The sequence below is a fragment of the Brienomyrus brachyistius genome, unplaced genomic scaffold (genome assembly GCF_023856365.1).
Source record: "Brienomyrus brachyistius isolate T26 unplaced genomic scaffold, BBRACH_0.4 scaffold46, whole genome shotgun sequence".
Lineage (NCBI taxonomy): Eukaryota > Metazoa > Chordata > Actinopteri > Osteoglossiformes > Mormyridae > Brienomyrus > Brienomyrus brachyistius.
Genome location: NW_026042321.1, coordinates 1,181,338 through 1,303,233, shown reverse-complemented (window position 1 = coordinate 1,303,233; position 121,896 = coordinate 1,181,338). Strand labels below are relative to the sequence as shown.

Sequence of the window (121,896 nt, the reverse complement as noted above, 5' to 3'; positions counted from 1 at the left end):
CAGCATTTTAAGTAAAAATAAGTAGAACAAACATTAATACAAATATATATGCTAGCTTTAGGACCCGGTGCTGCTTGGCGTGTTTCATTTACTACTTCTGCTTGTCGTGCTGCCTAATATAGATTACTGAGCTGAACGTGAGGAGAAAGTAACTGGAATGAGAATATACTGAATGAAAGACAATTGAAATATCCTGTAAGGTTCACGGTAAGCGTGATCACATATAAAGGATTTCGCGCTTTTGTCGTTCATGCGCGCTCGTCCACGGTAACCTCGCGCGCTCCCTGCACCCTCGCTTAGCCCTCACTGAACACTAGTTGACATCTACTCGCTGTTTCTTCGGCTCAACTTTCCTGTATTTTTTCATCCTCGAGAGCAGTGCACGGTGGCAAGTCCCCCATTTCAGGTAAGCTTCGTATGAAACATCATCATTTCGCTTACCTTGATAAATACATTAGGGCCGCAGTCTATTAACACATTACGGATTTTCCCCCCCATGCAACAGATGCGAGGTTACAACAGCCACTTGGAATCAGTATTAATAAATTTTTTCTGAAAGACATCGCTTGTGGAAAACAAGATCCGCTAAAGTTATTGTAAATCCGCCACGTCATCGTTAACGGAACAAATACTGGCTGCTGTGTATAGACAAGAAGACATAAATATAATGAAAGTTATATTTCTGAACAACTTAATCGATTTGAATTTTTTCCCCTCTTTTTTTTGGTGTGACTCTCAGCCATGAGGGAGCTGGTGAACAATGCTCATGGATTACTCATCTGGTTTAGTTTGACGGTGCTTTGCCTTTGGCAGATGGGGTAAGTGTCATTACCTTCTTATTTTAATGAATGTATTATAAGTAGCCCAGGCAGTGAGCGGTAGTGGCGACACCGATGAAAGACATCAGATCCAGTGCATGTTCATCAGCCTCCACGATTCACCATAATGAGTCTGTGCCACCTTAATGCCTGCACATTAAAGAAAAACGTGAACGCAAAGTGTGGACAACGGCTATTCTCAGCCCAGTGCACAACTGCGTAGATATGGAGCAAAGAGCTCCATTACATGGTCATATTTCAATCAATTCACTTTTAATGCAATTAAAACATTTATATGTGGTCACATACAGTAAACAACTGACTCTAGTTAGATTGTCAGCACTTTTCATTTTAAAACATTTTGAATTACTAATTGAAACTAGTAATAATGTGTCAACAGCTTACTTTAATAGAAATATTTATGATTTATGAATGGGAAGTTAACTATTCTATTTTGAATATTTTATGTTAAATGATAATTATTTGTGTTGTTGATAACTGTATAGGATTGAGCAAGAGTCACCCCATACAATATTAATTAACATTTAATATTTTCAGTGTTTTACCTTCCAAGTCCCGGGGGTTGGGTCCACAAAGCAAGATTTTTCAGCTGAATGATGCTGAAATTATTTTAAGATAATGTATGACGGGGGGTTTCACAAAGCAAGATTTCTCAGTTAGAGAAACTGTAATAGCTGCCATTACAGTAGGTGTTCTCTATCGCTGAAAATGGAAGATTGTGGCTGACGTTATCAGAAAGTCTCAAAAGAAAGCGAATCTCCTACAAGAAGAATGTAAATTCACCAGACTACATGCTTAGTGGCCTCTTAACTAGGTGCATCTATAAGACCCACTTCTGCGCCCAGAATTGCATAATGAGTTGTGTGTTTAAGGATGCTATTATGTTCACCACTGTTGTTCTTAGTTTCTTATTTTTACACTAGTGGCCTTCCTGTTGGCTTTAACAAGACTGGCCACTCTCCTCTGACCTCTCTGCTTAAAAAGGTTTTTATGAACACAGAATTGCAATTTAATAGATGCTCTGTGTTTCTCTCACTGTTCTCTATATACTAGGTAGTACATGATAATTTCAGGAAGGAGGCTGTTTCTGAGATTTGGGAATGTTTGGCACCAATAATCATAAAAATTTTAATTCTGAATATAGGAATATTTTATGTCTGGCGATATGCAAAAGAATAATTGCACTACCTAGACAAAAGGCTGCATTTTATATCAAGCCGGACGATGTGCCATGTGCCCGTGGCGGGAACCGCGTCAAGTGGTTCATACCAAGACGGACAATCTACCACGTGTCTGTGGCGGGAACCGGGTCGCATGGTTCATACCAAGACGGACAATGTACCACGTGCCCGTGGCGGGAACCGCGTCAAGTGGTTCATACCAAGACGGACAATGTACCACGTGTCTGTGGCGGGAACCAGGTTGTGTGGTTCATACCAAGACGGACAATGTACCACGTGCCCGTGGCGGGAACCGCGTTGAGTGGTTCATACCAAGACAGACAATGTACCACGTGTCTGTGGCGGGAACCGCGTCGAGTGGTTCATACCAAGATGGGTGATGCACCACGTGCCCGTGGCGGGAACCGCGTCGAGTGGTTCATACCAAGATGGACGATGTACCATGTGCCTGTGGTGGGAACCGGGTCGAGTGGTTTATACCAAGCCGTGTGATGCACCACGTGCCCATGGTGGGAACTGCATCGAGTGGTTCATACCAAGACAGACAATATACCACGTGTCTGTGGCGGGAACCGCGTCGAGTGGTTCATACCAATATGGGTGATGCACCACGTGCCCGTGGCGGGAACCGCGTCGAGTGGTTCATACCAAGGCGATTGATGCACCACGTGCCCGTGGCGGGAACCGCGTCGAGTGGTTCATACCAAGATGGATGATGCACCACGTGCCCGTGGCGGGAACCGCGTCGAGTGGTTCATACCAAGACGGACGATGTACCACGTGCCCGTGGCGGGAACCGCGTCGAGTGGTTCATACCAAGACGGACGATGTACCACGTGCCCGTGGCGGGAACCGCGTCGAGTGGTTCATACCAAGACGGACGATGTACCACGTGCCCGTGGCGGGAACCGCGTCGAGTGGTTCATACCAAGACGGACGATGTACCACGTGCCCGTGGCGGGAACCGCGTCGAGTGGTTCATACCAAGACGGACGATGTACCACGTGCCCGTGGCGGGAACTGCGTGGAGTGGTTCATACCAAGCCGGGCGATGCACCACGTGCCCGTGGCTGGAACCGCGTCGAGTGGTTCATACCAAGATGGACGATGTACCACGTGCCCGTGGCGGGAACCACGTCGAGTGGTTCATACCAAGATGGACGATGTACCACGTGCCCGTGGCGGGAACCACGTCGAGTGGTTCATATGAAGCCGGGTGATGCACCACGTGCCCGTTGCGGGAACCTCGTCGAGTGGTTCATACCAAGATGGACGATGTACCACGTGCCCGTGGCGGGAACCGCGTCGAGTGGTTCATACCAAGCCGGGTGATGCACCACGTGCCTGTGGCGGGAACCGCGTCGAGTGGTTCATACCAAGACGGACAATGTACCACGTGCCCGTGGCGGGAACCGCGTCGAGTGGTTCATAACAAGCCGGGTGATGCACCACGTGTCTGTGGTGGGAACCCGGTCACATGTACCATTGGGAAACCGGGTCATGTACCACGTGTCTATGGTGGGAACTGGGTTGCGTGGTTCATACCAAGCCGGGTGATGCATCATGTGTCTGTGGCGGGAACCAGGTCACGTGGTTCATACCAAGCCGGACAATGTGCCCGTGGCGGGAACCGCGTCGCATGGTTCATGCCAAGCCGATTGATGTACCACGTGTCATGGTATCTAGTGGAGGGTAAGATTCTTTTCCCCAGAGATACGCACATTTACATTTTTTCAATTCTGTTATGTGCGCGTGCAGCTCCAAAGCAGATGACAGCACAACTGACGCATTTAAAAACAACATCACCCTCTTCACGAAAATCCTCGACAGCCTCCTGGATGGTTACGATAATCGGCTTAGGCCTGGACTGGGAGGTGAGACCGTTATATTGCCGATTATTGCATAATAGGTAATATGACAATGTTTTGGTGAAATTTATAGTGTCAGCATTTAGAATACTGAGTGAAAGCCTGATGAATGCTAGTCTTTGAAAAAAGCTGTAGCAAAGTAAAATCCACTAGAAATGACAACCAATGAAAATCTCTCTGACATGACACATGATCACGATGTTAGTGGTTTGCTCTGCTATAGACATTTCTGTGGGCTTAGATCCAAGCATAGGCGTATTAGGCAGCTGCCTAGGGTCCAGCCAGCTCTAGGGGGAACAGAGAGTGTCGGGGGGGGGGTCTACTCTGTGTGTATGTGTGTATGTATATACACACATTAATGGACAAAATACTTCAGAAATGACTGCATTAATATTGGCACTAATTGTTATAATCAATAATAGAATGTTATAAATATCCTACACTGGGTGATTAAATAAGTAACTAGAGTAATAGTTGAACAAAGTTCTGCAGTCTCGAACAGTTGAAAGTGTTTTGTGTGTGTGTGTGTGTGTATCCTGTATGATATTTTTACCGTGTGTGTGTGATATTTTATTGATATATATTTTTAAAAAGCAGTATTATGTCTGTTGTTTTCCAAAAAAACTTGCACAGTGGGGTTGGGGGTTGGCACAATATAGGCTGAACCTACCCAGCATCCTCTCCCCCCAGTACCCCCACCCATCCTGGGTATGTTTTGCTGAAGGATAGTTGCTAACAATGTTAGTGATGTTCATAGTTGGAACCATGCAGCTAAACGGTCTGACTGATGAGAGCTTTTTGGATCTGCACCCTCGGTTTTCTCTCATCCGCCTCTCAGAAATCAGTATGACGTAAGGTGTGTGTCTCTCTCTCTCTAATGTCTGTCCTATCTGCACTAGATGTACACATATTGGCTTAATTGTTTTTAAAATGACTTCCCATTCAATCTCAATATAGTCGCTGTGTAAACGAAAGTTAGCCCACCCCTTAGCTGCATCGTTTTACATACAGTGCTACCTCGGTATACGTCCGCTTTGGAATAAGTGCAACTTGGTATACGTCCTGTTTGGACGTGAAAAATTTTGCTTGGTATACAAACTTTGTTTGGAATACGACTCACGTGCTAGAAGTTGTATGGGTCAAAATGAATCAAGACACCGCGTGCTACCCTTGTTTACCTCTCTCGAGACAAAGTCACGACTGCCCACAAGCATCAGTTCTTATGGGAAAAATTTATTTGGTATACATCCTGATTGATATAACTCCAAGGATCTGGAACGGATTAAGGATATATACCGAGGTGCCTCTGTAATACGTTACACATAACCAAATACAGTTATGTTTTGTGAGCGTGTTGTGTGTTAGAGCATTGTGTGTTCACAATGCAATACATCAAGTTTTCACAATATTTATGTGTTAAAAATATACAATATAGCCAAATATTACTTATATTGGACAGTGGAAGTTGGTAATATGTTGGTGATGCCATGAGTTGGGCCAGCAGACACAAAGCAGTGCCGACAAAACTTACTTCTGCTCAATGTTGTCTGTATTACAAAATATTTCCATACATCGGAAGACGAATGTGTTTTCGTCACCAGTTTTCGTTAACTTTTCTCCTTTTCACTTATTTTTATAAAATTTTTTACAAACACGTCAAAAGATCTGTGGGTGAGACCTACAGCATGGATACTTTCCTGACAGTGGAGATACCATGATCAAGTAGGTGGTTCACCCAGGGTGAGGCCCAGCCATTGCACTGCGGCTGTGCTGAGCCCTGCCAATTCCCCAACTGTGGGAATCTCCACTGCATAATTTCTGATAGTGGGGGACTGCGTTCACGCTCTCCCCTGATTTTTTTTTTTTGTTTTTGTGGGCAGTGGTGTCTTAATGGTTAGGAAAGCGCACTTGTAATTGAAAGGTTGCAGAGTCGAATCCCTGACCAGCAAGGTACCCTGAGGTACCCTGAAAGAGATACCGCCCACCAGCACTGCTCCCCAGGTGCTGAATTAGCTGCCCCCTGCTATGTCATGGTGTTACATATGGGTTAAATGGTATGTGCTGTTGTGTGTCAACAATGACCACTGATCACCTAATTCTAATTCTCTAATTCTGGATGAGAATCATTATGTCTCGGAGAGGGCATGCAGTGGTCATGCGAAAACTTGTTAAGCTTTGTTTCCTATGACATTTTAGCACAACCTATTGCTGGTTTGAACGCAGCAGACTCTTGCAGTCCTTGCGATGTGATGATCGCATGGGCGTGGAATGCCTTGTCAATATTAATAGTGCACATCGTGCAAGCCTGGTGGCACAGTGGTGCAGTAGGTATTGCTGTCAACATACAGTGCCACTTTTTGCATGTGAAGTTTGCATGTTCACCCTGCGTGTGAGTGGCTTTTTGGCGGATTCTTCAGTTTCCTTCCACTGTCCAAAAACATGCATCTTAAAAGTAAATTGGAGTGCCTAAATTTCCAGCATGTGTAACTGAGTGTAAACCAATTGCAATGCATATAATCCATCCATCCATTTTCCAAACTGCTTATTCTACTGGGTTGCGGGGGGTCCAGATCCTATCCCAGAAGCAATGGGCATGAGGCAGGGAACAACCCAGGATGGGGGGCCAGCCCATCGCAGGGCACACTCACAGTAAATTCACAGTAAAATCGATTCGTTTGGTGGATGAGATTTTAGGTGTCTTACATGGCTAATTAAAGCAAACATTAAACATTAACATCTTCCTTGCAGTGAAGCACAAAACAAAGAACTGACTAACTGCACATTGCACAAATATTTGAGGGATATTAGAGATTTTGGGGCGGAAGCAATGGCGCCAGAGAGTTTGAGATTGGGACATGGGGATGCGACTTAAATATACAATTGTATTTAATTTATTATGGAGTGGATGAATGAAACAAAGTTAAATACCCCCGCCCTCCGGAGGTCCCTACACTCCAGAGCAGGACATCAGTGGTTTCATGCTTCTGTTTGTGCATAAGGCTCAGGCGTGTCTGAGTGAGACAAGGTTGAAAATGGGTAATGGCAGAGTCTCTGTGTTTCCATAGTTTCCCAGCGAGGCTTTGGTGCCATGGCAACACACTCTTTCTTTCGCATACTATATACTTCATTTTAGGTGGAGTATTTAGGTGGAATTTCCCTTATTGTGTTAATGTGTGTACCATTTGTTGCATTCTTATTTGTCATCCACCTTATCCAGAGTGTACAGGCTTTGCTTTCGAAGACTCTGTGAAACGGTGTACAGTAAATTCATGAAATATATATTAGAAAAATACTTTCCCTATCTGTATATCCAGGGTACATTATTTAACCTTTATAACAGAACGACATACTCAAAAATAACACAGGCCCTGAGATAATGCACTGCTTTCAAGAGATAACACAACATTCTCCAACCTGCAGAAATATTTCCATCAAAGGAAATTTGTTGGTGTCCAGACCAGGGATTATTTACTGAAAGTATATTTTTAGTGTGTAGATAAAGGGCTCTTTTCATTTTCATTTAATCTGTGGGCGTTTTTGTTGAGGCAGTACCTCCTGGTGCTTGTCTCTGTAACAACAACAATAATAATAATGAATGACAACAAACAGTGGCACGGAAAAATCGTATACAGATCTGTACATTCATTTTGATTTGTCAATATACTGTTCACAACAAATTAAATAAGTAGATAAATAAATGATGCAAATAATTAGGTGCAACGAAAACTGTATAAAGTTTGGGCACAGCTAGTAGTTCCCATTTTCCTCTCTGAGTTTCAAGACGGTATATAAGAATAACTTTTATAGGATCATTCATTAACCAGCTATGGTGAATGAGTGGAGAAGCCCGCAAATTCAAGGTTGCAGCTGTACGTATAAACAGTCCCTGGTGACATATTATGCTGACTGGAAATGTACAGCTCTGCTCCGAATCCAATAAAGGAATAAATGTGATGTATGGATAGAAAGTTCATTGGCTTCTGAAGATTAACAGTAATAATTTCACGAGCAGCGCTTGCTTAAAGTTAGCTTTTGCTGACTCCTGCAGATCACAGGTAATTCTTCTAACAGGGCTGATGTTGTTTATTGGCATTAGAAGCTATTGTCAGAGTCGATGGAGGTTGGCCAGCACATTTATTACCGTTTATTGGAAGTGTTATTTTAAAGAAAATGATTTCATCACAGTTAGCTTGAGGTAAAGGAGTCATCGGTGCCGTAATTAACGTCTGGCTGTTCAGTTAATACATTTTGGTATAATTTCATAACGGCTCGCAATCTGCTGATTCCATGTGCTTTTCTGACCTCTCCTGTTTTTTTAATGGTTGTGTAGCGCAGTGATCATCATCCAAAACAAGGGTCCAGCACACCAGCTTGCCTGTGACAAATGACCTATTCTACAAACTCATTGTAGGAGATTGCATGGGCCATGTTGATTGATTGTTGTAGTGCTGCATCCAAAATGTTTGTGATATGTGATTGAGTTTGCTCTTCTTTTTATAAATGTTCGAGAGCCTAGTTGGTCTTGCACTTTGGGGCTGATAGAATCATCATGCGATGGCCTCCTTCACGTTGTCATCGACATTTTCCTGTGTGTGAGACCTATGATTTATTTCAATTATCCATCCATGAACCTACCGTCCATGACACTTATATAGCACATGATGCCACCAACACACTAGGAGAGCAAGTTTCCTTATTCATATATTTTACATGGGGCAATTTCAAACTCCAATCCTGGTGGGTGTTTCACAAAGTAGGATTTCTCAGTTAGCTGGGTTATTTTAAGGTAGAAGTATTGATCATCCAATGAGTTTAGGTCAGGAGCATTCCTATTGGACAATCATGAATTATAGCTTAAGTTAACCCAGCTAACTGAGAGATCCTGCTGTGTGGAACACCCCCTGGAAGACTACAGTGTGTAGCCTTTATTTTCTAATCTTGAAATTAACTTTGATTTAATATGCATGATCACATGGATATTCAGCAAGTAAAAGTAAGTTAAAGGATGGGATTTGTATGCGACCACTTCCAAATAAATAGGCAATGAGTTTCACTTAGGCACTGAGTTCATGCTGTGTACTGATTGGTTGGTGTCCTGTTATCATGTATGTGTCATTAATGTTAATGTGAAACAGCTGGATGAGTCTTTCAATGAAGGAAACAGACCAATAAAAGCGCAAGAGGAACTGAATTATTTAGCCAAGCACAGGAGCCTGTCAGTTTTAAAGTAGTTTGTAAATCCTGAAGTAGCTCAAAGTGTCCACCCTGACATGGATTATCTGCTCACCCTACTTGCAATGCATTCATTCTGAGAAGGAGATGAAAGAACCTGACTGCTGAATCATTTTGTAGCTCTGCACTGAAAACAGTTATTTTAATCAGAGCCTGTATTATACAGGATTATGTTTAATAAGGGCTACAGGTGACCATTTCATCCAGCGTGTCCAATCCTCCCATTTATGCATAATGCATGTTTAAAAACACAAAATAGGTTCTTATACATGGTAAAGTATAAATATATGCAAGATTCCTTTTGTATCCCTGGATCGATGATTTAGAAATGAAGCAGCACATCCTAATGTATTCATGATATATTTAAATGTTACATTTATACTTTATCAGAATAATGTTCCATGAATTATGCTAAAGGGCAGTTCCTTGTTTTCTGGGAACATTGGCCTTTTGAGAGTTTTGTTTATTCTAGCTTAAAATGTAGGTCAGCTTTCTGGGAACGTGTTGGGAGCTGTGTGTATTAGTTAGGCTTGCCACTGTGCGTGTTCTCATTAGGATGCTCTTATAAGCAGAGAGGGAAAATAATAGTGAAGAGCGTGCACTTTGAATGCATGGTGCTAAGCCAAAATGAATGCATTGTATGACTCACTTGTAGAACTGTTACTATGGAAGCACGGTTATGGGCTCTGATTTCGCTGTGAAACCCAAGAAGCTCCATGTTCTAAGCAGCTGTAAAAGTTGAACATCATATCATAGTTATTGTTAGTGCTATGAATCTCATGTTTTTTGTTGTTTGTGTCTTTTGTAGATCGTGTGACGGAAGTCAAGACTGACATTTATGTTACTAGTTTTGGTCCCGTTTCAGACGCAGATATGGTGAGTTTCAAAATTACGCCATGCTGTGTGTGTTAGGAGTAGTGTATCCACGGAAACCATCACCTTAATCCCTCTGATGTTTTTTTTTTCTGACAAAATGTTGTGTCTGGTAACTAAAGATATTCTCATCTAATGAACAGATAGGCTTTCAAGTTCTTGTGTTTTATTTTCTGTTCTCATTTATTTGTAGCTTTTATTCATTTAAAAGGGCAGAAAAATAAATCAATTCTTTATTGTTTGGTAGAAAAAGGACAGATATACTGTGCATTGTACACATGAGTGGTTTAAAGCACTTTTGATTTCTTTTATTGTTGTGATTTAGCAGGTGTTAAGTGTTTCTAATTGGTATTTAATTTCTCCTACCAAAATGTTTCCGACTGATTTTCTGCACATCTTATACTGAATGTTTTATCTTCAGCCAAAACTGAGTATTAGATTAAAAACCTGAACCTGGGTGAAGACAGAACCGAAAGATTTGATTAATGCTATTTCCTTAGTTGCACGATGTTCCTGTCTGAGAGGAGCCCTTTACACTCACAAATTACTCCATAATTAGTAGTGATGAATGCAGCCACATACATTCTGTAGTTATTGATTAATCTGGGTTTACAAGCATTAGGAATGTGAAGGCGAGTAGTTGGTCGTACTGTCACGAAATGTATGAATAACAAATGCATCCGAAACAAGGTATTCATTTCCTGGGAAATTGCATAGATATACATCTGTTTCTGTCTCCATTTTGTTTTTTTCTGCTGCCTTTTACAGGAGTCCGGGCAAACAATTGTTACCAGCCAGCCAAAATGAACACATTCATTAACAGAATTAATGGTTCATGCCCACGCCATAAGCAGAATCCCAAACAGGGTGGAAGTACATCCTGGGATCAAAATAACTGATCCCGTAGCATGATGAATCAACAAGTCAAAAGACACATGGAAAACCAAAAACCCAGCCAATACTTCTATCCACCCTGAGAAAGAACCCATATCTTTATCCTGACTGAATAGAGGTTTCTTTATGCCAGAAACCCATTTGAGGGATATTAGGGATATTGAAGGAGGTTTACTCTGATGCATTGAATTTGTTTCTGTCCAGGAAAAAAAAACACTTAAAACACCATGTTCTACCTTCTCGGATGACTGATACCACCTTTTCCTTGGCAGAATCACAGTCAAAATAACTAAAATTGCATCTGAGCTCCGATGGTCTACATCCTTTTTTTTGTAGAACCACCATGGGAGTAGCATACACATTCGAGGACTAAGCCTTCCAACTGTGTGAAAGGCTGTTTACAAACCAATATCAGTATTATAATTTGCTAATAGATAGTTGATGAGTTAATGTAGCGCCAAGTCAGTGGTATCGGTAAATTTATAGCCATATGATATTGCTTTGTCTTAATAAACAGCTGTTGTAAAGCTATAATGTAAAGTACATAAGCCATATGAGTTTGGAGCTGGTTTTTGTTGGCTTGTCAACCATTAACACACTATATGGACAAAAGTATTGGGACACGTGGCCATTACACCTACAGGAACTTTAATGACATCCCATTCTAATCCATAGGCTTCTATATGGAGTTGGTCCCTCCATTGCAGCTATAACAGCTGTCACCCTTCTGGGAAAGCTGTCCACAAGATTTAGGAGTGTGTCAATTGTATATTTTCCCCATTCAAGCTAATGAGCATTTGTGAGGCCGCACACTGATGCTGGATATGCAGGCCTGGCTCTCGGTCTCTATTCTGGTTCATCTGTTACCCTGCTACCATTTGACCATTTTGAACATACAGACAGCTTGCTTAGCAAGCTAACTACAACACTAGCCAAAAGGCTTCTGTGCCCTTGCATGCGACAGAATGAACGAAATACTATGAGCCAACACCTCTGTCCACGGTGAAACTTGTCAGTCGTTTTCATTAATGTTATTGGTAGCAATAATGTTTTTATCCCATCTATTTGAGATGCTTACCAAACACCATGCAGACAAGCCTGGCTTCCAGGCGAGTGTGAAATGTCTGACTGCATGTCTGTCTGTCCAGTCAACGCTGCCTAAGCAAAAACTATGTATAAAGCTCTCATAGACTCCTAGTGAAGCATTCGTCGTCGAGCGAATAAGCTTTCAGCTATTCTCCATTTAGACAAAGCGTACAAGAATCGTCCATAGACTTCCTGAATCACTGTGTCAATGGCCATCTATGGGATGTATTTATCCTGGATTGAAAGTTAAAGTTAACGTATGTGTTGTCGAAAGCAAATCTTGTGAAATGATCAGCGCTGTGGTTCAGTTAGTAAGATAAATTAATTGCCGTTAAAGATGAATTAAGTTTAAAATAAATTAATTGCAGTTAAAATTTATTTACATTGGTACATTGATGAATTCAATTGTTTTGGCAATTTTATAGGGGAAGCTGAGCTTCCCATGTAGCCTTACAGCAATTGCTTGTCTTCTAAGCACCTACCATACACACAATCTGTCCATCTTCTGTATTGCTTTTTCCATTTGGGTTTGTGGGCAATGGAGCCTATTCCTGACTGATGGGAGCAAGGCAGGGACCAACCCAGGATGGGGCTCCAACCCATAGCAGGATGCGCATTCTAACGCATTCACGCAATACAGCCACCTTGGGAACCCCAGTCCAAAGTTGTATGTTATTGGACAATGGGCAGAAACTGGAAGATGTGGTGTAATGCCAGGCACACATGGGGGAGAATGTGCAAACTCCACACACAAAGCAGTTATCCACTCTGCCTCCCTCAATAGGCAATAGGTTCACAAAATAAAATTATACACAGCTATCAGAAATGTATTGTGAAAGATGCGCCTAAGCGATGGGGGTAGTCTTTGTTTTAGTGGCAGAATATCATTGGATACAGAAATTATGGAAAGTATATACAGCTAATTTAAGTAATGACACAAATAGGCTAGGCTACCCCAAGAGGCTAAAGGGCACATAGCTTATTGTGAAGTATGGCTAACCTCTCATCAAACCTGGTCTTCTTTTAACATGTAGTTGCATTGCGGTCATGCTGTTGCATCATTTAAGTGTGCTTTGCAGTACTGACATACTGCTTGAAAAATGGAGAAGGCAAATTTTAATTAATGCTTTTTTGAAAAGTCATTACAGTTCTAAGTTTGTCATGTTTTTCTTTTGTGGAACGGTTTCTACTTTGTTATACTGCTGTGTATCTCTGTTTTGTATAGTGTCCTTCTTATGGGGGAGCCATGAACGAGAGGAACCCCTAGATATTTAAACCTTGTTTGGTGACTCCGTGTTACTTCCTATACAATAATCTACCGTAATGTTATACAAGAAAAGCAATTCCAGAGATTCATTACTCTGAAGTGCAGTTGTCTCTACTTTAGATAATATGCAGATGTTATTGAGCCCCAGAGCCTTAAAATAACTTACAAACAGCAGGAGGCATAACCCCACCAGGTTTCGGTAATCATGCCATGGTAAGTGATCACAATCCCCGCTAATCTATTTGGTGACACCCATCCAGCATTTCTAGCCTTAATACTCATTAGGATAGTTTAGAGCAGTGTTTCTCAGCCTGGTCCTCAGGGACTTCCAGACGGTCCGCATATTTGCTCCCTCCCAGCTCGAACGTGGACTGTCTTCAGGTCCCCAAGGACTGAGTTGGAGAACACTGGTTTCGAAGGCCAGCTGGGTGGATTGAAGGAGGCAAGACAATTTAGGGGAAGGAGAAGCACCCTTATGAGAAGGATGTGCTGCATATTTGTTATTCTTTGCATTCAGCAGGTTATTAGCTTTGCTTTTTTATTTAGCGTACCTGAAAAGAATCTTTTTCCATTTTGTATTGATTTTAATAGAGCTTTTTGTCTACTTACAGCCTGTACTATAAATGTGTTTTGTCCATTTGGTGTCCTTTGCGATTTTTATAGACCCTTTAGACATTTAGTTTCTTGAGGGTATTTTCCTGAAATTCTCCTCAATTTCACAAGAAATTTCATGTTGTTGATAAACTAGCCAGCGTGTTTTGTGCAAGGTTGACACGGATGGGGCTGGATTGTTTGCCACAGTATTCAAACAGCTAACCCGATTCCCTCCGTTTGGGCTGAATTAATTGGGAGGGAGGCATTGGGCTCAGCAGTCTGAAGACTTCCATGTTTCATTTCCTTGTGTATCACAAAATTCAAAGAAACACTGAATGTCAGCGCCTTCTTCATTCCTTTTATTCCCTGTATGTGTGACTATGTGAGCTAAAAGATGTGTCCAATTGTAAGATGAAATGAGCATAAATGTGGAAAATTGGGCATTTGGCATGTACTTTCATGTAAATTTTTCGCAGTTTGTAATAATTGTAAGTTTCCAAGATATGAAGGGATCTCTCTTCTCCAGGATATGTTCCACAGCTAAAAGGCTTATTCTGTCAATCCAAGAAACAGGCATTATCTACTATAATGTGACTTCACAGAGCCCAAGGGTATCGTTTTCCTGAATATGTTACAGGAGCGTTTGGCAGTGGAAGTGGCCTCTTTATCCGCCTGTTTCTCGTTCCCTGTTCTTCACTTTTTTCAAATAAATGTTCTTTCTCTCTCACCCCACTGAAAGATCCCAAACCATAATTCTCATAGTAGTAGGTCTTTCTGTGAGCTTGCAGCCTCTTTGTTTTTGGGTTTAGGCCCCGGCTCTGCCTTCCACTATGTTTGCATTTTTTGTGTTTGTTGTTCCCCACTTCGTTCTTAAATCTGTATCCACCCCTCTCCCCAAAAATTGCATTTTTTATATTCCAACTCCAAAAATCGTAAATCTTCGAAATTGTGTGAATTGCTTTTCCACCACACCAGGTACCGTACTTTCGGTACTTCCATAAAATACCAAAAGTATGGTACTTCTTGGGGGTGGCATGGTGGTGCAGTGGTTAGCACTGTCGCCTCACACCTCTGGGACCCGGGTTCGAGTCTCCGCCTGGGTCACATGTGTGTGGAGTTTGCATGTTCTCCCCATGTCGTCGTGGGGTTTACTCCGGTTTCCCCCCACAGTCCAAAAACATGCTGAGTTGGAGTTACGAAATTGCCCGTAGGTGTGCATGTGTGAGTGACTGGTGTGTGAGTGTGCCCTGCCCCCCCCATCCTGGGTTGGTCCCTGCTATATCATGACATCACATAAAGTATGGGTTAAATGCAGAAGACATATTTTGTTGTTGCACACTGTGTGCTGTGGTGTGTCAACAATGACCACTGATCTCTAAATTCTAAATCTGTTTTATAATTGTTGTGTTAACAACGCAAACGGAATGACAAGCCGCTTCAGTCTGAAACCGTGCATTTTACTTTTCATTTCAAATAAAACACTGGGGGGTTTCCTCCAGGTACTCCGGTTTCCCCCCACAGTCCAAAAACATGCTGAGGCTAATTGGACTTGCTAAATTGCCCGTAGGAATGCATGTGTGAATGAATGGTGTATGAATGTGCCCTGCGATGGGCTGGCCCCCCATCCTGGGTTGGTCCCTGCCTCTTGCCCATTGCTTCCGGGATAGGCTCCAGACTCCCCGTGACCCAGTAGGATAAGCAGTTTGGAAAATAATAATAATAATAAAATAATAATATAATTTTTGTGTGCTTATTTTAATTTCTTTTTCTTGTTTTAAGCACTTGTTACAGTGCTATGTAAATTAAGGTTTATTGGTTGAGATTTTTATATTAGCAAGAAATATTGAACAGTAAACTTTGGCACTATGATCTTTTTGCTATAATGCAACGTAAAAGTTGACACTTTTGTGATATACAAGTGAGGATCTGAGATCAGAGTCAACCAGTCCCTGGAGCACCCAAGGGTAGCGGTCTTAGTCAGGGGCCTAGCGGTGAATCAAGCCAACCTGGGGAAGTTGAACCAGCAACCTTCTGATCAAGTACTAATGTGCAGAGCCTCCAAAATACTGATAACGGTGAACATTCACATGCAATCAGCCATGTTAGGGTACGTTAAAACCACGTAGCTATTCTCCTTTCTGCAACTTTGAACCATTTTACTTGTAGATGATTACATATTCAGTTGAAGCTGCTTGAGTCTCATCTGCCACGTTGGGGCCTCCTTGTTCATCCACAAGCGATGTTGTCTGCTGTTTGTTTTTCTTACAGCTGAGGAGTACTCATCACTAGTTGTTATATTGGTGTTAAAACTGTGATCCAGCTACTGTGTTACCGGTGTGGATTTGCAGTGTTCATGCTGCAGTTCATATGTAGCATTTGTAATAGCTTTTGGATATTTTTATTTATTTATTTTTAATATTTATAAAAAAAAAAAATGTACGGTGGCCCAGACAGGTCAACGGAAATACAAAATCCAGAACAGAAATACAAAAGCTGCAACACGAATGAAAAAGCCTCAACGGAAATGGACCACAATGAAAATGAAGCAAAAACGTTACATCATTTATTACAGTAAAATCCCGTTATAGTGGACTCTCTTATAACGGAATATCGTTTATTACGGACAAGGTTCGCTGGTCCTGTCCGTGCGCCTTTAAGAACATGCAGAAAAAGTATCGGATATAGCGGACTTGCATATAACGGAATTTCGCTTTTAACGGACAAGCAATTTGGTCCCCAGGGCCGCTTTTAGCTGTGGTTTTGTTCGCTATAACGGACATGCAGGCTCCGCCGACAAGGCGCGTGGCGTGCCGGTGATATCCAGTGCATATACATAGTCGGGATTATTAATAGTCACGCATCTGGTAAAGTTGGATTACTACATGTACAATATAATAATCAATACCACAAGTGCGTCTGCTGGGGTGTGGCATGAGTAAATGGTCTGCTGTAGTTGTGTTCTGGGCAAACAGCAACTCTGGATATAACAGACTTTGGATTTAACAGACTGTTTTGCCAGGTCCCTTGTAGTCCGTTAAAACGGGATTTTACTGTATTCTGTTTTAAACGAAAGATCGGTCTGCTGGCCAGATGTGATAAGAATCATAAACGTGTCGTGAGTAAAGTAAAATATAGATAAAAGGCTGTGTCCCGTTTTGATCAATCGATCCCCCCAATAACTAACAAATCATTAACTAACGAAGCGACTTATTTATCCTCTGTGGTTTTGACTTATAAACTGGGACCAGGTTCCTTAACTTAGGTGTGAAAGTGCCTTAAATAGCGTAATGTTTTGATTTCACTTAGGCCACTAGATCCGGATCTGCTGGTAAGAACGGAGTTAGTTTAGCCGAGTTTAATTTTAAGGTTGAAACCGAGCTGCCACCCATCCTGTATTTTATCGGATAATTCAGTATTTAAAAACCAATGTGGGACACTATTTGTCCTGTATTCGTGGTTTGACCCCTTCCCCTCAAAAATTTTATACTTTATCGTGAATAAAGTCCAGTATTTATTCAGACTGAAAGTGGCAACAACCATAGGATGGAATGACCTACAAACACTAAAAGTTTTGCATTGCAAGTAAATATTAGCTAGCAACACTTCTGTTGAATAGTATTGTGAGCCAGGATACTTTACCAAACTAGACTCAAAATTGAAGAAGATTTATTTGTCACATGCATAGCTATTCACCGTAAACTATGCACTGAAATGTAACCCCGAATTACTCCTGAGACATGGTAATATGGTACATAAATTTTATTATTGTTCCTTCTCAGTTATGTTAAGTCAATAGAGGTGCTACTGTATACTTGGTATACACAAACAGATACATAAATGACAAGCAGTATGTACACAAGTATGTAATATGTACACAAATAATTCAAAATTTAAAGTGACATTGTGCTTTGCAAAACAGATGTGCAAATGGCAAATTAATTTCTTCCCTCATTCTAATTATGTCGTGGCCACGTTTTTCAAATACTTACTAGAAATGATTCGCTAATGTTTATAGTCTGTCATTACTGTGTTTATACTGTTGACGTTATTCATATCATACCTATGAGTATACCATACTGCTGCCATTTTTATTCATATCTGTTTAATCAATCCTTCTCGTATGCGCGGTATGACACCGTACTGTTACTATACTTTACTGTGTCTACGCGTGTACCATATTTTAATCAATTTTATTGACCGTGTATTGGCATACCACGGAAAGCTTGACTGCATTGAAATCTCGGCACAAATTTTCCCACTCTTAAAAAGACATACCTTGGTCCAATGCTATTCATTTTTATGGTTTTTACCATTTTTCTCAAGTAACCTGTCACTTCGGAGAGTCACACCACTTGTATCAGATGAACAAACTGAAACAGAAAATGAGTGCTCGTTATCCATTTTTCCATTTTTGTTTGAGCACAAAATTGATTATGACATTTATCCATTTCCAGTTTTGTGCTCAAATCAAACATGGAAAAAAGTAATTATATATAGACATTTCTACTGTGGCTCTTTTCCATTATGGATTTTGTATTTGTGTTGCGGCTTGTTTACGGTGGCCGTAGAATACATATATATATATCCATCCATCCATCCATTTTCCAAAGCGCTTATCCTACTGGGTCGCGGGGGGTCCGGAGCCTATTCCGGAAGCAGCCCATTACAGGGCACACTCACACACCATTCACTCTCACACGCACGCCTATGGGCAATTTTAGCAACTCCAATTAGCCTCAGCATGTTTTTGGACTGTGGGGGGAAACCGAAGTATCCAGAGGAAACCCCACGACGACATGGGGAGAACATGCAAACTCCACACACATGTAACCCAGGCGGAGACTCTCTCTATATATATTTAATTAGAGGGTAGGATCACTCAAGGCAAATAGGTCCTGGGTGAGGAACCAGACGAATTGCAGCTCAGAATACCCCTTATGAAGAGTAAAACCATGGATTTACTTTTTTCCTCCCCCGGACGCGGGTCACAGGAGCCCCCCCTGGAGCCAGGCCTGGGGGTGGGGCTCGATGGTGAGTGCCTGGTGGCCAGGTCTGCACTCATGGGGCCTGGTGAAGAAGAAGGCACGTGGGTTCCGCCTCAAGAAGGGGGACCAGAGGGTGTATTCCAACCATAGGTGGATCACACTCCTCAGCCTTCCTGGTAAGGTCTATTTGGGGGTTCTGGAGAGGAGGGTCTGTCAGATAGTCGAACCTCGGATTTAGGAGGAGCAGTGTGGTTTTCGCCCTGGCCGAAGAACAGTGGACCAGCTCTATACTCTCAGCAGGGTCCTGGAGGGTTTATGGGAATTTGCCCAACCAGTCTACATGTGCTTTGTGGACTTGGAGAATGCATTTGAACGCGTCCCTCGAAGAGTCCTGTGGGGAATGCTCCGGGAGTATGTGGTGCCGGGCTACCTTATAAAGGCTGTTCGGTCCCCATACAACCATGTCAGAGCTTGGTCCGCATTGTTAGCAGTAAGTCGTACTCGTTTCCGGTGAGGGTTGGACACCGATTCTGTTCATAACTTTTATGGACAGAATTTCTAGGCGCAGCCAGGGCATTGAGGGTATCCGGTTTGGTGACATCCGGATTAGGTCTCTGCTTTTTGCAGATGATGTGGTTCTGTTTGCCTCATCAGACCGTGACCTTTAGCTCTCACTGGAGCAGCTTGCAGCCGAGTGTGAAGCGGCTGGGATGAAAATTAGCACCTCCAAATCTGAGACCATGGTCCTCAGCTGGAAAAGGGTGGAGTGCTCTCTCCGGGTCGGGGAGGAGGTCCTTCCCCAAGTGGAGGAGTTTAAGTATCTCGGGGTCTTTCACGAGTGAGGGAAGGATGGAGCAGGAGATCGACAGGCGGATCGGTGCGGCGTCAGCAGTGATGCAGGCGCTGCATCGGTCTGTCATGGTGAAGAAGGAGCTGAGCCAAAAGGCAAAGCTCTCGATTTACCAGTCAATATACGTTCCTATCCTCACCTATGGTCATGAGCTATGGGTAGTAACCAAAAGAACTAGAAGGCTGAAATGAGTTTCCTCTGCAGGGTGGCTGTGCTCTCCTTTAGAGATCAGTCATTTAGGAGAGACTCAGAGTAGAGCTGCTGCTCCTCCGCATTGAGAGGAGCCAGAAGAGGTGGCTCGGGCATCTGCTTAGGATTCCTCCTGGACACCTCCCTGGTGAGGTGTTCCGGGTATGTCCGACTGGGAAGAGGCCCTGGGGAAGACCGAGGACAATCTGGACGATCTATGTCTCTCGGCTGGCCTGGGAACGCCTCGGGATTCCCCCGGAGGAGCTGGATGAAGTGGCCGGGGAGAGGAAAGTCTGGGTTTCCCTACTGATACTGCTGCCCCTGCGACCTGACCTTGGATAAGCGGAAAATAATGGATGGATGGATGGATGGATGTGTAGAAGGCACCCCCCACAGTCCAATCACATGCTGAGGTTACCAAATTGCCCATAGGTGTGCATGTGTGAGTGTGCCCTGTGATGGATTAGCACCCCATCCTGGGTTGTTCCCTGCCATAGGCTCCAGACCTCCCACCACCCTTACATAAGTGGTTTCAGGAAAAAAAATATCCAATCAATGTCAAATGAGGTGAGTAGCACATTACAAATATATGGCTGTCATGGAATTGACTAGGCATAAGTGCAGCTAGGCTGAATTTCTAACCATCTCTTGCTTTAAATATATGACAAACCACTTATTCCGGTCTTGAAATGAAAATAATACTTACTTCCAGAAAAGTGGGAAAAAAATCTAAAAGAAACTAACTTTGGAGGTATTAGAATGACTGGGTTTCATTGCAGTCGTCTATAACATCTTTTTGCCATTCATTCGACCCTACTTACTTAATTCTAATAAATTAACAGTCTCAGTTGTAAATAAACCAGGTGTAAAAATTTAATTAAAATGAACGTAGAGTGCAATACCAGCTACATGCTGATCAAAGAAAGTGGGTCATGGAATATGACCGTTTATTCTCAAATAATAACAAGTTCAGTCCATGTACAAATCGATCGTGATTAGGCTACTGAATGAGGGCAGCAGAGCCAAGGTGGATTTCCTCTAGGGTTTGTCATTTGCCACAAAGACAGTTCTGGGAAAGAAGCTGTATGAGAGAGTCAAAGGTTCAAATGTGTTCATTAAAACAAAAATAGGTGCAATAGGTCTCTCAGGCAGGCATTGAGGCAGGTTTGTTTATCTTGTTTTTGAACTAGAACAGTGGTAAAAGATTTGAAGCAGACAGAAATGCTTCAGAGATTAGTTGTCCTTTAGGACATCTGGGAAAGTATACCAGGAGACCACCTCAGGAGGCCACCTCAGGAGGCCACCTCAGGAGACCACCTCAGGAGGCCACCTCAGGAGACCACCTCAGGAGACCACCTCAGGAGGCCACCTCAGGAAAGTGGTGTAGAGGAGACAGTAGGGTCAGCCGGTCCCTGGAATAGCTGGGATTAAGGACCTTGCTCAAGGGCCCAGTGGTGGGATCACTGACCTAGAGATTTGCTGACAGCTTTCTGAGTCCCAACCCATGGCGCTACCCCCAACAATTTGTTTTTATTATATTATTATTTAATACTTTTTTGGCAGTGCATAATTCCATATACAGTGCTGTGCAAAAGTCTTAGGCAGTTAAAAGAAATGTTTAAATCTTTTCTCTGGCTTGTATGCGCACATTTTATCAGAACAAAAAATACAATTTAACATACACAAATCAAAAGTAACAACAAAAACTAGTAAAAAATTTCTTCTGTTCTCCAAAAAGTTACTGATATCTTATTGAATAGCTAGATGAACACCACTTCAGTTCCCAAACCTCTGGGGCATCCCAGCCATTTCATGTGCTTATTAAATTTCACCCCCAGCTCACTTAATTAGTTAAAGTCAATTAAATATTAGCTATACAAGATGTGCTAGTGGTCAAGTCAAAAAGTGCATGGGTGTGTTGTATAGTTGCCTGAAAAATTGGGATGATTTTAGCAGAGGTTCTGAAATGGCTAAGCTAACACTTTGACAGATATAATAGCAGTTTTACACCAACATAAAGATCATTTAAACATCATTTTCTTTGCCTGCCTAAGATACTTGCACAGTACCATATGTTATTGTTATTTTTTAGTTGTGATGTCTTTATAATTGTTCTAAAATGTAGAGAATAATACAAATTAACCTTTCTATGGGTAGGTGTTTCCAGACTTTTGGCTGGTACTGTATCTTTGGAACCTTACAGATAGCAAGTCAACAGGGTCTTTTTTATTGTTGCAATTGAGACCCAGATTGGGGTTACATTCTTTTTCGCAGGTCTGTTTTTTCAAAGGCTTCCAGATCTTCAGTTATGTAATCTGGATGGAGAGAAATTGCTGTTAATTTTCACAATTGGTTGAAGAGGGCATACTGAAGCTGATGATAACCTTTTTGAGGTGTTAGTTTGGAGGGTGAGAGCAGTTACTTTCTCATTTTTAGTGACAAATTTCAGTTGTACAGTAATTTTATAACAAGTATGGTAATTTCAGTAAGTGCTTGATAGGCAGTGACTGATTTTCATTGGAATTTCTTTGGAATTATTGATGACTTCCAGACAGTGGATTGGTTGTCGATGGTCGACTAGATTATGCTTGAATTCTTTCACTTGTTCCTGTTAAACTATTTCTGCTTTGTTTTGGTGGTTTTGTCTTTCAGTACTTCTCTAGGCTTGCTGCCTTAAAGTTTTTGGGCCATTAAGCTTATTGTGTAAATGTTAGAGATGCGCTGATTGTAATTTTCTTGGCTGATTCTGATTTTCGATTATTTTCCAAGTGTCACCTGCCGATACCCATTTTTGCTGATTCCGATTTTCTTTCTAAGAACTATAATTCATAACATATTAAAACAAAAATCAACTTATCTTTCAATGCAAAATTATTTTCATAATAAAAGAAATCAAGCTTTACAATTTCCCCCAAACTGCACTAAGTTACAGGATCTTCTCTCACTTAAGAGAGAGGAGAGGTAAAGAGCATGCACTGATTACAGCACATTGCCACACCCATCACATGACAAACCACCTCAGGTTTGAGAACCTGGGTGCAGCCATATGGTGGGTGATACCGCAGCACCACACCAGTCTGAATGGACCACTGTGAGTTTTTTTCTGATGGCTGGAGTGCCAATCCTGCCACCAATTCCCAAGTTATTCCCTGTATGTTGGAGGACCTGCTTGTAGGGCTGGATGTAGATTAAAGTAGAAGCAAATACAGATTTAGGCTCTTGCTCAAAGTAGAATTACTCCAGGCCTTCATGGGATTTGAACCAGCAATCTTCCAGTTTGCTGGCACAGATCCTTAGCCTCAGAGCCACCACTCCTCTCACTTCAACAAGCCTCAAAATAAGTTGCTGTACATCCAGCTATATCGGACATATTTTACTTTACCAAACAAGAGCAGGTGCAACACATTTAAATACCAACACAAACGTCAGTTACTTTTATCATTTACCAGTATGTTTAAATACGCCGGATAACATGACGATTAATTTTTAATTTTTTTTACTTAATATCCATAGTCCATAGGTTACAAAGCTCCAAATAAAACTGAAGTGTACTATTCCCTTCCAAATAACAATAGGTGCAAGGTAATATTTTTCATACCAACATGGCATGTGTCATGACCTGCGCATCCAGTCCTCGTGTGTGCCACACCCCCTGATCATCCATGTGTGCTCCCCCGATTGTGCCCAGCTGCTTTCTATCAGTCTGTGTGTCTTAGTCCGCATCTGAGTCCGTATTCCCCAGATCTGTCATTGATGTTGTTTGGCATGTTCTCTGATCTGCCCTTAAATAAACCCTCATATGCTGAGTCCTCGCCTGCCTGCCTCATCCTTCCCCGCTTCCTGCCTTTCCGTCTGCCACCGGTCATAACAAAATGACAGATCTTGAAGGGAAAAAGCTCCTCGACGCTGAAGAAGAGTACCTTGCGATCTCCAACGAGGTATTCCATTGGCTGCGACAGCCCGGCATTCGGGAAGACCCTGAAGCCAGCTACGCGCTCGATCGATGCTGGGACACCCTCGAGGGGATGTCCCTACCCAGCAAAGCGAAAGCGTGGGAGGAAGTATTGGAGAACCTCCTGCGGCTGCGGGAAAGAACATGGGTTTGGCTGGTGAAGCAGGCGGCCGTCGAGGATGGACTGCACGACCAGCTGTCAGCCGATGCGTCCCGGAGCCCGGCTAAAGTGGAGAGAGAAGAGATGGAGCCTTCGCCAGTGGGAGGAAACATCGGAAATCTTTGTGGACGCTACCCAGGTCTCTGCTATCTCCGCTATCTGCGGCAGCCATGCCAGCATTTCTCCCCTTGGTTAGGATGCGCCTGACTTTTAAAGGGCCAAGGGCGACCGAGGATGCCATTCCCCGGATCCCCAGGACCCTTAATGGGGCAGTGCCTGCCCTTAAGGCATCAACCCTAGCCGCTGCACCTGGCAGTCCTGTTTTGCCTGTCCTACCCGTGCTTGATCGGCCTATCCTGCCCGTGCCTGATCGGCCTGTCCCGCCTGTGCCTGATCGGCCTGTCCCGCCTGTGCCTGATCGGCCTGTCCCGCCAGCGCCTGACGTGGCTGTCCCACCTGATCTCGAGCTGCCCAGCAAGGCTCCGGCTCCTGTGGCGCCTCCTGCCGGTCCTGAGTCGGCAGTTCCTGCGGTGTCCCCTGCTGGTCCTGAGTCGGCGGTTCCTGCGGTGTCCCCTGCCGGTCCTGAGTCGGCGGTTCCTGCGGTGTCCCCTGCCGGTCCTGAGTCGGCGGTTCTTGCGGTGTCCCCTGCCGGTCCTGAGTCGGCGGTTCCTGCGGTGTCCCCTGCTGGTCCTGAGTCGGTGCACCTCCTGCTGCTCTGCCCATCCCTGAGGCTCCTGCTACGGCGCCTGCACCTCCTGCTGCTCCGCCTGTCCCTGAGGCTCCCGCTCACTACGCCCGAGGCTCCGCCAGATGTCCCGGCGACGCCCATGCCTGCTGTGGCACTCAAGGTTCCACCGGTATCAGAAATCCATGAGGGTCTCCTTTCCAGGTTGAGCACACTGAAAATCGACCGATTCCGGTCCCTGGCCGGTCACTCGGTGCGTCTATAGTAAATCTGCTTTGTAATTGATTAAGGTCTCAATAGTATAGGTAGGGATATGGTTCCCTTCATAAAACTCTCTAAAGTAAGTCATGATATTTTATTGATCTCTGTAGGGGAATTCTCTTTTGGCCTATTCCGTCTTGGCAGTCACAGCGCAAGGTCATCCAGCGTCCAGAACCCCTAGAACAATTGGCGTTAAGAGCCTTGCTCAAGGGCCTAGTTGCGGTATCACTATACTGGCAACCTTCCAATCACAGGCACAGAGTTCTAACTCACAAAGCTACACACCATGGCTATGGTCTCATGAGGATTTTATGAAGCTTACTATGGGCTCTATCACTGTGCTGTGTAACACATGGCCCAGAGACCTGTGTTTCTGAAGGCATCCTGTGAGAACATAAAGTTTCATCTTCCATAAACATCCTGTCTTGTGTAACACCAGACAAAGCAATATGCCCTTGGTAATATAACATATCTGCTTAAATCTAAGCTAAACAGCAACACGCTGATTTCGTTTGATGTAGACTCAGTTTAACCTACTGAATAGACCCCACATTGACATGACTATAAATGTAAAAACTGGTCTAGAACGTTATGTAGATGTATGGGGCCGTTTTTAAAGTTTCTAGTGAGAGTCATCTAACTTTTAAAATGTTGCTTTTTTTTTTTTTTTTTTGAGTTTTAGCAATTTGATAGAGAAAATTCCTGACCACCACCAGATCTCAGTTATTAGAAGCTGTTTGCCAGTTTCTTTGTCTAATACTTATGTTATAGTTCTTTCTCTCCCAAGTAGAAACTGGTTTCTTGCTTTAATTGCTGTATCACACTACAAAGTGAGTTGGATTTCATACTGGCTTGAGACCCTGATGCTTAATCTGTGTCTGTACTACTCTGACATTGATTTGATACTAAAAAATTACAGCAGTTCCTAATATATCACCTGGTCTTTTGATCTTCAAACAAGTTATAAAGACCTTGATCTTTTAAGCCTGACTAAGGGGCATCTTGGAGATATTTCCCCTTTATCCTAAAAGCTTAAAACTATTAATCCAACCAATGATATTTTTGCTACTTGTCCAAACCACAAGTAAGTCTGTCCATTTCTCTGTGTTTGTGGAACACTCTTGCGGTCAAATGGACGCTGTTCCTTAGTGTTTCTGCTTTAATTTACCTGCTTCCTTTTCCCATGTTTTTGGTAGTATGTTACTTTCCTACTTATCTTAAAAATAACGGTCTGCACCTCAGTCTATCCCTTTCGTACATGGTGTTCCTCTTCACATTGATGTTCTACCAAGCCTGCTGATGAGCTTTCAGTATTTGTCATCCGTAAAATTATGTTTATGTCCTGCAGCTCATCTTTAATGTTTGTGATTCTGCCCTTTGCACGAACAGATACTGTGACTGAACCTGTCTGTTCAATACTTATTCATAAATACTCTTTGAATAGAGGGAAACTTCAATTTTCATTTGATAGTTTGTCACTTACCAGCATAAATCCTGTAACAGGTCAACATCGTGGGGGTAGTTGCACAAACCTGAAGGAAGGATTTTAAAATGTTACAGAGAGGTGGAGAAATAGCTTCTCACTTATTGCTGCCAAGGGAGAAGTCTCTGAAGTAGTGGACAGTTTATTAGGCAGTGAACACTTGCGTATTAGAACAATAATGTATGATATCCAGCTGAATACATTTCAGTGGATGTACAGTCAGGTCCATAATTCTTAGCAACCTTTTTGAAAATTTGAAAAAAGGCAATATAGGCCTTTGAGTAGCTCCAGCAATTATTTACATGTTTTAATCTCTGTTCTAATATGTGCTTTTGTACTAGAGTTACACACACAATTATAATACTGATTTTTCTCAAACGGGGATATGTAGGGTTTATGACAAGTCTATCACAATTCATTATCTTTTCCAAAGTAGTCTGTCTTCCAAAACTGTGATCTGACCTTTTAATTCGTCACTAGGGTATAAGAGAGAGAACACATGAAATATATTATGATGTCCATAATATTGTCATCCATCATAATCAGGCAAGTCAAGTAATCATCACTTTAATAAATACAAGTACAGAAAAAGAGAAGTGGGTAAACTTAACCACTTTAGGGCAATTAAGGTGACTCCTACCACCATGAACACTTGAAATTTCTTAGAATAAAGGCAAGAGTATTTGTGTGTGTGTTTGTTTGTTTCAATCATAGAATAGATAAAATGGTGGAGTAGAGTTTCAGATGTCAAGACCTTCAGTTCCCATTTTATACACTAATTGTCTTAGAGATCAAAAATGTAACATTAAACCGTAAGACTCCATGTCATCGTACTGCCTGGAACACAGTGAAAGTCCTTAATCACTGAAACGGCACAATAAAATATCATTCATCATTTGAATCTTCTATCAGCATGTTTTTGTGATTCATACCCACCATCACATAAAATAAAGGGTAACTTAATCCACATGGATAATGCACATGAACAAATATCCAGATAACTCTGCCAGGACACTGAGGCGAAGAGGTATTCGATGCTCCATAGACCCTTAACACATAAATGGTTTTGTGTTTATCAGTCACCTCAGTCTTCAAAATTCTGTTGAAAACCCTTTATCTGAACTCAAGTGGACAGTGGATGCAAATGCGAAGACAAGCCGTGATGCCTGGTGCAGATACTAAGCCAGTGTTGTTCTGACCAAAAAAACATTCTCTCCAGACATGCATATATCAGCATCATATGAAAAGGTACCATTTCACAAGGAAGTCCTATCACAAGGGAAGAAGTGAGATTTTCTAAACCCAAAATGTATTTATTGTGGATATTAGATGTTGTGGTTTTTCTCACACTTTTCTGCACCAGAAATTGAATCTTTACTCGTTTTGCATCAAAGTAGTAAAACAGTGACATTGTTATTGTTGTTGTTGTAATGCACTATGTAAATTAAATGTTTGACAAAAGAAATAAAGAAATAATATATATTTAATCTATGCAGTGCTTTTCCAAAGATAAAAAGAGCAACAGGACCAGTAAATATTTGGACACCCCAGTTGCTCCCCAGTTCTGCCCAACTTGTTGATCAGTCAGTCATGGCATATCTGCAGCTAGTGATCCGCAAAATATACCAAGGGAAACGCAACAAGAAGTGCAGCTGCAAACACAAGAAGGATCAGCACAGTGATACCGCTTCACGTTTTCTTGTCTCTCCTCCACAGGAATACACAATAGACGTTTTCTTCCGCCAAAGCTGGAAGGATGAACGGCTGAAGTTTCACGGACCAATGAATATCCTCCGTTTGAACAATCTCATGGCCAGCAAGATCTGGACCCCAGACACGTTTTTCCACAATGGGAAGAAATCCGTGGCCCATAATATGACCATGCCGAACAAACTGCTGCGAATTATGGATAATGGCACGTTGCTGTACACAATGAGGTATGGTTCTGCCCGAGAGTGTTTTTCAGAAAGACATGCTTCTTAAGAGTTTTTGTGAATTTTAAACATCCATCCATTCATCCATTTTCTGTACCTACTTGTCCTATTATTGGTCACTGCGGTCCGGAGATGAGAGGCCAGTTACAGCCCCCTCCAAAAGTATTGAATCAACAAGGCCAATTAATTTGTTTTTGCCGTGCACTTAAGACATTTATGTGTGTAATCAAAATATGAATACGAGACGAGAGATCAGAGTTTCAGCTTTTACTCCCTGGTATGTACGTCTAGATACATTAAAGAACATAAAACCTAACACATTTTGTATAACCCATCCAGTATTTCCAGTGAGCAAAAGCATTGGAGCATGACAAGCGACACGTGTTTCTTGTTACCCAGGTGTGTCATATAAGATTGATTGTTTAATCATTACTATCCCTGGATATCTAATCTCAGTTTAAGCTTTGGCTTTCACCTGTGAAGATTGCATTTGTGCTTCAGAAGGGTAGACTAACGTGAAGACGGGAGAGCTGTCTATGGAAGAAAAGCATACCATCCTGAAGCTGAGAAAAGGGGGAGAATCCATCAGAGGTGTTTCAAAGACATTGGGCATAGCCAGCAGCATCATTTTAAAATGTTCTGAAAAAGAAACGAATGAAACCCCTGGTGTACTGAGCAACAGACATCAAACTGTTCATTCAAAGAAAATGACAACAGCCGATGTCAGACAAATGGTGAGAGCAGAAAAGAAAAACCCCCAAAACAGCAGTACGTAATATGAACAACCTCCAAAGAACAGGGATGGAAATATCACAGTCTGCTGTTGAAAGGAGACCACAATATAGAGGCCATACTACAAGATGCAAAGCACTCATCTGCAGTAAAAATCAGAATGGACTTTGCCAAAAAAAAAAAGATGAACCACAACAGTTCTGGAAATTTTATAGACTGATGAGGCAAAGATTAACCTTTACCAAAGTGATTGAGAAACCAAAGTATGGAGAAAGGAGGGATCTGCTCTAAACATCTTAAACATAGTGTGTAAAGCATGGTAGAGTAATTGTGTTAGCAGCAGAATGAACAGCGGACGTCTTTAGAGACATTGTCTGCCAGTTTACAGAGAAATGCATCCAAACTAATTGGGAGGAACTTTATCATGCCCCACACCCCAACCAGGCTAACATTATAGAAAAAACACAGTAGAGCATATGTTTACGAGGTGTCCTTTTATGATGCTTTATTTAAAATTTACTGGCCTCGAAGATGTTAGAGGTTCTGGTAGTCAGTATGGATTTTTGTAGCAGATGATAGCTAATAAATTTAATTTATTTGTAAAGCATTTCTAGGATGCTAGGTTTTTGTACAAAAAAATTCTTTGCGGTCCAAGAATTAAGAGGATGCTTAAGGATGACAGCTTCATAAAGCATTCATAATACAATATGAGGATGGCTATAACGTGTTATGAATGTTTTTGTAGACTCCTATAGAAGAGGTGTTCATAGAAAGTGTTACCGTTGCTTTGTACTGTATGTTGCCCAGTTTTCATGAATCCAGATACATTGCTGAGAGCCTGATTCACATCCGCAGACAGGCCTTGGCTTATTGGGCTAAATGATGGATACACTGACTCTCAGCCCCTCTTTCATGTTGCACTGAGGTGACCTTCCCACCAAACTATAATTTATTGCGGGTCTGTGTCCTGAACAAGCTACATCCAGTGTAACTGGTGTGTAGGAGAGTCTGACTACACTGCACCCACCCCCCCTTAGGCTGACCGTTCAGGCTGAGTGCCCCATGCACCTAGAGGATTTCCCCATGGATTCTCATTCCTGCCCCCTGAAGTTCGGCAGCTGTGAGTACACACACACATATGTTTGTATTCCTACCTTATGTTCATAAGGAAAAAACCAAAATCCAGTAATGATGACCTTAACCCCTTTCCAGCCCTAACCTTAACTATACGGAACCAAGCAAAATACAAGACATTTTGCATTTTTAGTTTTTTGATTGCAGTTGTGGTCACCGATTCTTATAATATTGAGGTTATCCTTATAGGAAGCATAAAATTGGTCCCCACAACATCCAAATAATGTGTTTTTATCACATTGTAAGGGCAGGTTAGAACATCAACACAAAACGCTGAAACTCCAGTCTTATGCTGCATTTGAACTGACAGAAATTAGGGCCCTGCCAATGTGGGGTAGCTGGACAAAATAAGATGGTTTTGTGTTCTACACTTTATTTAGCTTATAAGACTTATGATGACATTGCAAAGATTAAAAAATGCCTCGCAGAAGTCTAGATCTTCATCCATCTGTCCATCTACTTTACAACTGCTTAACATTGTCACGATTTTAGGATTGTTTGGCGAGTGGGACCGGGGGCACATCAGATGTAAACAGACGTGTGGGGTGATTTCCCTTTTATACAGTCAAGGGTGACTCTCAGATTGCCGCTCTGGTCATTCTGGGCCTTTTTCTCGGCAGATGCTTACACAACAACAGAGGTGACATACATCTGGACCCGCAACGCCTCCAAGTCCGTCGAGGTGGCGCCAGATGGTTCCAGACTGAACCAGTATGACTTGCTGGGGCAGACCGTAGGAAAAGAGACCATAAAATCCAGCACGGGTAAGTGCAGACTGGGAAGACTGTACCTTCAGTGAAACAAGCCATTAAAGGTAGTATACAGCAAGTGGAGTTTGTAAAGGAGCATATTGGACTCCATTCACTCTGAGTTACAGTTACATGCATGCCAAAGCAATGTTTATTTTTCATCATTTGCTAGATATCTAAGGTTTTTCTTTATAATTGTCACGGATCCGGGCGGATTTGGAGCGAGGCCGAGGCATAATACAGGGAGTAATGTGGATGATCCACTTGTGGCTGAAAGGGACAACTGGGGTTTATTAACCGAATGAAAACACAAGAAAACACTAACAAAATCAAAAGACCACGAGGGGGCAAAAAACAATAGATAAACAAAGACTAAAGTTACAAACGGGTCAGGTAAACAGGCAGGTAGTCAATATACATCTAACATCAAGAATCACAAACAACGAACCACTAGAGAACACAACTCGGACAGGAACTTAAACAGGAAAACTGAACTGGATAATGAGACAGCAGGAGTGAGACAGACAATTAACCAATAGGGGAAGGTGCAGGACAACGAGCAATCAGGGAAACACACAAGGGCAGGAACAAGAATGAGCAACAGGTGGAACTAATCAGCTCAGAGAACTGGGAGGGGAAAACCTAAGACTGACAGAAAGAAGGGAACAGAATCTGCACTAGGGGAGCAGACATGTAGAAACAAGCACAAGACATGAAACCAAAACCAAATACAAATCACAAGACAAAGGAACAAGAAAACTCATACAAAATACAAAAACAGAGGTGGGATTCAAGCACCGCGACGAAAGGGATTTGTAGGTAGCCGCATGCGGCTGACAAGAAACCGAGGAAACACAAAGACTGACAGGAGGGTCAGGATAGCCAGCGAACTATGAATGCTAATGTAAATACCAATATCTGGTAATCAATAATTACAATTATGGGTATGACGATGAAGATGATATTTTAAATGGAGGAGAGAAGGTCAAAGGAGGTTCCTGATGACAGTAGGTAATTTAGACAGTAAGTTCTGCAGAGAATCATCACCACCACCACATGCATGAAAAAAATCTTGGGGTTTAAAGTCAATGAACTTTTTCTGCAAAGTCAAACTCTTTTTGAACAATGAAGTTGCCAGTCGAGCTGCAAAGTGCCACTGAGCTGAGATGGCAGAGTCACTTCACCTAAGACACTAAATCTTACTTTACATCTTAAATTTTTATAAAATACATATAGATGAAGAGTTTTAGCATATGAGTGATTAAATGTTTATCAGTTAAATGCTAAATATACCTTTGATAGCTAAACCTTAGATGAAAAATTTCTAACTTGATTATTGTCAGGGTCAGCTTCTGTTGTCTCAGTCTTTTGTGTCCCTTCCCCGTTTGGCCATTGATCATTACTGAAACAATTTTGTTTATTTACACCAACTCTAAGTAAACCAGAAATGTCCTTCCACAGAATCAAAGTCAGACTGAAATGCTTTTGAATGGGTTATTATTCTTTATATTGTCAAGTTATGTAGAAGGGTTGGACGAAATAGTGGGGAAATGAAAAAGAACTTTGAAGTCCTGTGGAGTAAAGTCCCACCTCATGTTTAACTTTCGGGCCGGGAACGTCGTCCACGTGGCAGCTTATGTTCATGCTACACTTGGCTGCGGGTGCGGATGGTTGCGGTCGGTGCTGCATACAGGTGTGATATTCCACCAGACCAGGAGAGGGCAGATGTATTGCAACAAACACAAATATAAGCAGTGTAATGAAATGGGTAAACTTTTATCAACGGTTTTAAAGTTTTTAGTCAAGGCTGGGCGGTATTACAGTAATAAGGTATACTTTGGTTTTTTGAAATCCTTACGACTAAATTAGCCGGGATCGAATCCTCCCACCACCTGCTCAGTAATTTAAATTGACAAAATTTCAAAATGACAGAATAGTATTGCTTTTTAAAATACTATATACTGTAAATCGGACATGTATGTACCTCTGACCCATAACTCACCGTAACTACAACAAACTATTCTTTCGTTGTTGGGGCTGCCACCTACTAGAAATAACTAATTAACTGTCTTGCACATACACGGTTGATGTGCATGGATGCGCTATGTTTCCTCTAGACAAATTCTCAGTCATCAGCGGCCAACCCCTGATGATGACATTTGTTACGTCCCCTTGTCCACAACCGAAAGCGCACACAGAAAATTGAAGTATGAATTGGCCTTATCTGCATCACAATTATAAATGGAGATGCAAAGGTGAGCTGTATTAGGCTGAATGCCAGTTAGCAGTGTTTGTGAGCTATAAAAGAGGTGTAACAATTGGCACTTTGGTGTGTGAGTTCTCAAAGTAACATGAGGTGACTAATAGGGTTTAATAAAAGGTCAGATAGTTGGTGCTATAGATGCATTGGTCATAAAAACAGTAAAATTACTTAATTTGTTAAGGGGTACAGGCCCAGCAATTGTGACGGCGTATGAGAAATATGGACCAGCTGCCTCAGCTAAAAGGAACAGTCTTTTTAAGTAGAAACTCAGCAACAGGCATGTGGTTAGATACTTCAGAGCTTGTATCCAAGGCTAGAGCATTAAAACCTGGACTCCTGTGCAACAGAGAAAACGAATAGTCTGACAAGTCATCTTTTCAACTTTTTACTGCATCTAGATGGGTTTACGTTTGGGGGAAACAATGTGGGAGGTTTGTAATGGTGTGAGCAGGTGTTTTACGGGAGCCATTAGGTCCAATGATTACTCTGCATGGTTATATACCGACCACATAATATGAGGTTATTTTAGAGAACCACGTGTGCACTATTGTGCAACCAATGTCCCTCATGATGTTCCCATATTTCACGATGATAATGCCACCTTACAGACTTTTCTCGAGTTTCAAGATTTTGCTAACACTGTGTTATCGTGTACATTTACTTATGCATATTTTGTTATTTTAGCAGACACTGTTGTTTAAAGTGACTTGGTTTGCAAAATTCTCTGAATTTTTGAAGTTGGAAACTTTCCCTGGGAATATATATGTGTAGGAAAAATTAGCTCCAATAATTTTGATCTCCATCGATGTTTAAGGAAATTAATTATTCTTTTATTATTTATTATTTGATTATGGGGGCATGGTGGTGCAGTGGTTAGCACTGTTGCCTCACACCTCTGGGACCCGGGTTTGAGTCTCCACCTGGGTCACATGTGTGCGGAGTTTGCATGTTATCCCCATGTCGTCGTGGGGTTTCCTCTGGGTACTCCGGTTTCCCCCCACAGTCCAAAAACATGCTGAGGCTAATTGGAGTTGCTAAATTGCCCGTAGGTGTGCATGTGCGTGTGTGTGTGTGTGTGTGTGTGTGTGTGTGTGTGTGTGTGTGTGTGTGTGTGTGTGTGTGTGTGTGTGTGTGTGTGAGAGAGTGTGCCCGGCGATGGGCTGGCTCCCCATCCTGGGTTGTTCCCTGCCTCGTGCCCATTGCTTCCGGGATAGGCTCCGGACCCCCCTGCGACCCAGTAGGATAAGCGGTTTGGAAAATGGATGGATGGATGGATAGTATGCCAAATGATTGGTTCTTCCAAAACAATGAGTCTGCTAATGGGAGACTTCAATGGGATTCACTAATTACCAGTATCGTGCAGTGACCTTGGTTAGAATGATTGCCCACCGAACATATTTCACCAGGTGATGTAGCGATTGCATAGCTAAGGTCTTCTCACGACCATTGAGAGAGAATCTTGGGGTATTTTAAGGTAAGCTTAGCATAGAGAGCTTAGGAGCAAGTTAGAATCAATGATTATTGTGAGCACTGAATGAAACTGAGATTGAAGTTGTATAAAATGCATGCATTTATTTCTAATTAACACTGCACTAACATACGACAGACATTACAGAAACATCAAACACAACACACATAACAGAATAAAACACAGAAAGCACACAATTTTTGAAAGCATGACCTTAAAGTTATAAAATAGGTAAAATTGCACAGATTAGATAAAATGAAAATGAATGGAATATGACTGGAATTTGATTTACTTGGCTGCAGAGGTGATGAAGTCTTTCGTAGTTGGTCGCAGAGGTGTTGAGCTGAGGAGGTGGTGGCATTCAAGAAGGTGCGTCATCTGTGGTGAAGCTTTTAAGGTGGCAAGCTTTCTCTTGGTGTTGGCGCTTTTGTCTGGGCAGCAATATTCACGGGTCAGACTTCACTGGAGGGCTTCGCTCCTCTGAATCTGACGTGCCAGGTTTTATGGTCTAAGGTCCATTGTTGATTATCAGGAACTTCACACCTGGACCAATGGCATGGGCCATCTAACTGGCGGGCTGGTCCGGGGAGGTCTGTAGCAGTCCTTTTGGGATTTATGACCCACTGATGCCATTTTACACTTGATTTTCATTCAGAGCGTGCAACTTTGGATACATGCCATTTTATGACAATACCTGGGCAGATTTGAACCTAGAGGTTCACACCTCATGCAATCTACATTAATTCACAATTTCTTACACCGTGCATGTTGATGGCTCACATCAGTATACCGTGTGGGTGGTTATTGTTGCACATCACCAGATATTGACACTTCATCGGTTACATTCCAAATTCCCATCCAAACAGTACATCTTAACCCTAGATAGAGTTAGGTGTGGCCGTTAGTTCACTGTAATCCCAGTCTCAGTTAAACATCTGTAAATGTCAATTTGTGGTTGGCTTGGCTTTTACACTAATCAGCTATCCATACTCATTAATACACATAAAAAAGTTGAAAAAAAGACAACACTAGGTAATCGTGCATGATACACTTACTTGCACTGAAGGAACCGACTCAAGTGGTTAAGTAGGCGGGGCTATGAGAGGAAACTGAAAGCGGAATGACAGCTGATTCAGAACTCTAAGGATGGACACCTCAAGGGGGCGTGGCTGCGGGGAGTGATGTCACACAATAAGAGCCAGCTTTTATTTCTAGGAACATTTCCTGAACGTTAGAATTGAGGTACGGGAACATTCAAAGTGTCCAGTCTTTCCTTATGTTCCCAGAGTGTTATCCCATTACTACAACTATTACTACAACTAAGACTAATAACATAAACATAAAGGGCGTGGTAGAGCATGGAGTAGCACTATGGTCATGGGTTCGAGGCTTAGTGCTGCATTTACAGTATACGCATATTGCATAAATACTTTTATTATGAAACAATATTTTAGTATGATGTTAAAAGGATGTTCAGATAATGTTATTGTACCAATATTGATAGAACTTTAACTTTTGTTAATATATAAAACTTAAAAAAAATAAAAAAAAGATTTTATATAACGGTAGCTAAAGTTCAGGGAACCTTCCCTGTTGGCTGGGTATTGGTATGAATTTAAAACTGGAATAAGTACCATTTGTTGCTAGTAGTAAGATTGTTATGTTTAACTCAGAATTTACAAGTTAAACCAGCATCTTTCTGTAATGGTATTCATCTAATCATATGTAAGTACAAAAGTAGTTATATAACTTTATCATAATAATGTTACTAATAATAATAAATGAATATTTTTTAAGTCAACCTTTGCAGAAAAAAGCTTGGACATACCAAGTCACCTTCAAAGGAGAGTAATACTGTGTTGCATCACATGACCTGGCCACCTAAACCCAGTAGAGCTGGTTTTGTAAGAGTTTGACCAGAGAGTGAAGGAAAAACAGCCAATGAGTGCTCAGCATATATTTGGGAGCTCCTTCAGGACAGCTGGAAAAGCATCTCAGGGGGGCACCTCGTGGAACTGACATACAGGAGACAGTAGGGGCAACCAGTCCCTGGAACAACTGGGGTTAAGGGCCTGGCTCAAGGGCTCGATGGTGGGATCACACTGGTAACCCAGGGATTTGAACCAATCCCAACCCTCAGAGCTGCCACCCCAACAAATATATATTTTTTCTTTAATATATTTTTGGTCTGTGCATAATTGCATATATGTTATTTTATCATTTTAATGTCTTTATAATTATCTAATATTACTAAAACAGCAGGGCCTCTCCTAGGATGGTGGAATTCTCTTCTTTACCATTGCTGGACATTTCAGTATCTTCTTAAAACCTTCTCAGATTCTTTTCTTTAATCACAGTGACGCATTGCATTTTAGCTTTGTTCCAACACTTAATAAACAGATATTTCTCAGTCCACTCATCAGTGAACTACATTCAACTTTGACTTTCGTCTTTTTTAAAGTAGGAAGAGACATTGTGTATATGCGATGACTCACCCACCACATGACAAAACTCCTCGGGACCCCAGCCGGCGATCCCCCAGGCAGACACACGGTCCAGTCCCACTCTCAGGAAATGGCCATCCATCTGCCGCAGCCAGGTGTTACGTGGGCGTCCCCTCGGCCTGGTCCAGCCCCTTGGCTCCTCAGCAATGAGGATCCTGCGAGCTGGATCACCCTCAGGGAAACGCGCCACATGACCGTAGTGCCGTAACTGACGCTCCCTCACAGTGCAGGTAATGTGCCTCATTCAGGACTCCTCTAGCAACCACTCATTCAACACAAAGTCAAACCAGTGGTACCCAGGGATTCTCCAAAGAGACACAGTACCAAAGGAGTCCAATCATCGTCTCAAAAGTAGCAGTGAGCAGTTCACGCAGAACCTGAAGTCATTAGGGGTGCGACATAGAGGACTAAATACAACTGTGAGTGTTCTTGGCCAAAAATACATATCAAATTTGATTGTCAAAATTAATCAAAGGGTCTGACAAAATATAGTCAGAGCCCGGATTGGCCTGTAGGCCATGGGTTGAAGTGATATTTCATACATCATTATGCTTATAATGCACTGTCTGCCTTGTGTGATTTTCTGCTAAATAAATAAATGTAAATGTGCAGTTAGTTGCCCTACCAGCTGTGCAAAAATTAATTAATTACTGTTGAGGATGCCTGCCAATTTCCCGGTGACTCGAGGATTAAGGGGCTTTATAGGTAACACCAGCCGCATCGTGACAGAGGGGTGGAGTGTTTCACAATTAATTTGGGTAAAAACTATGCTACAGCTGTACTGTGGCTGGGTGACTGGGTGTGATTGGATGATTTGATGTAAGTAGTAATTACTTGGTAATTGGGTAGAGAATTTGTATTCGACTAAATGATAGAATAGGTAGATTTAAGAAATTTAATGTAGCAGGGCTTAAGCACTAGGCTTTCTTATGTCAGTGCATCAGAGAAAATGAGAATATCAGGAAATTTATGATAGAGCACAAACACCCTGGCACTTTCCTCTGTGCAGTGACAGGATTGGTACCTGGAGTTTGGTAGAAGAAAATGGTTCCTACACTAAACTAAACAAAGTCTATGGATTTTCTTGGGTAATGATTTCTGGTAAGAGACGTTGCTGTTGGATTTTTCAAATGTATTTTCTGGTGCTTTAATCACTGCAGAAGGAATGCCATTCAGTCCCATTATATGAAATGAGAACGCCGACATTTCTACGGCCGACATTTCCAAAACTAGGCAACTCCTGTTTCATGCAATGTAGGGCCAATGAAATCACTTCTGAAGGCTTCACTGTTGCAACTTCTGATTGGTGGCCGAAGTTCCAGCCAAGCTATAAGAATTTTGATACGAAAAACCATCTCCAGTTGCTTGTCCAGTGCAGCATCTTGGGGGCGGCCTGTAGCCAGTCACAGGCTGCACAGGACCGAAGGTGGGGAAACTAGCTGGATGGCAAGCACTGGCACTGCAAATGGTAAATTACTGTATGTATAAAGTATGTAAGTCAAACTTTTTTATCTAAGTAGTTAATCATCCACCTGCTATCCAGCAATAGCCACTTTACTTTGCTGACTTACCGACAACAAAGACCGTAAAACTAGAAAACTGTGAATCCACTGTTTGCACTGCCTTATTGTCTTTTCCACAAAGTGTTTAATTTAGTTTAATTTTATTTTTGAATATCTGTATCTGTCTTGGTCATCTGTCTTGGAAGTCTGGTTTGCTTGTCGTTCTTAGTGCACTCATCTTAGGGTCTGAGAGTAAAGTGATTTCAGTTCTCCGTCTGATCTGTGCATATGGCAGGATTGACTTTTGACTTAATATTGCTGTATTTTACTTTAAATTGAGTTGATTAAAGTTTACATTATTTATGATGTACAAGTCAAATATAAAATCATGAAAACAAATTCCTTGATAATTTAACAAGCCATCAAACTGAAGATCACTAAGTGCTGTGTAAGATACAGTGAAACTCGAAAGAGAACGTGTATTGGAAAAACTTGTCTTGTCAGCACATTTGAGTACAGCTTTTGATGGAAGCACCTTAGTGATAATGGCTGCAATTTTTATAATCAGGTCCCATTCAGGATACATTGCGAGTGGTCTCTCAAAGACATCTCTGCATTCTCAAATCACTGCAACAGAGCTTGTATTGGATTATTACATTTATCCAGTGAGTAGGTAGAAATTTTCAACCCCATTAAACAAACTACAGTGGCACATTCAGGTAATTTTATGGTTTATGGTTTTAGGAAGAAGTACTACAGGGTACAATAATTTGTGGTCGCTCTGTAGGTTTATTCTGAGTGCACAGTGTAGAAATGAGCATAGATATGAATACTAATGAGCAAGTCATGGTATGCAGTATGAGGGTGTGAGCAGGCACTGCTTACTATGATTTAAGTTTTTTATTTTGTAACTATGTATGATGCTACAGAAAAGATACATTTAGTAAAAGAGCATTTCCACAATGAGTAGGATTTCCTTTATTTGAAAGCCAAGTGAACCTGTTACCTGCTGTATTTGAGCAATTCTGCTTTTATGAGTTTGTGTCTCCCAGTGGTTCCTAAATTTTCACTTAATTTGTCTGTACAGTATGACAGACTGACTTTTCCAGATGCCCACTTTGAATGTTCCCATACCTCAATTCAAACAGTATGAAGATTCTTAATAGATTTGTGACAGCTTTTTTAGGTTTATATGTGTAATCTGTTGCAGACGTAGAACATGTGGTTTTGAGACAGTTTGTCCATCTCATAGACAATTTTCATCAATGCAGTACCTCAGAGTTGTTGGCTTCTCTTTTTCAAACAAAGCAGAGACAAAGCCTGGGTGACAAATTGGAAGTGATTAAATTGAGACATATCACACCAAAATTGAAGCCGCACTCATAACAATGAGATGGGCTGTTTTGACATTTGACCTTGTGTGTGATAACTTAAAAAGTATTTTATGGATCATATTACTGCAACACAACAAATATTATATGAATGAAGATCTACACCTTATTTCATTTTGAAGAAAATTGCACCAAAATTGAAGCATTGCCTCTTAGTGGCAGCAAAGTGAAGGGTGGCTGTAAAAGGTGCTTGACCTTGTGAAAAGGATCATTCTGATTTTATTACTCTATTTACTGTTATTGATCTTTGGTGGATCTTATTACCACTTCACAAAAACATTATATGGATTAAAATCTATACCTGATATGCCCAAGACAAATCACCCCCAAATTGAAGCAGCAGTGCTAGGTGGCAGTAGAGGATGGAAAGGTTGGCTGCAGAAGCCATATTCTGAACAGTGACAGTCGGAAAGTATGGATCTTTTTCAAACTCCAAAGGAACATTGTATTGGTCAGTGGGCCTGAAAGGGTGGAGCACAAGATGATTTTCTAAATATTCTAAATACAGTTGATATTTTTTTCTTGTTTCCACCCTCCTGCTCGGCAGATTTTATTTGTAGCAGTCCAGTAGTCAGCCAGCAGAATGTATTATGGGGAACTTGGCAAAATGTTAATCATGTCATTTAGCCCTAGTAAGTGATGACACATGAAAGAGATATGTCACCTAAATTTGGGATTTTGATAAGGATTTTTGGAGAAGCAGCGTAAGTGTAGGATGTAAAGTGTAGGAAATTTCTTGTACAGACTGAACCGCGCACTAAAATACCAGAATAGCCGTGCTTTTGAAAATAACATCAAAATGATATATACCACGGTATGACGTATGGATGCTGTGACAGTTTTAAAAATTAGATACTGCCCAAGCCTAGTGTAGAAGGCTAAAGATAGAGGTTGGACAACATGGGAGGAGCACCTAGTATGACCAATGTTTTTGTAAGAACAACTCAAGCCTGAGGCGTGCTCTCTTTCCATTACATTTTGGACAGGGAAGGGAACCGAATTGATGAACAAATTATCATGCTAAACAGGATCTAACATGACTAAAACCCCTTTGTCTTTCACCACACGATGTCACTGACCTGCAGGTCAGCTGCTAAGCTGAGAGAAGCAGCAAACACATCTCATTAACTTTTAAACTCAGTTTTGGGCATGACTAAGGAAGAATGCGCTTCTCAAGCACCAGCTGCCTCACTTCTGATCTGTTGTATAGATCATATAGTTAGGATCAAACCAGTTTAATATGCGCTGGATCTGTGACTCATAATAATGGTCACATTTTATCCATCCATCTGTATCTTAGTGCAGAGCAGTGGAGTTGTCATATATTAATATGTCATATATATTATAGTAGAATTCCAACAGAATATATATTGTGTAACGCAATACAGGGAGATAAAAAATACAGTTGTACAGTTTCTCTCTGGGGCAACTTTTAATAAACAATTATGATGTGATCAAATTGCAATTACCATTATAGTTATATCGATACTAACAAGGGATTTGAAACAGCAGCAAAAAGTCCTAGAAAAATCTAATGAGACACAGGAATCACATCATCTTAACTTTAAATACTGGCACATGTGAGACAATGAGGCTTTGAAATGTGCAATGGGTGAGAGTATTAGTACAGTATCAGTAACCACCTGGATTTACGCAATCAGAAATTTGATGTGAGTTAAACCAGCCAGCGACTGGCAGTGTGCAATTATGTCATCCATTGTAGGTTTCAAAGAGTAATTTCACCCATCAGTAGCTGAAGCTGCTGCAGTAAATGACTTTAGGCACACAAGTAAGTTTCCAGCATTTTGTCCCATGTCTCAGTCTCCGTGCGATTCTCTCTCAGCCCCACTCATTCCCTCTCCATCCCCTCCCTTCTTCTCCAGGAGAATACACTGTCATGACAGCTCACTTCCACCTGAAGCGTAAGATCGGTTACTTCGTGATCCAGACCTACCTGCCGTGCATCATGACTGTGATCCTGTCCCAGGTCTCCTTCTGGCTCAACAGGGAGTCTGTGCCTGCCAGGACCGTCTTTGGTGAGTTTCGTGAGGTTATAGGGGTTCACAAAGTTCACAATCCTGTCTCGAAGGTCTACAGACAATTCCTTTGACTTCATGCTTGGTTTGTACTCTGGCATGCACTATCAATCTACAGACAATTACCTTATATAGACAGGTGGGTGCCTTTCCAAATCATGTCCAATCAACCAAATGTAGCACAGGTGGACTCCAATTAAGCTGCAGAAACATCTCAAGGAAGGCCATAGGTGGAAATTAGCGGGAGAACATTTCAAACTGGATTTAAGGAAGCACTTCTTTACACAGCGCGTAGTCAGAGTATGGAATAGTCTTCCTGATAACGTAGTGCAAGCTGAATCCTTGGGTTCCTTTAAATCAGAGCTAGATAAGATTTTAACAACTCTGAGCTATTAGTTTAGTTCTCCCCAAGCGAGCTTGATGGGTCGAATGGCCTCCTCTCGTTTGTATAGTTCTTATGTTCTTATGTTCTTATGATCAGTGGAATCAGGAATACTTTCCGGATGCGCTGTGAATACTTTCTGGATGCACTTTATGAGTATGTGCACATGCAGTATGAGCAGTCAAGCTTGTCACCAGAAGCCTCTGCAGTTAAGCTATTTGTCCACAGATCAATATGAATTTTACATTTCTGATGATACTTTTACCTCATGCAGTTTTAACCTTCCACTAATTCTGTAAGAATATAATTTATATCAATTAAATAAATATATTTATTTAATCGGTTCCTTTAATATTATAATAACTACATATTTATAATAATTACATATTTCAAGAGCAAGACAAATAAACAAGTATATTATTTTTGCTGTTGTTGTTGTTGATGTTTTCCAATATTCTAGGTTGTTGTTGAACTGGCTTTTTTCTGTGTACAGATTGCACAATAAGACACTTATAGTTGATCCCAAATGACACTTTGATCATGGGATATCAGTATCAATGATCATCAGTATCTTACCTTCAAATTGTAAGGAGGCTAGAATACTGTTGGTGACAAGTGGCATCTGAAAGAAAAAAGCAGAAAGATTTAGTTTCTAAGCCATCAGACCAGGTAGACTGAACCTTTTCCACTTTCCTGCAGTTTTAATTTGTTCCTGACATCTAGACTAAGAGCAAAATTGTTCAGTACACTATGCATATATTTGCACAACTAATGAGATGGAGAATAATCCATATTATGCTAAATTGGGTATTTTGGGAGGGGGGGCGCGTTCATAAGGGGACCACAGTAGGTTTCTCTCATTGACAAGATCTCACTATTTTTTATATTTCTTTATTTCACCAAAGATAATGCAAAAAAGCAAGCTTCAACTGTATTTATCTTTATAATAAGCTCATTTATCTTTCAGATTGTGACAGATGCTGTGGTAAACGATAGTGCCTCATTTCTGTCAGTTACACTTCAGGGGGGAGAGGATTAGTGTATTTTGCTGCGTCCCGCAGAAAATGGGAAATATTCACTCTGTATAATATGCTGCCGTATACGTGAGTGGCTATCAATGTTACGGGAGCATAAACTAGGTTAGATGATATCAGACACCATTCCCTTCCTGCTTACCCAAAGACAGTAAAATATAAGCAGTAACAATGTCCTATATTCATAAAAACACTGTAAAAGTTGAAGTGACCAACCAGAGTTGAGGTCATTCTCATTGTTTATGCAATAATAAGTCTGAACTTATCATGGTCATTCTTGAATAGAATGAAGCCAGCTATCTTTAATACCACAATGTTGTTCTCCAGATGGCAAGGGTGCAGGAGTCTTTGATCGCATTTAGGACTTTACTTGGCAAGCGACAGCACAATTTTGTGCCTTTTGAAAACTGTCTGGTGTTTGGACAATGAACGAACTACAGAGGCTTGGAAATGAACAAAAGATTTTTTTTCTTTGTGTTACAATGACACCTCTGGACCCCATATATGCTCACTCTCCCAAATGACAGACCACAGCCACATGTCGAAACCGTAGAGCTTGTGTTATGGATACTGCAAAGAGCTGCAGAACTCGGAACCACAGGAGGTGACTGATTGTACCAGCTGAAACACATCTACCAGGGTCTTAAAGGGAACCACTACCATGGAGCATAGGGTTCATGAGCAATCCCACAAAAGACGCGTTCCCATTGCAGGAACTTTTTCAGGAACCAGGAAATTCTGTCATATTTCCTACCACAGGAACTCAGCCCAGTTGTAATTCCTGGAAGGAAGTTCATTCTCTGGGTCTGGTACTTTTATACTGACCAGGAATTACTGGGGTGGGGCTTATAATGGTGAACTTTGTTGATAGGGTGACCACAAGCAACAGTGCTACCTTGGAAATTACACAGAGGTGCAGCAAAAAGAGAAAGAAGTAGTGGAACAAACATGATGCAGATGGAATTATTTTGAAGCTGCAGAAGTTCTCTTGTGAACCCAATGAATCTGAAAGTATGAACCTTTTTGGGATTCCCCGGGAACATTGCGTAGGCCAGTGGATCTGGTCAGTGGGTGTGAGATGATTTTCTGAATATTCTAAAATACAGGTTTGGAACTCAGTTACACGAAAAGCTTTAATGAAAAAAGTTCCTGAACTTTAGGGTGAAAAGTGCCTAATGAAGCACTGCCAACGGATCCAAGCTTTAGATCAGCTCCTAGAAACCTAAAGCTTGGCTAGTTGGATGCATCCTGCAGTGGCAGATCGTGCTCCCCCAAGAACTTGGGTCAAGCTCCAGGGAAATCCTGGAGTGATGGACTATGCAGTGATGGACTTGAGAAGCATCATCATGCCGGCCCAGGCTCACATCCTACCCCTAGGGCATGTCCCAGAAGACTGGCTGCCCCTCACCTGCATGAATGAAGACATTTGTCAGGTAACACGGGGCCAACATCCAGCTGGAGGACTATAGAAGGAAGTGGTGGTGCCCTCGTTTCATTCCGCAAGATGCAATGTGCCAACAGTTTGGAGCATTCCAGCCAGCTGAGGTGGCCATGCGGAAAGGACAGCACAACAGAGAGCGGCCACATCCGGGTTCAGACAGCTGGTCAGCACAGGGCTGTGAAGACCTTGCCCATAAGTCACGGCACCTGGAGATAACTGATGGTGGTAGCTGCTGCCGCACGCTTCTGAAATTGGCGCTGGAGTAACTGCCGAGCAACCGTCTGGTGGCTGTGGGCAATCGCATGTTGTTTTTCTCTCTTCCTTCCCTTTGGACAACATCACTGCTATTTATCTCCCTCACACCCACCTTGCTGTAGATAAACCTGGCGTCAGCTGCTGCAGGACCCCCGTACCTGGCCCTCCGAGCCCTGTCCCACTGAATCTACCCTCACTCCCTTTCTCTTCCCCTCATGATTTCCAAGTGTGAATAATGTGTCTCTCTGGGGCCTATCCCAGTGAGGTCACTGTGGTCTGTGTGTGCATATTCACACCTCTGGGGATTGAAGGGAGGTTAGGAAGAGTACAGGTGCTTTCAAAAGCAATCGTTTGGTAAGGAAGTTTGTGTTGTGCTGAGGGGAGGCAAACGAATCAAAGGAAATTGTGATTAGAAAAGTTGGGATTGCTGTCATCACAACTGTTTGGGATAGTAGGAACTGGATAGGTCACTGCCTTCCCAATGACTATCATCTGTTGGCTTTTCTATGTTTTTTTATTAATAGCTTACTGTAAAAGATTCATTTTGATCTCACACTTCTGAGAAGTCCAGTAGCTTTGTGGACGTGCCGCATAAGCCAACCAAAAGTAAAAAATACAGCACTAATATAATGGCAATAGTAAAGACAGACGTGTATAAACACAATTTCACAATAGAACTGAACACCCTGGCAGCCATTGGCCAACTACCTTAATTAACCATTTTTAAGTAAAATGCAATAGGAGAATCACAGGTTGAGTCAGATCATAGTGCTTGAGATGGTTAATTCTGTGAAGGAACTTGGTACATAACACATGTGATGAATCACAAATATGATGGTTTATGATGTGTGGGCAGAACGGAGGCTCAGCAGGTACCACAGTTGCCTTAGACCTCCAGGGTTATGATCTTTTTACCCAGAGTTTGCATGTTCCCCTCATGTCACATGGTTCCAGTGCCATGCAGTTGGGTGAACTGGCATCTCTCAATTGCCCATAGTGTGTGCATGGCTGTCATTCCCATTCAGAGTGTTGTCTTGTGTCCTTTTCTTCCCAGGATACGGTCAAGGTCCCCCTGCAAACTTGTAGCAGATATGAGGTTGAAAGATCGGTAGTAGATTGGAAAATAAAAGTGGGCTTTAAGTTAATGCATTTAGATTGATGTTTAAATCATGTGAATCATGCTGCGGCAGTATCAGTCCTATCTGATGTGGCATCCTAAGCGAGCGTCATCCGAGATAAACTGAAACTGGCTGACAAGTCAGCATCTGCTCAGAAGATGTCACCCTAGGCAGCAGCCTATGTGGCACGAGACCATGTGTTACACAATAGACTAGCATTTCTTCCAGGGTGTCTTGAGCATTATGCTGCTTGGGACTGGCTCCAATTTCGCTATTATTTTGTACTGGAAAAATGATTGGAAGATAGATGGAGGGAGAAATTGATAACATGCTTATTCGCCATTTGTGTAATTGCATAGGATTTTTTTTTACTTTTCACATATCCCATCCTGGTCTCTTATTTCATGCGCACAAACACACGTCCAAGCAATGCCCTGGGTCAGAGCACAGGGTCATCCATTTATAAAGTACCCCTAGAGCAGTTTTTAGGGCAAAGGGCCTCGCTCAAGGGCCCCGCAGTGATTATGCTGCCAGTCACGGGATTCAAGCCAGCAACCTTCTGCATACTGGCACAGACTTCCAACTCAGAGAGCCATTTCAATCAGTCTCAGTCTCAGATGAACCAAAGACCCAGATAACCACCAGCTCAGCAACAGTATAGCCCAAAGCCAGTCTACCACCTCCTAAATATATACATAAATGTGTGTGTGTTTGGGTGGGTGGATTATGTCTATATTACATTGTGGGGACCAAATGTTCCCCACAATGTAATAAAAACCTGTTATTTTGATGTTGATGTGAGGTTAGGGCCAGGTAGGGGTTAAGATAATCATTGTTAGAATTAGGGTTTTGCCGATAGAAATGAATGGAGAGATCCCATGAAGACATAAAATAGCATATGTTTGTATATCTTTCCTTCTGAAAAATTGCTGCAAATAAGTGACTATTTTTTGTGTCATGTGTATTGTCAGAATATGTGTTCAGTTGCCGAAATGCCGAATAAAAATCTTTCCTCAATATTTGTCTGATTGACTCATAGTGCTGGCACTGGAAACTCAAATTTAAAGTTTACATTTAAGAAAATACGGCATAAATATTCTATCCAATTATCCTTCTGCCATTACTTTTACAAAGAAAATAATGAATAAATGTTCTTTCTAATTATCTTTCTGCCTTAAAGGTCCCGCCCCCACAGTTCTTCGGGGCACTGCAAATGTGTTGGTAGATTCCGGAACATTCCCATTTTGTCTGAAATGTGGAAGTAGAGAAATTCAGATGCAGCCAGCTGATAGTATGAATCAGGCCTCATTCCCTAGAGACAAAGCCGTGCTTTACTACAGTCCTTAAGCTAGCTTTTTATTATAATGGAAAATATAAACCCAGGCATGAAACAAATCTGGAGTTGCACTTATTAAACATTGTAGTATATTGTCTTTGTCACATACTACTAATGACTTGCATTTATTCCAGCTTTAGGTTAGAGAAGCAGGGTTGTGTAACAAAATGTAAAATATCACTATTTCCCAATTTTTTTGGCATGACTTATAATTATTAAACAAAAAACGTGAGAACAGTCTTCTTAAAGCTTTAAGCTTTACAAGATGCTGGCACTGCAGACAGATATTCATCATAGTTCTAATTTTAACTGGCTGCTTAGAAAAATGAAACTGCTCACTTAATCATTATATTTTTAGAACTTGCAATCTTGCTTTCATGGGAATCGAGATAAGTGTCAGTGTTAGTCCTCACACTTTGACCATTGGGCTGTGATGATACATTTTCAAAGCTCTAAAACATAAAAGATATCAAGTGAGCTGATTTGATATCTTTCTGTCTTGCAGTATTGATAAAGCCATAGTGTGTGCATGCCTGTCATTCCCATTCAGAGTGATCTCTTGTGTGCTTTTTGTTTGGTCATTGTGCCCTTTGAAGTTAGTTTGTATGTGTACGACAGAAACAAATCTATATTTGTCCAAAACATTCCCAAAAATGACAAAACACTTTCTGTTTTGGTTTTCCTGCAGTCTGAAAACAGCTTTCTGATCCAATGATGTTTTGTGCATCAGAATTGAGCCTGTTGTTTTTGTGATCAAAGTAACCATCTTTTTTGCTTTCTGTTGTGCTTTTGCTACATTTTATTGTTGTGTTAAAAAGAAAATGCTTAGGGCTATTGTGTATATACCAGCTCAACTTGCTGGCCATAACAAAACCTATGCTCTTTATGCTATAAATGACATCTGTTTCCTTCTTTCTGAGTCCTGATCATTCCATCCAGAATGGATGCCCTTATTAATATTTCATTTCTTTTATTATTGCGGTGCTGATGCACAGAGTGACAAAATCAGGCTATCGTAAGAACGGAATAGTAATCAGATTCATTCTCTCAGTCCAGATTGTTCCTCTGTTGATGGGTTGCATTCCTTTTCCTTGATGAGCATGCATTCTGGATTAAGGATCCTTTTGCGTGATAAACAGCTGCAAGACTCCATGAAATGCAACTGTCTTTTTTTCTCTGATCATTTCTTGATTCATTGATCCATAATAACTGATGAGATGGTTAAAGAAAACTAATTTTCCTATAATGCAATCTAATCCACAACAAACCTGGAAAATTGTTTTGGGTTTTTTTTTTTCTTTTTTTCTTTTTATGATAAAAATGAATCCCTGTAGCTGTGCTGAATGAGGGGAACGAGGGCTACTTAAGATGACAGGTTATGTAGATCTCTATACTCCTTATTGACTTTTTACTGAATTCACTTGTAATATCGTTATAACTGAGTGATGTGGTGGTTAGCATTGTTGCCTCACACCTCTGGGACCAGCGTTCATGGATCCATTTGTGGAGTTTGCATGTTTTCACACGTGTTGTCATGAGGTTACTGCCCAAAACATGCTGAGGTTAACTGGAGTTACCAAACTGCCCATACTGTAGTTGCGCATGTTTGAGTGACTGGTGTGTGAGTGACTGGTGTGTGAGTGACTGGTGTGTGAGTGACTGGTGTGTGAGTGACTGGTGTGTGGGTGACTGGTGTGTGAGTGACTGGTGTGTGACTGACTGGTGTGTGACTGACTGGTGTGTGACTGACTGGAGTGTAAGTGACTGGTGTGTGAGTGACTGGTGTGTGAGTGTGCCTTGTGATGGGCTTGCCCCCTCATCCTGGGTTGTTCCCTGCCTTGTGCCCATAGCCTCTGGAATATGCTCTGGACCCCCTGTGACCCTGAATAATGGCTGGATGGATATCACTATACCTAACCTTCTATCATTAGAGGCTAATACGCTTTAATCTGGTTACTCAAATGAAAGATTAAGACTTTTTTGTGTTCCTAATAGCAAATATTAATGACAAATATTTAACAGGATAAAGTTGTAGGAGAAATTGTAATAAACAAGTTTACCTGTAAAAATTTAAAGTTATAGGTAATTATATTTTTTAATTGCAAGGTGAGCACCTTTTGTACTTGACAAAACTCCTTGATGGTAAGAGTATAAAGAGAAGCAGAACAAACGCATTTAATGTTTGGCTCCAGAATAAATACGAATCACATATTAGCATTTCTAAGTGTACGTGAACTGTGTGGCGATACTCAGTCTTGCTTTCAGGTTGTTGTCCTTTATAATGACAGCCGCAGGCCATTCACCAGTCACAGGACCTGAACGTGCCCCCCACCCAAAGTCATTTTTCCAACAATCCGAAGTTTCACTTTACTGTTCCTGGACCCTAGATGTGACTGACACTTCACTGGCAACATGTTACGCCCAACGGATGGTATGGTGAAGTCAGATGTACATTAAACATCACCATCCAATTAAGCACAGATAGTTTATCTTATCTTACATCCCCCAGTCAGCAAGGACTTAATTTAAGCAGTCCGGTGTAGTAACCAAAAAAATGTCTTTGTTTTAATTGCTTTAATCATTATTTATTTTCTCCTCATCTTTTTTCCTAAAGTCACTTGGCTTAATTCACAGTAATTCCATAATAACCATTTAGCTTTTTGATACTCCGAGGTCTTCCATACATTAGACACTGAATTCTGCTCTTTGTCTGACTACCAAGAAACTTGCATTGTTCTTACAGCTTGTTTCCAAATATAAATAAACTTGTGCCAAACGCATCACTTGTTTTTTTTTCCACTGAACTGAATAGTAGACAGATGCACATGGTAATTTTGTATCGATGCTATATGAAATATTTAAAATGGAAAATAATTGCAGTGAAATCTGTTGAGTTATTATGACTATGCTGTCTGGAGATTTGTTAATGCGCTTGCCAAAAAATTGGATTCATAATTAATCTCAATTATTGAAAAGAGAAAAAATACATTTCCACCAACATCCATCCATTTTGTGAAACCGCTTATTCTGTTCAGGGTCATGGAGCCCATTCCGGAGGTTACAGATGATAAGTGGGGAACAACCCAGGATGGGGCACCAACCCAGCACAGGGCACATTCATACACACTCATACCTATGGGCAATTTGGTGACTCTAGTTAACCTGAGCGGGCGGCATGGTGGTGCAGTGGTTAGGACTGTTGCCTCCCACCTCTGGGACCCGGGTTCGAGTCTCCACCTGGGTTACATGTGTGTGAAGTTTGCATGTTCTCCCCATGTCATTGTAGGGTTTCCTCCGGGTACTCCGGTTTCCCCCCACAGTCCAAAAACATGCTGAGGCTAATTGGAGTTGCTAAATTGCCCATAGGAGTGCATGTGTGAGTGAATGGTGTGTGAGTGTGCCCTGCAATGGGCTGGCCCCCCCCATCCTGGGTTATTCCCTGCCTCGTGCCCATTGCTTCCGGGATAGGCTCCGGACCCCCCATGACCCAGTAAGTTAAGCGGTTTGGAAAATGGATGGATGGATAGTTAATCTGAGCATGTTTTTGGATTGTGGGGGGGGGGGAACCCCACGATGACACAGGGAGAACATGCAGACTCCACATACCCAGAACCCTGATTCTGAAACCCTGGTCCCAGAAGGGTGAGGTGACAGTGCTACCCACTGTACCACCATGCCAACCTTGTCTCCAGCAATGTAAAATGTTCGATTGTAGCTTAAATCAAAATAAAATCATTGAAGTTGATAGATATACAGATGTAGCCACTTGAATTTTCCACTGTTTCCATGATGGGGCCTTGGCTGGTCCTTGGCTGGTCCATGACAGGTCCCTGCTGGGTCCTGAGTATGACCTTGACTATAATGAGATCCCCCACGATGATGTAATGAACAAGGGGGGCAGCATGATCCACCCCTTACCTCTCTGTGTGTAAAGTACTTGCAATGATTTATCCATCCACCAGGGAGAGCAGTGATTATGAAAGCTGAAGTGACTTACCTGAAATCAGGTACAATACCTGATTTCAGGTATCTTAAATTCACTACAAGAAATGAAAATCTAAGCAAATATAATTTCTTTATATTTAGACAAAATTCCAATTTCATTAATAAACTGACTACACTGCAATAAATGGCCTGTGAAATTTAAGAAATTGTTTCTGTCGTGAGGCAAAGATGGCCTAAAACTAGCAAAATGTATTTTTAAGCAGTTTATTGTTGAAATTAGAATTTTGTATTTTACTTCCCCTTTTGGAGATGAGACGGACCCACGATGTGTGCAGTATAATAATTACAGACCTAAACAAAGTAATAAGATTGATATTGTCAAGCAATGAGGGACAGTGTGGTATATGAAAAACAGATTAGTAGCCCATCGAGCTTGTTTAGCACATGATGAAATACTTCATAGGCACGGAGGCCAAACCAGGTACAAAGCAGCAGCGTGTCCAAGTAATAGAATTATTTTGGGAGAGGAGAGTGACCCAAGATGTGTGTAACAGACTAATTACAGGCCTAAACAAAGTTAATACGGTTGACTGTGGAGAATAAAGGTGGACAGAGTGGAAAATGAAAAATAAAAAAACATATGGTTCTGTACTGTGCTTGAATAAAACAGACACATTCCTTAGTGTGTTCTGTCTGGCTAACAGTCTGAAAGGCTGCTGATGGCTGCATATTCACGGGGTGGGGATGGGGGGCAGTCACAATGATGTGTGAATGTGTCATTAACTTCTCTGCTTGGCCACAATGAAAAGAGATGTGTTTGCAGGGGATCAAGGTGAGGTTGCTTTCTTAACCTAAGAACACTGAACCAATGGTCAAGCAGGGTGGTGGTAGTATCATGCTGTTTTGCTGACAGCACTTTACATAACTACATTGCACAAAGAGGATGGAATGATGAAGAAGCACTAGATAGATAGATTGGGAATTTTTTGTCATAGTACCAGACTCAAAAAGAGGAACATAAAAGAAACATAGCATAATAAGTATTTACTGTGACCCTTTGGAGTCTGAGGCCTCTCATCCACTTTCAAAGTACTGTAGTCTGACATGCCTTAACATTTTACAGTTTTTCTGAATTGCTAAAACACATTTCCTAAAATCTCCTCTCCTTTAATCAAACCACTAAGCACAAACCCTAAAATTCAAGCTAAACTCACAAAAAAGTTAAAACACTACCAGTCAGAACTGTTGTTGGCATGTAAATTAGAAACCATAACACTATAGTAAAAAAAAAAGTATGGTCGTCTACCAAAAATATTTGTATACTGTACAGTTATGACTGATAACTAATATGTAACGTTTCCCGTATTCAGTACTCCAGAAAAGTTACTGTAAAGGACAAAGCCAAAAAGTAAACAAATGAGAGTCATATTACAATAAAATGTTGTGCAACTGCCAAGCCAGAGTCATGGAATAATATTCATTCTGCCTCATCACCATGTCTCAGGGCTGGGTATACCCAAGCTATCCCTTGTTGGGTGATGCAGAAAGAATCCTCTGTGTGACCCATTTGTACCTTTACATCGAAATTCAACTCCTATTCACCTATGACACATATTCTATGTTCTATTCACTCTTTGGCATTTAATGTTTAGAAATGTGTGTGAACAGTTTTGAGTCATTGTGTTTAAATGACTACTGTGTGCTGGCTGCGCTTAACCTCTGTGGCCTGTGTTTTCTATTTTGCATCAAAGTTAACCATAGCGCAAAATGTGTTTTGATGAATGAGAATGTGTTTTGAGTTTTGCAAAAAGGGTGACTGAGATCTGCAAGTTGTATCTAATTAGGTGAGCATGGTTTAAAGTTTCTCCAAACAAGTGACTGATAAATGACTTTTGGCAATTGGCATGCAGTTTTGTTCCCAAAATGATTTTTAATATTTCAGCAATTCGATAAAACTGAGAAATATTTCACTTATCTAAAAATCATTTATCCCAAAGTGCTACAAATGCTTTTATTCAGCACAAACTCAACACAAATAATCTGAGATCATTTAGAATGTGATTATTCTATTTTTTTTGTTAAAATCTACTTTAAACATACACTCTTCAAAAACCTATTTTCAGTGGTGCTGACAAATTGTAAAAATCACATTATAAACATTTCTAGCCAAGACTTTTGAACTCTGAAGCATAGGGGCTGGCTACACAAAGGTGAATGAGACATTCAAAGAATTGTATGAGGTTTGATTACTAAAGTGTTACAACTTTGAAGTGACTTTGGAGTCACCAGACCTTTGCATACTGTCAATGGCCCATCAGTCTGGAATGTCTGTCACTGCTCCTCACACTAATCAGTTTGGAAAGGCAGTGTGAATTTTACAGTTTTTTTCAATTGCTAAGACAGATACTGCAATACTGAAGTTGCTTTCTCAAAACTCTTCATACAGTCACCACAACATTAGCTTATGTGGGGTAAACCGTTAAGCATTTTCGCTTTGCTTTCATACAATTCATACATTGCATAATATCGCACTGAACACCGCAGCAATTTCCTGATGTTGTAAACCTGCTCAACATTTGGCAATAAAGTCCATTCTGATTCTGATTCTGATACAAAATGCAATCAATGACTAAACGCCTCAAAAATCATGGATTCCTGTCTCACTCACAACATTACATTTTCAGAGGCCATTTTGCACATAAGTACATACTGACCCTAAAACTGCTAGTAAAACAGTCAAAACTGACATATGTCATGCTAAATTACTATCAAGACCCTTTCTAAAATAGATTGTACAAACCACATAATATAAACAAATTATGTTAATTGACACAAGATCAAACAATGAATGCTGGATGTCAGGATATTTCTCCAGAGCAATGCCAAGGATGGATCAGGCATGTGAAGAGATACTACCCTAGATATTACCCATCTTAGCAACTGAAAAAAACTGTAAGAAAACACACAATACTAGCCTTTTTACAGTTTATAACATGCAGCAGATTAAATGTTCATGAATAAAATGTGCATAAAATGTACAAAACAATAAATGAATATTAGAACAACAAATTGGCACTCCTGATCAAGATGCCAAGCTTCAAAACAGTTCCTGTCTGGTTGAAGGCAGAGATAGAAAGCACATGCTTTGCACTTCCGAGGGGTTTTTGTATGTACTGTATAATATTATTTTGCTGGATTAGTATGTACCGGCATACTCGCTAGCCCTGTTTGTCTCTGGTGTTGTAAAACGGCTGTCTCTTCAGTTTACCTTAACTCCAACAAGTTATTCGGCTAAGCAAGAAATCCTCCTTTGTGAAATACCTCCAATCTCAACCCTATTGAAAATTTGTGGGTTATGCTTAAAAGCCGGGTCCATGCAAAGAACCCAACTAGTTAAAAAAATTGAGGTGGCTGCATCTGTACGTAATAGCAGGAAAATGAGGCTTCAAAACTGTGAAAGCGTCTAAGTAATAGCCAGAGGTGGCTATGCCACCCCCACCCCCCCCGCCAGTAAATATGTGGCCAACCCAGTTGCCATTCCTTACCAAAAAGTAAAAGCAAAAAAAAAAAATGTAAGTAAAAACTAAATATGGGGCATTTTATTCTGTAAAGCAGAGCTGGCCAACCCATCGATCAGGCAGCTGTGGCATGTCTCCACCTTGATCGCGAGATGATTAATGGATAAGGCTCGCAATCTGCAAAATGCTCTCCCCTGTACCTGGGGGGGGGGGGCTCCTTACCTTTTCATTAAACCAATCCCGTGGGATGTGGCCTTTTAATGATATCATTTTTAGAATGAAGGGGTTGAAATAATAAAGGGGGAATCAAAAGGAGAAGAAATAGGTAGAATGAGTGGAGTGAGACCTGGACATTTTAGATTCGTATTCATATATGTCTTCATGGTGTGGGGGTGGGGTGAACAGATAATAATAATAACTACACCCAGAGCTGAGCTACTGATATTTTATTCTAGCCTTACAGAACTTGTGGTTTCTATCAGTTATATCTTGCAAATCTGGAAATATATGAGTCCATCTGCGCAAGAATATTTTCGTACTCTTTTTCCTGACCACTGGCCTCTTTAATAACCTCTAAGCTTTTTTTCTTCTTTTCTTGCATTAAGAAGGTTCTCCGGGGAATCTTTGACGCTTCTGGTCCTTGTCGTACTTCACTGGTCGCCCTAATGCAGCCCTAAGCACCCAGCTTTGAGAGGTGCTATTTTTACACGCCTAAGAAGTCATTAAGCTGGGACCACTGCTTGCTAAAAGCAACTTTTCCTCCTCAAGCAGACTGACTGACTGCTAAAAGTGTGCTGTTTTTACAGCCGTTATAAATGCTTACTCACCACTTCAGCCATGTTTCTTTTGTAATTCATAAGTAGTTTTTTTTTAATTGCGAGTTTTCCTTGGTTATTGAATTTGAGACATTTATATGCACAACATAAACTGACTGAACATCCTTGTTAAGTGTCCATCTATCCCTATAGATAAGCTTTGATGACTGCTTCTCTTTGTTCAGGTACCTTGTCCATGGCATGTTTGAGGCTGTTTCCCTCAACATATGAAATGATTTTTCATTGTTCTGAGTGATGCACTGCCGGCACAGACTGTGAATTGCCTCATATCATTTTGAAAAATCCCATAGTGTTGATTGTCAGACCTATTTTACAGCCGACGCCTCCTGGCATTTAACCGAATATGACTCACCTTTGTAGCCATGTTTGTAATTATGATTTATAGACTTCAAAGTCAGAGTGCCTTTCATGTGATGATTCCATAATTTGTGTCCACCGACATAATGAATCGCTGTAATTGCCTGACACACCTTAATTTAAATATAATACATGAACAGAAAGTAGGCATTCCATTGAAAAGGGTTATATTTTCTAACCGTTATCTTTATTTAAAGAAGCATAACCTATTCATGTTTATAATGATGGACATTTTGTATGGAGTGATTCAGGTTAAGCACCCCAAGGTACTCCTGGAGACAAGGGCATAGGTTAGGTTTCTACGTTAGTCAAATCAGCCCCGAACCTCAGCCCCCTAAACAGACACAGTTCTCCCACAATTGCTAGGGACATGTCCTACCATCCATACCCAAACGCATGCGTTTTGTTTGAGGCTTAAATTTTAAAAATGAAAACTGATGCTGAAAGATCTGTGCCCATGTTTATTTCAGTGTCTCAAAGTAGAAAAATCATTTTAAGTGACTTAGGAAAGTGCTCATAACTTCCTAGTATTGATGAGAGCTTGAGTTCTGTCTGAACCCGTTAGGAGCTACCAGACGATGGCATTCAGGTATAGATTGGCACACACATTCTGGGAAAGAAGGAAGGTTTTTGAAACGCTGGACAACAATGAACTTCTAAAAAGATATTGGCTCGACAAAGCTAGACTAGAATTTCTTACTGACCTTGTAAGTGATGCAATTACAACATCTACAAGGAGGAGTTAAGCACTGTCAGCTGAAATGAAAGGGCTGGCAACTTTGCAGTTTTTGGCCCCTGGGAAAATGCATCTATTCAGCAGTGATGATCTGGGTACATCACTGGTGTTGCGGCAGCGTGACAAAAGTCAGGGGAATATAAAAAGAAAAGATTATAATTACAGCTAAAAGGTTTTAAATGCCTTGCAATAGTGGAGAGAGAGGAGAGGAGAGGAGCGGTAAGAAACATTTGTTGGTACATTGCTGCCGCACCCTCTACACAACCAACCACCTCAGGGAGGAGAACCTGAGTGCAGCCGGTGATTCTCAGCACCACACTAGCTCAAATGGAATGCAACAGTGTCAAGTTTTTTTTCTAGTGGCTGGGGTGTCAATCCTGACACCAACCCTCAAATTTTCCCTGAAAGTTGGAGGACCTGCTTGTAGGGCTGGATGTATATCAGTGTCATACCCAGGAGGGAGTAATTGCAGGTTAGGGGTCTTGCTCAAGGGCCCAACAGAGCAGAATCATTCCAGGCATTCGAACCAGCAACCTTCTGATTTCCAGCACAGAACCCTGGCCTCAGAGCCACCACTCTGCCCAAATATGACACACAAATAATCAGTTTAACTGGTTGTTTTAATGCATCTCATTTTACAGTACATACAATGAAATATACTGAAATAACCAATTAAACTGGTTATTGCTGATATTTACACTATACGTTGAACAAGGTGAGATTGCACTTGTAATTGACCTTTATAACTGTACCTGTACATTTTTACATGAATATCATTATTACTACTACTGTTTATTAATAGTAATAGAGGTAGTAGATGCAATAGATTTTTTATTCATCAGACTTTCTTTATATGCTAAGACTTTAGCAGCAGTATCAGAAAACTACAAAACATTACTATCATTACCAATTATATGGTTAAACTCATAGAACCATCCATCCATCCATCCATTTTCCAAACCGCTTATCCTACTGGGTCGTGGGGCGTCCGGAGCCTATCCCGGAAGCAATGGGCACGAGGCAGGGAACAACCCTGGATGGGCGGCCAGCCCATCCAAGGCACCCATAGGACCACATATTGTCAAACTAAAAGTTCTACTTGCTGAAAGTGGGTGTCGGAAACTTCGCATCTGTTTCTCGTGTCCTATTCTGAGCTCAGACAAATTCTTGTCCTAGTCACATTTTTAAGATGATCCCTAGAAGTGATTCTGAGACACCGGACTTGTTAGCTAAAGGTAACTCCTTCACCTCCTATGAGATGTTCCGCTACTGTCATCTTCTCAGGGCCATTGCACAGGGCCCTTAGCCCTAATTGTTGCAGGGGTGCGGCACGGTGACCCATCCTGTCCTGTGACTCCAGAAACTCGTTCTCACCTGTATATAGACCATATGGCCAAAAGTATGAGGACACCCTAATTAATCAGAGGAATTTCTTATTTAATCCTCACCCACTACTGACAGAGATGTATAATTAAGCACAGTGTTATGCAATCTCCTGCAGCAAATATTATCAGCAGAATGGTGGTGGTTGTACCAGACAGACTAGTTACTTTCCATTTGGTAACATTATAGAATGTTCTTTCCATCAAGTCAGTTCGGCACATCTCCGTCCTGCTGGTCAAATGCAAGTGAAGTGATTGTGGAGGACAAAGCATCTGGGAACTAGTTCAGTTGTGAAGTGGTCAGTCACCCAAGCTCACAGAAAGGAACCTGATCACCCAACATCAATACTCAACCTCAATGGTAGCAAATCATGCAATGTTCCAGCATTTAATGGACAACTTTGCCAGAAAAATAGAGGCTCTTAAAGCAACAATGAACTGTCCAAATTAATAATAATAGCCTTGGTTTAATAATGAGATGTTGGACAAATTGGTGTCCATATACATTTGGGCATTTAGTGTATGTCAGTGTGTCTCTTGAAAAACAAGGGATATGCAAAATATGCCTATTTCCTCACAGGGATAAAGAAACACTAATTTGCTTTGGTAAAATATCCAGCTACATACATTTTAGAGAAAATCATTGTATAAATTCTGACACTTATCTCTTACTTTACCTGTTGCATTGGCAATAACATTCTCATTTGCAGCTTTGTAAAATCTGTCTCACGCAATCCTGTCATTGTTCTGTTGTCTAGGTGTGACCACGGTGCTGACCATGACCACCCTGAGCATCAGCGCTCGGAACTCCCTGCCCAAGGTGGCCTACGCCACAGCCATGGACTGGTTCATCGCTGTCTGCTATGCCTTCGTGTTCTCAGCCCTCATAGAGTTTGCCACTGTCAACTACTTCACCAAGCGGGGCTGGGCTTGGGATGGAAAGAGCATCGTGAATGACAAGGTAACTACAGTAGCCTCAACACCAGTACTTTAGGACTAGATTCTGAACCGTCCTGTACTGAAGTACTGTACCTTTAAATTTGTCATATCCTTCAGCATATAAAGCAGGTGAAGAATGCAGAAAGAACTTGACTAGCACTTGAAAGTCATGATGAGGACACTAGTGATTAACCCATCTAACTTCCATGCACTCAGTGTGTGGTCTATACTTAAAGGTTGTCTTGATGTTTTAAGACTTGTTGGCTACATAATACTTTCCCATTGTCATTTGATATTGACACACAAAGACGAAGCAAAAAGGGAAAAATTGGTCTTGTGAATGTAAGTAAGTTTCTGATGAAACAACGATTATGGATAGTCCAGCTTAACACTCATTATAGTCACAATTAATATACTACAATTTTAGGTAAACAAAGACAATGACATTTCTGTCCATTTTGCACAGAGGACTGACAATACTGATTTTAAGATGCATATGTAATTTTGTCAGCTTAATTATCTAAAATATGTAAATCAAAACTGTGGCAGGCTGGAATTCAGGATAAAATCAGACAAAATACGAGCAAAGGAATATTAATCTGCAGCTCTGAAAATCTATTTTCCCTACACATTCTCTTTACGTCTGACATCTGACATGAATACTCTACCTATCAGAGAAATATTAATGAGCTGAGAGCATACTGCACATGGACAAGACGACTTGGCTATAAATCATAAAAGCATCACATGTGCCAAACCCAGGATTTTACAATATTCATACACTTAAGCCAGCAAGCTTACCCACTTTCAACACCTGGATCCCGTTCTTGGTTCCAGTTAGAAGGAACATTTACACATAATCTGAAATAATGCTATTTTGGTATAAAGGATTCCAGGTATGGGGCGGCATGGTGGTGCAGTGGTTAGCACTGTTGCCTCACACCTCTGGGACCCGGGTTCAAGTCTCCGCCTTGGTCACATGTGTGTGGAGTTTGCGTGTTCTCCCCATGTCTTCGTGGGGTTTCCTCTGGGTACTCCGGTTTCCCCCCACAGTCCAATGAGATGCTGAGGCTAATTGGAGTTACTAAATTGCATGTAGGACTGTATGTGTGAGTGAACCCTGTAATGGGTTGCCCCCCCCATCCTGTGTTGTTCCCTGCCTCATGCCCATTGCTTCTGGGATAGGCTCCGGACCCCCTGCGACCCAGTAGGATAAGCGGTTTGGAAAATGGATGGATGCATTCCAGGTACATGGGTGTGAACACAAGGGGGTCCAGTCATTTGTAAACTGTTTGGGTCTGAGAACACATGGAATTTATTGTAAGCTTATTCACAGAAATGTTTATGGAAGGTCACGTTGAAGTACTCTTGATTGGAAATGATACTAATTATCGTAGACCATGTGACACTTCTGAATGGAGGGTAATAAGGTCATGTCCGTGCTAATTATATTACTGACATAAATTGAAAAACTGTTTACAGATCACATTTCTCCCTTTGGGGAAGAAAGAAAAATGTTTTTATTATTTTTTAATTATATGCACAATTTTTTGGGATTTTATTTAACAGATTGTCATTTGTGAATTGTTATTCAAGCTAAACAGTTGATTACTTTAAATTACTTTAAAATACTGTTTGATTACTTTAAATTACATTTTCTTTGTTAAATTTTCTTTTAAGTTAAAATGTTCAGTTATCAGACATTATTCTTAAAGAAAATAAAAAGCTATTGGGGAGGGGTGGGGAAATGGCAATTTAATTTATTTAAATTAATTTAATTAAACACTTTCAAATTGATTATTCTACCAAAGACATATGAAACCAATCAAAGGGTCAGACCAACAAGCCATAACAGTCGAACAAGCGAAACTATTCAAACAAACCTGATGAGACTGATGTAAGTGATTAGCTAAGGTTTCATCCTGATTAGAAACCCGAATAACAGAAAAGTCGGCTTTACTGGCTGACTGTTTACTATCCACTTTAGCTCATTAACCGTAAGTGCCGCTGGGTATGACTGATTTGCATAACCTCCTGGAGCAGCCAAGCCCAGAAGTAAATTCCACTTGGAATTTACTTTGGAAACATGCAACAACCTCACTCTGAACTGAAACATTTAATTTTCATTACAAAAATAACACAGGCCCCTTAAGTATTGAAGATTATTAATCTTGTAAACAGGAATATAGTAAAATACCACTTTCTGCTGCAATCAGCTGAAATATTTGCACAGTGCATTGTAGCCATCAAGAAAGACATTGGCTGTTAACATCTTGGAACAAAGTTACATTTGCTAAGATTTTGATAGGGTCCATATACAATTGTATATGCTACTTTAACTTTTTCCTGTAAACAGTAAGCTACTATTTGCAGGTGATGTTCACTTACATATTGTAGGGATCTATGGGTGTAACGATATACTCAGCCCACGAGACGAAACACGATATTGGGTTCACCAGAATGAGACGAGACGATATTTTAACAATATTTTAAGGAAAGGCCTTTTATTCGATTAATTTCAAAGACAAAAAATGCTAAATACTGCAGATGTATGGAGAAATGTTTTAAATAATCACCATCATCATATGCAGTAAAGAACAGAACAAATATCTAGCACCATAAACTATTTCACCACAATCGCAAATGACAGGCTTCTCTCCTATTTGACTACTCAATTGAACATAAAATACAATATAAATAAAACAATATAAACAACAAACATAAAACATTTTTTTTTTATGTTTTCTTCACCGGTGCAGTGGATTTAAGTAAAGAGCTATGATGGTGTTCAAAATGGCTTTGCATAGTAGTAGCATTAGTCGCTGTGTACGCCATTATTTTCCTACAATGATTACAGATGATTCGTGTTTTTTGTCTGTCACCATATCACTGTTTATATTTCCACCGGGTACCCAAAATGCTGCCACGTAAAAGATTTAAAACTATCTGGAGCATCTACTATGGCGATTTTGTCAGTCGTCCACAAGCTTACATCAGCTGATTTGCAGAGCCTTCGTGGGACCCGCTTTTCACTCAGACGAGAGATCTCGTCATGTTGTAATATCTGAGATCTCGTGACACAAGACCAAAGATTTTGCTAATCAAACTCCATTATCACTATATTTCACTGGAAAAATAAAAACTCATTCTTAGGCCTAAAAATAAACCAGTTAAAAAGATAAAAGAAACAAATTGTCAAAGAAGCACAAGAGTCGCAGTGTGCTTCAGCGTTGACCTTATGTTATTTATCCAGGAGTTTGCTGAGACTTTGAAATGTACCTCAGTCTGTCAGTACCCTGTTGTCTCAGCAGTTTAGCTAATTTGCTTCCTTTGCACAAGACAAAATATACACAGTCGACTTATGCTTAGCTATAGCCCAGCAAATATATATTTAGTGTGCTTACCACCCTTCAAACACTTTATGACCTCAAGATTAATACTGAAAGGCATGGATTTTCTTGATCGCTTGTGATTATCTACATTACCATAAGTCTATTTAGAGGATGTTTTTTTTATCTTAAGTAATGTTCAGTTGAGAGGGCAGTGTCAGCCAATCCCTGGAGCAAGTGAAGTTAAAGGCTTTGCTCGAGAGCCCAATGGTGTCATTACTCTGCTGACCGCAGGTTTTGAACCAATGACCTTCCAGTTGCAAGCATGGAGTCGGAACCCACAGACCCACAGACCGCCCCTAATCTCCTGCTTTAGTCACTTCCTTTATTGCTTTGCATGCTGCAAAATTGAATAATAAATTTTTTTGTCACAAATCCCATTTTCTAAACTAGTTAGCGTGTGGTGACAGTGTACTGGACGCTTGCTGGTTACAAATGTATAGTATCACAATATTCTTTTGGATTTTAGCCCACTAACAAGTTTTTTTTTTTTTCCTTTACTCTTCTGATATTTTTCTGGGAGAAAGATTTAATAATATTCAATTCAATTCTTATGCAATAAGAAACTGCTTCAGACTTGCTATATCTCTGAGATGCAGGGAATTAACTTGAGGAGGAGGTAACTGGAGTAATAAAGGATTAGCATAACCTGAAAACTGAAATGCTGAATTCTGTATTCTTAATAAGTGTAGACAGTCCCCGGGTTAAGAATGTCCGACTTACGGACAACTCGTAATTATGGATGGACTGCCAAAGGTACATTAGTGGGCAAAATTGCAGAAAGGGTTCCTGTTTTTTGAGATGACAGAACTTTATTCCAGTTGCTCCAGTTACATATTTAATCAAATGTATGATGTTTATAATATTCTTTGATTGTTTAAAAACCTCTCCACCAAATCATCATCACATAGTTAGGTGTTTGTACACACCGGAGTATAACCTGATGTGTTCGATGGATCGTTCTCTAACCTGAGCCTGGACAGTAAAATGCCTGTCCCAGCTTTTGTCGTTCTCTTTTGTCTCGCCCCCCCCCCCCCCCCCCATACACACATACAAACATCTATGTTAGCAAGACTCCAAAGAACCTCTTGTTGATTGGCCTGTTTTTGTTTATCATGATTCTCTTCAGTGTTCTGTCCTTAGACACTGCCAGAGGTAGATTAGTGTGATCGGCATAAGAATTAAATTCTGTCATATGCTTTTTATGATCATATGTCCTTGTGATGGATGGTGGAATCATAAAAATATGATATAGATGCGGTATCATGTCCCCATTCTGATTCTTCATGGCTGATGACAGTAGGAACACAGTACCTGTCATGATTTAAATGAAAATGATTACATGCATGCAGTATATGAATAATTTTACTATGTGTTTATATCTCAGAACAGAAAATAGCACAGCCTTGATTACATCCATCCAAATATTTTCCGTAACCGCTTAGATGGAGAACCTGGAGCCAATCCCAGGAAGCGAAAGGTGGGGGTATCCTGCAGTGGGAGTTGGTCTGTCACACACACACACACACACGCACACACACACACACGCACACAGTGGCCAATTCAGAGATGACTTATCTTTGTAAACAGGCTGGTTTTTGCACTGCGTTAGGATATCAAGGAAGAAGCACGCAAGTATGCAAACTCGACCACAAACAAAACACGGAAATGTGCTGACCAATCACTGATGCCAGAGATGTCCGTGTCACTTTACCTTAGAATGCTGAACCAAGCTCTACAGCTTCAAAAGTGCATATGTAACACATATTATAAATGAAGAGTTGCATTTTTTTTATAGGTATTCCCTATAAGCTGTAATCTTATGCATTTTATAGGCAAAGGGTTCGCAAAAATGAATGTACTCCCAATTCTTTCTAACAATTTAACTAACTGCACCATGTGTCTTCATGCATTGAAATTGACAGCTTTTATATTTAATAAAAATATATAGATATGTACATGTTCCCACTGAGAAGAATGTCATATAGTTTTGGGTCAAGTCTCACTGAATAAAAGCATCAGCTAGTCTGACTGGAATGTAAATATAAGGATAGTTGATATTGTCCTCAATTTTCAGAGCCTCCATCTGGCTGAAATGGACCTGTCCTGGTTACAGAAGGGGTTTCTCATACCATTGAGATAACAATATTCAAGCTTAACAAGGTTTTAAAGAGAAGTCTGGTAGTGGGGGATGGGTTTTGGCTAGAGAAATAAATGGAGTGTGACCCAGGTCTGCGTGCAGTGGGGATGGCAGCCAAGCCTATAGGAAGGGGGGCCAGTGATCCAGCCATCTGATTGGCTGGTGGGCTATGGGGGGGGTGCTGAATGGGTAGTGAAAGTAGGAAAGATATAAAGAATCAGGTCTGATGGGCAAGTATGCTTACACACACACTCTCACACACACTCACACACACACACACACCGGGAATTTGTCTCCGGTTGTCAATGACTGTCCAGCTTTCTTACACGACGAATCAACATACAGCAGAGAAGTACACAGTTAAAATTATACAGTGGTTACATACATACATGCATACACACATACATACAACATGCTTGTGCAGTGTATTACCATACAGAAAAGTGCTAAACTTCATGTCAGTGCAAGGAAAGTTAGAAAAAATACTGTGGATGGTACAATAAGTTAGTTATTTACAACAATGAAGTATTGTGTGGTAACATGACTATAATGCAAGGATAAATAGTCTCTTTGGAGGTACCAAAAAATCTGTCCATACTATTTTAGCCTATCTTTGTAAAATAGACAACCAATCATTCCTTTTCGCAATTTTATTGGTTCACTCTGTCACATACTAAAGGCACGCAGGTATACATTAGACAATTGCTTGATTGAATCACTTTTCAGGAGAAATGAAACATTGTTTCAATGAGCTGTAAGGGCACCACCAAATTAGTCTACATCTAGTGAAGGATATGATGGAGAGAACTGGTCTGCTCATCGACATGTCTGTCCCCAATGAAAGAAACCCCTCCCTGAAAACTATAGAAAAACTCTCCAAAATACAAAGCTCTAGAAATAGAAATTGAGAAGTTGTGTGGCTTGAAAACCAAAATCAAGAAAGGGGAGGGAAAATTACAGCAACAGAATCCCAGGTGATATCAGATGGTCCAGAATATCATGCTGCTTGGCACTGCTCATGTACTGAGGAGGACATTAATCCATCAAGTGAACCATCACCCCCTAATGGTAGCTCCAAGTTCAAAGGATGGACTTAACTTGAATAGAGCTGAATAGAGCAGAATTTAAAGGATGATAATGATGATGATGATGATGATGATGATGATGATAGGGGGTGGCATGGTGGTGCAGTAGTTAGCACTGTTGCCTCACACCTCTGGGACCAGGGTTCGAGTCTCTGCCTGGGTCACATGTGTGTGGAGTTTGCATGTTCTCCCCATGTCGTCGTGGGGTTTCCTCTGGGTTCTCCGGTTTGCCCCCACAGTCCAAAAACATGCTGAGGCTAATTGGAGTTGCTAAATTGCCCGTAGGTGTGCATGTGTGAGTGAATGGTATGTGAGTGTGCCCTGCAATGGGCTGGCCCCCCATCCTGGGTTGTTCCTTGCCTCATGCCCATTGCATCCAGGATAGGCTCAGGACCCCCCACGACTCAGTAGGATAAGCGGTTTGGAAAATGGATGGATGGATAATAATAATAATAATAATAATAATAATAATAATAGCAGCAATGACGACACTGTTTTTACCCCTGTGGGGAAATTCTTTTTTTGCTTGCCCCATCTTGCTCTCACAGACACACTATATGGACAAAAATATTGGGACTGACCTGTTAATCATTGAATTCAAGTGTTTTATTCAGACCCATTGCCACAGATGTCTAAAATCAAGTGCCTATCCATGCAGTCAGGTTCACAAACATTTGTAAAAGAATGGGTCGTTCTGAAGAGCTCAGTAAATAAAAGCGTGGTACTGGCATAGGATGCCACCTTTGCACAAAGTCAGTTTGTGACATTTCTTCCCTGCTAGATATTCCACAGTCAACTGTAAGCGGTATTATTGTAAAGTGGAAGCATTTAGGAACAACAGACAAGCATGAAGTGTCAGACCGTGTAAAGTAACAGAGTGGGGGCGCTGAGTGCAGAGGCGCATAATGAGTAAAAGTCATGTTCTGTTGACTCAATAACTGTAGAGTTACCAACTTCCTCTGGCATTAACCCCAGCAGAAACACTGTGTGCTGGAAGCTTCATGTTATGGGATTCCATGGCCAAGCAGCAACATGTAAATCTCACATCACCATGCACAATGCCAAGAGTCGGATGGAGTGGTGTAAAGCACACCGCCACTGGACTCTGAAGTGGGGAACTTTGTGGGGACAGTTGAGGGAAGGCCCTTTTCTGTTCCATCATAAACATATGGACCTGTGCAATACGTCCATTTGTGAAATTCCCTTGCTAATGGATATTCCACAGTGAACTGTTAGTGGTATTATAACAAAGTGGAAGCAAATGGGAACAACAGCAACTCAGCCATGAAGTGGGAGGCGACATAAAATCACAGAGTGGGGACAACACATGCTGAGGCGCACAGTGTGCAGAAGTTACCAACTGTCTGCAGAGTCAATAGCTACAGACCTCCAAACTTCATGTGGCCTTCAGATTAACTCAAGAATAGTGTGTAGAGAACTTCATGGAATGGGTTTCCATGGCTGAGCAGCTGCATCCAAGCCTTACATCACCAAGTGCAATGCAAAGCGTTGGATGCAGTGGTGTAAAGCACGCTGCCACTGGACTCTAGAGCAGTGAAGATGTGTTCTCTGGAGTGATGAATCACGCTTCTCTGTCTGGCATGAGTCTGGGTTTGGCAGTTAGCAGGAGAACAGCACTTGCCTGACTGCATTGTGCCAAGTGTAAAGTTTGGTGGAGGGGGGGGGGTTATTGTGTGGGCTTGTTTTTCAGGGATTGGACTTGGCCTCTTAGTTCCAGCGAAAGGAACTCTTAATGCTGTAGCATTCAAAGCCCTTTTGGACAATTTCATGCTCCCAACTTTGTGGGAGCAGTTTGGGGGTGGCCCCTTCCTGTTCCAACATAACTGCGCATCAGTGCACAAAGCAAGGTCTATAAGGACATGGATGAGTGAGTCTGGTGTGGAGGAACTTCACTGGACTGCACAGATCCCTGGCCGCAACCCCATCAAACAGCTTTGGGATGAACTAGAATGGAGATTGTGAGACAGACCTTCACATCAGCATCACTCCCGACTCCACTCACCAATGCTTTTCTGTATGAATGGGCAAAAATTGCTGCAGACACACTCCAAAATCTTGTGGAAGAAGAGTGGCAGCTGTTATAGCTGCAAAGGAGGGACCAACTCCATATTGATGCCTATGGATTTAGAATGGGATGCCATTAAAGTTCCTGTAGGTGTAATGGCCAGGTGTTTCCGATACTTTTGTCCATATAGTGTATATAGGTGAGAGCAGCTTGGCAGCAAAGATCAGCGACCTGCAGCGGTAGCCATGGAGCTCGGGGTTAGTGACCTTGTTCAAAGACCCACAGATGCTATTCTGCTGAGCGGCAACCTTCTGATCACAGGCACAGAGGTTTAGCCCACTGAGCCAAAAAGAAAATGTAACAAGAAGCTGAATTGCCAGTCATGTTGTTATTCTGTATTATTAGTCCATAATTATATTAAACTGCAGAACACAATAAGTTTAAACCATTAGTTAGGCCTGCTTTCTGAAAAATTAAATCATAAGGGGTGTCGGATATCGGGCTTTGGGTTTCTGCACTTACAGCTGTATCGGGCTTGGGGCCTGTGCACTTACGGGTGTGTCGGGCTTTAGTCCTCTGCACTTAATTGTGTGTCGGGGTTTGGGCCTGTGCACTTAGGGGAGAATCGGGCTTTGGGCCTCTGCACTTACGGGTGTGTCGGGGTTTGGGCCTGTGCACTTATGGGTGTGTCGGGCTTTGGGCCTCTGCACTTAAGGGTGTATTGGGCTTTGGGCCTGTGCCCTTACAGGTGTATCGGACTTTGGGTCTCTGCACTTACGTGTGTATCGGGCTTTGGGTCTGTGCACTTACGGGTGTGTCGGGCTTTGGGCCTCTGCACTTACAGGTGTATCGGGCTTTGGGCCTCTGCACTTACGAGTGTATCGGGCTTTGGGCATCTGCACTTAAGGGTGTGTCGGGCTTTGGGCCTCTGCACTTACTGGTGTATCGGGCTTTGGGCCTCTGCACTTAAGGGTGTATCGGGCTTTGGGCCTGTGCACTTACGGGTGTGTCGGGCTTTGGGCCTGTGCACTTAAGGGTGTATTGGGCTTTGGGCCTCTGCACTTACGGGTGTGTCGGGCTTTGGGCCTGTGCACTTAAGGGTGTATTGGGCTTTGGGCCTCTGCACTTACGGGTGTATCGGGCTTTGGGCCTCTGCACTTACGGGTGTGTCGGGCTTTGGGCCTGTGCACTTACGGGTGTGTCGGGCTTTGGGCCTATGCACTTAAGGGTGTATTGGGCTTTGGGCCTCTGCACTTAAGGGTGTGTCGGGCTTTGGGCCTGTGCACTTAAGGGTGTATTGGGCTTTGGGCCTCTGCACTTAAGGGTGTGTCGGGCTTTGGGCCTGTGCACTTACGGGTGTGTCGGGCTTTGGGCCTGTGCACTTAAGGGTGTATCGGGCTTTGGGCCTCTGCACTTACGGGTGTGTCGGGCTTTGGGCCTCTGCACTTACGGGTGTGTCGGGCTTTGGGCCAACTGTCTTAGGGCCCCCCGTAGTGCACGGTGGGATGTTCTGTGCCAGAATTGCATCTTTAGTGTGTGGGCTGCTCACTGAATACTTGGCAAAGAAAAGAAGAAAAGAATTATTCAGAGGATCAGTCCAATGCCGGTAAATGAGAGATATACATAGAGGTGACTCCAGCAGCCATGTGCCTTCAGCTAAAGTAAAGTGCCCTTCTGAGATTCTGCATTTAGCCAATGACAATAGGGTAGGGGGTAGTGCCAGCGGCTGCAGAACATCAGGTATAAAGCAAGGGAGTCATTTATTTCTGTCCTTTTTTGTGCTTTGGAAAGCCACCAATAGCTATGCTGTCAGCAATATACAGTCGGCATTACTATAGCCTGGTGATGTAATGATATCTCAGCAATTGTTATGTTCAATGTGTGTCCCCTAGGAACTGCAAATAAAAAAAACCAATGCATGCTGATTGTGTTTCTTAAGGTTACTAGCAGTTAACTATCCCATTTTTGTTTTTCCAGAACCTTCTCATTCTTATAACTTTAATTTACAGCTTAATTAAACCCCAAGCAGTTAACTATAATAAAATAATGGCTCAAAACAGAATTTAACGAGGAATGCTACTGGATGAGCTGCATTTTGCTTGGCTGGGTATTTGAATATGCATGTCACCATGTCACAACGCAGCCTGTCAGCATCAAAACAGCAATTTAAAATCACAAATGTAAATTGACTCAAGACATATCCTTAACAGAAGCAAACACCGTCTCTAAACAACTTTGATTTTGTGCCAATTGGGCAGATGTAACTTTTAGTGCATTCAGACTAATATAACGTTTTAATGGCCATCGTATTCCTGCAGCGCCTCCCATAATATATGTCTGGCTACACTCTCGTATGGATCCTCCACAAAGCAAGTCAACAAAGTGCATGTAGACCAGGGTTCCCCAATTCCGGTCCTGGAGGACCGGTCTGCAACACAGTTTGCAGATTTGCCTGCCCAGACACACCTACTAAACCTGGTAATTAGTTGAGTTACAGATGTGTTTGAGCAGGGAAATCTGCAAACTGTGTTGGATTCTTGGACCGGAGTTGGGGAACCCTGCTGTAGATTGTGAACATGTTCCTGGTAGCATATTGCCACAAAACCCTTAAACAACTATGGGAGGGAGAAGAGTCATTCCATTGTTCCACCATGTCAATATGTCATTGTCAGGTTTTTTTATAAAGTACTTTTAAAACAACACATATTGACAAAGTGTAAGTGCTGTACAGCATACAAACCAATAAGCACATTTGTAAAAATAAAAAATAAAATAAAGGTTCAATAATACAGAATAACATAGTAAACCCAATAAAAACTATCAAGAATTTCCTCCAAAAAGTTACTAACATCTTGTTGAATGTCTAGATGAAGACCACTTCAGTTCCCAAAGCTCTGGGGCGTCCCAGCCATTCCATGTGTTTGTTAAATTTCACCACCAGCTCACTTAGTTATTTAGTTAAATTAGTTTAAAAAGTCAATGAGATATTGATTAGCCGTAGGAGATGTGCTAGTGGTTGAGTAAAAAAATACATGGGTTTATTGGATGGCTGCGGAAATTACTGGTGTGACATTAGGAGAGGTGTTGAAAGGGTTAATATGTTTTGCCAGACATTATATCACACCAACATAATATTACACCAACATGAAGTTCATTTGAGCATCATTTTCTTAAACTGCCCAAAAACCTTTGCATAGCACTGTATATGGAAATAAATAGAAATAATACAAATAGTAATCATGAGAGTAACTGAGATGATCTAAGCAATAAACCAGTTCTCTAATCCAATGAAATGCAACTGAGTACACATGGACTTTGAGTTATGATGTAAAAGGAGGCCGTGGTGTAGACCTTATGTGGGGTCTATTCTCCAGTATGCTGGCATGGATTTTCCCCGGTAGGCCCAGAATTGTCGTACACCTATAGATGGAACACATTCTCTGGTCACCTTTTTTAAAAAAATAAGGACCATCACCCCGTTTGCTATTCCTGAGGTACCTTCCAAATATAAGAGGACAAATCCACCAGAGATGCCCTATGTTGGTCATCACCGCCCCATTCCTACTTAACGCAGCCCGAGAAAGGTCACCATTATGGCTTTGGATGAGGCCTACAGTAGCCAAATTTGTAGGTAAGTTGAAAAATTATAATTCAGTGCATAATAATTATACTATAATAATAGAACTGTATACAGTGCTATATTCCAAGTCAATGTTTTCATGTCAATATTTTCATGTGTCACAAAATAAGTTTCAGTATTATGAACTGTTATATTTAATTCGAATTTAATACGATAGGCATGGCTGTCCTTTCATAGGTATGTTCTTAACCAGGGGACTGCCTGTAATGTCATTGGTTTTACCTACAGGTTTCGGATAGTGCGTGATGTTTTAAAAGAGCAGTAGTCTCCCTACCCATTAAAGCCAAGAACAACCTTACCTCCTATTTCCTGTTTTATAGCTCTTCTTACAGGTATACACTGTGTATGTCATTCACAGTGGGAGGAGACAGGCCATGTAAATCACGTTTTACCGAAACACAAATTAATAAATTAATCAATGTTCACATTCAGTATTTCTTTGAAGAGCTCAATGCCTCCTACAGTCCCCACTAAGGTATCAAAGGGTTTGCAACTTGGTCTCCCTCCATGGTATCTCCAAACTCCTCCCATGCAGGAGTTTTTCCCTGTACAGTTGCTAGGGCAGGGTGATATCATATCGATTTTATTCGGCACATGTGCAGTAATCACCAGGGCTTCATATCAAAGGCGAAGCATTTGGCCGGACACCAGCTTTTTGATACTATACGGGCATTTATTTACGCCCAATATTTGGTAAGCAGATTAGTAGTACAGCTAAAATATTAATGAGGCATTTTATGACACCCAAAAGTTAGCAAATTAGGCATATCCTTATGTTTAATAAACGTGACAGACTTTAAACTGCAAAAAGTACTACACCCACCACACACACCACCAGCGTCTTTTTACCTCCTCTTTTAAAAGATATCGTGGCTGCTGAGCTGTTCCTTTCTTCACTAACACTTCAGTGAAAATCGCACCAAGGTGTACGAAACATGGTATACCAAAACATCATGATGTGGTGGGCTTTGCTAACCACATTTAATAAAGATTACTAAGTTTTGGGTGTCACAAAACGCATCCCATTAATATTATAGCTGTACTACTAATCTGCCTACCAAATATTGGGCGTAAATCGATATGATATCGCCCAGCCCAAACAGTTGCTGTCATTGTCTTTCTCACCCGTCAATACCCATCTCCATCTCTGGAGATCTTTACTTAAGCATTTCCCTGAAGGCCTCCTTCCTCAGCTCGACAGCTTCCCTCTCCAAAGGTGTCGAGCAGCGGGTTGCCGCTGTGACTGACACCGGCTGCCACCTTGTCATAGCTCTTGCCGATGCAGCAATGATCCCCAGCCTCACTCAGCACACGGAAGAGGCTTTTCAGAATGTGTAAGCTGAATCAATCTCACATAGACGCTTCAGGCAAACGTTCCCAGTAAACCTTGTTCGTCTGGGTCTTCTTGGCCCATCCATCATCTTCCCTTTTTTCTGAATTCAGCTCAACACCAAGTTCTAAATGAATGATATCTGTCCCCCTATCTTCACTCCATCCCACAAAGACCCCCAATGAAAGGCGCCAACTTGCTGCCAGTTGCCGGAATCAGTCTCTGAACCTTGGGCCAGTGGCTGGAAGTCCGACCACCCATGTGACCTAACTGGCTTCAGCCAAAAAACTTCATGTGGGTTCCTGACCTGCAAAGTGAAATGTGGGGCTCCAATGCACTACCATTTGGCAGGTTCTGTAATTGTGTTTCTCAGAATGTGTTAATTTCCATTATATTCATTAGTTCCTTAGACTAAAGTTTTCTTTTTAAAGCTATCACTAAATCTTGAACAGACGTTAACAGCACAATGTGTAGGCTGTTGGTCTTCCTCGTTCAACAATCGAAAGGCATTGAAACAGAAATCTACTGCTGAATTGCAACAAATGCAACAAAGTAATCCTTCATTTAATGCACTGTGACAGGTGCACTGAATGGCCCAAGCAACCATATATTGAATGGAAACAATTTAATTACATAGCAACAGCTTTCCTCTATTTATACTGTGGAAATGACAATGACAAAGTAAATATATTAATAAAACCACATTATGGGATATATGAAATGAACAATAACCAGGCAGTGTTTCTTATGGGAACTGGAGGCTTTCGTTACATTCAGCAATTTTGAAATTAGTTTTTTGTCCTATTGGCTTAGTCTTTGACTGAATGTCAGCATTGGTCACCTGGGTTAGCTAGTCCTAGTAACTTTTGAGTCTTTCTTTTGTAGTGATTTATTTATTTATTTGTTTGTTTTAATTTATAGTAATTTATACTACGGGACCGTTGAATGTTTGAATCTGATTGGCTGACGAACGTTCTGAGGTGTGCAATTATTTTCAGATAAACGCATGGCGAACGTAGTTCCAGGTAGCTCTCTTGACCGCATTACAGTTCCATATCACTTCGCATAGTTAACTGTAATAACGGAAATAGCATACAGTACCTATACAGCACACAGGACTAACAAAAACAACAACATGACAGCCGATTTTCCGAAAGTAAATTTTAATATTTACGGTGAATATGAAACTTTCAACAACTGGGCTGCAGCAGTATTAGTTAGCCTAGTGTACCAACTTAAAGGCTACACATGACATTTCTCACTAGCGAGGTAATAACAGCGCTGCATCTTAAAGCAGACTTACAGTTTAGAGACGGTGCTTCAGAACACTGTTGAGGGACACACAGAGGTAGCCTAATTCATACAAGCTCTCTCTGTTTCTCTTTCTCTGTGTCTCTGTCTCTCTCGCTCTCTTTCTAATAACTTCATTATTAACTGCATTAGTCTGCTATCAACGGCTCAAGCCTCCATTGCCAGCTTTAAAATGACGTTTTGGAACTAGCAAAAGAGTCGTTGGATGAGATGCGGAAGAAATAATCCTACTCACAATAGCGATTTAAGTAGAAAAACCGGACGAATCCCTTGAAATATATCATCTGATCGATGTCATGAGGTGTGGCAACCGTAGTATAAGCGGAATAATTGACTCCGGACCGTTGAATTATTAGAAAATAATGCACACCCGAGGTGGTGATGTGGCCACGACGCGAAGCGGAGTGGCCGTTACACCTCGGGTGTGCATTATTTTTCTAATAATTCAACGGTCCGGAGTCAATTATTCCTTACTTATTTTACCACACGTTTCTGTTTTTTTTATATTAAAAAACTGTCTAGTTTCCTTTGATGGTAATGGGACTGATTTGATCAAGTAATGAAATTATGTTTTTTTTTTTTTAATTATTTAAAAACCAGTCACAATTCTATATGTTGTGTTAAGCGAAATCACATAGACTCCTATGAAGAATGACCGAAGGGTCATGTGACCCTATTCCAGATTGGGGAGACTGGGGCCCCATCCTCAAGCCAGGTGTTGGTGGATAGGTGGGCGGGGGGGGGGTCTCGCTGGCAAGTGCCTGGTGGCCGTATCTTTGCCCATGGGGCCCAGCCAGGTATAGGCTATAACATGTACATGGGTCCACTTTCCTGTGGGCCCACCCTGTGCAGGGGGGTCTGTAGGGGTCAGGTGTGAGATAGATTGGGTGGAAGTGGAAAGGGCCTCAGCAGACCAATCGTCAGCTACCAAATCAGACACACAAACATTTGTGTCTGTGTCTGTGTGTGTGTGTCAGTTTAAGCCAATTTAATTTCCAGGTACTGCTTTGGTATCTTACAGGTCAATTATTTTTTCTTCCTAGGTTAGGGATAGGCAGGCTTGATCCTGGTGTACCATTAACCCAGCTGGATATTGGCAGTCCAGGATCAGGTTGCCTACCCCTGTCCAAGGTCTTTTTTATTTATCATTGAAAGAGAAACTGAAAGTGTACCAGACAAAGGAAAAGTTTTTGTTCTGCTTAATCAACACTTCTCACCATAACAGCACAACCAAAAATCCCAAGATAACATCAAAAAGTATTCTAAACTAAGAATGTGTAAAGTTGCTGAAATTAATAATAAAAAAATGCAAAAAAGAAAAAAAATTAAGAGGTAATAAATTATTTAAAAATTGTACTTAATTAAAAAGGGCTACTCAGCCTTTGATTGAGGGTCTCTCAAGAAATGTCAAGAAGACTTGTCACCTTTTGTAGAATTTGTCCTCTGTTCCTCAGGTGGTAGGTTAATCATTTAACTGAGATGTCTGTAAGACATAGGACTTTAATGACATTGAATCACCATACTGCATGCATCCAGATCAGGGGGAATGTAATAGAAGGACTGATCGTTAATTATCTTACAGTTGTGCTGGTTCTATTAGCGGCGTGGGTGAATAAATTTGGACCTTCCTGTGAAAGGGTGACAGGGTTCATTAGTGTGTCATCAACGCTGTCAAGCTGACCTTCAGCTGCAGGACCTTTACTTTTGGATATTGATCACTTGATCTTTCTCCAGTCCCTCTAATAGTCACTAGGGACGATAGTGTCATTTAATTTACACTTTGACGTACCATAAATGCCTTGTTGTGTATTTCATCATAATAATATTTCCAGAAACCTATTATCAGCTTCCTCGGGTGTGGTTGAGTAGACTGCAGTTACATTTTTTGTACCACCTTGACTGTTTAAGAAGAGGCCCATGACATCCTTTAAAAAACACGCATTTAACAAGTAACTCCTTCCTGCAGAAGAAAGAGAGGGACTCAGTGGTGAAGAAGAACAATGCCTACGCAGTCGCGGTGGCCAACTACGCCCCTAACTTCTCCAAAGACGTGACCCTGCCCACCATCTCCAAGGGCATCCTGGACCCTGGCAAGGTCAGAACAGACAAGCCAGCAGACAACAAAAAGACATTCAACAGCGTGAGCAAAATTGACAGGATGTCCAAAATAATGTTCCCTGTTCTGTTTGGAGGCTTCAACCTGGTTTACTGGGCCACCTACCTCAACAGAGAACCTGTGATAAAGGGGATGGTCCCCTCAAAATGAAATAAAACGTATCCTGGACATGCACCATAGGAGGAGTTTGATGTTTGCACTTGGGGGGCAAAAAAAATACATCTTGCTTACCTCGTGTGTTAACCTGTGTATCTGATGCACACATAACCTATATACATGTTTCCATGTGAATCAGAAGATGATTAATGGAGCATTTTTATAATTGGTGGGCAACTGGTCAATTAGCATAATATACTGAGGGTACGCCAGCCCCCCCCATAATATTTGTTGGCTCGCCAGGTGAACCAATTTACTTAATGCAGGAGAAGTTGTCTCTCTTTTTTCCCCCCCCGCCCCAAACTCTGGCAAAATGCAACCATCAAACTGTACATGCTTTGATGTTTTTACATAAACAGTGACATACTCTAAGACTTCTTTTAACGTTTTTTAACCCTTAAAATGCTCACTGGATTGAAAATCAGTTAATATGTTAACCATTCTCATTTCATCACATAAAGTTTGAGAATACATCAAATCATCTTCCAGCTGTATACAGTTATCTAGTTTTTTGTAGAAAGAAATATTTACTTTATATTCCCCGTATTTAAAACAGATTTTACTCTGATACTATGCTATATTTTTGCTTACTATATTTTTTACACATTTAAAATAAGGTGGAGGGGGCGGCATGGTGGTGCGGTGGTCAGCACTGTTGCCTCACACCTCTAGGACCCGGGTTCAAGTCTTCGCCTGGGTCACATGTGTGTGGAGTTTGCATGTTCTCCCCATGTCGTCATGGGGTTTCCCCCCACAGTCCAAAAACATGCTGAGGCTAATTGGAGTTACTAAATTGCCCATAGGTGTGCATGTGTGAGTGAAAGGTGTGTGAGTGTGCCCTGCGATGGGCTGGCCCTCCATCCTGGGTTGTTCCCTGCCTCGTGCCCATTGCTTCCGGGATAGGCTCCGGACCCCCCACGACCGAGAAAAATAAGTGGTTTGGAAAATGGATGGATGGATGGACAGAAATAAATTACAGAAATACATTTCCCCAAAATAACACATGGTGCAATTACAAAGGTAAAATACCCAAAACGCTTAATGAGTGCTGTTATGTAAACTTAGGATGCACATCCATTAATAATAGAAAAGGTAAATGTTAACCACGATGTCAATGCTCTTTTAACTCACTTTTGAATCCTGTTTCATGTGAGCCCTCTGTACACACAGTGAGTTCCTGATCCATTATGCAAAAACAATCAGCAGTAGAACAGCATGGTGAAGCACCTCATAACTGGATCAGCGTGGAAAAGGGCCTTCTTATCCCATATCAGTCCAAGGAAAATTAGCGTCAGAGCAGGAATATGGTAAATTACTACATTCTATGGATGTAAATATATTCAACTGATTTTTTTTGCACGATAAATGGACCTAATCACCAAGTGCTTTAAATCAAGACTTTAACGGCACATTTACAGCCAGGCTCCGCAGCTGATTTTTTTGTGTGTATGCTATGTGTCCAGGGTAATTATTTGATTAGCTTTAAATTTGTCTTATATAAACACTTTTCAATTCAACATGTCTTGCATACTAAAACTGAGGAGTTTTCACAAACATTTTCAGTAGCACTGAAGTATACTGTAAGATGTGTATTAAATCATTCCGGAGTGACTTATTTCAAATATTTAAGTCATTTTCCTATTTTTGTTTGTTCTGGCACTGAACAAGATAATACACTGAACAAAAATATAAACGCAACACTTTTGTTTTTGCTCCCATTTTTCATGAGATGGACTTAAAGATCTACAATTCATTCCAGATACACAATATTACCATTTCTCTCAAACATTTCTCACAAATCAGTCTAAATGTGTGATAGTGAGCACTTCTGCTTTGCTGAGATAATCCATCCCACCTCACAGGTGTGCCACATCAAGATGCTGATCTGACATCATGGGTAGTGCACAGGTGTACCTTATACTGCCCACAATAAAAGGCCACCCTGGAATGTGCAGTTTTGTCTCACAGCAAAATGCCACAGATGCCACAAGCATTGAGGGAGCGTGCAATTGGCATGCGGACAGCAGGAATGTCAACCAGATCTGTTGCTCGTGCATTGAATGTTCATTTCTCAACCATAAGCCGTCTCCAAAGGCGTTTCAGAGAATATGGCAGTACATCCAACCGGCCTCACAACCGCAGACCACGTGTAACCACACCAGCCCAGGACCTCCACATCCAGCAGGTTCACCTCCAAGATCGTCTGAGACCAGCCACTCAGACAGATAATGCACGGCCCCATGTTGCAAGGATCTGTACACAGTTCTTGGAAGCTGAAAATGTCCCAGTTCTTGCATGGCCAGCATACTCACCGGACATGTCACCCGTTGAGCATGTTTGGGATGTGCTTGACCGGCGTATACGACAGCGTGTACCAGTTCCCACTAATATCCAACAACTTCGCACAGCCATTGAAGAGGAGTGGACCAACATTCCACAGGCCACAATTGACAATCTGATAAACTCTATGCGAAGAAGATGTGTTGCATTGCATGAGGCAAATGGTGGTCACACCAGATACTGACCGGTTCTGAGTCCCCAGACCCCCAATAAAGCAAAAAACTGCACATTCCAGGGTGGCCTTTTATTGTGGGCAGTATAAGGTACACCTGTGCACTACCCATGATGTCAGATCAGCATCTTGATGTGGCACACCTGTGAGGTGGGATGGATTATCTCAGCAAAGCAGAAGTGCTCACTATCACACATTTAGACTGATTTGTGAGAAATGTTTGAGAGAAATGGTAATATTGTGTATCTGGAATGAATTGTAGATCTTTAAGTCCATCTCATGAAAAATGGGAGCAGAAACAAGAGTGTTGCGTTTATATTTTTGTTCAGTATAGAAAGGCTTACTCCAAGCTATACAGGGGTATGATGAGTATTTACAGCCGGGGAAAAAATTGAGAACACTCTTTAGTTTTAAACAAATCTGCATTTTTAAATCCTGGTTGAATCGTAGTTCTGCTGGCAGAAGGCTACGCTGAGCAGCAGGTTGCTTCAAGGTTCAAAAATTGTAAGACAGCAGAACACAAGTACAAAGTGAAGCAGGAGACACTGGGAAGGACCAGAAACCAGCCAGGTAAAAGGCGAAAGCAACATTCTAATGCCAGAGATGACCGTTAACTTATCCGACAGTCTCTCATGAATCGGAGGATGAAATCAAATGACCTTCAAAAGGAATGGGACACATTAAGCGCAGGTATCAGGTTGGACAGTTTGTATCAGCCTCCTAGAAGCAGGACTGAAGTCCCGTAAAGCAAGGAAAAAGCCCTTCAGTAATAAGAAACAGAGAACAACCAGGCTGCAGTTTGCAAAAAAAATGTAAATTATTCAGACGCACACACATAAATTGAGAAATGAGTGAAACAAAAAATTGTGCTGTGGTCTCTTAATTATTTCCTTGGCTATATATCGTATATTCTAAAAATTGATGTCAGTTTTTTTAAATACTTAATTCCATACACATCAGCACTTCAAAGTTACTAAGTCACTGTGCTGGGACTGTCGTCCTGTTTTGCATATGGGCAAAATAACATTGTAGGGAATCTCTAATTTTCCATTTTGGCAAGTGGAAACCATGATGAACCAAAGGGAAAAACCCTGAATTTCCTCTTGCTTTATGTAAGCTTCTATGATGTGGACTGTTTTGTTAACCTCTGGAGAGACAACATTCTGTATAAACAGAAATGCTCTGAAACTGCAGCATTTTATTTATTTACTGCCTATTTTTGCTGTTGAAAAACATTTCTATGATTCATAAAAATGTACTTGCTTGTTACTGTACAGTGCTGTAAGATAATTTATTATGTTGAAAATTGTGATAGCATTAAAAAATATATATTTTACTCTCCTATACATATTTTTCATATAAATTATGCCATGACTTTAGTGCATAAGGTATGTGCATAAGTTATAACACTGCATCCTACTTTAAAATATATAAAAAAATTAAAAAAACAATATTTTCTTCTTAATATCGGCATGTTGTCCATCAAAGCTCTTAATTTTTTTGATATGTCTCAGTCATAGTACGAGTGTCATGGCCTGCTTGTTTGATCCTCCTATGTACCACGCCCCCCTCATTAACCCCGTGAGGATTCCCCTTGTGTACCAGCTGTTTCGAATTGTCTTCATTAGTTCTGTGTATTTAAGTCCACGTCAGAGTATGTTTCCCCAGTCCTGTCATTGACATCATTAGCTGCGTGTTGCCTCATCTGCTTAATAAACCCTGTATTCCCCGACTTTCTGTGTCCCTGCCCCTGATTTCCTGTCCTCCCGACATCGCTTCTGCCAATGAGGCCTCAAAAGTCCAGATTGTCAAATGTTACCAAAGAAAATAGTCAAAATGAAGAAGTATGGTATTTTTTATTTCTTTTAGGGAAACTGTCTGCTTTAGGAAAAAGTTCTGCTAATCTGGAAAACATCCTATATTTAAAAATTATATTGCTTGTTTCAAAGAGTATATAGTTTATCTGAGAAATATTTAAAACAGGTTCAAGATCTGTCTTGAATCAGTGTTATATAAATTCAGTGCTTGCTTCACAGGAACTGGGCCACATGGAAGTTAATCCCAGTGAACCTGCAACAGCAGCTTTCCGTTTACGATACTGACTATTTTCACCTCTTACCAACAAACATCCATTCATCATACATAAACAGTGATTCAGAACAGGGTTGTGGTGAGTATGGATTCATTTCCAGACAACCCTGGATATCATGTCAGTCCATCTCACTCACACGTTTATAGACATCAGTTCATCTAAACAGCAAAGCACTAAAATATACACATTCCACCCCCAGAGCCGGGGCGGCAATATAACACATCCGTGGAGCTGACGTCCCAATTGCTTATCAGATATGTTTTTGATTCATTGAGCTGAGACATTCATTGGACAGGGCTGTACTATTTTGGTATTTTTCAGGGGTTAATTAAGCATTTTGGAGATTTTGAGAGCAGGTGGCCTTTTATATTCTGTTGGGAGGATTACAGTGTAGCACCAACCTACTTCTTGCTGGTCGTTTTATTTGTTTCCCAAATCAGGCAGTGACTGATGGGCCTTTTAAAGTGTTATTTCTTCCAGCAGTCAGTTTTATTCACTAATAAATTGCTTATGATGGTGAGAATGAAGATTTCCACAAAAAAATAGCCCCAGCGGCAGTTTGCTACACTTCCTGTTCAGCCGTACAAATCACACCATTAGCTAAAACAAGTAACTGTTTATTGGCTTCTGTGAGAATAACTGTTGTCCTTAGACCTATTAGACCAGAGATGGGAATTATGCATCTTATCTAAAGGGCTTCAGCACGCAACACTTAAAACTTGCCTTTTTATTGTTTGCATATATGGCCATGTATAATTTTAATTATGGTACTGAATTTATTTTGGATGAAGGCATCTACTATTGACAGTCATTAGCCTATCACATTAGTGTCACACCGGTTTGCTTTCATTAAATCCAATTAGAGCAAATCGCTTACTGCTTTGTTCACTGTAATACAGACCTGCAGAGAATGCAGCCGCAGAGTAGATAAATGAGCAAAAACAGCATCTAATAATGCAGTAAGGGCCAGAAGGATGCACTGAAGTGCAGGTATAGCTAGAGGCAGTTGTTTGTCAGGCTGGGCTGGAACTGACAGACGACGCATTTCACGCCTTGTGCTTTGAGATCCTCAGCTGAGCTTATGTCTTCCTTGCACATGCATTGGTGTCATTTATGCTAAGGATTAGCACTAGCATACCGATCTTACTATGCACACTGCTGGAAAAGGCAGAATGGCAAAGAGGAGGCGTTGAGTGTTTTTTGTAAAGGATGTCCTCCCTATGGACCTATCCGTTTATTATGATGCATCATAGCTGCATCTTAGCTGACGATATGACAAAAACCATATGTCCCCAAGCTGTTCTAGAAGCATCTGCAGACAGGGAACCGGCAGAACGTTTATGGATTATGTTGAAGCGGGTTGCATCAGTCTTCGTTCCCCTTCCAACACAATGTGTCACGGCCAAACAGATCATAAGGACCACCTTGTGTTTCACTTAATAATGCGTTGCTCTACTGCAACGTTCAGGAATGTTCAAAGAACCAGCAGCCCTGGGGAAATGATCCAAACCTTCGCTAGCAGTATTTTCAAAATCATTTTTCTGAAGTTTATTTTGCAGGAAAATTGTGGGCACTCTCTTTTCATTAATCAATAATTTCACCCCTGCAATGCAGTGTCAGAGTGTAACATATTATGCATGTCACATTGCATTGTTAACACTGTTAACTAACACTATACATTGTTCTTCCGACATTCTTAATTGCATCCTTGACCGCCCACATGTCTATGTTGCCTCCTGTTTGCTAAAGGAAGTGAATCTTTTTCTTTGCTACCTTTGCGGGCCCATCTGCCAGCCCTTCTCTGAGTAGGAAGTGAGGCACTGTGATCCCATTCCTCTTTGATATGGGGAAGAAGGCGGAACGAGTTGATCGCAGGTAGGATGCATCTTCTGAATGCATCTGATGGAACAGAAGTTAGTGGTAGCTCAGCAGTCACTCCTGCTGAGTCTCAGAGCTGCCGCTCTGCAGAAAGGTGTCAGGCAGGACTGTGAACAGTATCTTGTACTCCCTGTTCTGTACTGGCAGGCAAAAGATATAAGACGTAATCTGTGTACATTCGAAAATCAATAGGTACAGCCTTTCTACTCCAGTAAAATACGACTACTATTATTATTATTGTTATTATTACTATCATTATTATTGTTATTACTATGAATAATAATACTAATAATAAAGGTCTAGCTAACATTGCATAATATAAAATTGCATTCAGAGTTAACTTAGTCATGATTTGCAACATTTGAGAACATCCATGATTTATGTCTTAGGTAAACCTGTAAATAAAATTGATTTATAATGGTTTGTCCTTTACAACTGAGCCAAAGCACTGAGCCTTGAAAGACATTTATTGCTAAGAAATACCCATATTCAGCTTGTGTGCTCTGACCAGCTGTTTCCTTACCATCCTGCCTTAAAGCATTTTCCTATAAATCACATTTTTCTGTTGCAATGCGTACGGACATCTGCCCACTTTGTTGATTGTGGTAGATCTGTTAATTTAATATATGCTAAGTGCATTAACTGGCATCCTGCAATAGCGAAGAGCAGTACATCAACCACACTAATTACTGAAAGAAGCATTTCAAATTTATTGAGAAAATGCACTCAGCTTTGGTGTCTTTCTTTAAATATAACACATTGTAACACACCAGCCTGTAAGCAGACTTTTATCTTGACTTACATTTGTGTTGCACATTGTTTTATAAGAATTGAAAGAAAATGAAGGATGAATTGATGAATGGATGACTGAATGAATGAATGAATGAATGATCTTGGAATATATGCTGCCAAAACTGAAAAAGAGAAAACAATCCACTCTGAGAATGGTAGAATGCCCCATTAGCTTTCAGTCCCAGTTGCTGAATCCCAAGGAGAAACTTACATTATAAAGTAGATTACAAATATTCTGCTTCACTCATTAACAATTATATGCAGTCTTGTTGATATACATCAACAAGTGTGGTGAGTGTGTGAGTGTGCCCTGTCCTGGGTTGTTCCCTGCCTCATGCCCATGGCTTTTGGGATAGGCTCCGGAAGCAATGCAGCCCAGTAGGATAAGTGGTTTGGAAAATGTGTAAATACAAACCTGGCAAAGCTTTTCACCATATATATATATATATATATATATATATATATATATATATATATATATATATATATATATATATATATATATACACACACACACACACACTTTACTTGAGAAAGTAGGGTCAGACAATTCCCAAGCAATCGGTGGTTAAGGGCCTCATGACAAAATGGGAATTGAACCAGCAAACTTCACTCTGGTCACTAACTCACTGAGCGGCACACATCACATTGAGTGATGCATTGCATTGTAATGCTGGATCTTCATATGGTTTACTAAGGGACGAAAAGATCACACCAAAGTCTGCATGTCGCTTGCAATAATATACAAATGGAGCCTAATAACATACAAACCTTCCTCTCTTCATCTCAAACCGGTTTCATGCCTTCTTCTAACAGTGGTGTAACAGAAGCACTGTGCTGTATTTGCTAGTTTCGTTTTAGTCACTAAAACTGTCAAAAACAGCATGAACGGTTCCCAAATGCAGGTGCATTTATGTGCATTATATCTCATTGATGTTTAGGATGCATTTTACTACTTTTCTTGCTTTACTTGCCTTTTTTCCAATTAAACTTTTATTATTTGCAAGCAACTTTTTCTGCAGTACAGGAGAGGAGCATAGTTTCAATTTGTCAGCATTCTTACCGCACAGCTCCCCAGTTTGTACTGCCTCCTGAGTCTCCCTACCCTGTTTTGACAACTCGTGGTCCATTTCCTTTTGTTTTGCTTGGTGTTTTTCAAAAAAAAAGTCCCTTTTGGTTTTCCCTAGGGGGCGGCATGGTAGTGCAGTGGTTAGCACTGTTGCCTCACACCTCTGGGACCCAGGTTCGACTCTCTGCCTGAGTCACATGTGTGGAGTTTGCATGTTCTCCCCATGTCGTCGTGGGGTTTCCTCCAGGTACTCTGGTTTCCCCCCACAGTCTAAAGACATGCTGAAGCTAATTGGACTTGCTAAATTGCCCGTAGGCGAGCATTTGTGAGTGAATGGTGTGTGAGTGTGCCCTGTGATGGGCTGGCCCCCCATCCAAGGTTGTTCCCTGCCTCGTGCTCATTGCTTCTGGGATAGGCTCAGGACCCCCCGCGACCCAGTAGGATAAGCGGTTTGGAAAACGGATGGATGGATAGTCACGTGACACATGTAATTGGAAGGTGTAACGTGTAATATTTTCAAAATACAGATGCTCTTCAACTTACGATGGGGTTATGTTCCGATGAAATATCATAAGTCGAATATGTTGTTAAACACAGTACAGTATGAGATATATGTATGTACGCTTGCAGTGGTTACAGAGCCTGGAAGCGTGGCTGCATAGAAGTCGCCGTTGCCCGGCATCAGTAGAAAGTATTGTATGGCATGTCGCATGCCCCCGGGAAAAGATCAAACCTCATTTTGGTCTGATGATGGGGGCAGTGGTGTAACATGAGGTTGTGAACATTTGTATTGTGGTTTTGGTCTTGGCTTCAGTCCTGTTACAGCACTAGTATGTGTGCCCTGGGATGGACTGGCGTTAGGGCTCTATGCTGACCAGGACAGGTGCCAGATTCAGTCCAGTACTGGATATGTGGTTATAAAAGAAGGATTTATACTCACAGATGGACCTGTTGTTCTATTCTAGGTATCAAAAATAAAGTCTACATGAAACATCTTTTGGGCTTTTAAAAATCAGCATTATCTCTAGCAGTTTTATTACACATTAATCCAGGGTGGCTAGAAAGCATTTTACTGTCGAGTTGTTATACTGCAATATACAACCTTGTTAACAGCAACACAGTAGCATACGGTTGCTCAAATAAACTGCAAATTAGACTATCCAGACCATCAACCTTTCTTAATGATGTCATTGTTGTTTTCTTTTTTTGACATGTACAACTTTCCAGAGATCATGTGACTTGTTTTATGCCAGAACCTGTTAAACCTTTAAAGTGTTTTTTTTTTTGTCCTAAAATGATTTGGGCTTAAAAATATTAACTATAGAAAATACAAACCTCTTTTCGTTGTTGTTGTTGTCAGGAGCTGAAGGCATGATGGGAAGGGAAGCACAGGAGTCCAAGTATATGGGGTAAACTCAGGGTTTATTAGAGGAAAAACACAATCGGGGGCACAGGGAAACATTAGCAACTACAAGACTTTAATGACAAGACTGAAGAAACACTAACTGGGAAGCATTTAAATACACAGACTCCATTGGACAAGACTAGGAACAGCTGTTAATCAAGAGGACACAGGAGGGGCGGCGTGATTGGGACATGACAAAACCCCGCCGAAAGGCGTGCACACCAAGCGTGTACAACCAGACCAGGAAGGGCCAGACAAAACACGATGCAAGACTCGGGAATGGGCCATAAAATCACCTGGAGGAAAAACAAGAGCAAAGACATCAATGGGACAACGGGAACAGCACCGACACGCAGAACAGGCACAAGGATAACAATCACGACAACAACTGACAGACCATGGGGAATGCAGACGGACACAGGGGCACCAAAGACAAAAACACAGGACACGGGGAAACCAAAGCAAACGATACAGGGGGAAACATCAACCAGAGGAACAAAGGGACCAGGCGTGAACAAAGGTGAAACAGAGGGATGGGGGAGCAAACACAGGGGGCACAAATCCACCCAAAGTGGGAGCCGGAGGGACCCTCGGCAACTGCAAGGCAGGAGCCAGAGGGGACATCGAAGGGGGCGAGGAGGAAGGTGGAGGGACTGCAGGAGGAGGCGAGGAAGGAGGCGAAGAGGACACTGGTGGAGGGGAGGAGGCAACAGAAGCCACGGCATAGCCGCAGCCAGCAAAGGCGCAAGTAGGACTGTAGCAGGCTGAGTTACCCTAAGCGGGACCGCGTGCAATCGCTGAGCAGGGGCTGGAGGACCCGTAGGCAACCACCAAGCCAAAGCCAGGGTAACCAAAGGTGAGCCAGGGGGCCGGGCGGGTGGGACCCGAGCCCTGCCCAGGTGTCCTCTCTCTCTGCAGGATACAGAGAGACGACTTCCCCATTGTAGACGGGGTCGGGATGACTTCCTGGAGGGGGTCCCCGGAGAAGGTCTCAGGGAAAGCACGAGAGGATCCCATTCCAACTCTTCCTCTAAGGATGAGGGAGGGAAGGCAGTCAGGAGGACCAAGTCTTTTGGGGCTTGGCTGGGTCTCTCGGGGATAGGGTCCGGAGGTAGGGGGGCTGGAATAGGGTCCGGAGGCAGGAGAGCTGAGTCAAGGGCCGAAGTAGGAACCGTAGAGGGCGGAGCAGGAACCGTTGGGACAGGAACCACAGAGGGTGGAGCAGGATCCGCTGGGACAGGAACCACGAAGGGCAGCGTGGGAACCGCTGGGACAGGAACCACGGGGACTGGTGCAGGAGCCATGGGGAGATGCACCTCTGGGGAAGACACCACAGGGAGTGGAGCTACAAACATTGCCTTTCTAGGAAACTTGAGGATCCTAGTAATGGTGTCCTCTGGAGATCTGGCACCTTTAAGGGCCAAGCTGGTACCCCTAAAGTTACAGGCTTTGGGTGCACTCCTGGGGGAAGTGGCAGCACTGTGGGCTTTGAGTGCAAATGCAGGGCAAGTGGCTTCAGCGCACACTTCCAGCACCAACAAAACAAATGCCGCCAGCTGGAGGATCGGGAGGGGCTGCTCCTGATTCACCACCAATTTGCTACCTAATACTAGTCCAATCCAGGTCACACATTCTAGTGGTGTAACAGTTCTGATTCCGAGACCAAAATCACGATACAAAAACCGCTCCTGTGCTTCCCTTCCCATCATGCCTTCAGCTCCTGACAACAACAACAACGAAAAGAGGTTTGTATTTTCTATAGTTAATATTTTTAAGCCCAAATCATTTTAGGACAAAAAAAAACACTTTAAAGGTTTAACAGGTTCTGGCATAAAACAAGTCACATGATCTCTGGAAAGTTGTACATGTCAAAAAAAGAAAACAACAATGACATCATTAAGAAAGGTTGATGGTCTGGATAGTCTAATTTGCAGTTTATTTGAGCAACCGTATGCTACTGTGTTGCTGTTAACAAGGTTGTATATTGCAGTATAACAACTCGACAGTAAAATGCTTTCTAGCCACCCTGGATTAATGTGTAATAAAACTGCTAGAGATAATGCTGATTTTTAAAAGCCCAAAAGATGTTTCATGTAGACTTTATTTTTGATACCTAGAATAGAACAACAGGTCCATCTGTGAGTATAAATCCTTCTTTTATAACCACATATCCAGTACTGGACTGAATCTGGCACCTGTCCTGGTCAGCATAGAGCCCTAACGCCAGTCCAACCCAGGGCACACATACTAGTGCTGTAACAGGACTGAAGCCAAGACCAAAACCACAATACAAATGTTCACAACCTCATGTTACACCACTGCCCCCATCATCAGACCAAAATGAGGTTTGATCTTTTCCCGGGGGCATGCGACATGCCATACAATACTTTCTACTGATGCCAGGCTATGCTATGCTTCTATGCAGCCACGCTTCCAGGCTCTGTAACCACTGCAAGCGTACATACATATATCTCATACTGTACTGTGTTTAACAACATATTCGGCTTTCGATATTTACAATTTACTCTCCGCTTCTTCTTCCTTTGGGCTGGCGTTGCGGGGGCTTCAGCAAGATCTGGCGGCTCGCAGTGCGAGGGAGGAGGCAGACCACAGTCGGCACTAACCTGCCGGATCATCTCCCCCATGACCCAGCTCCTTATCTGGGTTAGAGTCCTCCACACCTCTTCTGTGAGGTGCGGATCCTCGGAGGGGGAAATCCTTTGGAAGATATCCCTCAACCAGTACATGAGGGTTCGGGCAGCTGGGTCCTCTCTTACCTAAGGCTGCCAGAGCCAGTAGATCAGTTCGTCCACCATGATCATATAGTCCTCAATGGTGAGCTGGTGTGTTTTCTCTTGGAGTCTTGTCATTCTGTCAGGATGCTGAAGGCACGACGGGAAGGGAAGCGCAGGAGTCCAAGACTTTAATGACAAGACTGGGGAAAGACTAACTAGGAATTACTTAAATACACAGTCCCAACTGAATGAGGGGGTGTGGCACACAAGAGGAGCGGCATGATCAGGACGTCGCAGTTGTTCTTCATGATGGTATTTAGAAACTCTTGAGTCTTGAGATAAAACATCCTCAAAATGCAATATGCTCTAGCACAGCGACGCTCAACGGATCATGCAAATGATCAACTTTTTCAAGTATGCTGGGGAAAAATAGGAGAGCAGTGCCTACAGCATATGCTTCCGTGGTCTTTTGAAAATGTATTTCAAAATTGAGGAGCATTTGGTGACTTTTTACAGGTCCTACAAAACTTTTTCATCATTGTGCACTGATCCTTAAAATTGCACCATACTATAGGGAGGAAGTTAGACTGCTAGGAGAACTTGATGATTTGGTCTGAGATTGTGTGTCGGAGATAAGAAGCAGCATGTGAATTAGCCGGTACCCGCAGCGGAGGGGCAGGCTGCTGAAGCCCAGCCGGCATTTGTAAGCCCAGTCAAACGTCTGAGCATCAGCAGTCCTATAGCAGACGCAGCACCGTCAGCGGGACAGGCGGTGACGGTGCGTGCCGCAGCAGAACCGCTCCCAATCGATGCTAGCTACGCAGACGTGCAGAGACGGGCGAATCTCACATTTACGTACGCAATGGCCCTTCACTAATTTTTTCTGCCAGTTCCCACTGCCTACACGTCCTGGTGTCTTTCTGATGACTCAAATGACAAAATGAGTCAGTTCTTAAAAGCTTCTGGCTTTAAACTCGATTTAAACTTGATTTGAGGGTGGTTTATGATCTAACTGAATATTATATGAGCCATATTAGCCATATTAACCATGAACGCCGACCTAAGATAACTTGTACGCAGGGAAATGAGTCACGCGGCACGTCTCTCAGCGGAAACAAAGGGTAACACTTCAGTCTCGGCCTCACATTCGCTGTGATACGATCGTTTGTTGGTGATAGTGCTTTTTTTATTGAAAATACTGTATCAGGTAATACACTGTACTTAATATAATTTTGGTAGCCATTGCTCACCAAAAAGTTACACAGTAATTGTGCAATATTTTTGTTTTAACTTTACACGTTGTTTGAGTAGATTTATTTTCTTACTTTACAAAGTGTTTAGTATATGTTCTTCTTGTTTCATCCTCTTCATTTTGTGTTTAAATGCTAAAAAAACATATTTAGGCGTCATTTTTTGGGCCAGGAAACAACAAACATTTGTACGCTTAGTATGCCTTTGGGAACCAATGACTACAATAGCAATTTAATAGCAACATAGCAAGAACAGAACTGTAAATAAGACACTTAAAAAAGAAGATAATGCGCAGATATGTTAAACATCAGTTCTCAGTAGTGTTATGTAAGAAATAAATTTGCAACATTTCTACAGAATTAAGCAAGCCTCCCTAAACTTTCTTTGAGCTCTGTAAAAGTATATATAATAATGTAGGTGTGTGTCTAATGTAGCAAAGGCACTCAATTAAATCTGCAAAAAAATCGGAATTAGATCTGCAAAAAAATACGAAGCCAACTGTAGCTACATTCAAAAGACAATTATTTAAATCATGCACCTCATGACTAATGATCTCAGACACATATGTATAGTGATCAGTGAAACTTTATTACTTTTAATAAAGATCTGTATTTACGCACCCAGAGCTGCACAGGCCATCCGCCACATTGGACATGAGGACTGATACGGTTGTGACATGGCAAAATTTGGCATGCCCCATGTGGTGGACCTGCATTGGTATAACTCCAGGGCTGATTTTTAATCAAACTCCAGGCCTGAATGCGCCTGGTCATTATATGAGTAATGCAAATGACGAGTATAGCATTTTGTTCTTCAAACCAGACTTATTCCTCAGAAATACGCAGATCAGCAGGCCTGGAGGTTATTGAGGTAACAGCGAGAGCATGGAGCACACAGCTCCTATGGGGACCATAAAGTGTGCGAGCACCGACCTACCCAGCCGTCCTGGGGCAGTCACAGGGATTTGTGGCCGTTTGCCTGAGGCTGTAAAATGCTATGAAAAAGCTCAAAAAAAATATAAGAAAAAGAAAAATGACACTTAATATCTCAGAGGACATCACAGTCTCGACAGCATAACGATTTATGTATAGATTATTGAACTTGTCACAGTCTCCCTGTTTGATTGTAAACATGCAATTTAAGCAGCATTGTGCAGAACAATTACACATTATCTGACCATTTAAAAATAGATAATGATAAGCGGTGACCAGACTTTAAACAGTAGCTGTGTATTAAAGCTGTTATTGGCAGGGGACACCCAACAGGAAGTTTTTACACACTGCTCTGTATCCTGTCGATTGAATGTGAAGTTAAGTGTGATGTGACAAGAGAGGCACAAACATTTTGGTTTGGTACAGAGGTTGACGGAAGCAGTTCAGCTCTACTATCATCATATTGGCCTTGTCGGTTGAAATAAAGATTGAACCCACGCTCTGCAGCTGGGCTTTACTTATGTTACGAATATATACCCTTAACCACTACATTAGCTGCTGACTCTTACTCCGGATCTCATCCCCGGCACATTTTCAGATCACAGGGTGTAGGATTTCATGGGCACAGTTTCTACTGAAAGAGATATAAGAAGTTAACGCAAAGAGAGGGTGCGAGACTCGAAGATCCCATAAGTCATGCTTGAAGAAGGTGGCGATAATGTTGCCTAGCAACTGTGGATGCTGCAATACTGGGCAGATGCTGAACATACAGAAAAGCTGCAGAGCCCTGCAAAGGTGTTTAAACCAAAATGACATTTTACCTTTTTTTTATTACGTCTATAATTATTTTCTAAAATTACTGCTGCATAATTGAATAAGAAATACGGCTTGATAATGTGAAGCTATTCATCATAAGCTCTTAGGCTCCAGTGAGGGGAAATCTTTACCCTGTTGATTCTGTTATACACATCGTAATTTTTACAGTGTTCAATAATGATCTGTCAGAAAGTAACATGCTTTCTCTGTGTTTAATCTTCTCTGTTTGTGGTTATGATTGTAGTTAAGAGTGGTCAGCCTGACTGGCTCTGCTGAAGCTCTAATTCACGCCCCCCCCCCCCAAACCCCCAGACCCAGAAAACCAGGGGTTTATGTTCTATTCCTACCCTAAGTGTCACACTCATCAGAAGAATTAGCTGTGTTGGACACTCTATTAATCACTGCCATATTGACATTAACAAATGTGTAAGCCCTCTCTATGCAATGACACACTCTTCATTTTTGATATCCAGAATTAATCAATAATTCAGAATTTAGCCATTTGTTCAGGCCACATTAACACATTCAGTTAGCATTAGGAATGTTTACTTAAAACATTACATGGAGATTAAAGGGTGGATCAGAAAGACTTCAGAACCAACAAGTCAGGGTATTTAAAAACCTTTAATCAAATGGACAGTAGGTGGCGTAGTAGTTCAAGTAGTTTTAAAAATCTCCAGTACACTCCAGCTACAGTTTTAAACAAGGGTTTAGGGGTTGGTGTTCTACCCATGAGAAAACAGCAGATTGTTAAATGTGTAATTGTCAGATGTTAAGGATTTTACATTTTAATAGTATTTTCAGAGAACTGGTGAGAGAATGTGTCAGTCTGTCATGTAAATGGAAGTGATCACCATGGTAACACCTGATTTCTGGCCATTATGTTATGTCTTGCAGAAGCTATATCTGTTTAATGCTGAACATCAGTTCCCTACATCAGATTTCTTTCAGCACATGTGCCATTATTGTTGAATTTAAGAATACATAGATCATTGCACCGAAAAGCACGACTAGATAATTAAAAATTAACATATATGCATACCTTTTTGTTCTACTGCATTCTAAAACAAAAGCATACAAGGACAAAAACATTAAATGTATTGGGACAAACAAAGCATTTATATCACTTAAGGTATCGACGTCCATGTTATGGCAAATGGATTATGCATTGGGTTTGTTTTATGTAGTTCATGTGGTTTCAATGAAAATTTGTATTTAAAAAAATTGTTATGACATCTCATTAAGGTAACACCTTATATCCATTAATAAAACTAAAGATGCGAAAACGGCGCACTGGAGTTAATAATTCAGTTCTAGTTAATTATTAGCTGTCTGATTCACTACATAATGAGGATGTCTATTAGTTGCGATCTACTTATTCAAATGAAAGACCCACAACCCAGTCTAAGAGCAGAGCCATCTCGTCCATTTAAGGGGAAGCTAAAAATGGTTTGTGATTATCCAAACCCGACATGATGCTCCATCGCCTTACTGCCTTTTTCACCGAGGGATGCCAAGCGGATTCTCCGGAGTGCTTGGGAAGCCCAGCCTCTTTCCTCCCACCTGATTGGACGAGGACAGGCTATGGACATAATTTATGCAGGCATCTGACATGCTGATTGGTGGTTTTTTAATCATGAGTCCCGCACCCCGATCGGATCGCAGGCGAATTTCACTAATACACTTAGGCAGGTGGTAGTAGGGAATATATATATTTATATTTATATACATACATATATAAATATATATAAAGATTGAGTTTTTGGTTTGTGGAGATATAATTCTGATCTCTAAAGAGATCATGAGCTGTAGGAGTTTAGCCCTGAGTTGTCAGCCTTGGCAGCATCGTGTGTCGGCTTTCTGCCTGATGTTCGCATGTGTCGGAGTCAGGTAAGTTTGCGCTGAGATAACGGATAAATGGTGCAAATAAGTGTGCAAATGATACCCGAAATGTCAGACAATTTTAAGTTAATTTTTAGTATGTATATCCATAGCGTGCTTTTTAATTAGTTTTTTATTTATTTTTTATTATTTTTAATAAACTGGGATGAACTGAAAAACGCTTATCCATATGCTGGAAATACACGTTTTTTTGCAATACCCTCCGGAGATAAAAATGCGTGCGGTTCCTTGCAGAAAACGAATAGCAGTTTCTTTTACCATGAAGATTACAGTGTAAAACCCTTGCTGTAAAGCCGTGTTTACGTGGCGATTGATCGGTCCCTTGCCGAGGCGAATATCTCCCATGTCCGTTTTCCGTGCAATGTCACAGAACGGAAACAACCTTGGAAATCCAGTTTACTCTATTTGAAATAAACACACAAAGTCAGATAATGGGAGAGCATTTAATTTTTAATTAACTTGGATGAAATATTTTTCGGAAATTGTGCGGATTTCACTGCCGTTTATTAATACTGTATAATGTACATGAGCGTTTTTCGGCACATGTGGAGAGGAAAAGTGTTTCATTCATTACACTGTCCGTCTAAAACGAAATCGTTTAACGTCCTAAAACAGACCATCTGTTGTAACCTTCAAATATATCAGCATCCGTGGCGGCATGTTTGAATGATTTGGAAAGGCTTAGAAATGCGGCAAAAGGGCTTTTTTCCGTGGCAATGCCCCCAACCCTGCTAAAAACGAGCTACGTGATTTACTGAACTGAACGAAATACCTAATACATTTACAATTGGTGAAATATGATTATTGATTTATGGATTGGTTTGGGATAATATAAATAAGCAAGAAAATCGGTTATTATTAGGTTGGCAATAATTCTGTCATAATACTGATAGGGAAATTGAAGTTAAGCATTGGTTTGAAATTAATGAGGCTTGCCAGGTTATTTATAGATTTCTTTCTTTGTTTATCCTTGTATTTATTTATTTAATAAAATTTTGCTTGCAGGCTGTTTTCCGTTGGCCAGGGAAAGGACAGAGAGAGAGAGCTCCCTAGACGAATGGGTAAAAAGACCTTCACGTGTTCCCTGGTGACTGCATATAAGGGGTGCATCCTATGGTGGGATTAAACTTTAAAATGATGTGTCAGTGAGCTGTGGGACAGGTCACCTGTCTTGGGAGGGACAGTTAGGGCACGGTCCCTCTTTACCTTGACAGGTTTCACCAGCACCAATCTTGCGGCTTGTCTCTTTGCATGAGTGCAGGTTCCTTGGTTGCATAGTGTCTTAATTGAAGCAGTGATAGTTTATCTACTAGTTTTGGTTGTTCTCCAAACTATTATTGCTCTTTGCTCAAGCTATATTAGCATGCTTCTGTAGAATAAGCTGTCAATAGCTTTTTTGGTCCAGATTAATGCAGCTGAAAGTGTAAGTTGTGTAGAAGGTCTGCTAGATTGATTAGTAGATCAGTAACAATGGCAATTATCAACTCTGGTTCACTCTAGTCACCCGCAGTCAAGTAGTGTGACATCTTGATAAACTTACATCTGTTCCCTTTGCTCAGGGGAGGACAGTCTGCAGAGATGTCTTGTATACTACAGGGGCTGGCCTTTGCCAGAAGGTCATGACCTCTCAATGTCTTATTGTGAGGTCAGAGCTGCGCCCTGCATCCCTGTGCTTAGCCTCATAGCCCTACAGCATGGTAAGGTACTCTTCTCCAACTTACAGGTGGATGGTCAGTGTCAATCTCCAGGCTGTAGTTGCTTGAATAACTAAGTAGACCTCATGCAGTGGTCAGTGGGGTAGCCAGTGCAGTTCTATGATTTTTAGAAGAGTCACTTTGATAAGCTCCTGAGAGGCAGCTGAAACGCCATAATGGCCATAGTATCTGATAAAAAGCTATTGGAAGCTGAGATGTAACCCAGGGCTGTTTGTGACCCCGCCAGCAGAGCTTTGGATGTCTCCATAGTGTACAACCTTCCCCCATGACAATGTCAGCGAGACTGCCCTGCATGTGTCCAAACCAGCCGTCTCTGGTGGGCTTTGCTCATCCAACACATTCAGCAGACATTTCAAAAAGATATAAGCGCTATATATATATATATATGTATGGTAGATAATCAGGAAAGGGGAATTGACATTTAGCACCAGTTCTGGTTTTCTAATTGCTATTTGCTATTTATATATAGTCATGCATTGCTTAACTACAGGGATACATTTTGAAAAATACATCGTTAGGTGATTTAGTCATTATAAAGTGTGCTTACTCATACGTAGGTGGTATAGCTCACTACACACCTAGGCTGCCATATTTTATATATATATATATATATATATATATATATATATATATATATATATATATATATATATATATATATATAAAGTATACTTTAAAATAATAAAAAATACAGTATAATAAATACATAATCCAATAACATAGTTTATTTTCATTATGAAGTACTATGTAGTGTACATAATTGTACGTATATATGACTGGCAGCGCAGTAAGTTTCTGCACATCAGCATCACCACAGACACGTGAGTAATGATGTAGTAATGTTGTAGTAATGTTGCGCTACGGCATTGCTAGGCGATAGGAATTTTTAGCTCCATTATAATTTTATGGGATCACCGTCATATAAGTCATTGACCATAACATCCTTATGCAGCACAGGACCGCATAATAAAATATCATGATAATTATAATACTTTACTTTCTGTTTTATTATTTATAATCATTTTTTCATAAAAAAAAAATCTCAGACATGCAGTTTGTCAAATGATGTTGAATGAAGACAGCTGAGATTTTAGTTTAAACACAAATTGTTCCATTATACATTTTCCTATGATCCTACTCAGGGGTTGTTGGAGAATGGGAGGATGGATGGAAATTCTGCATATTTTTCTTTCCTCCAGGAGGGCGGCGCAGTTAACAAGCCCATTTCCATGTATCTCACGGTTCATCACAGCGTCGGCTAATTCAGTTCCCGAGAGATTCTCCAAGCATATTCCCTCCACGGTGTCTGGGAGGATCATGGGCTGTCCCGTGTATCTTTGGCGTGGCGGGGTGAGGGTGGGGAGGGACTTCGGCTGGGGGGGTGGAGGTGGGTGATTGCGAGCACGTTCACAGCTACTCAGTCATGCTTGGAAGGAGCAGTGAAAATGGTCTGGCACTGGTCCAAGCTCTTGGATCCACAGCAGTCTCTCATAGCCGGGTAATTAGCCCCCCCACCCCCACATCCACCCCCTTTTCCCCCGCCTGTGTGCGACAGCTCCCGTGCTGTGATAGGAGTGAGGCGTGGGGGTCAGCATCTGAGCTGGCAGAAACGGAGCCCCAGGTCATCTGGGAACCTCGACTTTCACGTCTCGGGATCTAAAGCCCGACAGCTGAGGAACGTCACCCTTGGAATAGCTCAGACTGACATAAAAACAGTGCAGTTCCTGCAAGGGGCTCTTATCTTGTTAATTTTATCACGCGGACGCTCCAGAGGGTCACATTTCCTGGAGCGGGATGAGGTTAGAAGGTATGGTAGAGGTTAGAGATGTTTTATTAGCGCCTGCAAGCCTTCGGGTGAAATCCTTTGAACGCCATGTCCGCACCATGGCCAGAATGATCTTGTAAATGTCTGTTTCCGGCTCCCATGAGTTATAAGGGTTGCTTGTGTTTACAAACTCCTTTACTGAGATGTGTTGTTTGTTTTTTTGCCCCCCCCCCCCCCCCCCAAGTGTGGCTTTCGGTCCAAATAAACTGGAGGAGGAAGATTATGAAGATGTCCCCATAAATAAGACCTGGGTACTATCGCCCAAGGTCTATGAAAGTGATGTCACCTTGATCCTAAACACGTTATTGCAGGGTTATGACAACAAGCTCCGACCTGACATTGGAGGCAAGTTGCTATTGCTTTGTATTATAAATCATTGTTTAGTTTCTCATTTGAATTTGCGTCATGAAACTGTCAGAGACCTTGTGCTGTTAAATGAGCACTGTTTCTCATTCTCAGTGATTTGGCTCTGTAAAACTCTACAAACATGACGTGCAGTTTTCTCTTTGCAGTACAGACTGCATTGTGTGGCTCCTTTTACATTGTAAGCGGTATATCTATCCCTGTTAAATGCATTAGCTTGTCAGTAACATGTCCAATCCCAGGTATTGAACAAGGCTACTCACTTTCTGCGCTGTAACTGAGCCAAACAAGCTTCGATTGATTTGTAATCTATTACCTTTTACATACTGAGTAAGAATAAATAACTTGGGTTGTATTGTTTTTCAGTGAATGTTTTAGAAATGACAAAAATGGTAATATTTTACTTGAGGGGGCACAAATAGTGTAGTATTGTTATAACGTATGTATTAAGCACAAACTAAGTTACATACTGATCTCATGTTCGTTGATCATTAGCAAATTCTGACATCTTTTATCTCAATTGTTATATTTATTACTATCATTGTTTATTTTATAAACTACTGAAGAAACAAAGTAATGAATAACAAGTTACATGCTGATCTCTTATTCATTCATGATGCATCTTTAATCTCAAGCACCTGCTATATTTGTCCATGATTTGCACTTCAGTAGTAACTGAGTTTTATACACTACTAAGTATTTGTGCCCCCTCAAGTAAAGTATTACCCAAAACATGATAAATGTGACTGAAATGTAAATATAAGAAATATTGCGAATCCTGTCATCAAATTTGAAAAAACTTTGGTTAAGTTTATATGTGTCATTATGAAAATCTCTGACATATTATGTTTTACATGTATTTGCTTAAGCTACTTTTTAAATGTCTTACAGTAAGACCGACGGTGATTGAGACAGCGGTATATGTTAATAGTATTGGACCGGTTGACCCCATAAATATGGTGAGTGAGTAACCTCTTTACAGACAGCTTGCGGATTCCAAGTGTTAAATCTGTTGTCTGACGTTATCCAAACAGCGTGGAAACATACTGCCTATTTAATTCGAAAGGCACACGCATTGTGCGATGCAAAATCCACCAAGATTGATCACAGTCTTCATCCCGGCTACATTTCAGCTAGTGAATGTGAGTGGAGTACAGATAAAAGATAAAAATGAAGATAAATACTGTTGGCTGCCCGAATTAGGCTTTGTTGATTCAGACACCTGGTTACCTGAGGTGAATGATTTCAGAAGCCTGCTGGAGGCCTGATACAGACCTTGCCGGGTGTATCTGCTTTCTGAGAGACAGTCATAAGCTCTTCGATATCTCACTTTGCACATATTGTTTTCTGTGCTGTGGAATCTTCCATAATCAGAATCCCTGTGTGCCTATTGACTAACTGCTGGCAAGGTTATGACCAGTCAGCATCTAGCTCAGATCTTTAGACATTCTGATGTTGAATATTGTTGTGATTTCTGTGCTTTATTCTGTTCTATCTTAATGGGCCAAGCAGATATCTGACCTGCTGCTGTCTTCAAAGCAGGAGAGGCGCTAAAACAGTTCCCACGTTTGTCTCAGTTCTGAGTCAACTCTGCCATGTTTCCATTTCATTTCAGGAGTACACCATTGACATATTCTTTGCCCAGACGTGGTATGACAGCAGGCTGAAGTTCAACAGCTCAATGAAGCTCCTCATGCTCAACAGCAACATGGTTGGAAAGATCTGGATCCCTGACACCTTCTTCCGCAACTCCAGGAAGTCAGACGCCCACTGGATCACGACGCCCAATCGGCTTCTGCGGCTGTGGAGCAATGGGCGGGTCATGTACACATTGAGGTGTGGCTGCTGTGTCATCACCCAGTGTCTCATTCTGATTGGTTGCCTGTCTTTACTGCTCAGTGTCTGCGCAACTTTGATTTGTGCATCTGTATTCTGTGCTGTAGGGCTATTTTTGATGAAAAGTGTGCTATTTGTTGACACATAGAGCTGACTCTGTTGTTATTTTTAGTTTCAGTGCATAACGTACAAAAAAGGTTATCCATTACTATGTTCTTTAGCGATTTGTTAAGTTGCTCAGACATTAATGCAATATTGCACAGCTATACAATGCACAGGTGCAACCTAATATCTTTTTGTTTTTTTCTGTCATAATTTTGTTTTTGTCAGGTTGACAATTAATGCGGAATGCTACCTTAAACTGCATAACTTTCCTATGGACGAGCACTCGTGTCCGCTGGAGTTTTCGAGCTGTAGGTGTTCGATCTTGATCCGCTGACGCACGCAGCACACCCCTTCAGGTTCAGTAGCAATGCAGGAGAAGTGTGCAAAAGTTTGAGCCATTCTGCAGTCATGAGCCCCAGCCTCACACACCGGGGGGGGGGGGGGGCTACTGGCACTGTTTGTAGGGTGATCTAGTCAAACCCAGTCAGGCAAATAAATAAGAGCGCATGCCCTCATCATCCACACCGTCACGTGTCTCATGTTAGTTGTGCTGCCATGCCATGTTCCCGATTCCTACAGTGGTCATTTCCTTGGTTTAAGAATAGGTTACTGACCTTGTTATCACAGAGTGGTGGTTTTCAACCCTGCCCTAGTGTCTGCCCGATCTCTTGATTTAATTTTTTTTAAATCGACAGTGTTAATAAATTAATTTCTCAGTTAAAAATGTGTTATGATGGATTTCCATTTGGATTATTACTTGCAACAGACACTTGAAAGCATGAAACAAAAAGAAAAAAAAATATGAAGAAATATGTGCCCTTTGTTTTTAGAATGTTGAAATTTAATATATTTAATAGCATTCGTTATTTGCTTAAATTTCTAAAGGTCAAATTTTTATGAAATGAAGAAATTAGGAATAAAATGAAAAATCTTGACCATTAAATTTTCTCATGGATATGATCTTGAAAGAACAAAGTAGGATATGGAATTTGCAGTAATATGTTTTTAATCAAACCCGGGTAGCCGGTGAATGAATAATCACCGTAAAGTAGGCGACGTGTTGGAAACCACCGGCTCACAGCGTCTGGTTCTGTGTGCTGATTTACTGCGTAGCTACAGGCTGTACCCAGTCGCCAAAGGTTCAGTCCGGTGCAGCCTCTGGTCTCCCCTCTGTGCCTCCTCAGATGGGTACCCAAAAAACGAGATTCTCTACCGCTGGCAGAGGAGGTCCGTGGAAGTGGCTGATCAGCGGTACTGGAGGCTGTACCAGTTCGCGTTCGTCGGCCTGCGCAACACGTCAGACGTAGCACACACTCAATCGGGTACGACCAACAGCTATTATTATTATTATTATCATTATTATTATCTACTTCCCACAGCAGTGCTCAGGATAAGCTGGAAGATGGATGGATTGAAAATCAAGCCATTTTTCATCATTTTACAGATGAAGCCATAATTTTTAATAGATTACTATCATGATGACTATCATTTGCTTTAAAGCACTCTGCATTATGTTACAGGGGAATATGTCATCATGACCATCTTCTTTGATCTGAGTCGGCGGATGGGCTACTTCACCATCCAGACTTACATCCCTTGCAGCATGATTGTGGTTCTGTCCTGGGTCTCTTTCTGGATCAACAAGGATGCCGTTCCAGCCAGGACATCGTTAGGTATGCATAAATCCTATTAAAAGCACCATTAGCACTATGATATGGTAATTTTGGGGTGGCTCTGTGGGTTAGAACATGTGCCTGTAATCAGATGGTTTTCGGTTTAAATCCCATGGCTGGCAGAGTGATGCCACCATTAGGCCCTTATCTCCAGTTGCACTGCTAACAGACCGGTCCTGCTGTCTCTATTTCTCAATATGCTGCCTATAAAAGTTCCGCCTAAACAAATGTGATGTTATTATTATTATTGAGAGAGTACATATATACGTAAAGTGCATTAATTCACATTTTATAGCATGTTGTTTAATATAATAATTTATTGCCTCTAATCACATTTGGTGGTCCATACGGGCTTGGTGTTTCCCCCTGCCCAGTGCGATGGGTAATTGCCCACCCCCCCCCCCACTTTCCCAGCCAGGATACTCAGTTGATGGGTGGATATGTTACCTTTGACTGTATTTACTGCCCTAAATATCACGCCCTGCCCTCTGCACTCCCCTTATACATTTACACGCAGGGATCACCACAGTGTTGACCATGACCACCCTCAGCACCATATCCCGGAAATCACTCCCCAAAGTGTCGTATGTGACGGCCATGGATCTCTTCGTCTCCGTCTGCTTCATATTCACCTTCGCTGCGCTCATGGAATACGGAACGCTCCACTATTTCACGAGCAACAGGCAGGCAAAGAAATCCAAATCCAGCAACGTACAGGTGAGCTGGCATGTACCAGCGGCGCCCCCTAGAGGCCTCGTTACACAACAGCAATGCAGACATGAGAGCGAAACCTCCATCTCTGACATTAAAACTACAATCGGCCTCCATATCCATGAAAATATTAAAAATAAAAAAAAAAACAAATCAGAAAGTTCCAATAATCAATGCTTGAATTTGGCGCACGCCAAGCACTACACTGAATCCATGACAATAAAGTGATGTGTGTGTGTGAGAGAATAAATTAATGTTTTCTCTATATATAATTATATTGTCTGTATGTATTATAATAGTTAGACTTGTCATAATTCCCTAAACAATACAGTATGACAACTATACTGAACAAAAATATAAACGCAACACTTTTGTTTTTGCTCCCATTTTTCATGAGATGGACTTAAAGATCTACAATTCATTCCAGATACACAATATTACCATTCCTCTCAAACATTTCTCACAAATCAGTCTAAATGTGTGATAGTGAGCACTTCTGCTTTGCTGAGATAATCCATCCCACCTCACAGGTGTGCCACATCAAGATGCTGATCTGACATCATGGGTAGTGCACAGGTGTACCTTATACTGCCCACAATAAAAGGCCACCCTGGAATGTGCAGTTTTTTGCTTTATTGGGGGTCTGGGGACTCAGAACCGGTCAGTATCTGGTGTGACCACCATTTGCCGCATGCAATGCAACACATCTTCTTCGCATAGAGTTTATCAGATTGTCAATTGTGGCCTGTGGAATGTTGGTCCACTCCTCTTCAATGGCTGTGCGAAGTTGTTGGATATTAGTGGGAACTGGTACACGCTGTCGTATACGCCGGTCAAGCACATCCCAAACAAGCTCAACGGGTGACATGTCCGGTGAGTATGCTGGCCATGCAAGAACTGGGACATTTTCAGCTTCCAAGAACTGTGTACAGATCCTTGCAACATGGGGCCGTGCATTATCTGTCTGAGTGGCTGGTCTCAGACGATCTTGGAGGTGAACCTGCTGGATGTGGAGGTCCTGGGCTGGTGTGGTTACACGTGGTCTGCGGTTGTGAGGCCGGTTGGATGTACTGCCATATTCTCTGAAACGCCTTTGGAGACGGCTTATGGTTGAGAAATGAACATTCAATGCACGAGCAACAGATCTGGTTGACATTCCTGCTGTCAGCATGCCAATTGCACGCTCCCTCAATGCTTGTGGCATCTGTGGCATTTTGCTGTGAGACAAAACTGCACATTCCAGGGTGGCCTTTTATTGTGGGCAGTATAAGGTACACCTGTGCACTACCCATGATGTCAGATCAGCATCTTGATGTGGCACACCTGTGAGGTGGGATGGATTATCTCAGCAAAGCAGAAGTGCTCACTATCACACATTTAGACTGATTTGTGAGAAATGTTTGAGAGAAATGGTAATATTGTGTATCTGGAATGAATTGTAGATCTTTAAGTCCATCTCATGAAAAATGGGAGCAAAAACAAAAGTGTTGCGTTTATATTTTTGTTCAGTGTATTTACATAGCATTTACATTGTATTTAGTATTACAAGTAATCTAGAGATTCAAAGTATTTAGGATGTGCATAGGTTATATGCAAATACAATAGCATTTCATATGCATATGCAGATTTCTCTATGTGGATTTTTGCAACTAATTCCCTGAGGAGGATCCAGAGGGCCCACTGTACTACTTCTTTAATTCTTCTTTAATATTGATATTAAATGTCACTAGGCTCACACACTATGGGATAAGAAATGTAGAACCTGACAGAATCAACTACCCCTTACAGCAACCTTGCAATTGCACAGGTGGATATTTCATGCCAGGCCAGGGGTATTTCATGCCATATCCTGGTGGGGGGCCGGGGGGGAGAGGGGTTTAGCTGGGAAACTCTGCCTGTGATTCAGTGGTTGTCGGTTCTGATCCCAGGCTCAGCGGAGTAATGTCACTGTTGGGCCCTTGAGCAAGGTCCTTGACCTCAGATTGCTTCAGGGACTCCTCTCAATTGTGCATTGCTATGGATGCATGCATTTGCCAAACGGACAGACAAATAAATAAATAAATAAATGAGTAAAAAATGAGTAGATAGATAGATAGATAGATAGATAGATAGATAGATAGATAGATAGATAGATAGATAGATAGATATGCTTGCGATTTATGTCCTGCCCACATTATAACAGTTAATCTACATAGCAGGACCTTAAAAGAACAGCAGCGATATGGACACTTAGTACTGTAATTTAAATAGCCAGCTTTCTGCAGTGCACCATCTAATTTGCTTCATTAATAAAATATATATGCACTTTAGACTTTTAAACACCTGCAATTTTTTCGGAACATTCCTGTAGCATTTACAGATCTCTTTAAGGGCTGTGGGTGTATAATTTCAAATTAAAAGTTATTCATTCAGAAGAAGAATTTTCCAGCAGAGATGATATCATTATATAAGCATAGAAATACAGAAAAACATTCCTTACAAGAGATTAAAGCCTAATAATCGGTCCACATGCTTAGTAACAGCAATAATGGCTGACATTTTATTTGACTATTTACATGTTAAAATCAGACCTTTAATTTGTGTCGTTACATTAATCTGAAAATCACATAAAATGCTAGACTATGTGATGAGTATAACTCAAAAGAATTTTCGGTATACAAGCTTGTGCAAAAAGCCAACATACTAGAAACGCTCAACAAATAAAGTGATTTACTTGTTACCTGCTACAAAAATGCAGATGACTAACTACCAGAAAGACTTCTACTTCTAACATTTCTGAGGCCAATAGAATAATGAAATAAAAAAAATTGTCGTTATTGTTAACTAGGCATCATAAACGGAGATCTCTGTCCAGAAAACTGATGTGTGGATAAGGTCCATTTCATTTATTGGGTGTACAAAATGTGAACCTTTATCAGAAAGTACAGCCATAAGGTTTATGTTAAAAATACAAAATGACATGCCTGTTTCTTGAATTAAATGAAGACCATTGGGACCTACAGAGCTATAAATCAATGAGTTGATGGTTTAGATCTGGTCTTGATTCTCTTGATAGTTCTTGCATTGGTTTCCTTTTTTGTTCTTTTCACTTTTTCCCTGGGTTTCAAAGACATGTGGTTCTGCTGAATGTTTACAAGCTCAGGCGAATGTTTACAAGTGCCCTATGCATATAAGTGGCAATGTGCCTTAATTTTGGAAATGCCCTGCTGACAACTTATATTATGGCTCCTGGGAGAGTCTCATCATTCTAACATCTGGATCGTCACACGACCAGCGATATTCATAAATTAACCTGGCCCTTCCCTGTCTCCCCAGCAGAAATCCACTGTGGTTAACATCCGGCCAGGGCCATCGCTACTGCAGATGAACAACATCGCCCCCTACCATGAAGAGGACGACTATGCGTATGAATGCCTGGACGGCAAAGATTGCACCAGCTTCTTCTGTTGTTTTGACGACTGCCGCTCAGGTGCTTGGCGAGAGAATCGCATGCATGTCCACGTGTCCAAGATCGATTCCTACTCACGAATATTCTTCCCCACTGCATTTGGCCTCTTTAACCTCGTCTACTGGGTTGGGTATCTCTACTTATGAGATGCAAAGTCAGTTATTCAAATAATCAAATATTTTATGATGATCTTTCTCCTCACTACATCCCATATTAAAAAAGAAATGGGGATTCACAAAATAAATGTATTGATACTTACGAGAAGCAGCGTTTTTAGTCCAAAGTGGCAGGAAATAATAGACTCTGACCCCATTAGAATTGAAAAAAAGAACAGAAGGAAAAACTATGTAACTGATGTAAGAACTCTGACGATACAGTGTGATGTTTTAGAGGCAATATAGAACTTGTTAAAGTTTTCGGTTTAGCGGAACATACCGAAAAGAATTACGCTGTCAGCCCACCTATTAAAAAACTATGAGAACCCAGATGGCAGCCCAGCAAAAAAAAAATTATAATAAAAAAAAAAACCCACAGCTGTTCTCCGTCATAAAATCATTGGGGAAGAAATCAGATATTTCACTTTGCCTACAGAGCTACACATTGCATCGCAAAATCGGCACTGTGGCTGGAGTCGGATTTCCTGAGTACGGCCTGGTCATTTCCTGTGGGCTGCATGCTCCCCCATCTCAGCTGAAATTGTACTGACCATAGCAATAACAACAGTATGGATCATGTTATCTCTTCTCTGTTCGTAGCTTTTGGTTTGCGGTTTACAGCACATTCTAGGAGCTGAAAAAGAGTGATATGTCGTTATCTTTCCATCAGCCTTTTTCATTTGTTTTTACTTCTGTAGTCTTACATTTATCTATGATGAAAAAGAACTGTGAGAGTAAAGAATCTGATTCCTAGCAATTTAAATATAATATATATCAAAAAATAGCATACAGAAACTCCTAAGCATTTGTTTTTGTCCAGAAATATTTTTCTCCGCATTTGTCCCAAAGCTTTCCATAATTTAACACGCGGATGCATTGACACTCAAAACCAGTTCTGTTTTGCATCTTAAATTTTCAGCTTTTGCCTTTTTTATTTGTATTATTTTAATAAGTATTGGACATCTGATCACATTCAGCCATGATTAGTCTGCTTGCACCCAGACTAATACCATTATTACTAAACTTAGTTTTTTTCTTAGTATTATACTGATGATGTTTTCTGTATAGTTTCCATGTATTCATAAAAGTGAAAATATATTTTTTCAGTGTTAACAAGGTCTAATTTTGCTGGTAAACAGTAGGGGTGGTAAATTTAAAATAGCTAAAATGATGTGTGATAGAGGTTATAGTACTTATGTACCCTCAGGATATTTCAACTTTATCGCATTTGGGAAAAAGCTTTGATGTTTGTCAAAAAAAACATATATTTATGGTGACATATTTCACTATGAATAGTACTGAACAGACATTTCTATTATGCAGCTAAGATTAAACTATAGAAAAAAACTGAACAAATGGAATATGTATCACATATAGAAAAAAGTAATAATTTTATTTTGATATTCATTTATATTTCAAGCTGCTATATATTACAAGCTTGTCATTGAACCATATAACTGTGAAAAATGCATTAACCCACTTTGATTATTACTGTGAGGTGAGAATGTCATGGGGGTACTGTCATGAAGTGTTTCTGAGTCCTGTTCTTACTCAGTGCAATGCGATGAATTCATGACTCCCTCAAAGCCATAAAGCATGACACAGTTTAGGTAGAACCTGAACACCCATTAACAGAACCTGAACACCCATTAACAGAATTGACAATGAACTTTGTGTGGTTTTGTATTTCTTTGGTTTCAATGTCTGATGATTCCTGCAACCTACTGATGCTACCATTTTTAATTTCCAGCATATAGTTACTGAACACGGTGCAGTAAAAGTACAATAAAAAGCTTATGAGAGAGTAGCGGGGTGTCCCAATATTCCCCTAATGTTCCCGACACTAAATTTAGTATCTGTGAAAGATAGAGCCGAGGGCCTAGTCATTTAGCAACCACTGGGCTTCGAAGCACCAGTGACATTCCCACTAAGCTCAATCTGTATTAGGAAAGAATAGTGCTTTGTAACAATGGTCTGTGAAATTTAGGTAAGTACCTTCTGGGCAAGCATCAGTATTTTGTCTGAATATTTATGGAGGTGAAAACTTCGAGCCATATCTCAGTTTACTGAGGAGATGTACTGTTTCTGTAAGTTACCCGTCGGTCTTTGCCTAGAGGACTGATTGTGACGTCACATTTCAGATGTGCCAAATATGTCTTTCATGATATTTCTTGAGATTTATTTCTTGTAATTCACATGAAAAGGAAGGAGTCACATTTCGTTTTGAAGTTCCAAATGTCTTGGCTCCAGAAATATGTAAGGCCACTTTTGGTTTAAAAATGTTTTTTCTACATATTTAAGTCTGCAGCTGTAAGGTCATCTCAGAAGTGAAACAAGTGTTGAGGTACTTTTCCAGTTTACTTTTATGTGCTATTGTTTACTTTAAGTCTGATTTCACTGGAAAGATAAGCATTGACTCTTTTGACATCTGTTGTGTACATATATGTATATTTGTACATACCCATTGCCATTGTCTGTTACAATGTTGTATATACACATATATGAACATCATCAACAAAAACAATATTTATACATGTAATGTAGGATAATTTTACTAGTCTACACATTATATACACCAGTAGTTCATGTATATGTATATGACAGGTATTTTGAATTAAACAGTTTTTTTCCTGAGCCAAATTTATGGAGCAGTTACTTGTGGCTGCTGTCGGTTCTTAGTTTTTATAAATTTATCCAGTTTAAGTTCACTACCGTATATGCATTTTCCCTGGCTTTGATTCTATTTAGCCGGTAAAAATGGGTATATCTATTGTATGCAATATGAAATCACTGTTCTATAGAACACCACACAAATTTAACAATAAAGATATATAATATAAAATACATATCTGTATACATATGTAAGTGTGCAAGAGAGAGTATGATATATACCATGCATTTACCCTGTTACTCATCATTGTAACAATATGTATTTACAACAAATTGATGTTGTGGTATACATCGCTATGCATAATTTGTAAAATGTTATCAGAATGTTTCTTTGTTAATGTTTTAATCATTCTGTTGCTTCTTCACCACCAATCTGTCGCATCGAAAAGGAACGATATTTTAGACAGGTTTACAGTCTCTCAGCCCAAATCAAATTTCCACTGTGTTGAGGTTTATGTCCTGTTTATGTGAGTGCTTGTCTTTTTTCCCCCAAGTATTTATAGATCTGTGTAGTTTTAGTGCAGCGTAACTCAATACACTGTGAACCAATAAAGCAGGTGCCTGAAAAAAGACACGATGTCTTCTTTTGTTCATAAAAAAATCTGAAAGCTGCTACACAACATTTGTAAAATATGAACATTCTTGACTCAATATCATTTAAAAAGCTTGAGAATTGCCACACTTTTATTTCACCCTGGATTCCAAGAACATTTGCACACCATGTAGTTTTTTCTCTGCAATTAAACTGTAACTGGCCCAAGATTCGCAAAGGTGGAACGATCACAGGAGGCGGGATCAAATCCTGCTCCTGATTGGCTATTCATCCCAGCTATGCACTCATTAAATCACTTACACCAATTATGTCCGTAATTTAAGTAATTTGGCTTACATTCTCAGCACTAAGGTTGTTAATGACCTGCCCCTACTTAAAGATGTTGCAATCCAAAAATCGGAACAGGACTGTTGTTATTTTGCAGAAGACGTCTATGATTGTATGCTATATTCTGAAATGCCACTGTCACTTATTTAGTCTTTGATCAAGACCCTCAACAGATTTTCAGCAGTCATAGCAGCAAAATATGAACAGTTCTTAAGTGTTTTTCTGGTATAAACACTCTTTCAGACTGTTCAGGGTTGGTTTGAAATAGCTATTAAAAGGCAAAGCGTGTGTCACCGAAATATGTGGTAATCATTAAGATTTCGTAAGCTTTGGAAATAGATAAATATTTTAGTTAATTATTGAGCAGATATCAAAAGCATAATTGATTCAAGTAATCTCTTATTTAGTTATTTGACTCTCGGTCATTATTACAGTGTTTGATGTAGCCAGATATATGCTATAGAAAACATTGATACATTTAAGTTATGCAAGTAGAGATACCTTTTGCTTGTTTACTGTTACTGCCAGTTAATATCATGTGAAACTGCCAAACTTAATTATAAAAGGAAACACCCACTAATTGTTCTTTTATTGTTTACATCGGTGAGACCTCTCTGCCCCTCCTTTGGCCACATATCTGGTTTATTATAGACAGCAATTCAGAATCAGGATGACAGAAAAAAAATACATCTATTATTTTTATCCATCCATGCATCCATTTTCTGAAACTGCTTATCCTGTTCAGGGTTGCGGGGGGCCGGAGCCTGTCCTAGAGTCCACGGGCACAAGGCAGAGAACAACCCAGGATGGGGCACCAACCCATCACAGGGCGTTATTGTTTTTATTAAATGATTAATTATTATAAAAGGTACATGGCATGAAATTTGCTACACTATGAATTATACCCACACATACGGCATGGGTCTATAAACACAAATGTCAGTAAATGATGAAAGTTAAAGCCAATTGCTGTAACATCGCGAATACAGTGCCAACTGTATTCAAGGAAATGATAATTACTCTGTGCAGTAAAAACCAGTGAACAAGGGCACAGGGCAACAAGATACAGGTGAAGAAACCAACACTACTGAACGCAGAACTGAGGAACTAAAGACCTGAAACTAAGGAAGCAGGGAAATATTACACTAGGGAAATAAACAAAGTACAACATAAACCAGAACGGAACACAAGGAGGGCAAACCCAGAACAGGAAACGCAAAAGGAAACATAGAACACCTGGGAATCTCAAATACAAAGAAAGTGATAAAGCTGATCATTGAACCTAAGACTGGGAGAATGTAGTCCCTAAGTCACACACTCAACCCATTCAGCCATGCGGCAGGGAATCGGGAGAGTACACTGGGGCTGAAGAGCAAGAGACAGGGAGGAGAACAGGATGGCCAGCAACCTCCGCGGGAGGAGGCACGAAGGGCAGGGTTGGATGGGTGCTGACACTGACAAAAGAATTTTAAAGAAAAGATTTTTTTTAATCAAATATACAAGGAAAGTATTATTACAGGTAGTTGTTATAGATCAGCCTCATTGAATATAAAGAAGAGAGGAAGGCTCAAGGGGGGATGGTGTCCACAGTGTCTATTTTCCAGTGCAGTGCAAAAAAATAAATAAATAATTGGGGAAAAAAAATACGGCAAACAAATTAAATCTTAAATCAAAAGTTATTCTACAAAAACAAATGGAAAATCGTGCCAGACTGCACGGCATTGCACCACCCATCCCATCCCAACCCTACCCTATCCTACCCTAATCAACCCAACCCAACTTAATCCTACCCTACCCATATGCAGGCTCCAAACTACCCACAGCTCACTACGAAACTCACCTTCCCCAGAACCCTCCTGCCTTCCTACTGTCACGATCAGGGCTGAGCAGACAGGCGATCGTGCGGGTAAGGCGTGCAAGGAGCAGGCAGACAGGCAAATAGGGGAAATACTGGGGATTTATTAAGGAAGCGCGGACTGGGAAACATCTCACGCATACAAACATCAATGACAGACCAGGGAAACAGGTCATACCAGGACTTAAATAGGACAGGACTAATCAAAGGAATCGGACAAAGCTGGAGACGATCAGGGAAGCACACGCGGGTAATCAGGGGGCGTGGCACACATGAGGAGCGGTGGAGCGGGGCATGACACCTACTTATATAATTTTTAATTAATTCATAACAAACATTAAAAAACTAATCAATTTATGATAAATCAACCATTGATCAATACTTTACTGATCCCTGTGGGGAAATTGTCTTTATTCCTCCCTCAGCTCACTCTTTGTAGAGCAAACTGTCAATGAAGGGCTGCTACCTGTTGGGGTGCCCAGGGAGTTGGGGGTTAAGGGTCTTGTTTAAGGACCTGCAGATGTGCTGAGGCTGGGTATGAACTGGTGACCTTGAGATTACAGCCACACAGGCTTAGCCCCCAGAGCCACACGCTGCCCCCCACAGCTGTGCACCCTTTTACAATCAACCAGTACAACATAAAAAATATATCAATTTTACCTCATTGCCATTTAGCCGCTTTACTACTTTTTTATAATTAACCAGCATGGAGGTGGGCCACTTCCTACCAAAGAGAGCAGAGACCTCCTGTTTTGGGGAAAAACCATACAACAAGGTAAGGTTACATCCATAGTATATTCATCACTGCTAGATCCATGACAAAAGTGTGGCAAGGAAAAAAAATCTAAACGTCTGCATATTATTATCTGTTACTGTTGGCAAAAAAAGACATAAAAGCTTGTTTGTGAAGCAACATATATTTTGATATGATGACTTGCTCTTCTAAGTTTCTTCAATGAGTAAAGCCCCACCTAAACTGAATGCAATACACAAGCATATTTTTACTAGACAGCATGTAGTGTGTGTGTCCACACACTCCAGGTAAAGAAATTTCTCAGCATTTTGGTGGCTCAGACCTTGGGTTTGATTTTAAAAAAGACATTGTTAAAAAAGCATATTTACCTAAAAGCTGTGGTAAATTTTCTGTAGAATAACTTACGTTTCACTGCACTGCCAAGCCATGAATAGTTTATATGTGAATTTGTATTAGGTCCTTAAAGTCCATGCATGCTTTTCTCATACTGAAAAACAAATGATTAATATTTCAGTACTAATCAGCACTCATCTGGGGTACTTGGGCTGCCACCAGGGACCTTGCAATTGTTAATTATTCCATTTCCATGTGATTCATTATTTCTGCTGCAGACAGAATCTGTCCTTCATACCTCTCTCATTGCTGACTTTTACACAAGAGGCTCAAGAGCATCAAGGCAATTCTCATTAAAAAAACATTAAAAATGTACATTAATAGAACACTCTGAGAACTGTGCCACTGGACAACAACCCCCAAACTCACCTGAGGCAACCCCAGTGGCGACTGTGAGTGATGCTGACAGGACATCGCCCCGGAGGGGAGGCGGGATCGCCCCATACAGCCAGGCTGGAGACCTGCAGTGTGGACAAGCAGAGGGTGATTTCTCAGCATGTTTTGTCTGCATTTCTCTCTCTTGACTCTAGATAGCCTGAAGGATTCCCCCCCCCCCCCCCCCCAAAAAGGCACACTGCCTGCCATCTACAGCCAGTGACCCAGAAGCCGAGGCGAGGCCGGAGCTAGCAGGGCCTAAGCCCAGAAGGATGTAGCCTGCCCCTGCTCCTGCCCGGTTGATCATGGAAGGAGCTAGACTGCCCCCCCCCACTGACTGTAAAATGAGCTGTGTGTATATATATATATATATATATATATACACGTGTGTATATATATACATGATACATGTGGTGGTGCCCCTTTTTAAATTGCCCCCCTTTTATACAATTGACAATCACACAGTATTTAATATGTAAAATTTTCCCACCCTAGTCAGCAAAATTTACCAATATGTACATTTGATCGAAAATGTTTTGTTAAATTTCCATAATCCTTAAGAACTTCTTAATATCTACCTTTAATCAGTCCAAATATTGCACCTTTCTGCAAAAATATATTTGAGACACCTGGCACAGCACTCACAGGAAACCACAGTGATAATGCAACAGAAATTTAGAATTTGAGAAACATCCCATCCACCATTTCAAACGATCCTGTTTACTGCCAACTGAGCTGTTTTCTTATTAACCCAATTAACTGTGTCTGTAATAACAAGCCTGCCTGTTATCGCTGTCAGGAGTCAGGGAACATTTTCATCATCAAATAACATCTGTCCACATTACACAGAATTTCCTCATGTACATTGTGCATTCCCTCTTTTGCTTTCTTTTTACCACAGTTTGCTTGGAAGTGCTCTGTTGTTTAACCGCAGATTTCCAGGACATACAGTAAATGAGTACTCAACTGTCCACCTCACATTATAAACATTTATGTCCTGGAGATTTGCAGCCAAACGATACGTTCAACTCTAAATGAGTCTAAATTAATCTATAAATTATTGATTGAGAGATAGATTATTGAATTATGGGTGTTTTCACCTGGAGACAATACAGATGCATTATCTTTGGTTTCGTTATGCACTCAATTTTTGTTTGTTTAATTGAAAGTAATGTCAATAATGTTATTAGATAATAAATTAATACTGAATGAATTTGTTAATAAGTAGCAAGAGTGGAAGATATTTAAACTGTGCATTACAGATATGCTTTCAGTTAAAAATATGAGAGTATGTGTAAAATATGAGAGTATCAGATGTGATCATGATGGTTTAGCAGGACACGTAGTGTGCTCTCGTTCACTCCCAGGTCAGTTGTATATGTTGGATACAGGAAGGACACCACAAGCACTAGTAAGACCTACAGGCATGAGCATCTGAAAGCATTTTGTTTATTAAATATTTCGTAATGCTTTACATCAAGTGCACATTTACAATGCACTTATAATCCCTTCACAGAACATTAAGTGCATCTTCTTACAATATACTTACATGTTGATTATGAATGTTCTTACAGAGAATTATGATTGTATTATGTAGCTGCAGTTCATGTAATTTGTTATTTGTTATTAATATATATATTAAAGCTGTTATGTCTTGTTTATTGAAAGTGTTATAAGTGCTATGTTAAAGTATACTTACATGCTGCTTATGAATGTTCTATGAATGCATTATAAAGGCATATTGCAGTGCACTTACTGTAAGGTAAAGCCCAATAGCTTTAGTGGAGCTTCTTTAAAACAATAATATTGCATCTGGATTTAGAAGGAACATCAAAATTTAAAACAGTTATGGTCTCTCAAAAAGCGAAGCAATATGTTAATGCAAATTGCCTGAATTTCCTTGGTTACTGGTAGAATTGGATAATAGATTGAAATAACATTTGACCTCATTAGAAATGGGGAAGTGTTTTCATATTATCCAAATACTTTATCATTTAATTAACACTTAAAATCAAAATAAAAGCTTATTTGATTTAATTTTTCATTCCTATTTTTAATGAGTTTTTTGTAGATAGGTTTGTAATTCAGACGTTAAGTCATAGAAGAGTCCTTTTGCAAAACTCTGAGAAGTTAGATTATTTCATGGTTAATACCTCATGCCTGTATTGGATCACCAGTATTATCTAACTTTACAGTTGAAGTGCTCTATATAAAAATTATATTATGATTCAATGAGACCAAAATAAGAAGCGAGAAGCAGTCAGATGATCAACAAATGAATGGAAACTATTAATAAAAATAGTGCTCAGTGTGGATTGAAGTCACAGTACCTCACAGGGAGCTAAAGGTCAAACTGGAACCGCAACATTGGTGTACAAACGCTCCCCTGCTTACAAACTTCCACCTTATGTACTTTCTGACATACGAACTTACAGGACTGTAAGTCCAAATTGTGTTAATTGGGCTCCCGTTTCCTGTCCGCAACATGAATTTTTTTTCTGAGCGCCAATTCCGCCTAGTATGACTTTTGGTCGCTACTCCGGGTGCATAGTGGCGTAGCGTGCGTACTCCCAGCATCCTAGTTACTTGTACTTGCATATACCCTTAAAATGATGTTGAATAACGACTTATGAACATTTCAAGTTACGAACGGCCGTTCGGAAGGTATCTCGTTCGTAAGTAGAGGAGTGTCTGTATTTTACAAACCATTGAGGACCATCAGGGAAATGAGATGAGAAGCAGGTTTCAAAAGCCCAACCATGAAAGTTTGTACATCCACCAGCAACCTTCTCAACAGCATTCATTGTACACTTATCAGGTACCTTTATCCAGAGCAACATCTTTTTTTTGAGAAAGCAGTGTGAGTCCCAGGGGGTTAAGGGACTCAAGGGCACAATGACGAAATATCTTTGGCTTCTTCAGACTGAAACCATCAAATCTTTGGCATTTGAACCAGTGACCTCTCAGTCACCAACATGGAATCCTAACCCACTTACCCACACACTACTCAAAATTTTTGCAATCACACACCACATATTGTAACTACTGACTGACACATGTTAGCGGAAACAAGGGAACAGGTAACTCCATACCATCACTAAGATAAGTACTATACCCCCCAGAGAATGCCGGTCAAAATATCACTAAATCCAGTCCAGCATCAATTAAGGAATTGAAACAATACCTGTAAACCAGCCATAAAACATGAGCTAATGTGCTTCCACTTTGATGCTGAAAATTTCCTCATTAAAAATTCCATTGTACGCTCACTAGATACGAGCCTCCACATTATAGGCACAAAAACAGAAAACTATAACAGGAAACCTAATTAATATCCATCGGTACCCAAAATTCTGCATCTGTTGTCTAATTTTTATTTACCATTTAATTCTGCAAAATCAACCAAGTATTTATTCATGGGGCTGCACATTTTTATCACCTTGCAAATGAAGCTAAAGCCTTGTGGCCACGTCTTTAGTACTAAATGCCACATAAACCCAACATTACTGCAACATTTTAAACTGTGTTTCAGAATACCACCTGTCAGGGACCAGAGATGCTTGTCCTGTGAGATTTCTTGAAATTACATAGGAAAAGAAATTTAACAAGCCTTGAGGATGACAAGGGGCATCCATGAATAAGGCCCCTCTATCCTGTTTCAATTATCTATTCTCCAGCCTGGTGCATTTATGCACTAAACCAAGTAGCTCCTTTCAAACAGCCAAGGGCCAAACCTACTAAACATTAAAATGTATCACGAGTCTGTCTCCTCTGCTTTATATAATTAGGGGCTTAATTACCAATTCGTCTTTTGTGTAGGCAGGATATTTATTGTGGCTGAACTCAGCGTGCATAACTTTAGAAAAATGGTTCATTTGATTGAATAATTTGACAGGGTTATAACATCTAGAACAACACTGTGCTTGTGCAATTTTTAATGCTTGAATGTGCAATTTGCTTAATTTATCTAAAGAAAGACTCATTAATTTAAAAGCAGTAAAATAGTAGAAACACTTATGACCTCTAGTACAGTCAATAAAAGATTCAGGAAAATAAATTAATATAAGAAATGTGACATGACTAATAATAATGAGGTCGGATTAATCTTTCCTTTTCCCTGTAGAGAGGGAAGTGTGTGTGACATTTTCCTCTTGAAACTTTAATTCAGCTTATATGACCCACAAAACATGACCTACTATGAGATAATACATTGCATCTTACCATTTAATATTCAAGCTGAAATAGAGGAATCAAAGGATAGCTTGACAAGCAAAGTAACTCAAAAACATTCCAAAAATATTTTTCAAACTGTGAGAAGTTAGGTGTGTGGCATTCTTAAGATGGAGTCATGTGACCAGGGGTGCTCATGTTAATTGGCTCTGTCATGTCTGAGGGTATCCAATAATTTCTCTGGTAGTTCTGGGGATTTGTCACCTCCAATGCAGGTAATTTCCTCTGCTTCAACTGATATTGCTCCTTGGAGCACACAGCTTAATTTTATTACTTTTTATTTCTTGTAAAATGGATTTAACATAATTAAATAACACCATGATTTTCATCATCATAATAAATATAAATAGATACATAAAAGAAGACAAAATACATATTGAATGACTGTATCTCCATGCACACTTACATTCAACCCCTTAGCCAGTTCACAGTGTCAAAAAGCTAGAAGCAGCTTAGGAAATACAAGGCATGAGGCATAAGCTGCACCAAAGGGAGACGTGCAGCAATACATGATGGCCAATTTAGAGACTATAGCATGGCTTAATGCCTGATTATGAACTGTGGGAGAAAAAAACATTTAATGTGGAAAAGCAGCAAAAACACACACACACACACACAGAGGGAGGGAGGGAGGGAGGGAGAGATACAATACATGCACACACAGGCATAGAGATTAGGTATCTTTGTCTCTGTGGGGACCCTCCATTCATTGTGTGGACATTACTCTAATCCCAACAATGACAGCCTTAACCCCTACCCAGCCCTAACCTTAACCAAACACAATATACGACTTGTGGCAATTTTAATTTCTGATTGCAGTGACAGATTTTTATTAAATTGAGTTTCCCTTTGTGGGGACTGAAAAAATGTCTGTACAAGGTCAAAAGGTTTTTATCACATTGTGTAACATAAGGATGGTCAAACACACAGACACAAATTCCAGAGCCCTGGAATGGTGAGACAGCATTGCTCCCAGAAGGGCCCCATACTCCTTTGCAGTCTTGGTTCAGCTCCTTGGATGATGCCGGTGGGTTAGGATTCTCCCGTTATTGGAAGGTCAGGGATTAACTTCCCATGACTGGGAGAGGGATGTCACCTTTTGGCCCTTGAACCCAAAGGGACTCTGGGCACTGCGTGCTGGTTTATCTTGTGCTCTGACCCCAAAACTTACTCTCATCTATCTATGGAAAAACATCAGCAAATAGTATACTGAACTGTGGGTTTAAAACCAGGACACCAAGTCTGTGTTTGTACTTGATTCAAATCGAGCTGCAGGGATAAAAAATGTTACCTGGTACATTGGGCGGAGCTTAATGCTTCCCCCCATCTATGACGTCATAAGCGGGAGGGGGCATATCCCTTATTCTGACTGGTCGAGGGATTATGTCCATATATGGTGTCATACATGCTTATGCCACGTGTTGCCGATAGGGGTCCATATGGCTTGGGGAGATAAGGGTTGCTGTTAAACTATAATAGAATAAAAATACATTACATGTATTATTTGTGTGTTATTTTTAATTACGTTTTTACGGTGTAATGAAACATATAGCAGGATGAATGCAAGACAGCACATACATGTGTTATTTTAAAAGAAAGAAAAGCAGACGGAATTTAAACAAGCACAAACATGCCCGAAAGAAACAGAAGAGCAAATGCTGAGTTTAAACAAGCACAAGCGAAACGATTAAAAGAAGCACTTAAAACTATTTATATTTAATCAACGTTAAAAGAAGAAAAAGAAAGACTTTAGTGGTATTTACCAGTGATTTATTTCGTTGTTAAGTTGAAGAAAGTATTTAAACAGCAAACTTTCAGGAAGAATAGGACAAAATGAGCAAGTCTCGGAACTCGGCCATATGAGAGAAACCAATTAACATACAGCACGTCATTTTAAAAGAAGAAAGCACTTAAACTCATTACATTTAACCAACATGTTAAATGAAAGACGTTAGCGGTATTTACCAGTGTTATATTTCATTGTTAGGTTGAAGAAAGCATTTAGGTAGCAAACTTTTAGAAGAAATAGGACGAAAGGCGAAATGAACAAGTCCCGGAGCTCAGCCATATACGACTGGTCTGTTTGAACCTCCTGTAGCGCATGTGCGTAGAGACACACAGTATTTTCTTTAAAGAGTCGACTTGTTGTGTCAAGCAACTGTCAAATTGGAAGAAAAATGGATACCAATGGAAATCGTTGTTGTGATGCTAACCGTTGGCCCTGGATTGTGAGAAGAACGGCACCATCCTGGCAGAATGCACATTAATTCTATATGTTAATCTTGTTTATTTGTAAATAGTATAAAATAATCTATTTCTAATTTAAATGAAAGTCAGGAGAGAGAGAGAGAGAGCGCATGTGCTCATTTAAACAAGAATTAACCGCATTATTCCTTGATTCTTGCTGTCAAAATGCTTAGAACGCTTTACTTTATTATTCACATTACCAGAAAAGTGCTTCATTACTTAAAAAAACATCATGGTTATAGGGGTTTATTTGAAATAACCAGCGCTCCGCCCTCTAATGATTGGTCACTTTCAACGCAATTACACCTATTTGGACCTCCTTGTCCTTTGATTGACAGCTTCCCTTAAGTTGTCTGGGATCTGGAATAAGAGTGGCATGCTTTCCCTATGAATTGCAGCTAGTGGATGACCCCCTTCCTTCCTGCAGAGGTGCATCCGGATCCATGATTTGATCCATTACCCTGAAGCAAAAGGCAATATAACAGCCTTGAGTGTTCTGTAGCTAAAGCTTGACATAGCCCTTATCCACATTTCTACTGTTTTTCAGCTAAAATAAATAAATTTTTAGTCAACATAGTAGTGATTGTTTTACTTTATTTGTTTTGGGAAAGATGTCTTCCAGGTAGAACAATGATCAGAGGGATGTTTATGTCTAACATTTATTTGTTTGTAAACGGGATAGAAAAAATAAAGCAGTTTCCCAACAGCAAACCTGCCTTACATTCCAGCTCCAAGAAGCTCACAACTTCCTTGTGTTTGCTGGATTAGTTTCTAGACCAGGGGTCAACAACCTTTTTGAAACTGAGAGCTACTTCACGGGTACTGAGCCATATGAAGGGCTACCAGTTTGAGACGCCCTCATAAACTATTTTTAGAACAGGTCCGAGCTACTCATGTAGTCCTTGGGGGCATCCTGGTGACCCCTGCTCTAGACTAAGTGCTAACCTGTGCTGGGTCTCAATGTGGAAGACAAAAGGATGGACCTTAGATAATGGTGAATCCAACTGTACATGCTGAATCCAATGAAACATTCAAATATAGTTTAGGATTATTTAGAACACTTTAAAGTGGCAAGCAAGGAGGCATAGAACCGACAGGTGCAAGTTCTATTATTTACATGTTTATTTATATTTAAATAGAAGTAGATAACAGAACAAAAAATATTTAAGGGCCCAGGAGAGAGGCCGTTAGGTTCAGGAGATGGGTCATAAAACACAGGCACCATGTTTATATGGCCTCCAGGGTGGAGAGCTCTGAAAAGCAAAAATAAAAAAGTCATTGTTAGCATGATACATAAAGGAATACGATATCCACATACCGCCCCCCCCCCATGTGGCCATTCGGAAATCAACACCGATCCCTCAATGCTGCTACTGACACCCTGTACCTGCTGTCCCCCCTGCCTGGCCTGAGACCATATACACACCTATTCAGCACTGGCTGCCTAACCTCCCCATACAGCTAGATGTGCTCCTTTAAGCTCATTCTCTTACACTATGCCTCTCAAAGTCCCCCTCTAGCACCTCCCGCACTCTTTCCTGTCCATAGCTTACACTTCCCACTTTGCAGTATTTTTGAGAACTCTGTCTCTGTCTTGATCCGACTGTATCCTCTCCTTTTGTTCCTTCAGTCCTGAAATATTGTCAACGGCCACACTAAATTGTCAGTCCTTCTCTGCTTTCTCAGCTTTACTGACAGGTACCTCTTCAGTAACCTCATCTTCGTCAGTATGCTGAACCTCATCCTCCTCCATTTTTCCTCCTCTAGATTAGCTATCAGTGGGATTTCCATTGATCCAAAACTCTTTGTTTAGTAGACCTCCTCACTCTCCATCTCTATATCGTCTAATTCATCCCATATGGAATCCACCATCAGATTCAGTTTCTCCTCTCGTCTTTCCTCCAAGAAATCACTCCATATTTTCACATCCATTATGAATCTGAACGTACGAGACAAGCAGCCATTTACGACCTGTCCTAAACCGGAGACTCTCCTAATTAGGCACCTCTCCCCCAAAATGAGTGTGCAAACTGCAAACATGCAGAGCCACCACAGGACACCAGTAACTTGGAGGTGTGAAGCTATCCAGTGAGCCAATACACCTTTCATATGCCATTTATATTTTGCATATTAATTACGCACAATATATAGTGCTCTGTATAGATCTGAGTATCCACTGAAGTTATATTAGAGATTTAAAAAATAACGTGACTGCTTCAATAGTTCCGAACAACCCCGCCCTGTCCAGTTTTCTATGAATAGAGAGGAGCGAATGCCATTTTAATCGGAGCAAATAAAAAGCGAATATTAAACCAAGTATGTATTTTCAACTGCCTTTGCATTTTCACAGGTAATTTTTATGCTGGTATTCTGACGAGTTGAGCTACTTTGTCAAGTTAGGCTATCGTAGTGCTAATCGATAGCCCTAACCCTTACCCCCAAAAAACCCCTAAAACCTAACCCTAATCCGAAAACGGTGGAACTGCACATGCGCAGAAAGGCTCGATAGCACGTCTCAATAGGTAGCTCAACTCGTCAGAACACCGGTAAAACACAGGCATTTTTGCCTTGTTTAGTGGGTATAAACGTGACGTGGAATTAAGAACTTTTCGCGAATGAAGCGAAATTTAACTTAAGGTTTAGCATTAATCCATAGATCCTGTTATCAGTCATACTGTAATTTAATAAAGTAT

General features: G+C 41.1%; 2 protein-coding genes and 1 non-coding gene across 5 annotated transcripts; all 3 read left to right on the top strand.

The window, feature by feature from the left end:
* The first annotated feature begins 201 nt into the window (after positions 1–201).
* LOC125723172 (gamma-aminobutyric acid receptor subunit alpha-2-like) lies at positions 202–76,698 on the top strand. 2 transcript variants are annotated; one of them, XM_048999576.1, is made up of 11 exons: positions 202–207; positions 380–406; positions 740–818; positions 3,779–3,894; positions 9,929–9,996; positions 28,116–28,336; positions 30,103–30,185; positions 30,820–30,963; positions 41,960–42,112; positions 59,211–59,413; positions 76,279–76,698. In XM_048999576.1, exons 3-11 carry the CDS (start codon positions 742–744, stop codon positions 76,576–76,578), a joined length of 1,365 nt encoding a protein of 454 aa, XP_048855533.1. In that variant the 5' UTR covers positions 202–207; positions 380–406; positions 740–741; the 3' UTR covers positions 76,579–76,698. The 2 variants fall into 2 exon arrangements, with proteins under 2 accessions (XP_048855533.1, XP_048855534.1); XM_048999577.1 differs by lacking the exons at positions 202–207; positions 76,279–76,698 and adding an exon at positions 71,526–71,630 and having other exon boundaries at positions 270–406.
* Positions 5,578–5,741, top strand: LOC125723252 (U1 spliceosomal RNA). Its single transcript, XR_007386834.1, has one exon. It is a non-coding gene; the product is annotated as a U1 spliceosomal RNA (small nuclear RNA).
* Positions 76,699–93,847: 17,149 nt separating the features above from the next.
* LOC125723171 (gamma-aminobutyric acid receptor subunit gamma-1-like) lies at positions 93,848–106,185 on the top strand. Of its 2 annotated transcripts, none has more exons than XM_048999574.1 (9): positions 93,848–93,956; positions 97,693–97,853; positions 98,763–98,830; positions 99,487–99,707; positions 100,038–100,120; positions 100,997–101,134; positions 101,333–101,485; positions 102,003–102,202; positions 105,515–106,185. In XM_048999574.1, the coding sequence occupies exons 1-9, from the start codon at positions 93,868–93,870 to the stop codon at positions 105,788–105,790; spliced, it is 1,389 nt and encodes a 462-aa protein (XP_048855531.1). In that variant the 5' UTR covers positions 93,848–93,867; the 3' UTR covers positions 105,791–106,185. The 2 variants fall into 2 exon arrangements, with proteins under 2 accessions (XP_048855531.1, XP_048855530.1); XM_048999573.1 differs by having other exon boundaries at positions 105,512–106,185.
* Positions 106,186–121,896: the final 15,711 nt, after the last annotated feature.

Excerpts from the sequence above, each read along its gene's own strand:
- LOC125723172 (XM_048999576.1), top strand. The coding sequence starts at position 742 with ATGAGGGAGCTGGTGAACAATGCTCATGGATTACTCATCTGGTTTAGT. Across the intron at positions 3,895-9,928 it reads GCTTAGGCCTGGACTGGGAG|ATCGTGTGACGGAAGTCAAG; the intron begins GTGAGACCGTTA and ends TGTCTTTTGTAG. Across the intron at positions 28,337-30,102 it reads ACGTTGCTGTACACAATGAG|GCTGACCGTTCAGGCTGAGT; the intron begins GTATGGTTCTGC and ends ACCCCCCCTTAG.
- LOC125723171 (XM_048999573.1), top strand. The coding sequence starts at position 93,868 with ATGAGCTGTAGGAGTTTAGCCCTGAGTTGTCAGCCTTGGCAGCATCGT. Across the intron at positions 93,957-97,692 it reads TTCGCATGTGTCGGAGTCAG|TGTGGCTTTCGGTCCAAATA; the intron begins GTAAGTTTGCGC and ends CCCCCCCCCAAG. Across the intron at positions 100,121-100,996 it reads TCCGCTGGAGTTTTCGAGCT|ATGGGTACCCAAAAAACGAG; the intron begins GTAGGTGTTCGA and ends GTGCCTCCTCAG.